Here is a 111,176-nt window from a genome sequence, read left to right on the forward strand (position 1 = left end):
TGAAATCTGTAAGCTTGAAAAATGTGCTTTTCTCTCAGCCTCAAGTTCTGCATCTGTAAAAATGGGGTTTGTACTAACTACCTGCTAGGTTGACCATGATATTAAGTGAGATAATATACATAAATCTCTCAGCACGTGAGCTAGGTAGCACACAGTGCTTTACAACTGTATTTTTTAAATTACTTACTAACAATTACTGAACATTAGCTATTTTATTAGTACATTAATTTGTACTAATTAGGATACTTTTGACATCAAATAACAAAAATTTCAAACCGACTGGCTTAAAAATTAAGAAAAAAAGTTTTTTTCACATAGCAATGTGTCTCCAAGGGGGCGGGGAGGTGTTTCCAGGGTTGATTAGTTCAGTGGATCAACAATGTCACCAAGGACCCAGGTAATTTCCCTCTTTGTCCCTACCATTCTCATCATATTGGCTTTGTCTGCAAGCCAGCTTTTCTCACACCTATAACTTGGCTAACACAACCATCATCACAACCAAGCACAACAGCATCCAAGAAAGAAGACACCACGTGTGTATGTGTTTTGCTTTGTTTTTTTAATAAGGAAAAAGAGACTTTTCCATTTCTGGCCATCAAGCTGTAGCCGATACTGGAATTGCCTTCTGTCATAAACAGCTATCAAACTGGATAAAATATATGAAAAAACTGTTTTCCATCATTGTTCACAAGCAGTGCAGGGTGAGCCCCAAGATAAGGGAAAAAAATTAGATGAGCCCCACCATTGCTTTGGCTTTCTTCCTGCAGACATTTCTGGATTACAGAGCAGGAAGGGGACCCATACAGAGCAGGCAGCCACTCTGAGCTCGGGAGACACAATCAGAATTTGGGGATGTGGAGTTTGGAATGGGGGGGCAGAGTGCTAGAGAGACTAAAGCTACAGAGAGAAAGAACCCCTCGTGATCTTTTTAAGCAGAAACTTTGGTCTTTGGTCAAATACTAAGCTGTATAAACTCAAGAGTAAAACTGTACAAGGCTGGACAATAAAACAACTCATGAAGCTGCACAACTCCCAGTGTTCACACAGGAATGACCACTGTTTGTATTCAAGCCAGCTAGAATGGAGAGTCTTCTCTGTATACCTGAGTAGAGATTCCAGAAGGGTCATGCCTTAGTAGTAAGGCTAGTAGTAAGGCTAAACTAACCCTAAAGGCTACCTGCCTTAGCAAAGGTTAAAATATCCTTAAAAGAATCAATCTGTGTCTTTATTCCTGTCTTACCCCTATGTTCTTCATGACATTTTTTTCCTTAAATTCCATATATATGTGTTAGCATACAGTATTTGTCTTTCTCTTTCTGACTTACTTCACTCTGTATGACAGACTCTAGGTCTATCCACCTCATTACAAATAGCTCAATTTCATTTCTTTTTATGGCTGAGTAATATTCCATTGTATATATGTGCCACATCTTCTTTATCCATTCATCCGATGATGGACACTTAGGTTGTTTCCATCTCCGGGCTATTGTAAATAGGGCTGCTATGAACATTTTGGTACATGTCTCTTTTTGAATTATGGTTTTCTCAGGGTATATGCCCAGTAGTGGGATTGCTGGGTCATATGGTAGTTCTATTTGTAGTTTTTTAAGGAACCTCCATACCGTTCTCCATAGCGGCTGTACCAATTCACATTCCCACAAGCAGTGCAAGAGTGTTCCCTTTTTTCCGCACCCTCTCCAGCATTTGAATGGACTTGAGGATATGGGGAGGGGGAAGGGTAAGCTGTGACAAAGTGAAAGAGCGGCATGGACATATATACACTACCAAACATAAGGTAGATAGCTAGTGGGAAGCAGCCGCATAGCACAGGGAGATCAGCTCGGTGCTTTGTGACCGCCTGGAGGGGTGGGATAGGGAGGGTGGGAGGGAGACGCAAAAGGGAGGGGATATGGAAACATATGTATATGTATAACTGATTAAATTTGTTATAAAGCAAAAAAAAAAAGAATCAATCTGTTTTGTAAAAATATATATGTGTGTGTGTGTATATATATATATACACTCATGCCTCATGCAATATTTAGGACATACTTGTTCTAAAAAATTGCTCACTGTTTGTCTGAGATTCAAGATTAACTAGGTGTTCTGTGTTTTTATTTGCTAAATCTGGCTGGCAACTCAAGATAAAATGTACATGCATACATCAGAGATATTTCAGGTTAAGTTGCAGACCACTGAAATAAGGCGACTATCACAATAAAGCAAGTCACATGAAATTTTTGTTTCTCAGCCCATATAAAAGTTATGTTTATGCTATTCTGTAGTCTGTTAAGTGTGCAATAATGTCATGTCTAAAAAATATATATATATATAACTTAATTTAAAATGCTTTATTGCTAAAAAATGCTAACTATTATCTGAGTCTTTAGCAAGTTGCAATCTTTTTGCAATAGTAACATCAAAGACTCCTGACCACAGATCACTGTAACAAATATAATAATAATGAAAACATTTGAAATGTTGTGAGAATTACCAGAATGTGACACAGAGACACGAAGTGAGAAAATGCTGTTGGAAAAATGGCACCAATACACTTGCTCAATGCGGGGTTGCCACAAACCTTCAGTATGTAAAAAAATGCAATATCTGTGAAGTGCAGTAAATTGAAGTGCAATAAAGTGAGGTATGCCTGTATTGTGGTTATGGAAGGTGTTAATATCAAGGGAAGCTGGAAGAAGGAGACACAGGAACTCTGTGCTACCTTTGCAACTCTTCTGGAAATCTGAAATTATTTCAAAATAAAAGGCTAAAAAAGTTTATAAAAGACTTTTAATAACATGAGAAAATGTAATGTAAAAAATGCAGGAAACAGAGCTGTGTATTCATTATAATATTGTTTATGTATTTTTTTAATGAAATTTATCCTTAAGGGGTAAAAAACATTGAAAGGAAATATATAAATATTAACAGCGGTTATTACTGGATAATTATATTCTGTGTTGTTTTATTTCCTTTTTTTATACTTTTTAGACTTCCAACTTTTGTATAATAAGCATACATTACTTCTAAGAATAAAAAAAGTTTTTAATAGTTAAAAAAGAAAAGAACCAAGCTTATCTGAAGGTAACTTAACTGCCTGCCCATATAAAGTCTATCAGTCCTTAAAGGAAGATGACAAAATCCAGATACTCAACAACATAATGCTCACAATGCGTAGCGTCCAAGTGCTACTGAACATGCAAAGAAGCAGACAAATGTGCCTCTTAACCAGAAGAAAAAACAGTCTGTAGAAACAGATTAAGAATGACATCAAGGTGGAATTTTCAAAAAAGGAATTTCGGGGAATTCCCTGGCAGTCCAGTGGTTAGGACCCCATACTTTCACTGCTGGGGCCCGGGTTCAGTCCCTGGTCAGGGAACTAAGATCCTGCAAGCCATGTGGTGTGGCCAAAAGGAAAAACAAACAAACAAAAATTTAAACAGCTATTATAAATATGTCGAAGAATTCAAGGTAGAACATGAAGATAATGAAGCAATAAATGGAAACTGCAAAAATAATGAAAAGAAACCTCTAGAGCTGAAAATACAATATCTGAAATGAAAAATTTGCTGGATGGGCTTACCAGCATAATCAATGCTGCAAAAGAAATGATCAATGAACTTGAAGACATAGCAATAAAAGCTATCCGAATTGAAGCACAGACAGAACAATGTTTTTCAAACCATGGGCAGAGCCAGTGACCTATGGGGTAACATCATGACTAACATACATATAATTGGAGTTCAGAAAGACAAAAAGGGTAGCAGGGGCAAAAAATACATTTGAAAAAATAGTGGCCAAATTTTTTTCAAAATTTGATGAAAACTATAAGCCATGGATCTTAAAAATTTTAATAAACCCAAGAGAGGATAAATACAAAGAAAATCTCAGCAAAACACATCTTAATAAGATTTTTGAAAACCAATGATAATAAGGAAATCTTTAAAGTAGCCACAGAAAGAGATACATAGTATACAGGAAAACAAAAATAAGGCTGACAAGGCTGGCTTCTTGTCAAGGAAGCCAGGAAACAATGAGTGACATCTTTAAAGTGCTGAAAGAAAATGAAAACTTACAATCTAGAATTCTACATCCAGGGGAAATTGTTCCTTCAAAAAATGAAGACAAAATAAAGACATTTTCAAGCAAACAAAAGCTAGAGAATTTATCACTTGCAGTAGTACACTTACAAAAGATATTAAGGAAGTTTCTCAAGTGGAAGGAAAACAATACCAGATAGAAATTGGAAACCACACAAGGAAATGAAGAGCTCTGGAAATGTAAGCATGTGGATTAATTTGAGATATTTTAAAATTACTTTAAAAGGTAATTGATTGTGTAACCCCAAAATAACAATAATATAGTCTGAGATTTATAACAAATGTAGAAGAAAATTAATGAAAACAATAGCACAAGGGAGGAGAAAGGGAAATGGAAGTAGTGTTGTAACCTCTTCTATTTATATGAGGTAGGCTGTGACAAGTTAAAGATGCAGACTGTAAACAGAGAAACCACTTTTAAAAAGAATAGCAAAGAGGTATACCTAAAAGCCAAAAGAAGAGATAAAATGGAATACTTAAAAACAAAATAAAACTCAATCCAAATAAAGACAGGAAAAGAAAAGACCAGTTGAGATGAATAGAAAACATAGAAAACATAGGATCATAGAATTAAACTCAACCATATTGAAGTTGCATTAAATGTAAATGTTTCAAACAATCCAATTACAAGGCAGAGATTGTCAGGACAGATTAAAAAGCACAACCCAACTAGATAAAATCTACTAAACTTGCACTTTAAGTAAAAAGTCACAGATAGGTAAAGGTAAGAGGTGAAAAAGATATACCATGCAAACATGAATCTGAAAAAAATATCTGCAAAACATGTATCTGGTAAAGGACTTGTTTTCAAAATATATATTGAACTTCTATAAACTATTCATAAGAAGAGAAACAACCCAATTAAAAATGGGCAAACCACTTGAATAGATACTTCACCAAAGAAGATATTCAGATGGCAAATAAACATGTGAAAAGACACTCCACATGATTAGTCACTAGAGATACGCAGATTAAAACCCCATTAAAATTATACTACAGACCCACTAGGATAGCTTAAGTTAAAAATGTCTGACAATACCAAGTGTTGACAAGGGTGTAGAAGAAGAAACTCTCATATGTTTCTGGTAAGAATGCCAAATAATATATTCCAAAATGTTATCTGGAAAACAGTTTGGCAGTGCTTTATAAATTTAAACATAAACCTAACATATGATCCAATAATACCACTCCTAGGCATTTTCCCAAGAGAAAAAAATGTATGTCCACATAAATACTTGCTTGCCAATGTTCATAGTACCTATATTCATAGTAGAAAAAAACTGAAAAGAACACAAGTATGCATCAACTGATGGATAACAAATTGTGTTATATCTATAATGGAATACTGCTCAGCAATAAAAATGGATGAACTGCTGATACATATAATAACATGGACGAATCTCAAAAGCATTATGCTATGTGAAAGAATCCAGACATACAAGACTATATCTGTATGATTCAATTTATATGACATTTTAGAGAAGGCAAAACTATAGTGATAGAAACCAGATCAGTGGTTGCCAGGGACAGGGTATAGTGGGAGGAGATTGACCTCAAAGGAGCATGGGAAACTTTTGGGGAGATAGAAATATTTTTTATTATGATTGTGGTGGTTGTGATTATGTGACTGTCTAGATTAGTAAAAACTCATCAAACTGTATATTTAAATTGGTGAATTTTATTATATGTAAATAACACCTCAATAAAGCTTAAAAATAATAATAAAAAGAAAATCAAAACAAAACAAAAACCCAGTAATGGTAAGAAAGCTAGAGTAGCTATATTTATACAAGAAAAAGAAGACCTTTCCAAGAACCCCTCCCAGAAGACCTCCTTTAACGTCTCATTGGCCAGTATTTGCTCACGTGTTCATGCTTAAACTAATCACTGACAAGGGAATAGAATTTATGAAGCTTAGCCTTGGAGCTTTAGAGAGCTCATGTTGTAGAGCGATCTGGAATTACCCGCTGGGCCAGGGGATGGAGGCAGTCTCCCTTGAGCTATATGGTTCAATAGAAGTGGGTGGGCTTCTCAGCAACAATGAAGTTCTGTTAGAAAAGAGGAAGGGAGGTATATTAATTAGAGTAACTGTAGCAGCTGTAACAAGTAAGCCCTCACATTTCAGAGACTGAACACCTCCTAGCTAATTTCTCCCTAGCATGACAGGACAAGGCAGGTGTTCCTGGTTGCGGGCGGCTTTCCTTCATGTAGAGATTTGGGGACTCATGTTTCTTCCCCATCTCGTGGCTCTGTCACCTTAGGTGTCTGCTTCCACCTAGCAGATGGGGGAAAGAGACTATAAAGAAGCCACAGAACTACTTCTTAACCTGCTTCCCTCAAAGTTACACATGGAATTTCTGCTCATACTCACTCACATCTAGATGGAAAGGGAGTGGAAATACAGTCCCCAGCAGGAGAGTTGATTCTCAGTGATAACTTCACACTGTGGAATGGGACACACATTCTGGTGGCAGCTGGGTGTCTGTCATGGTGGAGGTAGAGGTGGGGGCACTCACTGTTGAGTGACAAACCAACAGCTTCTACCACAGAAATGTGTAATTTACCATTGCTCAGTTATCCCGCAAACAATAGTATTTTTGTCCCCACTTTACAGATGTGGAAAAAGACCCAGAGAGTTTAAATAACTTGGGTCAGGCCAGAGAGCTTTTGTCAGTGGCAGAGCCTGAATGTTTACCTATGTTGTGTGACTCCAGTTCAGGTCTCTTAACTTTTATCGTACATCGCCTGAAGAAAAACAGCACCATTGCTTTCTTCATCATTTGATTTTTGGTGCTTCTGGCTTAGATGAGTGTCTAAAGGAAAGCTTTTAAGAATGGGCCACACAGATGAGGAGCAGGTGTCTGCCTTACACTCACCAAGTTCTTTTTTGTTTCTGTCACAGTGTCCTGGACCATGGAAATGCTACACCAGCCCCTCTTTTCTAGAGTAATGTTGACCCATGTCTGGGCAAATAAAAGTTTAGTACGAGTAGGTCTGTTCACATAAATCCTAACTCTCTTATTTGGCAGGAATGACTAGTTCTCACGACTCACATGACAACCCTGCTCCCCACAAAATAATGGGTTTCAGGTTTTTTTTGTTTTGTTTTGTTTTGTTTTTAATACTAGCAGGCAGTGAGAAGTGGTCAAATCTTATTTTTCTTGTTTTCATCATAATCTTTGACCACCCCTGGCATTCTGTATATCAAACATGTGCCCAAGACAGCAATAGAAGGATGGTCTAGAGGTAGGAAGGGAACATGGGCAAAGGCAAGGGCTAGCAGAAGGCTTTTCCAATTTACTAACATAGTAGCACCATTCACACCTCATTTTTTATTAAAAACAAACACAACATTCTTCCTATAGCTGCCACTGTCAGATGAACAGCCTGGTGGAAGGAAATGCTAAATGAGTTCCTTCTGATTCAAAGTCCTTGGTATGTTACCTGAAAATGTGTTTCCAGAGGATGAATTTCTTCTCCTAGAAGAGAGAGCCTCACTCGAGCCATTCACCTCTTTAATCAGATCCCAAGAACGTTTCAAGCAAATTTATTTTAAGCAATTTCCTCCTGGAAACCCAGAACAGAGGTGGTCATACCCTCCATTTGAAGTGCTAATAATTCACACTGTAACTCCAGTTGGCTCCCTTGTCTGCATTTGGCATACTTGGTGAAATCATTTTAATACTCCGTAATCACTTTAATATACTGTGATATCGTGGACAAGTTACTTGGGCTCTCTGGGCCTCAGATGCCTCATCTGTAAAATGAGGGGGTTAGAGTAGATAGTGGTTTGGGATTATTTTTTCCTCAAATAAAATTTTATGTGGCACTGCAATAGATAAGGGAAAAAATTACACTAACATTAGTTGGAGCGGAAGCATTTACTAAGCAGGTCTGCTATGTGTCGAACACTGTGCTGGGTGCTGGGTGAGTGGAACACAGCTTCTACTCTCATTCTGGTGGGGGAGACAGATGTAAATACAGGACAGTTGTGCAACTATAAGACACATGCATTAAATACAGAGCTAGAGATATGCACAAGGCATGGTGGGGACAGCAGCCTGGGGAAACAGGGAGGGCTATAGCCATAGTAGATGCCCCGAGGCACAGCCCTGGTTCCCTCCCATGGTTTCCACGCAGCCAAAGGGGACAGTTCAGTGCATGCTGCCAGTGGCCCAGCCCAAGCACACCCATGTCTCTCCACCTGCCTGCATCAGGACTCTGGGCCCAGAAGCTGTGGACAGAGGCGTGGAGGAGTTAATGTCACTGGGGGCCAACCTCAGCTGTTGAGACATGACAATCAGAGGGCCAATGCCTGAGCCTTCTGTTCCTGGGGGACAGTTCTGGGGCACATGGGACACAGATGGCCCCCTGGAGAACACACTCTTTATTCTCTCTCTTTCCTTCCCCGACTTGCCCCCCTGCTCCCTCAGGACTGCTTTCTGAGATCACTTGCCAAATCAGCCACTCACACCCAAGTCAGGGTCTCAGGTTTTGCTTTCAAGGGAACCTAACCTAAGGGGTGGCTACATGTAACAGTGTGAGGGGCACTGCAGAGGGAGGACAGGATGGCAGCAGACGCTAAGAAGTGAGAAGCAGCAGAGCAGTTCAGGGCTGGCAGGACCGTCACACTGAGCTTGAGCTCTTGCCTGCATAGACTCTGGGGTCAGTTACCATCCATCTGCTCGGGACACTCTCAGACCACTCCAACCCTCCAACCCCTGTGTGCTTGGAGAGAGCGAGCTCTTTCTCATATTTGCTAATCAGTGAAGACGAAGGAACAGCACACTTTTCAAGGGTTAGCGGAGGAGAGGCCTCTGCCTGCTGCTCTTGGAAACGATGTGCTTTCTCAGAAGCTCCGAAGACTCTGATGGGTTTCAGTGCCCTCTTCATCCCACCAGTACTCGAGGTCAAGGGTGGCTGACACAGGCGAATCACCTTCCAGCCTTTCCCTGGAAGCAGAGTTCGTTTCTTGTGATTATGAGCTCATTGTATTTAATCTGCAAATGAGGAGTTAGAATTTAAATGTCTCTTGAAGGGCTGGAGGTATAGAATAGAATTTTATAGTAGGGAGGATAGGAAACTGCTTCCTACGTGGTGTCACTGCCTGAACATAATAAAAGAAATGCAAATGAAAAAAGATAAAATGAGGGAAAGGGAAAATTATAGTGGCAAGGGAAGGAGGAGCTGGAAGTGAGGTAATTCAAAATTATGCTGGGGCTTCCCTGGTGGTGCAGTGGTTGAGAGTTCGCCTGCCGATGCAGGGGACACGGGTTCGTGCCCTGGTCTGGGAAGAGCCCACATGCCGCGGAGTGGCTAGGCCCGTGAGCCATGGCCGCTGAGCCTGCGCGTCCGGAGCCTGTGCTCCGCAACAGGGGAGGCCACAGCAGTGAGAGGCCCGCGTACTGCAAAAAAAATAATAATAATAATAAAAAAATAAAATTTATGCTGGAAGTCCTATTCCTTTCTGCTAGAGGAAAGCCACAGATTTGACCATAAGCTTTCTAACCACTACCATGAAAAGAAAAACTGCCAGTTATAATATTTACAAAGTCCATAAGGTAAAAAGAAACCAGTCGCTAAGGAAAAGCACAACTCTTTGTAGTACTGAGACCAGAGTAAAATTTCTCCCTGGGTCCTAAGTAGAGAGGCTGTTGCCTAATGTGATGAAGAGGGTCTGTAAACCTGTCCTTAGGACTGTTCCTTAGGACATCCCTCAGTTCAGACTGATGGCACATCATGACAAAATGCAATTCCATGAAAGCAACTTTATGGGGGTGCCGATAGGATATAGCCAGATATCACGCTCACTGATGGTCTACTTAATTCATAATTCAAGGGTAGATCTCAGGGTACCTAAAGAAACGTACCGACTGCACTGAAGCCGGTAATCTTCCATAAATACTGCTCTAGCCATCAATCAGCCCACCTGGAGCAGCTCTGACATCCTCCTGTGAGAGGCTGGGGCCACAGGAGCACACCCACCATGGCTGGGAAGCAGACCGCCAGGGTTTTCGTGGGCAGGCCGCCAAGATTCTCCTCAGAAAGTAACTTTGCATTCTTTCTAACTTAGAGGCAAATGGGTGATCCAGGACAGCCGCAGAGGCTTTATGTCATAAAGCATGGATACAACAATTTTAGGCCAGAAAGAATTACTGAAGCAGGGGCTACAAACCGGCCTTTGCCCCAGGGAAAGGAAAGCCATTCATCAAAGTATCCCTGAAGTGGCTGGCTTGCAAAATGCCACGCGCCAGGTACCTTCCAGGAGAGACAAAGTTGCAAAAATCTATCGTACCTTCCAGGAGAGACAAAGTTGCAAAAATGTATCTCTCTGCTCAGTGACTTGCTGAGGGCTATTAATGAGCTACAAAATGGATAAAAACGGGGAGATATCTACCAAAAATGGTAGCTTGGTTTTGCAATCATTAAGCTGAGTCCCCAGCGGTAGAGTAGGTAGGTAGCAGGGGTATTATCCTAGTTTTCCATACAGCTATGACATCTGACCGTGCCCTGTTCTCTAATGCTGCAAGGGCACTCACCAGCCCAGCCCAAAGGGGTGGACGTTCAAGAAAAGGAAACAGCAGGGACAAAGACTTAACTTTGGAAGAGGAACTAGAAATGAGAGTTGCCTGGATTTAGATAAATCACAGTCTTTTTTTTTCTTTTTGCCGTACGCAGGCCTCTCACTGCTGAGACCTCTCCCGTTGCGGAGCACAGCCTCCGGATGCGCAGGCTCAGCGGCCACGGCTCACGGACCCAGCCGCTGCACGGTATGTGGGATCCTCCCGGACCGGGGCACAAACCCGTGTCCCCTGCATCGGCAGGCGGACTCTCAACCACTGCGCCACCAGGGAAGCCCAATCACACAGTCTTGAGGTTGGAAAGGACTTTCTTTGAAGGCAGCTAGTCTAGCGCCCCACCCAATACAGTAATTCCCCCATGGCCCCCCTTACAGGTAGGCATGTAACCTTTCACTGAATGCTTTTTAGAGAGGAGAGGATAACACCAAATAACATAGCTCCTGTCATCACTGATGACTAACTGGTAATGACAAATGAGGCCAGTTCAGTCTCTTAGCAACTTTTACCCAGTGACTCAACATAACACCCAAGCAAGTCTATTCCTCCTTTAAAACGCAAAACTTCACCATAATCTGAAGATAACTATTCAGAGCTCCCTGTTGTCTTCTCCAAGTCTTCCAGAAGAACCTATTTCCATATAAGGTAACTCCTCTCTGGATGAGGGTTGCCAGACTTAGCAAATAAAAATGTAGAATGTCCAGCTGAATTTGTGTTTCAGATAAACAAGGAATACTTTTTCAGTTTAAGTATGTTTCATGTGATATTTGGGACATATTTATACTGAAAAAGTATTCTTTGTTTATCTGAAACTCAGATTCAACTGGGCATCTTGTATTTTAGCTAGCAGCTCTACTCTGGATGCATTTTAGTTTGCAAGTGTTTTTAAAATGTAGTGCCTAGAACTTAAGGCATTGTTCCATTTGAACCCTCAAGTAGAGCTCAAGTTGGGTGAGAATGGCTGGTGGAGGAATGGTCAGGGGAAGGAAGGGGGACACTCCCACCCCCACCCATGCTTCTGTGTGAAGACCAGGGTAAAGTACCTTCCAGGGAAGGCAGAAAGCCCCCTCCCTGGCACACCAGCTCGGGGCCAGGGCACAGGTTCAGGCCAGGTGGGCACCTTTGGGTACATCACATTCGGCAGCCCTAGCTTTTGGTAAATCATCTCCCCCAGCATCCCGAGCTCCCTCTGTTTCCAACTTCTGTGAGGTGGCTGCACTTCCTTCTTGTAATGGACTCTGCTGTCTATTCATTGTCGGAGGTATTTTCAGCCCGGATGATAGTATGTTGGCACAATACTACACACAATAACCGGTGCCTCTCTAATCTACTTACCTCCCTTTCAATTTCCTTTGCTCTTCTGGCATCAATCTTCTCCCCTTCCTTTACAGCATTCCAGGTCTTTTGATACATTAAACTAGATTATAAACTCCTCTAGGGCAAGGGCTATGCATACGCTTAATGTAGTCATAATGCCTCACTTATGTAGAACGCTTTTATTGCAAAAGACTTGTCTCATTCCATTTTCTTATTTTTCTTCTCACATTTTCACCCCAGTGTCCCTGCAGGAGTAAATGCTTGGAAGTCACTTCTGGCCAGGAATCAGGGGCAGTTCCAGGCATCTCAGGACACTTTCCTCACTATCTCCCATTTTGGTCTTTGAGGCCAGAGGTCACAGAGCACAGCCCTGGCAGGACCATGCTTAACCCATTTCAAACAGATAAGGCCCCTTACTGTTTTTGAAGCTTGTCAGATGGGCATTCCACAACTTCCCTCACAGCCTCACCAGCACCAAATGACTCTCACTCATCAGGAAATGAAGGCTTCCTCTCACCACCCCTCCCTTTTTAACTCTTAATTCCATTCTCTAATTCCATGATTAAATCTTAAATTTCTTTTTGAAATTTAGTAATTACTTAGTAATTACTTTTAGTAATCCCCTGTTTAACTTCAATAAGGGAAATAGACACCTGGAAACAATTCAAGGACAATTTAATGAAATTGATTAGTGTAATGAAATGCCGCCATTGAACACACGCCTTTGCTGGCCATTCTGCTAAAGTAGCATCCAGGTCATCTGGAGAGACAGAGAGAGAGAGACAGAAAGAGAGAGAGAGAGAGAGGGATTATGGGCTGGTGGAGGTGGCAAAGCTAACACACAAGGTCTGGGTGAATCTTAGGACAATCGGCAAAATCGGCAAATTCATTCCATGGGACCTTTTAACATTTCCATGTTCAACTTTAAACAATGTGATTTTACTGATCTCAGCAGGAAAACCTGTTAGGAGTGAGTCTGTGGGACCCTCATGGAGTTTTCAGGGGTAATGTCTGCAGACAGATCCGTGTAATCAAGGGACAGTAAGGCTGGCTGTTGTGACCAGAGCCTCTGAGGGTCTCTGTGATCTGGCAGGAAACTCATGGAGGTGGGACTCACCTCCTTGGGGATGGGTGTGGGTCAGAGTTGCTGGAGAGTGAGCCTTCCTGCCCCAGGCAAGCTTACAGACTAAGCAAACTGAGAATAGTTCGTTGGGGCAGAAGCCTTACCTGTATAGGGGGTTACTTACTCTGGCAAATAAATATCTTTCATAATAAAAGCATCATCAGATTCCAGAGTCATGACTTAACAAACTGTGCTGGTCTGCTTCAGGTGCTATGTTCCTTTAGTTTGAAACATATTTTATCCTTTGGTAGTCAGGGCTATGCAAAGGGTGTGGTGTTATGACCAAGCATCTGGAGTTATTAATTTAGCCTCATTTTCTGCTACAACACACAGCTGTCTTGGGCTGACTTTCATGACACAGTTAACTGCCCACCACCAACAGGCCACCCATTTTTAGTCCTCAGTCTACTGGCCCCGCCTGGACAGTCTTATTTCTTCTTTCCATTTCAACTAACCACTGTTGTTTCCATGATTGTAAGATGCACCATTAATTTAATAATATCTAGGTGTGGGGAAGGGAGGGGAGAAGAATCACTATCATATTAGATATACAACATCTATTGTAAGATCACCCCTCCACCTCACAGCTAAAGACCTGCTGATCATTCAAGACTTGGTTCATAGTCATCCCCTCTGAGCTTTTTTGGACAAGCTTCCCCAGGACTGACCACTCCCTTGTGTCACAACTGCAAATGCTGTCACACCTACTAAGTCAGGATGCACAGACTGTAAGCACCTCAAGGGCAGGAACTGTTACATTTACCCCTGTATTCCCAGGCTCTAGCCCAGTGCCTAGCATTAATTCATTCTACAAATATTTACTAAAGACCTACCATATGCCAGGCACACGCCCAGACTTGCACTTTGTTAAACAAAAGAGTTTTTAGCAAACATCAACTCTGCAGTGATGTGAGAGATATAAAATGAGCATGTGACAGCCTCTTCAGCCCTTCCATTATTAGACAGAGATGGGAGCAATATGTATGTTGTTAGCTTGGGCTGATATAACAAATATCATAAACTGGGTGGCTTAAAACAACAGACATTTATGTCTCACAGTTCTGGAGGCTGTGAAGGCCAAGATCAAGGTGCTGGTCCATTTAGTACCTGGTGAGGGCCTCTCTTCCTAGTTTGCAGACAGATGCCCTCTTGCTATATCATCACATGGCATAGATATAATCTCTCTTGTGTCTCTTCTTATAAGGGCACTAATCCCATGCATGAGGGCTCCATCCTCAGGACCTAATTACTCCCCAAAGTCCCCACTTCCAAACACCATTGGGGATTAGGGCTTCAATATATGAATTTGGGGGGGGGCACAGACATTCGGTCCATAGCATGTGCTAAACCAATCGCGACCAAGTGCCAGAATGTGTGCTTCAGACATTAAGCACTGTGTGTAGTTAAGAAAGGGAAAGATATGAGCTTCTGGAGAAGCCAGGCCTTACTCTTCTCTGTAGTTCCAGCATCTCCCAAGGCCTAATATTAGGCTTGCATTTAAGGTTGATTGAATTAAATTGAAAAATTTGCCCGAGAAATTCTATGAGATGGGAAATGGAAAGGAATTGTAAATGGAATGAAGAAAGGCTTGGTGACAAAAATGAATTGAAAAGAATTTTTTTTGGTTTTCCCTGGTGGCGCAGCGGTTAAGAATCCGCAGCGGTTAAGAATCCGCCTGCCAATGCAGGGGACATGGGTTCGATCCCTGGTCTGGGACGATCCCACATGCCACAGAGCAACTAAGCCCGTGTGCCACAACTACTGAGCCTGCACTCTAGAGCCCGAGAGCCACAACTACTGAGCCTGCACGCCACAACTACTGAAGCCTGCGTGCCTAGAGCCGGTGCTCCGCAAAAGAAGCCACCGCAATGAGAAGCCCGCGCACCGCAACGAAGAGTAGGCCCTGCTCACTGCAACTAGAGAAAGCCTGCGCGCATCAGTGAAGACCCAATGCAGCCTCCCCAACAAAAATAAAATAAAATAATAATTTTTTTTATCGTGCTAAAATACATATAACATAGAATCTACCATTCTGACTGTTTTTAAAGTGTACAGTTCAATGGCGTTAAGTACATTCACATTATTGTCCCACCAGGTATGAATTTTTAAGTCTCTTGCAGAAGGGTTCATACCTGGCTAAATTTAGGCACTTTTGTTAGTGGAAATAAGAAACACTTGTTAGTGGAAATAATGATTATCAGAGTAAAAGCAATGTTCCTCTCCCCATTTGGGGCAGTTTTCCATTAACATCTGTGATTTGTTTTGGATATATTAATGAAAGGCTGTGGTATTGGGGGGGGCACCAGTTCTGCTCCCTGTATGTTTGAATTATCCTTGTGAAGTTTTAAACAATGAACACTATTTTTTTTCCCCCAATACTGGGCCTTTTGTATTCAAATCAAAGGCACAAAGCCCCATTATGGGGGGAAGAAAGAATCTTTATTGGCAAACAGTTGTGTCCACTTAAAGCAATAAATAAAAAGTCTAAAGAGTACATTCCATACGAAGTACTGTAGCTATTAATACACTTCGGTTCCCAGGGTCTGCCCCCCTCCCCCCATGGGTCTATTTTTGGGGAGTGTTGATCAGTATCATAGGCACCCCTGAGAAGGAAGGAGGTGGGTGAGGAGAGGCGAGGCAGGCCCACCCAGCCTCAGGGCAGTGATTAGAGCCTGTGAGATCTGGGTTCTGGTCTTGACACTTCGATGTGAATCCGAGGGCAAGGCACCAAACACTTAATAAGGCCTCTGCACCTTGGAGGCTAGAATCCCCAGCCTTTAAAGTCCCTTCCTCTCAGGGCTTGCCTGGTGGCACAGGGGTTAAGACTCCGCACTCCTGATGCAGGGGACCCAGGTTCAGTCCCTGGTGAGGGAACTAGATCCCACATGCATGCCTCAACTAAGGAGCCTGCCTGCAGCAACTAAGACCTGGTGCAACCAAATAAATAACTAAAAGAAACATTTAAAAACAAAGAAAGTCCTTACATCTCTTTCAGTCATATCTGAATAATATTTAGCCAGGTCCAAGCGGCTGGTGGGGTGCTCAGTTCAGGACAAGTGGGTGAAGGTGCGGGGAGTTAGCTGAGGGAATTGGAGCCCCGCGTGGGTGACTCCAGAGTGGTGGAACGCGGGGTGGCTCGGAATGGAGCTCAAGCGATGGGATTTCCAGACGCGTCTTTGCAAGGCCAACTTTTAAAGGTCGGAGGAAAGTTCGTCGCGGGGCGGGGGCCCCGAGGGGGGAGCTGGGTGGGCTTCGACGCCTCCTCCCCTTTAAGCGGGTGGCCCCGGCCCTGCCTCTGTTACCTGGAGCGGGGCGGGGCTTGGGAAAGTTTGTGTTTGTTGCTGGCAAAGAGCCGGATGGGAGGCGCGGGCGGGCGAGCGCTGCGGTTCCTCCCTCCTGCTTTCGGGAAGCGGTCGGGGCTACACACTCGGTTCGGCGGGGCGGCCCTGGCGCCCGGCTCCCGGTGCCCGGCCGGCTGGAGGAGGAGGGCGGAGGAGGGCGGAGGCGGGCGGGCGGGAGAGGAGCGAGGGGCGCACGTCCGCCCCAGCACTGGGATTTCTCGGCTTGCGAGGAGAGCGGAGCAGGCGCGCGGCCCAGGCGGAGGAGCGCTGACTCTGGAGCAGCCGGAGCTGGAGGAGGAGGAGGAGGAGAGGCGGCGGGAAAGGAGGAGGAGGGGGAGAGTCGCTCCCGCCCGGCGAGCATGGGGCGCCTGGCGCCGAGGCCTCTGCTGCTGGCGCTCCTGTCGCTGGGTGAGTGCGCGCGGGGCCCGGCGGGGCGCGGGGGGCTCGGCCAGGCGCGGGGCGACCGGTGGGGCGCGGCTTCCGCGCGCGGCCTGGGGCGCCGACGGTGCCGGGGCCACTCCCGGGAGACAGGGCCGGGGTCCGCGGGCGGCGGGGCCCGGCGGGGAGCGGGCGCGAATCGCGCGGGGTGCGAGTCGCCGTGCTCCAGGCCGAGCCTCGCCCGCACATGTGCGGGGGGGAGTGGCCCCAGGCCGGCTTCCCCGGGCCCTCCCTACCTGTTAGCCGCCTGCGGCCGGCTCACCTTGAACTCCCGGCCCGGAAGGTGCCTGCGGTCCCGGCCCGCGTCCCCGGCTCGGGAGCGGAAATCCGCGGCTTTGATCTGCCCCGCCATGGCCGAGACCGGCCGAACCGCGCTCCACACACATTCCCCCGCGCCGGGCTGCCTTTCCAGGGAAACGAGAGGATCCGCCAACTTCCTTCTGCGAAGGTCACCCGGGTGGCCCCGAGCGCTACAGTAAAAATCGGTGTGCGGGTCCCTCTGTCATGTTAGTTGTGGCTAGCTCTTCTGCCTCAGTCTTCTCCTTCAGCTCCTCTGAAGCTGCCTCGCTGCATATTTGCACACAAAGACCTGGGAGCCTTGGCTTCTTCAACTTTTCTTACCTGTTACTTTTTCTCCCTTACTGTCCCCTGTTTTCCACCCTCTCTCAACCTTGGTGCCTCTTGCTTATTTGGCCCAGCGCCCTCCCCCAACCCAAGGACTCTTTGGTGTGATTTTTTTTTCCCCCTTTCCATCTTCCATTCACCCATACACACAGACACCATCTTCACATCGTATAATATGGTTATATTAATATAACCAAGTAGTTATCAGCCACAGAAATAATCTGCTGATTAAGTGCCCACCATGGATCAGGAAGGCTGACTCTTAAAAGCTTTGCTATTCCTGAAACCCTTGAGTCAGTGTCAACCAGAACAGAAGGATTCTGTGACCTGACCAGGGGTTCTCTTCCACACCCCTAGAGAAGGCAGAGCTGAATCTATTATAAAGCACATGGTGTGTGGTGTCTGTCCCAGCTGCATCCAGGGAAAATGACTACTCTGCACTTACGGTCAGAGGGTCCCAGTGGAGACCTTCCACAGCCACTCCCGTCCAGCTGGCACCAGGCTCCACACTGTCCCAACTCCCATGACTCCTGCTGCTGTGGCGGGGGGGCAGGCTTTCTAGCTGCTACTGTGTTTTTTTCCTTCATGTCTGAGGGGTTTTCTGGAACTCCCTCCGTAAAAGAGCTCACCCAGCGACATTGCTTTAGCTGCAACCAGGTGCAGAAAGCTTCCAGATCTTTCACCTAATTTTGTAGCATCTCTTCTGTGGTCTGGGGTCCTAGTGCTTTTACTCTCTTCCTTTCACTCTGGGACCCTTGTAAGTTTTTCGTTTGTTGTACACTGCTGGTGATAGTCCACACCCATTACATAATTGGCTGATGTGTCTGGGTCAAGCAGGGCCACGGCCACTGGTTGCACAGATCGTGCACTGCATGCACAACTCTAGGAGCTGCTGTTCACTTCGTCCTCTGTGTGAATGACCCTCCCAAAAGTTGTGCAATTCACAACCCCTGTACTAGTTAAGAGGGTGAGGCCAGGTAGAAATTTGAAAAGAATGTCCGTGAGTAACTATGGTGAGGGAGAAAAAGGGAGAGGGGGCAAAGAGAGACCAGCAAAAGCAAAAATAGAAGTGGGGAAAGTACAGCTTGGGGAAGTCTTGGAGGTATTCCAGTATATCCTGCCCTGGCTGGACATCTCATGTCAACTACACACAGGCAGTGTGTGTGGTGTCACCAGCCAATGCCTCGTCCCCTAACAGCCCCTGAACTTCATGTTCATCTGATAACTTGCTGTACCGAATCTCACTTGGCGTGGCTTCCGTGTGACCTCCGGGAGGCCCTCCCTGTGGTACTACTACTCTAGCACTGTACTGATTCCTGAAACCCAATATGTTGATATGCTAGATCATCTTTGCTCTTGTATTGCAACCTGGGCATAATCTTGCTGTCACTCTCTTTGACCTCTACGTTCACACTGTCGCCCAACTCTGTTCCTGTCGCCCAACTCTGTTCCTTTTCCCATAGTGCAGACTCGAGCGTCTTCCTTGTCCTTCCTGTATCTAAAGTTACTGTCCTAGCTCGGGTTCTGACAGCTCCTCACACAGATCTGACATCTACCTGTTTGACTTTTTCCTCCAGCCTCCCTTCTAAGTTCATCATTTTCCTGAAGGATCGTTTCTGGAGGTCCCACCTTAGCTCATTAATCCCTTATGATTTTCTTCTGAGGATGTTCTGCCCCTTGTATTCTCTCCCATCTAATCTTCTGTCTGATTCAGATGCTTCATTCTAAGGAACCTGTTTGCTATCCTTTATGTAGAATGTATGTGAATCTTCTGGCCTTTCCATTTCCCATGACCTGGGAATGCCTCTCCTGCTTCTCTTCTCTTACCTGTGTGTATTTCCTTTTCCCCCTAAAACTACTTCCTCCATAAAGCTTCCCTAAATGAGTGTACCTATCACAATCACAACAGAACTCACTCAGCTTCATAAAGCAGGTTTTCACTTCCATTGCCTATGTCTGACTCGTCTCACCCATCCATTTAATATAGCATTTCTTGAATGCCCAGTGTGTCCATAAGAGTGTCCCAGACAAATGATCAAGACACAGTGTCTCACTGAGTGGTCAGTGGGGGTGGGCAGACAGTTAATAAAACAGCCAGCTACAAGCCAGAATGAAATACCTGACATAGAAACCAAGTGCTGGTAGGAAGCAAGGAAGAGCATGATTAATTTTGACTTGGGGTCAGGGTTGACTTTGCTGAAGAGATGACATTTGAGCTGAGCCTTGAGGATAATTAGTATTTTGAAAGAAAGGATGGAAGAGCCTTCCAGGCCTTGGGGAAAGGCATCCAGTGTGGATGAGTGAAAATGCATGATTCATTCAGAAAGGGCATGTAAGTTCCATGTAACTGAAGGTGGGAGGAGGAATACTAGGAAGGGTAAACTGGAAAAGTGGGTCTGGGATGGATTCTGAAGGCTATTCTTGCAGTGTTTAAGTCTTCACTATGTGGGTGGGCTTGTTGGCCTTGTGGGTGCTGCCACACAGCCTGTGCTTCTCCCATCAGAGCACTTATTTATCTCACTGTATATGATTATCTGTTCCTGGTCTAAATCCTCACCCTGATTATATCCCATGGGGCAGGGACCAGGTTGGTATTGTTCACTATAGTATTCCTCTTACTAATCGAGTGTCTGGAACAGAGTAGGTGTTTGATAAATATTGGCTGACTGAATGAATGCATGTGTATATCATTTTTCTATGGGTCATGGGTTGCCATTGAAAATTTGCAGTGTGAGATTGATACAACATGGTGATGTGTTTGAGGAGGCCAATCCTAGCATGCAGCATGAATTAGAGAGGAAGGTATGAAGATTGTGGAGGGGGATTAAGATACTCTCTCTCTCTTTTTAAAAAAAAAAAAATTTATTTATTTGGCTGTGCCGGGTCTTAGTTGCAGCATGTGGGATCTTTGTTGCAGCATGCAGGATCTTTAGTTGCGGCACGTGGGATCTAGTTCCCTGACCAGGGATCGAACCCAGGCCCCCTGCATTGGGAGCATGGAGTCTTAACCACTGGACCACCAGGGAAGTCACTAAGATACTCTCTTAATGTGTGTCTTTAAAAAAAATACTTGCAAATCCATCGAAGTAGTTTTTAAACAACAAAAACATCACATCTATATTTTAAAATCCAAACAACATAGAAGGGTAATGTATTATTGTATTGGGTAGGCTAAATTGCTCTAACAAATGGAATCAAAGCACAGTGGTTCAAACAATGGAAGTGTCTTTCCTAACTCTTCTTGGGGATGTTTCGGATGGAATGGTTGGGTCTGATCGCTGTTCCATGCAGGCATTCTGGCTCCCAGGCTGATGGGCAGTTCTGCTGTCTTCAGCCCCTAGTTTCTAAGATCACTTGGGTTGTCACCATCGTCCTTCCAGCCCTGTAAAGGGGAAAGAGCATGTAGTCTTCCTGGGCTAAGCCCGGCAGTGGCCCCCATCACTTCTGCATACATTCCATGGCAGAGGATTTAGTCCAGGCCACACTAACTGCAAGGGAAGCCGGGAAATGCAGAGGAATGTGGGAGCCATGTGCTGGCTACTGTGGAAGAAGAGAAGAACAGATCTGGGGGACAGCTTGCAGTCTCGGTGTCACTTATAAAGGATATAAGGTAAAAGGATGAATGTGTCCACCCTCCCACTGCCCAGGCATAGCCACTCATATGTAAGGTACATGTGTCCGTATACTGAATATTTTGTTTGGTCTTTTCTCATAGCTTCTACACAGGGCTCTGCACCTAACAGGCACAGAGTAATAATAGCTGCTATTTATAGCGTGCATACCAAGCGTCAGGCTCTTACGGACGTTTTCTTATTGAATTCTCATGGCAACATTTTGAGAAAGGTGCTGCTGTTTTCTCCATATTACAGATGAGGAAACCGACACCCAGAAAAGTTAAGTAACTTGTCCAGATCACACAGCTACTCCATGGCTGAGCCAGAATTTGATCACAGGACCCAAATTTGGTCTCAACTAAGGAAAGATTGACCGATGTTCACCATAATCTTATTTTGTGTATCACTCAAGATGAATTTAGACGAAAAAGTATAATACTGGTTTGAAAGCAAAAGTGTGGTTAAAAGGAGGAAGGTCTGGGGTGAGTGCAGCCCAGGCATGATTCTGGAAGGGAGAGGCAGTGCCAGGATGCACCTCATAGACGTGACAGCTCCGCAACCCCTAAGGCGTCACCACCCCTGCTCTGAGGAAAGGGACCAAATTGCAGCTTCCTCCAGAAAGCGCTGGAGGAGAAAGGCTGGCAGGAGGAACCCTAGTCAGTCCATCCAGCTCAGCGGTCTTTGAAGTGCTGTGGACTTCAGAGAGTGCTCGGCTCTCATTTTAGCCTTGTTAACAGAATTCCTGTATCTGCCAAGCTGATTAATGCCTGCCCCGGCTATAATTATTCTTATTAGCCTGCTGAATAGGAACTCTAGTTGTCAGTGATCATTCCTTACAAGGTAGTCGTGCTAGTCGGCATTTATATGTCTATTTTGTTTCTGTGCCGAGCTGCTGATCTGATTTCTACCCCATAGATTGAATGTACATTTTCATACTGGTGCTGTGTCTGGCAGTTAAATAAGGTGTGTGCCTATCTGTCAGTGTCTGCGTCTCACTTTATCTAATGAAGTTGGGGGGAGCTGTCAGGGCAGTTCACAGCTATTCTGTTTAATTGCCTTGGTTTCTTAAAGGCAGGGTAGCAAGGCCCTTGGACTCTTCGCTTTGGGAAAATAACTTGAACCGGCAAAAATTCTTCGTAATTTATCTTCTGGAAAAGGCAAAGTGCTGCCGTTGGCACAGTCAGTGCTTTTGAGATCTTGGAATATTTTCCTCCACACCAACTGTAGTCTTTGCGAAGCAACAGAATTAGACCGGGTAGTTAACACTGTCGTGGACCAGCAATGCTATTTCCAGGAGACTAGCGATTCTGGCGCTGTGGGCACATTTGTGTTCTTCAAAGACTGGTTTCTCCACAACACTCCCTATGTGTTTGTGCAGGATTATGCAGTCCCTAAGCAGCCTGATTCAAGTTGAAGTATGATGTTTGGGGGCCTTAATTGCATCCTGCTTTGCACCTTTACAAGTGGCCGAATGTGAAAGCATTTGCATCCCTCAGGATATTTCAGGGGAATGGGGAAACAGTGTTTGGCTAGTGTTGCTCTGTCTAGGATAAATTTGGCTTAGAACCGTGGAGAACAGAATTGAGTGTAAGGGTTCAAGGCACATTTCAGAATGGGTGCTACCTTGGAATCCTACTGAAATAGAGGCAGTAATGCAGACAGATGGGTCACTTCTCAGACCTTAAAAGTGACACCAAGCCAAGAACGTACTAATAATCTTGTTACTTCTTTGTTCTTACTTAGGGCTAGACTGGGCTAGAACGTCCCAGCTTGTGGGCCATGGTAAGGGACCCCACATGGGGTTCAGGTGGGTTGTAGGTGTGTCAGAGTTAATTACTGGGTCTAATTCTGTTGCTTCACAAAGACTACAGTTGGTGTGGAGGAAAATATTCCAAGATCTAAAAAGCACTGACTGTGACAACTGACACCCTCAGCCCCTGGAGCCCACAGATCAGAGCGGCCTTGAAACCTGAAGCCCTGCCTATCCTGAGAGCCATACAGCTAGTCCCATTTCCTATGTGTGCTGTGATTGGATGGAAATCGACAGTTCTGTCTCTTACTTGGGGAACCACAGCCCCTGAGCCCCAGCCTGGCCTTAGGATGGGCAGTTTGAAGGTGGAAGATGAGAAGCTCAGTGACATGGCGAGTAGCTCATCTATTTATTCAGCAAATATTGAGAGAGTGCCTACAGCTCCAGGCCAAGCATTGGTCTGAGTGCTGGGGATTCTGCATCGAACAGAGCCAACTCAGATCTGCCCTCCAACGGTGGGACAGGATGCACTAGATGTGTGGTGGATGGTATCCCCGGAAGGTGCAGCACCACCTGGATGATGGAGACGAGGGTCAAGAGCAAGTTCATGGGAATGCCTGTAGTTGGGGGACAGGAAATGGGAGAGTTCTAGAAGCAGTAGTCACAGGGATGGCAGAAGAACCAGGAGATCACTCTATCAGAAGCCAAGCAGAGATGGATGTAGGTAGATTTGTTAAAGAGGGAATAGTCAAATGCTGCGCGAAAACCAGAGAGAGAAAGAGAAGCCTTGGATTTGCAGGCTGTGGAGAGGACGGAAGGGAGAGGTGGAGGGGGATAGGGCAGGAGCTGTGTGGTGTAGGACACATGGTTTCTGCAGTGCTCTCAGCCTTTTTAGCCCTGAGAGTGGCCACAGAATCCCCAGACATATCAGCTAGAGGTCATCTATATGTTCCCTTTCATTCTCCGTATACATTTTTGAAAGTTTCCCCCATGTTCCTCTGGGTGTCCTCGTCCACGTTGATTGGTGGAATTAACCTTCTTTCTGACAGCTGCATTGAGACCTTCAGCTGTCAGTTGGAATCTCCAGCACGGGGACTCCGGGGTAGTTTTATAACCCATCTTTCTCCCATCTTCATCAGCTAAGATTTCAGTAGTTTATATTACAAGTAAACCATTACATGCATGTTTCTAAACTGTTTCTGCTCTTCAAGATCACATAGGGAGAGAAAAAATAGGGCTCAGGCTTTGGAATCAGCCCTCCATTTGAATCCTACCCTTCAGCACTGTGAAACTGGACAGGTTTCTTAACCTCTTGGTTAAGAGGTTTTCTACAAATGTAAAAAGGGACTATTACCTCTGTTGCAGGTTTGTCATGAAGATTAAAAATAATGTGTCTAGGAAAATGCACACAGTAAACTCCATGTACGTAAATCCCTCGAACTTTGCTACTCAAAGTGGGGTCTGGGGACTAACAGCATCTGTAGCACCTGGGAAAAATCTCAGGGTCCAGTCCAGTCTGCTGAATCAGAGCCTGTGGTTTAACCATATCCCCAGGGGATTCGAATGCTAAATTTTGAGAAACCTTCATCTGGAAGAGTGCTTCACACATGGGTTATTTGGTGGCCTGGGCTTCCTTGGTGAATTCTGAGGCAAAGGCCGTGTTCAGAGTGTCAGAGCTAGAGGAGAGTGGGACGGGCTGGGCTCTGGGAATGCGGTAGGCGGTCAGTTAGCCATGAAGGGTGGGGCTAGCTTAGGTCTGTAGTGGAGGCACTCAGCCTGGTTTCATGACTTTCTTCCACCAGGTTCAGCATCCGGGGAGCAAGGCAGGGACATGGTGTGATCTTGCCGTGAGAGGAGGGGTCCAGGAATCTGTAAAAAGCTCTGACAGCATCATGGAGACAGTTGGCCAAGGAGTCCAGGTGGGACAGGCAGCTGAGAGGCTGGAAGGCCTGGTGAGTCGCAGAAGGTTTGAGGGCCTGGAGGACAGGATGAGGGTAAAAAAGCAGATTCAGAGGCACAAGGGAGTGGGTGGGCCAGAGAGGTAGGAGGTGAGGGTCAAAAGAGGTAACTTCTGAGTCCAGGGTCTTGGAAGTGCCTATCCGAGGGGTTGGGTGAGTAGTAGCCAAAGTTTTCACCTCTCACGTCAGTTTGGCCAATTTACCTCTAACATCTGACTGGGTCTGGCCGAAGGGATTAGGAGACAAAGCTGTGACGTTTTAGAAGCATTAGTCCCAGGTGTCGTAGGGAAAAGGTCTTAACCTGTGACTAGGATGAATGGGGGTTGGGAGCAGGTAGGCCGGGGAGGAACCAACATGAGGATTTTTTCCTCCTTAAGAAATCCCTTCCTGGGACTTTCTGGTGGCACAATGGTTAAGAACCCGCCTGCCAATGCAGGGGACACGGATTTGATCCCTGGTCCGGGAAGATCCCATGTGCCGCGGAGCAACTAAGCCCATGCACCACAACTACTGAGCCTGAGCTCTAGAGCCCATGAGCCACAACTACTCAGCCCGCGTGCCACAACTGCTGAAGCCCTCTCACCTAGAGCCCGTGCTTCGCAACAAGAGAAACCACGGCAATGAGAAGCCTGGGCACCACAATGAAGGGTAGACCCCACTCGCTGCAGCTAGAGAGAGCCTGCACACAGCAACGAAGACCCAACGACGAAGACCCAACGCAGCCAAAAATAAATAGATTAATAAATTAAAAGAAAAATTCCTTCCTATCTTTTATATAACATGTATTTTGTGCCAGGCCCTGCATTTTCTGTATATTAACTCATTTAGTAGGCTTCATAACCCCATGAGGTAGGTACTGTTAGGACCTCCATTTGATAGAAGAGAAAACTGAGTCACAGAGAGGTGAAGTAACTTGTTCAAAGTCACACAAGTGGTCCAGCTGCTTGGGTTCAAGCCCAGATGGCCTGGTTGCAGATTCTGGGCTCATAACCACAACACACTGTACTGCTCTCTGTCTTAGTACAGATATTCAAACACATGTTGGAAAACATAGAAAGGGATTGATACAGTTAAGATGTGATAACATTTGGGTCCTTGTCATTTAAAACAGGAGGCTGGGATTCTGGCCCTTGATCTTCCACTCACTAGTTTTGTGACCTTGAACAAGTTGCTGAATAGCTCTTAACCTCTGTAAAGTAAGGGGCTGGGCTAGCTGATCCCAAGGCCCCCTTCCATCTCCAGAATTCTTTGAGTTCATGCTGTTACCTGCTGTGGTCCAGATGGGCTGCTTGGTCCAGCCCTGGCTCCTTGCCCATCTTCCCCAGCACTCCTGTGTGCAGCCTGTGCCTTTTATCTCTCATCTGCCTGGCATCTCTCTGCAGCGGGGGCTTTGGTGCCTCTGAGGGCTCTGGGAACTGTTTGCTGTTCTGTCACTGCAGCAGCAACTACTTCCTCCTAGCCCATCCCGTGTGATGAAACTGGCATCTTTCCTCATGGTGCTCTAGGTTACCGAGGTATCCCCACCACTAACTGCATTTTTTCCTTTTTTTTTTTTTTTTTTTTTGCGGTACACGGGCCTCTCACTGTTGTGGTCTCTCCCGCTGCAGAGCACAGGCTCCGGACGCGCAGGCTCAGCGGCCATGGCTCACGGGCCCAGCCGCTCCGTGGCATGTGGGATCTTCCCGGACTGGGACACGAACCTGTGTCCCCTGCATCGGCAGGTGGACTCTCAACCACTGCACCACCAGGGAAGCCCACTAACTGCATTTTTTGATGGACCTCTGAGAAAAATCACAAAAACAGTAAAACCAATAAAGCGTTTCTAGATGGCAGACTGTTCCTTATTACTGATTTTTTTTTTTAAGTAAGTTTCATTGAGGATATCAGCCACAAGTAAGTTGCGGTTGAGTAATCAAGTTTCAGCCCTCAGCAATGTCATTTGTATTTTCTTCCCCATTTAGCTCTCACATCGAACCAGTAGATGGTTATGCACCACGGTTCTCCTTTTCCTGACACCCCAAACCACAGCAAGGAGAGACACGGACACCTTTAGCTGGGTCCAAACATTGACACCACTTTAGATTTTCCACCTTCCTATAGAGTAGGAGAGTTGAAATTCCGACATTGCCAATCAGTAGCCTTAATTGGCTAAGCAATGTCTTCTAGCATTTGGGGACTTTCTTCCTTTTCATACTCTTACCCTGAAAGGGGAGGGTGCAAGTGATGTTGGATACATTAACAGTGAAAAGGAAACATTCTGGAAAACCTCCATGCTGTTGGTTATGTGTTATGACCTCAGTCCTTACTGCAAGCCGGCTGCTGCCCAGCCCTCCTGGCTACTTTGAGGTGCACCTGTGGATGCTGGTCTTGACCCACGTCTTGGACTTGGGTCTTTTGGGGGCTCATCAAGAACACTCTGGGAGTGAATTCACTGCATTTGAAGTGGCTTGCTGTCATATGCTATTCTGGAGGCAAAGGGGTGGATAGTGCTTTATAAATGCACTGCCCATCTAGGATGTCCTCAGAACAGAACGTTAGCTGATTTGGTGTCTGTCCAGTGTGCTGCTACTTGGCTTATGCTGCAGTGAGGAGTTTAAAAAAAGCAAAACCAAACCACTTTTGGCGCAGCTGTTCATTTTTTCCATTTTCTGAAGGCTGGCACATCCAAATATTTTCTTATTTATTAGAAGGCATTATAGTCCATCATCTTTGATTGGGAAATCCATACAGTATGTTCCAAGTTAAGACCATAGTACCGTGGCAGGCACTTGGTCACGTTGGTCGAAGTGAACACAGTTGCTAATAAATACGTTGTGCCCAACTATTGATATATGACATTCCTGCTTTTCCTTGTGGCCTTATTTTTTAGTACTTCAGCAGCATTTAGAGACTCTTTACCATGTTTCTGACACTGTGAAAGATGACAAAGGAATTAGGAAATGGAGTCCAAAATGGAAACCGAACCAGTTACAACTGAACAGCAGGATGGATTGTTGGTGCTTTTTAAACATCTAAGTGTATGCATTATGGGATAGCTGTGCGTGTGGAGCTGTCAGAATTATAAGGATAAAACAGGTCGGGAGCTGTTTTATCGTAAGGCTCCGTGGAGCACATGGGTCTGGAAGGCGGTTTGAGCCAAGAGCAGGAAAAGCGTTTCAGGTAGGAAAATGACCGGCACCGCTTCTCAGAGGCGGGCGTAAACCAGCGTGTGCAGGATGGTGTTCCATTTGGGGATTAGCTGACTTAAGCTGGAATAGTAAGAGAGACTTCAGGGAGTGTGGATATTAAACTCTGGGTCAGGGAGGTTGGAAGAACGGGATCAGAATCACCCTGAAAGTTGTCAGCAGCATTGTCGGCGCCCACAGAGAAGCTAAGAACCCACATGCGTGAGGCTGATGAGGTCTGCTGGGGCCCACAGGAAGCTAGCCTGCTAAATTAAGGTGATAAGTCAGGCCATAATCCTATTTTTGGTTGTGTCTTAAGAGGAAAATGGCTCACAAAACCATTGCTGATGTTCCCCTTAGGTAGTTTATCAGAGCATCTCTTCAAAAGACTGTCACCAAATAAGAGATGCATAATGGGGATGGGGAATTTCTTCTATGGAAACAAGGTTTATGCAATCATGTGGTCTATTCATCAGAGTCCCACCTTAATAACAGTTTATTCCGCAAACAAGTTTTTTCCGAACATCAATATGAGTCCCAGAAAGCTTAGTGTTGAACCCGGCTTGTAAGTAAAAGTAACTGGGGACAGTGCTTCTGTTACCACAGCTCTGGGGTGTCACAGAGGCAGCGAGGTGGTATATACTGCCCAGTTGTACCCCCCTGTGCAGGCCTAACAGGAGTTATCCCACAGCAAGGTATGTTTGGTCCTAAGAAAATGGCAATGGTAAAGCAAGCTCTGTGTTCTTTCCAGTGTGTTCATTGACAGCATTAGGACCTCAGAGTAAAGAAGCCCATAATTAAGTTTTTTGTTTTTTCGGTACGCAGGCCTCTCACTGTTGTGGCCTCTCCTGTTGCGGAGCACAGGCTCTGGATGCGCAGGCTCACGGGCCCAGCCGCTCTGTGGCATGTGGGATCCTCCCGGACCAGGGCACGAACCCGTGTCCCCTGCATCGGCAGGCGGACTCTCAACCACTGCGCCACCAGGGAAGCCCCCGTAATTAAGTTTTGATGACTCCTCTTGAAGTCTTTCCAAGCATCCCTCACTCCATGCCCTTAGAAACAACTATGTAATCTGCATATACATTGCCCCTCTTGTGTTTATATATTGTCTTGGAGTTACTTCTATTTGTTTGATTCTTTGGAGCCCAGTTCAAGCCTCACTTCCTGGGAGAGGTGAGCACGCCTGCTGATCCAGGGGGAGGATGCCTGTAAAGTAAGCACACAGCTGTGTCCCTTCCTTTGTCCTGGGCTCTCGCTGGGCCTATTCTTTCAGAGCATGGCCATCGATTTATAATGCTCTGTTTACTAGATTGAGTGTCTGTCTCACCCCAGACTGTAATCACATGAAAGCAGGGCCAGGTCTGTTTTTGTTTACCCCAGTGTCTTAGGACTTTGAGTTATTGAATGATTAAATGATGTGTTTAGGGCTTCCCTGTTGGTGCAGTGGTTGGGAGTCCGCCTGTCGATGCAGGAGACATAGGTTCGTGCCCCGGTCCGGGAAGATCCCGCATGCGCGGAGCGGCTGGGCCCGTGAGCCATGGCCGCTGAGCCTGCGCGTCCGGAGGCTGTGCTCCGCAACGGGAGAGGCCACAACAGTGAGAGGCCCACGTAACGCAAAAAAAAAAAAAAAAAAAAATTGATGTGTTTAGAAAACACCTATATATCTCATGTGTACATGTATAATGTATATGACATACAACGCATGTATGAAAGACATATATAAAGTCTGTATTGTGGGCCTTAAGTCATAAAGGGGACAGAGGCTATCTGTGTGTCCTCACTATCTTTCGTTTGTGTGCTTACTGTCTTTTTCTGTTAGTACCATAGTATTTCCGAAGTAATTGCAGGTGCCTTCATTTCTAAGACAGGTTGGTGGGATGGGGTAGGGGAGGAGAAGATGGAGTCCACACATGAAAAGGCAGGGATGAGAAAGTCCTCATCCTTCCTCATGTGATTTTCTCCGTTTTCTCCTTGGCAGCTCGTGTGGAAGACAAGCGACTCATGGTTCTCACTGTTCTCTCCCTACCCCCTCCACCCCTTCCTCCCTTTGTGGGGTTGTCACAGCCTCTCCCGTCCCCGACTGGCCTCTGCTCCTTCCTGGGCTCCGTGTCAGTTGCCCACAGCATGGGTAAGCATACTTCTTCGGTTCCAGTGCAGGCTTCGCGTGCCTGGTGACTGGGTTGGTCCAAACCGCAGACTGCCTTCTTGCCATCGCTGTTCTCATAAGTGGCCAGCTCTGGCCACGCCTGCGGGGAGGGGCAGGGGGCTGCTGCCTGCAGCATGTGCCTTGTCTCGCTTTCGGCCTGGGTCGTAACTACTCCTTATTATCTACCCTGTGCCAGGCTTTAGTCTCGAGCTCCGGGCATATGAGGACATAGTCACAGACCCGACTCCTGTAGCTGCCAGTCTCTATGTGGAGGCATGACATATACCCAGGAAAAGAGGTGGCCTCGAAGAAGTGTCTAAGGGGAATCCCCTGGCGGTCCAGCTTCCACTGCACGGGGCACAGGTGCGATCGCTGGTTGGGGAGCTAAGATACTGCAAGCTGCGCAGCACAGCCAAAAAAACAACAAACCCAGAAGTGTCTAAGGATTGTTAGAAAAAAAAAATGCTGAAAGTTTAATGAAAAGGGAGAGCATTCTGGGCTACTTTAGACAGAGGTGCTCTTGCAGAAAAGGTGGGACAGCTAACACAATTCTCCATACCTGTTTGTATCACTACTTGTATCCTCTCTACCTGTATATGCATTTTTTTTAGGCTTTAGTGCTATGTCTGGATTGGGAACCTTTTGTAAGGATCCAAAGCACCCAAGTTGTTGGCTTCTGTAGCCCCAAAGAGTAATAATAAAACTGACGTGGCCAAATTTGGGGTTTGGAATATTGAGATGATATCACTTCCTGGGGTGCTGAGAACTGGTCTCTTGGTTGATGATGCTGTGCGTTATGGTTGCTCAAACCGTATGCTTTTCACTTTCTGTGATGAGCTTATCGAAGAGCTTTTTTGAAAATTCATCGATGAGGGGCAATTTCTGATACAAATGAGATTAAGTAACTCCTGTTAACCCACTTAGATGATGGTCCAAAGATTAGTTCTGGTTCTAAAATTCCAGTTTGCAGAAGTTCATTGAGGTAGGCGTGATCCCAGCCATTGCATCAGCAAGCATGTTGCTGGGCTAGGAATGTGGTGACGAGCAGCGAGCCCTCTTCCCTGCCATGGAGCTCACAGTCCAGCGAGGGCGGCGGACAAGCAAATGAGCCTGGGATGATCACGGTGTCCATGCCGAGTCGACCCTCAGTAGGCACATTCTGAACTCTGCTTGGGGCTGGGGGCTGGGGCTGGGGGCTGGGGGCTGGGGCTGTGGGCGGATCAGGAAAGGTTTCCACAAGATGGCCTTCATTAAGTCTGAGCTATCAGTAGGCTTTGTCTGGCAAAGAAAGCACGGGTTATTTGTTTCAGGCAGAGGGAAGAGCATGAGTAAAGAAATACACCTGTTTACAAAAGCTTGCTGGTCTTGTGTAAAGAAAACTTTTTGGTGGCTGGAATGGAGGGTTAAGTCGTAGGGGCTTCAGAGGGAAAAAGGGTTGAGGCTGGAGAGAGAGTCGTAAGATTGTGAAGAGCCTGGAATGTCACCTAAAGGAGTTTAAGCCTGATATCCTGAGTGAATGTCTATTTTTTCTGGTTCTGCCTTCCCTAAGTCCCTCATGTCCTTTATTAACTTAATATTTTAAAAGATTCTCATTGTTGGAGGACTCATCTCCCAGCTTTTTTTTTTTTGCGGCACGCGGGCCTCTCACTGTTGTGGCCTCTCCTGTTGCGGAGCACAGGCTCCGGACGCGCAGGCTCAGCGGCCATGGCTCACGGGCCCAGCCGCTCCGCGGCATGTGGGATCTTCCCGGACCGGGATACGAACCTGCATCCCCTGCATCGGCAGGCGGACTCTCAACCACTGCGCCACCAGGGAAGCCCTCTTTTTTCTTTTTTTATTGGAGTAGAGTTAATTTACAATGTTGCGTTAGTTTCTGGTGTACAGAAAAGTGATTCAGTTATACATATATAACTTTTTCACATTCTTTATTATAAGTTATTACAAGATATTGACTATAGTTCCCTGTGCTATACAGTAGGACTCGGTTGTTTATCTGTTTTATATATAGTAGTTTGTATCTGCTAAGCCCAGACTCCTAATTTATCCCTCCCCCCACTTTTCTGTGAGGCTGCCACTCTGTTCCATCATCCTTGACTTTGACACTTGGCTAGGTGTTGGCTCATCGACTCACCTGATGATGTGGTTCTGCACCTAGTAGGTGTGCTGTAAAGAGCCGCTGAGTGAAGGAATGAAATATTGGATCAATGGAGTCAAGGTCTGTTCCTTAAAGGGCATGTGAACTCAGAGTCTTTTTTTGTTCAAGGCAAACTACCAAACTGTACTCCTCACTGGGCCTCACTGGGGAAGCTGGCATAGACCTCTGTACCACCCATGGCATCTGGCAGTGTGTCTGTAAATATCAAAGGCCGACTTAAGCCCTTGATGGGGAGAAGGGATGGACAAGGCAAAGGAAGAGCAGAAAATGGACATAGAAAACAGTAAAATTGGGGGAAAGAGGGCAAAGCTCCTCAAGGGAAGGAGTCGGGGAGAATTTTACTAACAGCTCAGGTGAGTTCATGCCCAGATGCAAGTTTAAACTCATGTGAATCTCCCATTCTCCTTAAACTAGACTGAAAGGAGGACCAGGTGTTCACACAGAACTTGGCAGACTCTGCTGGCCTGTTCAAACATGGGGAGGATTGAAAATGGCTGAGTAGTGAGGGGTGCTAGGCAGTGCTGGGGCCTCTAGCAGCTGTTAATTTTTTTTTTTTTTTTTTTTTTTCTTTTTGCGGTATGTGGGCCTCTCACTGTTGTGGCCTCTCCCGTTGCGGAGCACAGGCTCCGGATGCGCAGGCCCAGCGGCCATGGCTCACGGGCCCAGCCGCTCCGCGGCATATGGGATCCTCCCAGACCGGGGCACGAACCCGTATCCCCTGCATCGGCAGGCGGACTCTCAACCACTGCACCACCAGGGAGGCCCGCAGCTGTTAATTTTATAGAACACTAAACTAATCCTTGTGGCTAGATCTTGCCTCAGCTTTTTCTGTCTCTGATCTTTGAACAGAGAATTGTTTGAATCATTTCATGTTTTGTTGAGTTATTTTGGTTACCCACCAGTACAGATTGCCTCGAAGTGGCTTTTGCGTCTTTGTGTTGTTCTTTGGTCACCTAACTTCTCGGAACCTCAGTTTCCTTATTTAATCCTCTCAAGGTTGAGTATTAAACCATGTGAACAGGATTTGAAAACTCTAAAGCCCTGCTATCAATGTAAGGTGGTTTTTATCAGTTACTGAGTCCTTGAGGGCGAAGCTTTCTGCTCAGTACTTGGCTTATGTATCAGTCTTCCATCAGAGGAGCAAGCGACTGTGAATATTATGGAGTAAGCCATTTAGTAGAGGAATTAGACTACACAATTTTGGGAGGAGCTGGGGAAATGAAGGTCTGAAAAGGGATCAAGGAAAAGCCACTAGTCATCCCCCCGAAGCACTAATGGGGGTGGACAGGCTGTTGCTGGCAGAGGAAGTGAGAAGCCAGGCAGAGTGGGACTGCGAGTGGGGCACACGGGGCTGGTGGGGGGGGATCTGGCATAAGAGTCTGTGTAAGGGTAGTTGCCTATGTATAGCTACCACCTATGAGTTTGCAGCCAAGCATCTGATGGTCTTGGAGCCGAGTTGGTCAGTAAAGATAGCATTTGGGAAGAAACCCAGAGCAGAAAGAAGAGCTAGAACAAACTGGAGCCCACCAACACCTGTGCATCTGTCTCTTGCTGCCTTGAACCCTGACGACCACCAGAGCATAATGGCTGTTGCTTCCTTTCCACCTCCCAAATCTCACACACTTACGTCTCTTTTGTCCAACTCTAACCCAGAACTGCGCAGGGAGAAGGTTTCCAGGAAGTGTAGTTCCAACTTAGCCATGTTGACTCAATACAGACCTGCACAATTTCATAATGTGGAATTAAGGATTTGGCATGACTGGCCTCCTGGGATCTCTCAAAGGCCATGGAACTGGAGCGACATCATGGTTAGGTGATCTAGTGCTTCAGTGGTAAGAAGTTCACTTAATCATCCAGTCTTTAAGAAGTGACTTGCAGCTGTGTTCCTCAGTTGCATCTCCTGTCTTCCTTGCCTTTCCTGTCTATAGTGCCAGAGGGAATGGTTATCTCAGCAGCAAAAGCTAAGGAAAGTTGCATTGACTGAAGAGCCTGTCAGTTCCCATGGAGTGCGACGTCTTCAATCACCAAGGTCCTGTTTGACCTGGGGAAACAGATGCTTACTCTCCCTCCTCTCCTGGTATGAAAGCTAAAAGAAGATTTGCAGATATGAATGACTGCAGACCAGAGCCCGAAACTGTCGTGTAAATGTTAAGTGAAAGCAAGGTTTAGATCTCTGTACCTCCCTTCTTCACCCCTATGGTCTGTTAGTCATATTGTCCCTTCCTTGTGTTTCTGCAACCAGCTCAGGTCAGCAAGGACTCAGGAAGTGCCTTCTACGGTCATCTTAGCTCCTGAGAAAATAACACACTTCATGAGATTTAATGGCCACACCTGGACCTTGTCATCACTGAATTCTTTCACCTTTTTTTTTTTTTTTTTGCGGTGTGCGGGCCTCTCACTGCTGTGGCCTCTCCCGTTGCGGAGCACAGGCTCCGGACACGCAGGCCCAGCGGCCATGGCTCACGGGCCCAGCCGCCCCGCGGCATGTGGGATCTTCCCGGACCAGGGCACGAACCCGTGTCCCCTGCATCGGCAGGCTGACTCTCAACCACTGCGCCACCTGGGAAGCCCTCTTTCACCTTTTGATTGTCAACTCTGATATTTCCCTGTGTGACCACAAGTGCTTTGCCTTCCTCCTTTCAGATTCCCTCGTATGTGTTGAACCTATTCTTCATCCTCACTGTGATCCCCCTGATCTTGAAAGTTCCTTTTTTCCCAAGCCACTTTCACTTCCTGGGCTCTCATCCTGGTGGTCGGCATGCCAGCAGTGAGCTTGTTAACATCCTAAGGACCCTCTGCCACATTTCTTTGCCAGTCCTCATATTGTAGTTGAGTAACCCACACCAACCGTAGTCTCTAAGTCTGAGCTTTATCATCTTGCTGGGGAAAATCCCACAACCTGCCCACCTGAGTTTCCTACCAGTTAGGGTGTCTTTACTGCCTCAGTGAACCTTGTGTTAGTTTTGTGATGCTTTTCCACTATATTCCTTCTAATTCTTATTCTAAACCTTGTCCACAATCTCCAGGATCTAAACCCGTCTCTGCTACTTCACTGAGACACTGGAGACCAACCTGAGGTTCCTCAAGCTTTTTGCCTCAAAACCTTGCTATATTTTTACCCATCCTTTTCTCCTAAATTCTAAAAAGGTAAGGGCTCCACCTTTGGCTCCTTTTTCCTTTGTATGTATACACTCTGTCCCTATGTGATCCCATGCCACTTGTGGCTTTGAATACCATTTATGTGCTGATGACTCTCCAATGAACGTCTCTGCTTGGACCTCCCCACTGAGCTCCAGACACATAAATTCACTGCCTACTCCACTGTACCCCCCACTCACATGTCCAGCAGGCATCTCAGACTTCAAAGGGCTGGAAGAAAACTCTAGCCTTTCCTGATAAAAATTTCTTCCTGTCAGTTACGTTCCCCTCTCAGTTAGTGGCTTCACTATGCACCCAGGTGATCAAGCCAGAGCCTGTGTCATACCAGTTCCTGTCTTCCTCACTTTCCACATTCAAAATGGCAGTGTGTCTTTTCATTTTATATCCAAAATATATCCTGGATCTGACTACTCCTGAGAATCACCGCCACTACAAGCTGAGGCCAAATGTCCATCGTCTTTTGCTTGGTCGACCGTAACTTCTTCCATTCTGGTGTCCTTGCTTCCAGATTGGTCCCACAGTAATCCGTCTTTCACACAGCAACCAGTGGGCTTTCTACAATAAAGCAAGCTCTATCATTCCCTAGTTTTATGTGCTTCCCTTTTCAACCAGAGTCCAAGGCCCCTGCCCCCTCGTTCATTATAATCCAGTCACACTGATCTTTTTTTCTATCCCTTGAACACCAGGCTTGCTCCATCTTAGTGCTTTTATAGTTGCGGGTCTCTCTGCCTGGAGCAGTCTTTCTTACCCCAGAGTCCTACCCCTGCCTCCTTCTCATTCTGGTCTGAACTCATAGGTGACCTGCTCAGAGGGGTCTTTCCTGACCACACTGGCTAAAAGCAGCCCTCCCCCATGCCCAGTCACCAGCACGTTGGCCTATTTTATCTTGATAGCATTTATCAGCACTCTGGGCTTGTTTCCCCACTCTCCCCTTAACTGGAACACAAGGTTCTTTTGAGCAGGGACTCTTGGCCGAATGTCCGCAGTGCCTAGAAGGTGCTGAGAGGACCAACTGGCTGACTTTCCAGGATAAACTGCCCACTTGTGCCCTTCATCTCCTCTTGCCTGCTTTGGGGTCTTTTCATGGTTGTACGCTCTCTTACTTAGATCTTGATTATTCCTTTCTCCTGGCTGTTACTCTCCAAGTCCCATACCACATTACTGCAAATGCACTTCTGTGGAGGTTACCAGTGGTTACGTGGTCATCAGTGCAGAAGTCTTTTCACAGCACCTATCTACCTTGACTTTCCTGCAGCTTTGACATTGTTGCTCATTTTTTCCAAACTGAAGCATAATAGGATTCTACTCTAGATATTGTGCAGGATGCAGATAGTATAGGAACCAGGTCTTACCCTAGGAGCTCGCAGCCTCCCAGGAGCAAGTAGATGGGTATGTCCTTAAGTAAAATAGTAGGTATCACTCCAGCCTTTCCTTCTTGGAATTCTTGCATCCCTTGGCTGCTAGGATGTAAGCCTTTTCTGGTTTTCTTCCTAACTGGCTACTATTCCTTTTTGCCTTTTTTTTGGCTCCTTTTCTTCTGCTTGTGTCTTAAATAATAGGAGCTCACTGTGATTTTGTCCCTTTCCCTCTTCTCTGTACTCTGTCCCCCGGTGACCCCATGGACCTCCACATCTCCCATATCGTCACCAGATCTCCTCTCCAAGCATGTGACTCCACATTCATCTGGGGCTCAGATATCTTTGGACTAGGGGGTTTCCATGCCGAGTGGACCTTTCAACTTGTCTGAATCTCACTGACTACTTTTTTCCTCTGTGTTTCCTTAGCAGCTCTCAGCTTCCCTAGGGCATGTCTCTCATCTCGGGTCTATCAATGGATTCTTCTTCCAGCATGGCTCTTAGAGCTGCTGCCTTTCCGCTCCTGCCCTTGCTCTTCTTTTTTTTTTTTTTTTTTGCGGTACGCTGGCCTCTCACTGTTGTGGCCTCTCCCATTGCGGAGCACAGGCTCCTGATGCGCAGGCTCAGCGGCCATGGCTCACGGGCCCAGCCACTCCACAGCATGTGGGATCTTCCCGGACTGGGGCACGAACCCGCGTCCCCTGCATCGGCAGGCGGACTCTCAACCACTGTGCCATCAGGGGAGCCCCAAGGTATCATTTATTAATTAAATGAGTCCTTATTAAATAGCTTTTTGTGTGCCCAATGTGGACCATGTGCTTGAGAAATATACAATTCATTTATTCATACACAAAGTTTAAGATGACTATTCTTTTTTTTTTTTTTTTTTTTTTTTTTGGCGGTACACGGGCCTCTCACTGTTGTGGCCTCTCCCATTGCGGAGCACAGGCTCTGGACACGCAGGCTTAGTGGCCATGGCTCACGGGCCCAGCCGCTCCGCGGCATGTGGGATCCTCCCGGACCGGGGTACGAACCCGTGTCCCCTGCATCGGCACGCGGACTCTCAACCACTGCGCCACCAGGGAAGCCCTGCCCTTGCTCTTCTTTTGATTCTTGTACCAACCTTTCCCCCACCCCCCACCCCCACCCCCAGCCCCATCATCTTATAGAGGGCTCCTGACTGACCACCCGCGTGTGTGTCCACTCCAGCCTGCTCTTACTGCACTGCTCCGCTCGCCCTACTCTTCACCACTCCCACATGTCCCTGCCTAGGCCTTTGCTTATGCTCCTCCCTTTAATTCTGATCATCTTCCTCCTCAGTGTCCCCTGCCCAACCCCTACTTCCCAGCCATTTTTCAAAGGCCCAATTTAAATGTTGACACTGCATGAAGCTTTTCACTAATCCCTTTGGAGGGACGCACCCTCACTTTCTGAGGAACCCCACAGCACTTGCTAGTACCTCTCTTTGGCTACTATCTCTTTCCTCATGTTAGAGTTTTCACATGCCCCTTATGACTCAACATACCATAAGTCCCTTAAAAGAAGGTCCAAGGCTGATTTACCTTCCTCTCTCACATATCATCCAGCACTGAGGGCTTCTTACTCAGTAGTTGTTTGTTAAATGAGTCATACTGCATTTGTCTAGTTTACCTCTCTGAGGTCTTAGCTGAACCTTTTTTTAAAAAATCATTCTAAGTCCTGCTCTAGTAGAACCTTATTTGTGTTTGGATGGGATTTTGAAGTACTGCCATATGTGACTTCATTACACATACTCTGCTGGCTGTAACTTGTTTAATGTGTACATTGCTGCATTTTCATCACTTAGGGACTGTCTAGATGAAAGCCGGCATGATCCCTTCCTGCCAGACCTCTCAGTGGCAGTCCTGCAGAGACAAAGGTTTTGCATTCGTTAAGTCAGATACTGCAATAAAGGCTATGTGAGAGTTTACAGGTTTAACCTTCTGTGTATTCACTTCTAAATCACATGTGGACTGGGAACTTCGTATAGAAATCCATAGGCCCCTGGTCTCTCATAAAGGCCTTGTAAGGACAGAAGAAGGGGGACTTAGCTGTCATTTTACAAGGCAAAGTGAAATACCACAAGCTTTTGGTTTCGGTATTTCCCTTCTACTGGATTCAGTAAATTACAATACTTATCTTACAAATGGCTCTGATTGTAAAATCAGATTGTTTGCTTCTAGGCAGCTCAGTGAGGTGATAAAATTTGAGCAATAATAGGAACAATTGCAAAAATCCTTTGCAGATCTGCTGTACTCTATAGGCCTTGATTTAGAATAATATTGATGATAACCCAGGAAATAAAATCTATTTCCCATGGATATCATAAGGGGGTGTAAGAGGGTGGATAAATACAGTTTCATCTTCATTAGCTTGTCTCTCTTAATGATTCCTCATGGTTGCCAATAGTGCTTATTGAAATAAACATTGCAGGAATAATTGCACTGAAAAACTTGCCCGACTTTTCTTGCCGATCTCCATCCATTCTACATGATGGAAGAAAGTTGAAGGCATTTAATTATTTTCTTGAGTACTTCAGAGGTAGGCAAATAGCAATCTGGAAACAATTACCTCTTGCATGTTAATTATCTGCACTGCTGAAAAGTCAGAGAGGTGGGCTTCCAAAAGTCCTTCCCATATGTTTTTAGAATGAAGTCCTCTTCACCTTTTTTGAACATGAAAGTGTGAGATGTAGAGTTAGTATCACTTAAAATAATGAAAGTAGTCTATCAGAAAAAATTTTTTGAAGAAACGAAGTTATTTTTAATAATCCCATTTAGAGAAACGGGATTCCTCTCCTCTATTTCATGTCAAGAATATATATTTCTTCCCTTAGTAACTCATTTTGGTTACTTTGTTACCTATCTGGTTCACATTGCCCGTGGAGAATTTGAAATATTTTATAGGGAATTTCAAGCCGTTTCTTCTTCCTACTTAGAGCAAAGACAAAATCAACAGAATATGGTAGTCTCAACAACGCAGTTGAAGACAAAACCAACCCAGCCCATCTGTGCCTTGACAGTGCAGTGCATGGGCCAGATAAACCTGGGTTGAGTCCCTCACTTCATAGCTTTTATGACCTTCAGCAAGTTATTTAACTTCTCTGGGTCTGTTTCCTTGGTTCTGTGATAGGGGTGGTCTGGCATATGAGAGAGATGCAGTATGTTATTATTCCTCCTCTTACTCTATCCTAGCGTTGTGGAGAGAAATTTGATGATGAATCAAAGTGAACACATTACAAAGTAAATACTTGAGAAAAGCTTATATGATTTTAGCTGAAATTATAGATTATTTGATCAATCAAGTATTTTTTATTATCCCCCTCTCATTAGTTTTTTATCCACTCTTTCATTTTTATGGTTATTCTAGAGCTTAGAACATACACTGTTGACTTATTAGTGTCTACTGGTGATCCTTTTATCAAATGCAAGACCTTAGAAAACATTTAGGCTCCATGTATTTCACTTTTTCCCTTGCTTTTTGTGCTGTTGTTGTCATATGTTTTAATTATGCATATATTTTAAATTCCAGAAGACATTACTAAGATTGTATTACATAGTCACCATTCAGTAGATTGACCCACACAGTTACCCTTTCTGTTGCTCTTTATGCCTTCCTACATTTCCATGATTCCATCTGGGGTCATCTTCCTCCTATTTGAAGAACTCCCTTTAGTATATCTTTTTGGTATTTTGTTAGCATTTCTTTTTATTAATTCTCTTTCCCTGGTTGAGAGTTGATTGAAAGCATATTGATTTTGCCTTCCTTTGTTAACGATATCTTTTCTGTGTAGAATTCTCTGTTGGTAGTTACTTTCTTTCATCACTTTAAAGATGTCATTCCAGGGACTTCCCTGGTGGTGCAGTGGTTAAGACTCCCCGCTCCCAGTGCAGGGGGCCCGGGTTTGATCCCTGGTCAGGGAACTAGATCCCACGTGCATGCTGCAACTAAGAGTTTGCATGCCACAACTAAGGAGCCCGCATGCCTCAACTGAGGAGCCCACCTGCTGCAACTAAGACCTGGCACAACCAAGTAAATAAATAAATAAAATAAATATTTTTTTAAAAAGATGTCATTCCATTGTCTTATGAGCATTGTTTCTATTGAAAGTCAGGTATCATTGAATTGTTGCTCCCTTCTGTGCCTTTCAGCAGTTTTACAATGATGCACCTAGGTGTGGTTTTCTTTGTATTTGTGCTGCTTTAGATATATAGTACTTCTTGAATCTGTGTCATGATGTCTTTTGTCGGTTTAAGAAACACCTTAACCATTATTTCTTCAGAAATTAATTCTAATTCTATCACATTCTTTCTCATCCTGGGGACTCTGTTACACGTGTTTGACCTTTTTACTGTCTCTCATGTGTCTCTTAGACTCTTTTCTGCATTTTTCATCTTTTTTACACCCTGTGCTTCAGTTTGGATATCTTATACTGACTTCTGTTGCATCTAATCTGATATCAAACCCATTTATTGAGTTCTTAATTTTAGTTTTTTTTTTTAGTTCTAGGATTTTAATCTGATTATTTTAATAAAGTTAAGAAGTGAAATCCTGTTGTCTATTTCTTAAATAAATTAATCATATTTATTTTAAAGTCCATGTCTGATAACACCAATATCTAGATCTCTGTGCATCTGTTTCTATTGTCTGGTTTGTTGTCTTTTGTTTTCAGTCATTTGGTGCTGTTGTACGGAATGTCTGGTAGGTTTTGATTGAATATTGAAAAATTGTAGAGGCTCTGTATGATGTTATCTTCTTCATAAGAAGATTTACTTTTTTTTTTTTTTTTCTTTCTAGCCGGCTAATACAGTAAGAGAAGCTCACTATAATCCAGTGAGGAATTGAGATGTTTTGAGACAAGATTTCAGTATTCTTGAGAGCTGGTTGTTTCTTCAGCTTTGCTCTTACTCCAAAGGCATAGCCCTTTCCAGGGCTATAATTCAGTTTGGGGTGTTTACTATAGTCCACCTTCCTTTGTGAACTCGGAATTCCAATTTTTGTTTCCCCAGTACTGTGAGATGGTCGAAAAATTTGCTTAACCTTTTAGCCTCTTAATATTTATTTTCTGTTTAACTTCTCGGACACTTACCAATCTTCCCCCACCAACTCCCCCCACCTCAGACTATGACTTTCATTTTGTGTTTGTTTGCTTGTTTTAGACTATGACTTTCTTAATGGCCCTGAACTTCAGTTGCTGTCTTCTTGGCCCCATGAGGCATTGGCAGTTCTGAACTACTACCTTTTACTACACAACTTAAAATTGGCAAATATTTCAAGAGAAAAAGCAGTGCATGTTGTCAGGCCCACCTTGGAGTGTTTCTGTGATCTTGGTCCCTTAGTCCCAGATACCTGGATTGATCACCAGTGCATTCAATGATCTGTTTCTTGTGTTTTGTCCATCTTTTGTAGTTGTTCTGGGGTGGGGGCAGGGGGCGGGGAGTTGATCTGATACAAGCTAGTCCATCATAGCAGAACGTATCTCATCTCCATTATTAGTCTTTTGAAATTTATACCTCACTTATCTCCCCTCCTCCCAAAAAACATATTTGAGGCAATTTACAGTGAAATACACACATACATGCAATTAACCTTAAAATAAGGGTAAAGAAATCAAAAGTACAAGGGTGGCAGAGAAGGCACAGGAAGGTGTAGAGTAGAGGAAAGAGATAATTATTAGACATTTAGATTGTGAGTGGTTTCCATATTTCACCATCATATGTCGTACTAGACTTCCTTGAAGCTCAGGTACAAAAGGACACATGAATTTTATATATGTTGGGGAAAACAGGACTTGGAAGTTGGAATACAGGTAAAAGAGATGATGAAGCAGTAACAGTTGTCTTCAGGGTTGTTTGTGTGCTGTTTGTTTTGTTTTATTTTGTTTGAGTAGGTTTAGGCAGAAATTTTAAAAACAGGAATTAGGAAGCAGTGCAGGGTTCTGAGACCTATCTAAGAGGGTCTGGGCATCACCAGGGAATGGTGATGTGGTGCTGGGCCACTTAGTAATTGGGATTATGAGAGAGAGGTTTAGCATCAGAGCCTTAATATACTGCACAAAATGTGCTATTAAGGTACCCTAATTTGTGTTGAGTATCAAAGGTAGTTGGGTTGTGGTTACTGACCTGAGTGGTGAGAGACGCCTATATAGTTCTTGTTTTCTGAGGAAAGAGCACACAGTGGTCCATCAACTGGTATTTTTTTTCTGGTACTAAATTTTAAGAGACTTTTATCATATGGATTCTTGCATCATTGAGCAACACAGTAGTGGCCTCAATAGTCCTTTTAAAACTAATAAAGAAATGCTTTTCATATAAAGGTTTCTTATATTGACCCCTGAAAACAAATTTAAATTGTTTCTTAGTAAAGACATTTTTATAGAAATCTAACCTAATACAGTTCAGGTGCCAAAGTGTTTGGGACTCTTCATTTGAAATACTGGTAGAATTTGGAAAACCAGAGGAAAATTTTGGGTTTTTCCCCTTAGTCAACTGTTACAAGAGGTTTCAACTAAAATTGGTAATGTGTGGCTTTGCAGATATTCTTTTTGATTTGGAAAGAGCCATATGCTCTATGTTTTACAAGTTGTGTTTATTTTTTAAATATTATTAGCTGTTATTTAACAATATTAAAGGAAATATGTGCTAAATAGCAGACTGCTGGTAGCAAATTGAAATTCTGTTAACTAAACTTCAAAATCTTGCTTTCCACAGATGAGGGCATATCCCAGTTCTGCATGTACGACACTGCTCGGGTTTATATCTTTTTTAGATTAGAATTTGATCTTTCAAGCATCTGTTCCTATCTGCTTGGCTTTTTCCAGCGGCACTGTAACATAGCCAGGGTCGAAGGTACTTCTGCAGGTTGAGTTGAGGCAGGAGTGCCTAAGGGACCCCAGGGGAGATGGGGAAGGCTTCCCACAGGAGGTGGTGCTGGAGCTGCTTCTTGCAAGAGGCTGAGAGATTGCTGGGAGGGCATTCCAGGTGAAGGAAGCACAGAAGCAGAGGCTGTGAGGCCCAAGGGAGCATGGCATTTCCAGAGACTGAAGGGCCATTTGTTTTGTTGAAGTCTAAGGACTAAGGGGTGGGAGAATGGTAGCTGATGAAGCTGGAATGGTAGCCATGGGCCAGACTATGAAGGATCTTGTGTGTCTTCTATTTGTTCATTTATTTAGCAAATATTTATTGAACAACTACTATGTACCAGGCCCAGTTCTAGGCACTGGCATTCAGCAGTGAACAAAACAGATAAAAATCACTGCTCATTTAGACCTTGCATCCTGGTGGGAGAAGGCAGATAATAAATAATAGTAAAAGTATATGGATACACATAAAGAATATTAGTGATAAGTGATAAGAAGAAAATTTGACAAGAATGAGGATGGGTGTGTACAATTTTAAGGTGGTCAAGAAAGGCCTCACTAATAAGGCAACACTAGAATGAAATGTGAAGCTGGTGATGGAGTGGGGTTTATGTCTGAGAGTGCTCCAGACCAAGAAAATGTGCAGAAGCCCTAGGTTGGAATAGGTCTCTCTGCTCAAGAGTCTTAGGAGGAAAGCATGGCTGGAGTGCAGTGGCGGGAGGAGCTTGGAGAAGAAAAGAGGGCCAGGTCCTGGGAGGTCTTGGTGGCCTCTGTGAGGACTTGGCTTTTATCTGAGTGACATGGGGAGTGATTGGAAAGCTTTGAGCAGAGTAAGGACAGAATACACTTAAGTTTTTAAAAGATGGCTTGGCTGTATTGAGAGTGGAGGGCAAGAGCAGAGGGAAGGCAGGCAGCCAGTTGGGAGAGGCTGTTGCTATAATTCAGGTGAGAGGGAAGGTGGCATGAACCAGGGGCATCACAATGGGGGGGTCTGGAAGATAAGAGTATATCCTGTAGGTGATGAGGAGCCATGAGATACTTCTGACCAGTGAAGAGACATATGATTTGTGCGTTAAAAAGATGATTTGGGTGACTCTGTGGAAGCAGGACTGGAGAGCTGACTCAAGCAGCTGGCTCAGTTTGCTGAGCTCCACTCGCTAAGAATAAAGACAGACACCCTACAAGGAATGTAGCCTCATGCCGAAGGGCCCTGTTGAGCCCATTGTTAACGCTGGTGAAGTTCTTGACAAGGGCCAGAAATTGCAAAGGTTTACATGTTAGGAAATTCCTTTGTAAACCTGTCAAGTAAGCAAAGTGAATGATTGTGATCAGGTTTATTCTAGAGGCGGCCTGCAAAGCAGGTGACCGCAGACCCTTACTGCGTGCAGGGCACTGTTGTGAGTGCTCTGTGGCTCAGTTAATCCTTACACAGCCCTAAGGGTGTGTCTCCATTTCACAGATGGAAACTGGGCTCAAGGAGGATAAGCGTTAGGCTGTATTCCCTCTTACGGGTCTCCACCATGAAGCTTCCTTTTTCTTCTTTTTTTTTTTTTAAAAAAAATTTATTTATTTATTTATTAGGTTGCACCAGGTCTTAGTTGCAGCACATGGGCTCCTTAGTTGTGTCATGTGAACTCTTAGTTGCAGCATGCATGTGGGATCTAGTTCCCAGGCCAGGGATCGAACCCTGGCCCCCTGCATTGGGAGCGCGGAGTCTTATCCACTGCACCACCAGGGAAGTCTTGAAGCTTACTTCTGAAGGGTCTCTCTGGGAGAGTCAGAATTATCCAGTCATCTGTGAAATTAAATGTAAAAACGATGGCCTGTTTCCTCTGTGAAATGTGGTGATGATGACCTCACTGCTTGCTGGGTATTATTTCAGTGCCCTGAGTTTCCACTGACAGAAATTAGCCTAAGGAATATAAGTGGGTGTGAGTGGAATTGCAAGGAATTGAAATGTCCAGGGGAAGACGTGTGTGTGTGTGTGTGTGTGTGTGTGTGCACGTGTGCACATGTGTTTGTATGTGTGTGTGCATGTGGAATGATTTAGAAGGTATGGCAGATCTAGTGGCTCGGATGATGCCATCTAGTCATGAGGGCACATTCTCTGCGCCTCTTTGGTCCCAGTGTTGACCTGGGTCTCTTCTGCTGTAGATGGCTTCCTCACCTGGTCAGGAGGGCTGCTCACATGCAGCTTCAGAGCAAAGCATCTCTGTAGTACCCTGATTCCAAAGGAGGTGAAAGTGTCTTCCTGAGCAGCTTCAGCAAAAATGAGCAAGGAGGACTCTGACCTTGTTTCAGCCCCAGTGTGCATTCCTGGGACCGGGGGTGCAGGGCATTCCTTAGATCATAGACATATCATCCCAATCTCTGCCTTGATCTTCACATGGCACTCTCCCTGAGTGCTTGTCTCTGTCCAAATTTCCCCCCTTTTACGGATACTGGTCGTTGGATTAGGGCCCACCCTACCCCAGTATGACCTCATTACGGTTTAGCTAATTACATCTGCAACAACCCTATTCCCAAATAAGATCACATTCTGAGGTGCTGGGGGCTAGGACTTCAGCATATGAATGTGGGTGGTGGTGGTAGGGAGACACAAGTCAGCCCGTAACAAATGACAGAAACACAGAACTGAAAATAAATAATAGAAGTTCCATTTTATTGAGCTCTTACTACATGGCAGTCTCAGCTAGCCATTTTATTTCATCAACTCAGTGAATCCTTCTTTCCTCATTTTATAGTGGAGGAAGCCCAAGCTAAAAGCGGTCTCTCAGTTTAAACTTGTCTCCTTGATTTCAGAGCCCATGCTTTCTCCTGTACACCTTAATGCTATACCTATTCATAGAACATCAGGAAAGAGCCATGCAAGTTCATTTGGTCTGAATTGAAATACTAACACAGGCAATAAACGCACTGCAAAAAAATGTGCTGAAGTTCGTTGCAAAGAAGCGATCTTAAAGGACACACAGGTGACGGTCCCTAAGGGCCCTCCCCGAGGCCTGTGCACCTGGGGCAGGGAATGCCAGGGAACTCTTGGCTTTGTCCAGCAGGCCTCTCATCCCCAGTAAGCCGCTGCATTCCTACCAACGCCCAGCAACCAGCCAGAGCAGGCACTGTCTCCCTTTGTGCTTCCCTATCCTCATTCTGAATTTAGATCAGGGTGAAGAGTAGAGAGAAGGAAATGAGCCAGAAAATAGAAAATTAATACTTGGTAGAGTTGTCATATTTTAAAATTAATTTATAGGCAATGTCAGATAACCAGAGTTAAATCATTTTATCAGCAGGCTGCTCTAGGATTTAAAAATTGGCAGCCATCATTGTAAATCAGGTCTCAGGAGCCCCCAGGGAATCGTCTCTAGGGAAGAATGTTGACATAGGGTGGGCAGAAATGTAAATACTTGATTAGCTGTGTCCTTTTCTTTCACACAAAACCTAAAGTATTTCTACCTCATGTTGAGTGATCACAGTAGGTTAAATAGTAACAGGAGGGAGAAAGCTATTCAAGTTCATGGTTAGCCTACTTTTTTTAGTGCTTCTCTTCCTCCCTGGCAATCCTAGGAGACTGTTGCATGAGAGGTACTCACCACAGCGGGGTATTCCTGGCTTGGGGTCCTTGGGGTGGGCTCAGCCTTCTTCTGCACAGACACTGGCAGCACGCTGGTCAGTGTCACATTTCCCCAGCTGGTCGATGTCACGTTTCCACCATGTGCCTGGGAGCCGGAGCGCCCACAGTTTTACCACATTTATACTGGGAAGACCTTATTGGATTCAAGCCCTGCCTTTCACCTCTTGTTGTTGCAGCTCTTTGTCGAGGGCGTGTGGTGAGGGTCCCCGCGGGGAGTCTGGTGCGGGTGGTGGGCACTGAACTGGTCATCCCCTGCAACGTCAGCGACTACGACGGCCCCAGCGAGCAGAACTTTGACTGGAGCTTCTTGGCCTCGGGCAGCAGCTACGTGGAGCTCGCCAGCACTTGGGAGGTGGGCTTCCCCGCCCAGCTGTACCGTGAGCGCCTGCAGAGGGGTGACATCGTGCTGCGGCGGACGGCCAACGACGCCGTGGAGCTGCACATAAAGAACGTCCAGCCCTCAGACCAAGGCCACTACAAGTGTTCCACCCCCAGCACGGATGCCACCGTCCAGGGCAACTATGAGGATACAGTGCAAGTTAAAGGTACATCGTCACGGGGGGTTGCTCCGCTGGGGGACCGGACTTTCCTCTGCCACTCAGCTGTGCGGGACTGTGCCAGAAACTTAAGTCCTCTGGGTCTCTGTTCCCTCCTCTGTCCAATGGACGAATAATGTCTTACCTGATTAAAGGCAGAGGATGGGCCGGGTGGCCTCTGAGCGCCCTTTCTCTTCACTCCATTATGATCGTGAGCCCTCCCGTGGCTGGTGAGTTGAGGCAGAGTGGTGTGTGATGGCGACTCCAGCTGTGAGCCAGGTTGCCTGCACGCAGTAGGTCCCATGGCTCGCCCTCCCACTTGTCAGCTCTGTGGCCGTGGGCACGTCCCATGCCTCAGCTTCGTCCTCTGGAAAACAGTGCCTTCCGTAAAGGTCAAGGTGAGTTAGGACATGTAAAGCCTCAGAGCAATGCCATGGTAAGCACTCAGTCAGGTTAGGGACGAGAAGGTGATGGTCGTGATGATACCGATGTTCAGGTTTGTGGGACTAACAGTACTTCAAAACTCATGTCTCTCTTTGTGCCCTTCATGACTTAAGTACCTGTTTGTTCTAGAAGTGGTAGGGGTCATATGTGGAGAGAGAATGATGTGGTCACTGCAACCTTATTGGCCTGGCTGTGCAAGTCATCACACCTTATGTATCTGGAATGTTTGGGTTTGTTTGTTTTTTCATTTTCCAAGTTCTGTTTGATGAACTCACACATTCCATTCTCAACCCAGTGAAGAAGAGAGGGCAGGGTATTTCCCTGATTAACACATGAGGCAATGGAAGAGCATAGGTTAATTACTTGCCTAAAATCACACAGCTAATTAGTAAATGAGCAAGAGCAAACAATTTTCATTTGGGGCTAGCAAAATAGAAACATTATTAGTGTTGTTATTATTATTACTTAGGTATGCATTTATTTGTATCCTGCCTTGTTCCAAAAAGAATTATATCAGAGGAGTAGTGTAATTAACGATCAGGAAAGCAGAAGATGTACATGATGATATAAAAAGAAGGGGTTGATTCAGGCATTCACTCCTTCTGTAATGATTTATGGGCTACTACCATATTGTCCAGATACTGTTCCCCCATTAGACTCATGAGGAAATAAAACAGCCATGTCCATTATGCAGGTATTAAAATGTCCAATCTACCTCTTCCATTACGTTTTCTCATTCCTCTACAAAATCCAAATATGTTTTTGAGAAAAAAGTCCCATAGGACATTCTTGCATTGGAGTTAAATAATGCATTGCTTTTGTAGTCATCACACACATGGGCCACCTCCACTAGGTCAGATGCACCCTCGTCTCCATGTGTAATTCTCATCTTGAGGAGTTGGAGGCAGCAGGGGGAACCTACACCCCCCCACACCCACCCACACACACGCTGCCCAGTATCTTTCTGTTTGTTCTCCAGTCTTTGAAAGGCAAGAGTAAGGAGAGGCTCTCCTGGGGTCAGGAAAGCAGATGGATGGCCATGAAAGAGACTGGCTGGCTGCCCAAGTGGAGCCTCTCGTGGCTGCCATGCATGGTCTAGTGTCTCTCTGGCCTTCAGCTTCATGGGTCTTCAAACTATATATCCATGGCCTTAGGGATAACTGGTCTTGGGAACTGAGTCATGTTAGCTGGACTCACAGACTAATGTGTATAGTAGAAGGTCATTATATTCATTTGCAATAGAGATAGGTCTTTGTGATGTGTCCTTCTAAACATGTAGCAGTTTTTTTTCTGTTGTTTAGAGTAGTCCCTTCTCAAGGACACTGAATTCGTTTCTGAGTGTGGGATGGCAGGAAAACCCAAGGAGATGATGGACAGTGGTTTTGGGGATTCTCTCAGCCAGCCCATAGGCAAGCCTGAGAGGTTGTCCCTGCCCTTTGGTAGGGGCCTCCTCGCTGGTTACTTCACGTGTGGCTTCCCTTCCTCAAGAGCAGTCACCGACACTTCCCTGATCTCCAGCCCCCTTTTTCTAGACTATGGAAGAGCCCAGCTTTTCCCCAGTGGGTCCTAATAGTTAAATAGTTGAGGCGTCAGTTTTCCTCGATGGGTTCCTACCCTGCAGATACCCTCTGCTCACCCTAGTCATTCTTAGACATTCCCCAGGCCTCAAGGCACAGGAAGCTCTCCTGTGCTTTTGTGCTTTGCGGATTACACTGCCTTAACTCCTAGAAGATCCCCCAGGTTCTCTACTCCAGCCTGTGTCCTAACAAAGGAGTGTTGGACAGTAGTGGCTGGTTATTTGATTGTGATTGCTGAGTGCCAAGCACTGTCCTGGGCACCTTCCCTTATAGCTGGTTTAATTCTCAGTCAACTTCCGGAGATAGGTCTCGTTGTCATCCCTTTTTAGGGTTGAGGAAAACGAGGCACGGAGGGGTAAAGTGACTTGCCTAAGGGCGGCAGAAGTAGAACTCCAAGGCACAGCTCCCAAAAGGGAGTTTGCACCACCCGGTTCTAGCCAGGGGTCTTATTAGTGTCTCCTCTTTTTTCAAGTCAGAAAGTTGAGATCATAGATGAAGCCCAGTGGGCAGCCGTGCCCATCTGGGCTTTAGAACAGGGGAGGGGAGGAGGAAATTGTGCCGCAAGCCCCGGACGGTGCCGGGCACTTGCGCGGTGGCTGGGGTGGCGGTGTGCTGACGGCTCCGCTTTCTCCTTGCAGTGCTGCCGGATGCTCTGCGCGTGGCCGCCGGCCCCCAGCCCTCCCCGGGCCCCAGCCTGCGCGAGGGCGAGCCCTTCGAGCTGCGCTGCTCAGCCTCCACCGCGTCGCCGCTGCACACGCACCTGGCGCTGCTTTGGGAGGTGTGGCGCGGCCCCGCCGGCCGGAGCATCCTCTCCCTGACCCACGAGGGCAGGTTGCGGCCCGGCCCCGGCTATGAGCAGCGCTACCGCAGCGGGGATGTGCGCCTGGACACCGTGGGGAGCGACGGGTACCGCCTCTCCGTGTCCCGGGCCCTGGCCTCCGACCAGGGTTCCTACCGGTGCATCGTCAGTGAGTGGATCGGAGAGCAGGGTAACTGGCAAGAAATTCAAGAAAAAGCCGTGGATGTGGCCACCGTGATGATCCAGCCAACAGGTGAGCTTCTGGAAATTGTATGTTTTAGACTATATGTTATTCAGGGCAATGTGCTGTGAAGAACTCGGCCGGGAGCCTTTTTCTTCTCTGACGAGATTTCTGCTGCTCCTGGGAGGCCTCGCGTTGATGGGTGAGGGAGTAGTGTGGTGTTAATGGTTTGGGGAGGATGCATTTGTTTTGTGCCAAGTGCCGAGACGCCTGGGAAGCTGCAGGTTGCATAAGATACTACGAGAATTTTGTGACTGAAAGATTAAGATCTTCTAAGTGCCAGGAGAGGTCGGCCTGTTGGTCAGAGGGGCTTTGGGGTGGAGCTGCCCCCAGCCCGCTCCCTTGGCTTCATTTTGTTTGGTGTTTCCTAAATCTCTGGATCTGCCCTTCCCCACAGCTGTTGGGGACGTGTCTGGCTCATCCCCAAACCTCTCGTCTGACTTGGGTCCTCTAGGCCTGCCTTTCAGGTCCCCTCAGATGTGACATCCCCTTGTAGGTGAGGGATTCTCTAGGGCTGGGCCTCTTCTTATGTCCTCTAGGCCACATACCCCAGAAGCATTCAGCCCTGGGGTCTATACGCAAGAAGTTGTTGTCATCTGTGAACCAGCCTTTTCAAAAACAACAAACAAAACCCTTCTTACTCCTGCTAGAGAAGTAATTAAGGAAATGCAAAATACATTTTCGAAAACCCATAAAAATAAAAGAAAAACAAATAGGAAAGAAAAACGGGCCATTTTTGACTCAGTTTCCAACAGGCATCAGTAGAGAACCTACTGTATGCTCAGTTCTGTCCTGGGCTCTGGGGTCAGAGATGCTTAAGGATCGTTCCCAGGCCTCATGGAGCTTCTGGCTTGGCAGGGAGAAAGTGTAAAGAGCCCATCTCAGGGTGATGTCCCTGCTGTGCATGGTTGGATAGACTTGGTTTGCTGGGAGTCCGACATCTCCAGATCTCAGCACTCTGCTGCTGTTCCTGCTGCCTCCTGGTTTGTCAACTGGGAAGACCCTGGCTGGACTCATTTCCTGACTATAAACAAGAGCGTGTGGTCGCTCTGTTGCTGAGATTGGAAGGAAAGCAGGAAACGATACACACGGGGCGTGTTTTTCCTCTGCAAGCTGCACTGTCCTGAGCACTCTACCCTGCGTTCACACCACAACACAGGAGCTGGATTTGGTAGAAGCAGCACTGACTGGCCACTGAATGACCGTGGCCGTCAGTGAGGTTGGAGGTGCTCTTGTCGACAAGAGGGGCTGCAGGTCACACTCAGTCTTGGTTCTCCTGGCTGCAGAAATCACTTGTCACCTGCCTTTTTGGAAGTGATCTGCCAGGAATCTGACCTAAGAAACCACGGATATTCAGCTTGCATCAAACAACTGTTTTAACGGGGCAGGAGGGTTAAGAATTTCAGCTTGGCAGCGAATTATCTTTTCATACAAGAAGTTCAGTGGTAAAGGTATTTTTTTTTTTTTATTTCAAACAAGCCACAAAACCCAGAGTATAGTTATAAGACTTGAACACCCTGAGTCTATTAGGCAGGCAGTAGCATCTGGCTCTCACCTGAGCCTGAGGGTTCATAGCTTTTTGTGCCATGGGCGTCTTTGACAGTCCTTTGAAGCTCACAAACCCTTTCTCAGAGTTAATGTGTTTTAATTCATGAAATACATGTGGAGGATGACAAAGGAAAACAATTACATCGAATAGTAATCAAAATATTTTTAAGACAACTTTGTTATATAATATAGTGTTTTATTATTGCATTAAATAATAAGATATAGTGGCAGGCCTAACAACTACTGTAATTTCTGATAAGTGATGAATATAAATGATATTTTAAGATATCTGCAACAATTGTAAGGTGATGTGAAAATATCTGTGATTTCTATTGGGAACAAGGTCCCAGGGACAGATAATACTACACTGGTTTGTTGCTTAGTTTCATAATGAGGGGAGCTGCTATATTTCATGTAGAGGTTAGTAAAACAAAGACAATTTGTTTTTCCCATCCATGTCACAGATTCCTTAAATTCTCTTTGTGGACCCCAGGTTAAGAACCACCACACTAGAGTGATGATCTTACTCTCATTTTCAACACCTGCATTCTCCATAGCTAGCTTTTTTTTTTTTAATTAAAGTGTAGTTGATTTACAATATTATGTTAGTTTCAAGTGTACAACATAGTGATTCAATAGTTTTATAGATTTTACTCCATTAAAGTTATAAAACATTGGCTATATTTCCTGTGCTGTGTATTACATCCTGTATCTTATTTATTTTATACTTAGTAGCTGTACCTCTTGATCCCCTTCCTCTATCTTGCCCCACCCCCTCCCCCTCTCTCCACTGGTAACCAGTAATTTGTTCTCTGTATCTGTGAGTCTGTTTTTGTTCTGTTATATTAATTCATTTGTTTCATTTTTTAGATTCCACATATAAGTGAAAACATGCACTATTTGTCTTTTTCTGTCTGACTTACTTCACTAAGCATGATACCCTACAGGTTTTGTTGCAAATGGCTAAATTTCATTCTTTTTTGCAGCTGAGTAATAATCCATTGTATATGTACACCACATCTTCTTTAATCATTCATCTGTTGATGGACACTTAGGTTGCTTCCATATCTTGGCTATTGTAAACAGTGCTGCTATGAATGTTGTCCATAGGTACCTTCTTAAGTATTCTTATTGCATTGTTATGATAAATGGCACAAAACTACTTAAATGGTGGGGCTGTAGGTCATGTAGGTGGCAGTAAACCCCCCTATATTAGGAGTGGTCTGGTTGATGCAGATGTTGGTGTGTAATTTATAGGTTCAGTTATATCCAGTGGGAGAAAGCCTGCATCACTACAGGCTTAGTCTGAGGTCCCCTCTTGCATTACGAGTCCTTAGAACTGATTCTTTTTTTCCCTTCACCGTGCTTCATCCTGTCCCAGCAGTGAACCCTCCAATCCCATAGAACATGTGACAACTATGCTTAGTGATGTGACAAGATATTTAGCCACTGGCTGGGAAAAAATATTAGAAAGTGAACTATACCGCTAAAGAGATGTTTCTGCCAGTATTTCTAAACGCAAGAATCTGTTTTCTCCATGCGTACTGTCCACAGCTGCATATTGCCCACTTCTTTCCTCAGCTGGCTCCCTCCTGAGCCTTCTTTTACCTCCAGTAGTGGTGGCCGGCACAGAGAGACTCTGACAGTATTCTGCTATCTCTGACCACAGTTTGTACGTGGGGAGGTTCAAACCGTAGCACAGGCTCAGGGCAGCAGTTTCCATACTGACTCCTCTCAAAAGATATCTCTTATTACTTTTGGCTCGTTTAAAGGTTGAAGGAGGAGGAGGAATTCGGAAGAAGGTGGGTGGAGGTGAGAAATTAGACTTCAAATTCCTTTTTCTAATACTATGCCCACCTCATTTTCTGTCTTCATCAAGGCAGATGTTGAACTTGGCCTGAAACACTTCTTTGAAATATCATCAGCCTTTGGAAATATTTATATGAAAGTCATTTACTCCGAAGGGCATGGGCTTTGGGGTTGCATGTTTTCTGAACTGAGTGACAGCGTTTGTCGCTGAGCTGACCCGGGACCGCAGCTGGTGCTGAGTGACTCCTGCTAGAAGACCAGGACCGTGCTGTGCGTCCGCTTGAATCCCCTGGGAGGTGTCGGCTATTTATCATCTAAGCAGTTGTTCCTAGAGCATTACCACGTGTTGAATGTTTTTCTACTCTGATTACAGATGTTCAACTTCTTTGCAAAAAATCCCTTGAATAAACTAAAATGTTTCCATGTAAAAAGCTTTGACAGGGGAATGCTGAAATCACATCTGCCTGGAGACCGTGACACCAGATCCTTCAGTGCTTCGTCTAAATATAGTCTACTTTTAATTATCCACACAGAGAGGGCAGTGGCATGGGTAATCCAGAAATCACTGTGGCTTGGTTTTAGAATATATGCTTTATCCTTGACTTTAAGGCGGTGTGTGGAACAGAATAAATGATGCTCTAAGTGCATTGCCTTTGGAAGACTTGACTCGTTAGGCATATTGTCTGGTTTCACTTTCCCAGTCCTTCTGTTTAGGATCCTCCCTACCCCCTTTTACCCAGAAGATGGTTTCACCCTCACTTCCTACCCTCCAGCTCCTGGCCCCCAATATGTACCGGCCAGAGCCGAGCTGTCTTTTCTCTGAAAGTCACCCAAGGCCTGTCATGCATATGGAGAAAGTATAATTTTAGTTTTGTAATGTTCAGCAGACTTGTTTTCAAATGATAGTGTACGTGATAATAGTGTAACACTTAAGAGCAGAGTCCCTAGAGGCAGACAGCCGGGATTTGAATCTTAGCTCTGTCACATATTAGCTGTGGCACCTTGGGCAAGTTATTTAACTTCTCTGTGCTTCAACTGCCTTATCAGTAAAATGGAGATGATAATTGTACTACCTCATAGGGTTGTTTTGAAGATGAAATTTATAAAGCACTCAGAAGAGTGTCTGGCATATAGTAAGCATATATATATATATAAGTGCTTGCTGCTGTTATTGTTTTAATGAAATAAAAAGAAATATGGGGCTTCCCTGGTGGCGCAGTGGTTGAGAGTCCGCCTGCCGATGCAGGGGACTAGGGTTCGTGCCCCGATCCCGGAAGATCCCACATGCCGCGGAGCGGCTGGGCCCGCGAGCCATGGCCGCGGAGCCTGTGTGTCCGGAGCCTGTGCTCCGCAACGGGAGAGGCCACAGCAGTGAGAGGCCCGCGTACAGCAAAAAAAAAAAAACAAAAAAAAAACAACAAACAAACAAAAAAAAAAGAAATATGGTATGTTTCATTCATTTATTCAGTACATTTCTCAAGCACTTAAAACTGTACAAAGCCTTCTAACTTGAATGGTGCAAATAAGGTAAAAGGAGATGATCTAAGGGGACGGGGGTGGAAGCAGCAAATACGATCGAGATTATCTAGATGTCCTTGTTTTTAATGTTCCAGTTCTTCGAGCCGCTGTGGCCAGGAATGTGTCTGTGGCTGAAGGAAAGGAGCTGGACCTGACCTGCAACATTACAACGGACCGAGCGGACGACGTCCGACCCGCGGTGACATGGTACTTCAGCAGGATGCCTGACAGCACCTTGCCCGGCCGCCATGTGTTGGCTCGACTGGACCATGATTCCCTGGTGCACAGCTCTCCTCGCATGGCCTTGAGTCACGTGGATGCACGTTCCTACCATTTACTGGTTCGAGATGTTAGCAAAGAAAATGCTGGCTACTATTTCTGCCACGTGGCGCTCTGGACACCCGGGCACAACAGGAGCTGGCATAAGGTGGCAGAGGCCATGTCGGCCCCAGCTGCTGTGGCTGTGACCTGGCTAGGTGAGTGGTTTGGAGGGATGGCTCTTCACCTCTCTGGCTTAATCCCTCCTCTGGGATAGGGAGAGGAGTAAGGGAGCTGTGTGTTCTGCATTGTTTCGGCCTTCTTGATATAAGGACAAGCATACCCTCTCCTGCATAGATCCCAAGCTGGGGGAGAAAGCAAAACTGGCTGAAATAGAATCTGGCAGGCAAGGGAAATGTTTAGATAATGTGGCCTCCGTTGTCTCAATACCCTCATCTGAGAGGATATATATTCCTTTTGTTGTCGAGATTTGCAGGGTCGGGGGGCCCTGCTGAATGGCTCTTTGAAATGGATCTTTGTTGGAGGGAGAACACTGCCATTCTCCCTTTCCTTTTCCTAGACTCCTAGGTGCTCTCTGGCAGGAGCTGGGGCTTTTCTAAAGCCCAGGGAAGAAAAAGAATTCCTTTAGTTAATGGAACACGTTTTTTTTCACTGAATGACCTGGAATGCCCAAATGAATTTTTTTTTCCAGATACCAGTTAAATCGAGGAGGCTGCCTGCTTCCCCTGCTCTTCTGGAGGGCTCTCTCCCCACGTCCGATTCCCAAGGGAGGAGCAGAGTGGCCCTCAACTGTTGCCCTCCTTGCCACCCATGTTATTGTTACTTGTCATATATGTGAAGGTCATTGTCGTATCCTCTTCTTTTTTTTTTTTACCACGCTCACCTTCCCCATCTCTTATTTTCCTGAATGCTTGCCCTCCAGGGCTGACTTTTCCTAATTTTGTTAATATCTTGTAATTCATTGCAAGTGAACTTAGGCAGGATGGGGCCGGGTGGAGTGTGGAGTGCTTCGCTTCCCAAGTCCATTACTGCAAAGATGGAGACAGGCCTGCCGGTTAGCCTCTTCCCTGTTTTGAGCTTGATCTCTCTACTGTCCCCTGACTGTTCCGAGCCCGCATGAAGGCCTTTGACATTGCTCCATTAGGAGGTAAAACCGATCTTTAAAGGCTCGGAAATCATTTCCTCCTTTGTCTAATGCTAAATGGCCTCCCGCCGTGAGCCCCAACTCATTTCTCAGCTCTTCCTTGTCTCTGCAGTGAAATCTTCTCCTGGGCTAGTAGCACATTCACTGTCTGTTTCTTCCTAATAAGCTGTTATTTGGCAAAGATGGGGAGTTGGCAAGTGGGGACAGAGGGGGCAGGGAGAAGACGAGTAATAAGAGAAGAAGCAGAGGGTCCATCCAATTCTGAGCGAGACCGGGCGGGGTGTGAGTCATCCCTGGTAGCAAAGTGATTCTTTGATATCTGCAAAGTGAAAGGAGCGGGTGCATCTGGCGAGCTTTTATTCCTGCCGTCTGAACCCCGTGCGAGAAACTCATCATGAAGTACTGAACTGGAACAACGTTAGCCCAGCTAGAACTCTCCTTAGCAACCTTCAAAATAAAACAGATGTTGTCAGCACCAGAAGAAGAGTTTTCATCCCTGGAGCTGAATGTGTCTCACAGCCCTGATCCTCGGTGCCTTGTGCGGTGCTGTGAGATCCCAGCGCCGATGCTCCGCACCCCTCCCCCACCGACTTAGAGGGCCTCTTTGAAGTCCTCTTGCGCTGATCCCAGCCTACCCCGGGGGAGAGATGCAGAGACTGTCAGGAAACAGGAGGGGAACTCGGGGAGGGAATGGGCTCTTTTAGCTGGAAGGGATTTGTTGGTGGCTGTGTTCTCCAGAGAGTGGGAAGAAATAAAGAGACTAAATTGTGGGAAAAGGTTTGGTTATGATTCTGAGGATCCAACACAGTTGTTGCGAAAGCTGTCAGTGTGCTTTTCCCTGGCTGATCTAAGGCCCCAGGCCCCACATCTCTCACAGTTTTTTGCACGTAATGGGCACTCAGTAAACACTGGCCTGATGGATAGATAAACCAGCACCAACACATGGATATGTTAAAATATATGCATAGGAAAAGAAGAATTGCAAAGAAAGCAATAACGTGCAGCTCAGAATATTCAGAGATACTGCACATGGGCAAACCTGCCAGGAGTGTAAGTGGTATTCTTCTCCTGTCTTCCCCTTAAATCTCTCCTCCTTCCCTGTGCCTCTGTCTCATACCATTACAGCTCCCTGGATACTTGTCAGGAGGCAACTTGGGCCTGAGTACAGCAGTAGGCTTTTTCTCCAGGACCTCCCAATTGGATTCTCCACTCAGCAGTGATCAGGCCTGGCTTGACACTGTGTGATTCTCTCTAGATCTACAACATGTCTGCGTATGCATGTGGATACCATGCCACATGTAAATTGGGGCCTGCTGAGGCTAACTGAGAGGTGGTAATAAGACAGGAAATACTCTATTTAGATAGGTCATCTTGTGTTGTGTGACTGTGGAATGTTGTCACAAAAGAGCTCTTGAGAAAGCCAGATCCCTATGCAGGTATTACACAAAATGCTCAATTTTGCTACCTGACAGATTAAAAATAATAACTACCATGTATTGAACACTTACTACGTGCCAGGGACTGGGCCAAGGGCTTTACACGCATTAAATATTGGATCCCCGCAAAGAGTGCAAGTGAGGTACTGTCCCAATCCCCACCTGAAAACCACTGATTTTCATTTCGCTCACAATTTTGAGGGTCAGGAATTAGGGAAGGACTCAATGGGGTTCATCTCTGAGGCACATGGTGACAGCTGGGACAGCTAGGGCTAGGGATCCCCTTCCAGATGGCTTTCTCATGCACTTGTCGCCACGTTCCAGGGCATCTCCCTCTGTCCCCATGTGGTGTCTCACCCAGGCCCTGTCCATGTGGCTTGGGTTTCTCATGGCGCCGTCTTCTCAGGACAGTCATTCTTCTTAGGTGGCGGCTGGCTGCCAAGACACAGGAAGTAGAAGTGCCTGGCTAGTTGAAAGCTATCCCCGGGACTGGTACAGTGCACCTCCGCTGTTTTCTGTCGGTCAGAGCCATCACAGAGTCAGTCCAAGTTCAAGGGGGTAGAGAAAGAGACCCCATCTCTTAATGGGAGACCAGCAAGGTCACATTTCAAAAAGGGCATGTGAGATGGGAAACGTTACTGCATCATCTTTGGAAAGTAGAATCTATGCAGTGGTTAATGCTTGTCCCTTTTATTTCAAAAGAAATGTTTAGAATGGCTTGGATAGAATTATGGCCCTAGGTCAAGTCTGTCCCAAGTATTTTCATCTTGAAGGGAGTCTGTCCCAAGTATTGTCATCCTATGTGGAAACAGTTTGGCTTTGGGGATCAGCTTCACTCCTGAAACTCTAAAGCATAGAGTCCTAAAAGCTGGGTGGTTCTTGTCCTCATTAGCTTGGGTGCACTGAGTAGATGAGGGGTTGAAGCTGATGGGGGTCTTCTCACGTTCCATCGTGTTAACCAGAGAGATCAGGGCAATGACGTGAATGGGTCTGTCAAGTCCAAGAGCACTTGTAGCAGCTGGGAGGACTATGATTTTTTAGAGGGTAAGAAAAAATCTCTCTACTTAGGATGGATGCCCTACTTTTGAAGGCAAAAAGATTTAAGTTGGGTTGCAAAACGAAGTCCAATTTAAAGCAGGAGGCACAAAAATAAAATCAAGATCAAAAGGGGTAAAAAAAAAAATCAAAGAATAGGTATTGCAAGATGGTTGGGATGGATTAGTTACTGCATTTGAGCACTGAATTTGCCTCTGAAGTTTTGGAGAGTTGAGGCGAAAGAGATGTGATTATACAATCCTCCTCTGATGAGGGAAAACAAACAAAAGAGAGACAAACTTTTTCTTGGCACTGAATTTATCATGTGCTTGTTTTATTTAAGGGGCATTCGATAGCATAATGGACAGTGCTTTCAACTGTTCTTTTACAAACGCTCTAAGTGATTTTTTAAATGGATGTTTCTTATATCCACTCCCCATAAAAGCTGAAGGCATAAATCTTAAGTGTGTGAAGGAGTTTTTGTAAGAAACTGAGTTACTGTGGAGGACAAATGTTGCTTTGTGTTGATCCAATTTAGTATATGGCTAAAACTATAGAGAATCTGGAGGAATGGCTGATTAATCTGCATGTTAAGCCATCTCTCTCTGCTATCAGATGTCTTAAATGAGCCCTTGGCAAGAGTTGGATACTAATCAGTTCATGGTTGAGCTCTCTGCCCGAAGTCCCAGACTTCTGTGGTGTTAATTGGAGAGGGTTCCACGGGCTTCAGATACATGAGCAGGAAACGGCAGAGCTGAGTTGTTCTCTTCAGGCTTAGGCACCTGATTTGCATTCTTCCCCACTTGCGGACCGTCCCCTCTTCCAGCCATGTGCCAGCAAGGAAGGTAATTATTTTTCTTTAAAAGGAGCTGTTAATCTGCTAAGTACTTGGTAGAGACTTGAGAGTTCTTTGCCATCTACAGAAGGTAAGATTTAGATCTGCAATTTTTTTTTTTTTTTTGCAGTTCGCGGGCCTCTCACTGTTGTGGCCTCTCCCATTGCGGAGCACAGGCTCCAGACGCTCAGGCTCAGTGGCCATGGCTCACGGGCCCAGCCGCTCCGCGGCATGTGGGATCCTCCCGGACTGGGGCACGAACCCGTGTCCCCTGCATCGGCAGGCGGGCTCTCAACCACTGCGCCACCAGGGAAGCCCCAGATCTGCAGAATTTTATGGGCAGCTACGATCAGCTGTCTGTCCAGGATTATCTCTGAAGGCAGAAGAGCGATGGAGTCCTGCTCCACCACCTTCTAGGCGATGTTATCTTGGGCTTATCCCTTATGGCTTCTAAGCTTTGGTTTTCTTGGCTTCGTGGGATAATGCATATAGAGTGCTTCACGCAGTGCCTGGCACTTAAGTGCTCTATACGTTTTCATGGTGGTGGGGTTGTGATTTATTGGTGTTTTGAGGGGAGAGTCAATATAGAACATGCTCTTCCCCACCAAGTTCTTAACCAAATAAGCCACGGGGGTGTCGTAGGGCATGGAGAACGAGGAATGTGTGGGTCCAAAGAAAAGGGGCTGAGCTGACCACACCTAGCTCCTTTCTTGCCTCTGCTCCCAAATCTGGTAATTCTCTCTTCTTTCTCTGGGAGGAGTGAGTGAGGATGAAGAAAGAAAAAAACGGAGTGATTGTCACTTTGGGTGTGGGGCATAGGTATTCCATTGAAATCATGTTGTCTCTATTGCGCTGAAATGACCAATGCTGACCGCAACCTCATAATAATAGTTCTCCTAAGTGGGGTAAAGTAATAACAGCTCCTTATTTATAGCCTTCTCTTTTTAAATGTTAGAGAATATTTAATTGGGCTTTTTGGGGGGTTTTTTTGTTTGTTTTTTTGGCTGTGCTGCGAGACTTGCAGGATCTTAGTTCCTAACCAGGGATCGAACCCGGGCACCTGGCAGTGGAAGCCCGGAATCCTAACCACCGGGCCACCAGGGAAGTCCCAGAGAATTTTTTTTTTTTTTTTCCTGTGGTACGCGGGCCTCTCACCGCTGTGGCCTCTCCCGCCGCGGAACACAGGCTCCGGACGCGCAGGCTCAGCGGCCATGGCTCACGGGCCCAGCCGCTCCGCGGCATGTGGGATCCTCCTGGACCGGGGCACGAACCCGCGTCCCCTGCATCGGCAGGCAGACTCCCAACCACTGTGCCACCAGGGAAGCCCCCCAGAGAATATTTAATTGTTGTATACCAGTGATGATAGTGGCAACTCTTTGACAATTAGTCAACTCGCTCAGCTGCATCTACAGTACCTGCCCAGTTCAGGGTAATAAAACTGGCATCGGCAGAAAAAAGAGCCCTCTTCCTCCTGTTTCTTCTGACTCGTGCTTGCAGCTTGTTCATCTAATTAGCTCTCCCAAGTTAACTAAGCTTCAAAGGCGGTATTAGAACATGGCCCTGTTGTACACAGTTCAGGATCAGTGCCTCAGCTGTTATCATCCCTCTTGTCTTCTGGGATGGAGCTGGCTTTGAGAAGCATGAATAACTGGGTGTGTAATGAGGTTGTGCAATTCGGCCCTAGTGGGAGCCAGGCCACGGAGCCAAAGCCTCTCCTATGATTCTGCTCCCCCCTCCCGCGCTGTGCAAGATCTTAGTCTTTGAACTTAACCTCCTTTGGGTTTTGATTTCGGTTTTGGTTTGGTTTGGTTTGGTTTAGGAAAAGTACGTGAAAATAGTATCTATCATATAAGGTTGTTCTGAAGATTAAACGAGCATGCAAGGAAAGTGTATGGCCTGGTCCTGGCATACAGGAAGCCCTTCATAAATGCCAGTTATTAGTATCCTTGTACCTTCCTTACAGAATTGTTGTGAGAGTGAATAAATGAGGTAATCTCTGAAATCCCCCGGTTCAGGTCCCTGCATGTGGTAGGCACAAAATATCTGCTTTTACAAATTAGCCAATGATTCGGAACATTTTCATTGTTTTGAAAGTTACAACAAAGGAGTTTAATGACCCATAATCAAAAAACAAAGTCTTTCTTGGTGGGGCTTGCAGTATGGGAGGCCGCAGCTTCAGGAGGTGGTATGTAAATGAGCAGGTCATCCTGGGACCTAGATTAGGGAGAGATCCTTGTTTCTTGGAAGGTTAGTGATGTCATGCCTTAGACTGGCCCCAGTATTCTGTGAAAGGGCTTACGATGTGGGTGGGTTGTTTGTTTGTGTTAAACTTTTGGAGTAGAAATTTACCCAGAAGTAGAACAAACCACTAGCTTCAACAGTTATCAGTATTTTGCTAATCTTATTTCTTCTCTCTTCCCTCCCCTAGACACACACACACACACACACACACGCACATACACTCTCTCTCTCTCTTTCTTTCCCCTGCCCCCTCTTTTTTCTTCCTTCTGGAAGAATGTAAAACACATCCCAGACATCATGTCATTTTGCCATTAAATACTTTAGTATGCATCTTTAACTGATAAGCATTTTTTAAACATAACCACTATTACATTCTTAGATGATTTCTTGATGAGATCAAGCAGAATATAGCAGTAATCAGTAGTGTAATGCTTATGCTGAAAATGAGCATTTTTATGCAAAATATTAAATTTAGTCCAGTTCAGCAAGTGTGTTAATGTCTTTTATGTACAAGGCACTGCATACATAGCACACACAGATGAATCAAATAGGGGGTCCCAGACCCTGAGAAGAGCCCTATAGAAGGTCCATAAGGCAGACAGACCTGTAACTGAAGTTCAAGGCAATGTTCAAGTAAAGTCCTCAGAGATCAGGGAACCTGGCGGGTGGTAGGGTCTCTGTGAATGTTTACAGAATAAGAAGTAGAGGTGGGACAGGCTGGTGAGTTCACAGGAGGCTTCCTGTTCAGTAGGAGAGGCTACCTGAAGAGGTCTGTGCACGACGGACCTTGAGGAATAGGCCCAGTCTCTGCCAACAAGTTTTAAAATTGTGAAACAACAATAAAGGAAGATTTCCATACATGCACCAAAACATAAAAGAAATAGGCACCCACTCACACGCCTACCATTCTGATGTAGTGGAGTCATACCTTTTCTAGGAGTGTAAGTCTGAAGGCGACCTCCAAGGCTGGGGGTAGTTCAGATGACCTTTGCACATCCTTTAAATCAGTGGAACTTATGCCTTGTAAGTCCACAAGAATCCACGTGTTTGTTTGTTTTTGCAATAGTATCCTCCTTTTGTGGGCCTAAGATTTAGTTTTAACAGAGAACAAGGAGACCAACCATTCAATGAAGAGATTTTGCTCTTCTGCCAAGCTGGCATTCCTGTAACTAGATGCACATGCACTGCAACCCCTGTGCTCTCCTTTCTCCACATTTGGAAACATAGATTTAAACAGATCCATCAAGGGGGACAGGAGGGAGTAGAATGGGGGAATCGGCTCAGTCATTTACTCAGCGCCTTACTGAGCAGGTGTCCCAGGTGCTGAGGCAGAGGCAACAGTGGGAAGAAGCAGAAGGGATGAGGGAGTGGTAACAGGTGCCACCGGCACAGAGTCAAGAGCGTGTACAAGAGGGCAGTGGGTGGTGGAGCTGGACAGAGGGCTTAGACTCATACTCTGCAGGGCCTTGAATGCCAGGCTGGGGAGTGTGTTCTTCACTCAGTAGGTGAGAGAAAAGCCACCTACTGGGAGGCTTCTTGAACAGATGACCTGGTGGTGGTGTGAGCCTAGAGGCAGGTTGGAAGGTTATTATAATAGTCTTGGCTAGTGGCAGAGGGCCAGGATGGGAATGGTGGTCGTGAGGTTTTCACTTCTATGCACAGATATTTATAGAGCACCTACTGTGTGTGAGGCCTGGAATGTGAGAAGTGGAAGAGACGCTGAGGAGGGAGAATGGTGAGACTTAGGCACCGTCTGAAGAGAGTGGGATATGGCACACCTTTCAAGAGGGGGGACTGGGAGAGTGAACGGTGGGGTGTGGTACCAGGAGCAGCAGTTGGAAAGTTAGCAGGAGGAGCCAGCTGTATGTGTTTGGAGTGAGGTTTCAGTTGTGTGTGTGTGTGTGTGTGTGTGTGTGTGTGTGTATATGTGTGTCTGTCTGTTCCCCTGCTTTGGCCCCAGCTGTTTCTTAGACTCCAGGTTCAAACACTGGCACAGAGCTGTGTCCTTAGCATCTTGACTTGGTGTCTCCATCGCATCTCAAGAATAACACATTCACAACCCAATTCACCTCACTCCACACACACCTCTGCCAGTACACCCCCCACACCCCCGCCACACATACACGGACCAGGCGCCAGTCTAAGCACTTTCACGTATATTATTTTAACTATTAATCCTCATGATAACATTATGAGGTGGTTACTGTTATTCTCCCCATTTTTACAGATGAGGCACCAGAGAGGTTAAGTAATCTGCCCAAGGTTACACAGCAAGTGAAGGCAGAGCCAGGATTCAAATATAGTCTGACTTCCAGACCCCTGGCTCCTCACCATGCCCTTTACTGCTTCACAGTTTGTTGTTCAGGTTAATGTGGTGACACGTGCGAAGGGTCTTCGCATTGTGCTCGGAATGGAGCAAGCTGCTGCTGCTTCATGAGGACTCTTGATGATCTGGTGTTCCCATTTGGTCCTGACAGGACTGAGGAGGGCAGTCTTGCTGTGCACACAACCAGTTCAAGTCTGTCCTTTCCGCATTAAATAAACTTGGTTGTCCTTGTCCTCACTCTAGTTGCTGTGCTGAAGTCCCACATGAGGAAAGGGTCTTGAAACCCTGGATGCGGGCTAAGTTGGGAATACCTCGTCTTATGCGTGTGATGGTGTAAATACACTTCAGTGTTTATTCCACAGTCAGCAGTCACTGGAGAGGCAGCGTGTGTGTTAGCAGGCTGCCCAGGGCCAGGAAACCCCCAAGCTGTGCATCTTTAGCACATTCACCTGTGAAGCGAGGTGGCAGATGACATTCTAGCATATTTCTCTGTAACGTCCACATCACTGAGGCCATTCTCCCATTGGCGGGCAGAGCTGCGCTGGTTCAACTTTTTATGGAACAGGGTCCAGGCTCACTTGCAATTAAATGCCTGTGAAGATGACATTTGAGGGAATTAGGATTTTGAGTTCTTTCCATTTCCTGGCCACTGAGTCATTCTTGGGGAAGTCATGATGTTATACATTTCGTTAGAAGTATAAATCACAAAACAACAGTTCCTTGACCTCAGCAGTTTATAATTTATATGAGTCATAAATAAAAGCAACGTTAAATAAAACTAAACTGTTCGATGGAGGTGATGTGAATACAGTGTTGGCAAATGGAAAGTTCTGTTCAGGTAGAATCATTTGTATCCTAGCAGGCAAAGCCCTACAGGAGAAAAATGTAGCTTTTTCCAGAAGTCTTAGTATCAAGGCAGCAAACATTTATTGAGTGACTACTCTATACAAGGCCGTATGTTTGAACCTTAGGGACAAGACCTTCAAGCAAGGAGTAATAACTGCTTTACAACAGTACCTACACGGCTTATGGGAACACAGAGAAAGGGTGTCCAGGAAGGGAGCACAGAGGAGGTGACACTGAAGAATGAGAGCAAGTTTGCAGGGCAGTCAAGAGGGGAGGCCACCGCAAACAGGTCACCCAGTGGTGCAAGGCTACAGCGACTGGAGAACTTCAGATAATTAGATGTGACATGCAGAGGAGGTACTGGTAGAGGAAAGGAAGCAATGAAGGGGGTCCTCATACCAGTTCCTGGGAGGCTTTGAAACGTGGAGTTGCAGAAATGGATTAAATGGAAACAGTGAACCTCACAGGGGGAGGGGTTCTATACAAGTGAAAAATAACAGGACTGAGACAGTGGCAGTGGAGACCCTAGGAGAGCACTTGCTGGCTTCCCTCCCTCCCTCATCAGAACTTGCGCCTGGCGGGAAGCAGGATGGTCATAGTGAGCGGGCTTTACTGGAGCCAGGATCACAGTGAGCTGCCTTCAAGGTTGGCAGAATTGAATGGGAGAGTTACGTGTGTCAGTGAACAAAATACCGTTTGGGGAGTTGGAGGATGGCCGTACACGAGAGGAATGATGACCTGAGGGCCTTGCCTTTGGGTCAAAGCCAAGGATGGCAGGAACCCGCGACACGGTGGGTTTGAGTGGCCTCGAGAGCTAGAATGTACTCTGAGGTTGGGTTTTCCAGTGCTGTGCCAGTGGGGGCTTTGGGGGTCTCTGGGCACTGCTTGGCATGCCAGAGAACGTCTTGGTAGAGCATGGACACCAAACTTCTTAAGAGATTCTTCCCAGAAGACTCCAACTTCCTGGGGAAACTAACAGCTGGCCTCACCCTCTGGAAAGATCAAGACTCTGACTGGGGACATTTGGCTTCTGGCCTTGGGAGGTTTTCTTGAGGGGAGAGTTTGCAATAACAAACTCTCAGAGGATCCTTCCCATACAACATAAAGACTTCCGTTTCTATCACTGTAGCTAATAGAATGGGCATTTCATTGTCAGGACAACAATTGGCTTGTCTTGTTTCTTTTGCTAATTCTTGGTAAATTGCTCTGTCTGATTTGATTTTTTTTTTTTTTATCCTGGCCCCCCTCTCTCTTTCAGAACCAGACTATCAGGTGTACCTGAATGCTTCTAAGGTCCCTGAGTTCTCAGACGACCTCACCGAGCTGGAATGCCGGATAGTGGATGTGGAGAGCACCGAGGTGAGCGTCCGTTTCACGGTGTCCTGGTACTACAGGGTGAACCGGCGCAGCGATGACGTGGTGGCCAGCGAGCTCCTCGCAGTCATGAACGGGGACTGGACGCTGAAGTACGGAGAGAGGAGCAAGCAACGGGCCCAGGACGGAGACTTCATTTTTTCTAAGGAGCGTACAGACACGTTCAATTTCCGAATCCAAAGGACTACAGAGGAAGACAGGGGCAGTTATTACTGTGTTGTGTCTGCCTGGACCAAACAGCGTAACAACAGCTGGGTGAAGAGCAAGGATGTCTTCTCCAAACCTGTCAGCATATTTTGGGCATCAGAAGGTAGGCATTTCCTTCTTGTTCATGAACATTTTTGTTTTGTTTTGGCTTAAGTCATCCCACTGTGCATTTCCAGATGCACAGTCACTCTGCAGGTTTCCATTTACACTAGGGATCCAAGAAATTCACACTCCAGTGACTGTGCCTCTTAACCTCAGCACGAACCCCTTTATGATGATGACGTTGAGAAGGGTAAGTCCAACAAGAGGGCTGGGACTTGGTCGGTGGTAGGAGATCATCTTGTAGGAGCTCACAGGGTGCCTGGTGTACACCATCGACACTGTGGCCCCGCTGGGTGATCTGAAGCCAAACTTTGCACACGCCTTTGGGAGTGTATCCAGGTCCATGAGTTCCCGCTGGATGCAGGCACATTTCAGATGCCCCAGAATGAGCGGGCAGCCCCAGCCCACTGCACCTGCCCCGGAGCGGTCAGTCACCCATTCAGAGAGAGTGTTCCTGAGGAGAGCTGACAAGAACTTAAGGGAAACAGTTTCTCTGATGTGTATCCTCCCGAATGCTCAGAGCCCTGTGTGCCTTGGGATGTCAGACTTGTCGAGTCTTTTATCCCTGGTCTAGTCCGTCACTGCAGGAAGGCCAGGCCTCCCGGGTCCTCCTTCCTGCCCCGGATGTGAAGCACCGTACAGCCCACCGCATGCTTCTGTCGCCTCATTGCCACGCCTCTGAAATCCCCAAACCCCAAACAGGGCCCTTGAGAACTTGGCAAAATCTCCTGCTTCCTGACCTCATCTCTGAATAGTCCTTTCTCTTCCTCACCATAAACATGACCCACCTCGCTCTCCCCAAGGACACCATTTCCCCTGGGGCCTTCCTGAGTGGTGGTGTTTTCTTCCCACAGTGTAACCGGGCCTAGATGAGTCAGGTGCACTCCTCGTCCCTCACTGCATCCTCCAGGCTCTTTTCCCTCCTCCCTAAAAACATCCAACTTAGATCTCCTGTCATCAGATCATTCCACCTCCTCTCATTGCCGTCACCTGTCAACTCCTGGGTCCTCCTCACGCGTTCTTTGAAGATGCCCAGTTTTGTCTCGCAGCCACACTCCAGTTTTCCTCCTGTCTTGCTAGCTTCACTATCCATATGGGCGCTGGGTCACATTTGGCTGCACATTGGAATCACCTGAGGAGCTTTAAAAAAATACTGATGCTTGAGTCCCACAAGAGGTTCTGTCTTAATTGGCCTGAGGTTCCCTGCAGTCTGGGCATTGGAATTGTCAGATGCTCCCAAGGTGGTTCTCAGGTGCATCTGAGGTTGAGAGAAACCTTTCATTCTCAGTCCCCTGTCCTCCTTTCTAGTCATTATGACCTCTGTCCTATTTGGTGATTCACTCCCAAGCTCACACCCTGCACTAGACATCTCACCTCTGATGACTGAGAGCCCTCCATACTCTCAGTTCCAATCAGCCTATCCTGTAAACACACCTATCTTTCTACATCACTCCCATTGTTTCCCACTGGCCTATTTTAGATCTCTTGTTGTGAGTTGTTTTTTTTAATTAAAGCTAAACTAATCTTGGTCTTGCCTCCCCCTCCCATCTGTCTGTTCCCCATACCCCTTGCCCGCTCATTTCTGTTCCTTTCCTTTGATAGCCAGAGGATTTGATTTGTTTGTCCTCAGTGTCTCTGTTTTCTCTCTTCCTGTTCTCTAATCTGCTCTAATCTGGCTTTTGCCCCAGCTGCTCGTGTTAAGATGACTAGTGATTGACATATTGCAAAGTCCAGTTGTTAGTCATCTTACTTGACTTAGCAGGACTTAACACAGTTGGTCATTCCCCCTTCTTGGAAATAACTTTGGTTTTTCCTTGGCTTGTGGGATACTACCCTCTGGGCTTTTCTCCAACCTCGTAAGTCTTCTTCTCAGCCTCCTTTGCTGATTTCTGTTCATTTTCCTGATCTTCGGACATTAGATGCCAGAGGACATAGTCCTTGGACTTTTTTTTGTTTGTTTAACCTTTGGTGATCTCTTCTAATCTCACAAATTTAAACTCCAAGAAAGAATGTGAATGGCTCAGTGGAACCTCAGGAATCAGTGGTTCTGGAGAGACCCCGTAACATACATGTCCTCCTGATAGGTTTGGTGGAACAACTATTCCCAAAATAACCCCAACATAAAAATTTTGTTTGGTACCAGATGGGTTATAGAATTATCTCATTAAAGGATAAAAGAGTTGTGTTTAATTCATTTATCCATCCGTTCAACAAATACTTAAGTACCTTCCAAGTGCCTGACACTGAGCTATTATAATACAGATGAATTCTAATGTGTATATGCTTAGGGATTATTTTTTTTTCACAGAGAGGCAGGGAGTCACACACTTTAAGTTAGTAGCCCTGGACACTGGTTCAAAATGTTAAAATAGCATCTCTGTGGAAATGACTGGATCTACAAGTGTAAGCTCCAGTCACTTTAGTAATCATCTGTTTTATAATGTTACCATCATATGGTGAAACAGAGAGAACCCATTGCTCCCTTGCTCTGTTCTTCCAAGCAGGCTGGTTAAGCTAAGTAGTGTACTTTCCCTGCACCCAGTGGAGCCTCAGAGGGGAGAGGCAAATGGCATTGCCCAGAGCCCTGTCTTCCCCAGTTCACTAGAAGCGAGTTCTCCCTCACATCCTTGGGGGCACCAGCAGCTTCCCAAATCCTCGCTCTGGGTGAAACTTCTCAAGGACTTGAAAATCCTTAAAAACAAATTCTCACCCATCCATCCCCTGTTCCCTCACACCCATTAGATCGAATCAGACTGCTCTGCCTTTTCCAGCGTGGTGGGTTTCAGTCTGCTTACTGACACACGTGATTTCTGAGTTTCCAGATTTTCTTAAACACTGCTGTGCAGCAATTTGCAAATAAACTCCTATTTCCCTGACATTGTGCTTTCAGATGCATATCCATTTACCTAATCCTGTTAGAAATCATGTCTTTCTGGTACTTCATTGCAGATTCCGTGCTTGTGGTGAAGGCAAGGCAGCCCAAGCCTTTCTTTGCTGCCGGAAATACATTTGAGATGACTTGCAAAGTGTCTTCCAAAAATATTAAGTCGCCACGCTACTCGGTTCTCATCATGGCCGAGAAGCCTGTTGGGGACCTCTCCAGTCCTAACGAAACCAAGTACATCATCTCCCTGGACCAGGATTCGGTGGTGAAGCTGGAGAACTGGACAGATGCATCGCGGGTGGATGGAGTTGTGTTAGAGAAAGTTCAGGAAGATGAATTTCGCTATCGAATGTACCAGACTCAGGTCTCGGATGCAGGGCTGTACCGCTGCATGGTGACAGCCTGGTCTCCTGTTAGGGGCAGCCTGTGGCGAGAAGCAGCAACCAGTCTCTCCAATCCTATTGAGATAGACTTCCAAACCTCAGGTGAGCAGGGAACCCTGTTGAATCCTAGATTGAGCTGGGAGGGACCCGAGGGTTTTGATCCAATGGCTTCATGTTTTTAAACAATTTTCTTGAAATACAATTCACATGCCAAACAATTTATCCATTTAAATATATAGTTCAGTGGTTTTCAGTATATTCACAGAGTTGTGCAACCATCACTACAGTCAATTGTAGAACATTTTCATTACAACCAATAGAAATCTGCACCCTTAGCTGACACCATTTAGCTCCCCAACCTCCTACCCACTGGCAACCACTAATCTCCTTTCTGTCTCTATAACATGCATATTCTGGACATTTCACATAAATGGAATGTAATATGTAACCTTTGTGTCTGGCTTTATTCATTTTATTTTTTATTTTTTTTAACATCTTTATTGGAGTATAATTGCTTTACAATGATGTGTTACTTTCTGCTTTATAACAAAGTGAATCAGCTATACATATACATATATCCCCATATCTCCTCCCTCTTGCGTCTCCGTTCCACCCCTATACCACCCCTCTACGTGGCACAAAGCTCCGAGCTGATCTCCCTGTGCTATGCGGCTGCTTCCCACTAGCTAGTTTTTTTTTTTTTTTTTTTTGTGGTATGCGGGCCTCTCACTGCTGTGGCCTCGCCCGTTGGGGAGCACAGGCTCCAGACACGCAGGCTCAGCGGCCATGGCTCACGGGCCCAGCCGCTCCACGGCATGTGGGATCTTCCCGGACCGGGGCATGAACCCGCGTCCCCTGCATCGGCAGGTGGACTCTCAACCACTGCGCCACCAGGGAAGCCCTGGCTAGCTATTTTACATTTGGTAGTGTATATATGTCCATGCCACTCTCTCACTTCATCCTAGCTCACCCTTCCCCCTCCCTGCGTCCTAGAGTCCATTCTCTATGTCTCCGTCTTTATTCCTGACCTGCCCCTAGTTTCTTTTTTTTTTAGATTCCTTATGTATGTGTTAGCATATGGTATTTCTTTTTCTCTTTCTGACTTACTTCACTCTGTATGACAGTCTCTAGGCCCATCCACCTCACTACAAATAACTCAGTTTCATTTCTTTTCATGGCTGAGTAATATTCCATTGTATATATGTACCACGTCATCTTTATCCATTCATCTGTCGATGGACACTTAGGTTGCTTCCATGTCCTGGCTATTGTAAATAGAGCTGCAATGAACATTGTGGTACATGACTCTTTTTGAATTATGGTTTTCTCAGGGTATATGCCCAGTAGTGGGATTGCTGGGTCGTATGGTAGTTCTATTTTTAGTTTTTTAAGGAACCTCCATAGTGTTCTCCATAGTGGCTGTATCAATTTACATTCCCACCAACAGTGCAGGAGGGTTCCCTTTTCTCCACACCCTCTCCAGCATTTGTTGTTTGTAGATGTTTTGATGTTGGCCACACTGACCGGTGTGAGGTGATACCTCATTGTAGTTTTGATTTGCATTTCTCTAATGATTAGTGATGTTGAGCATCCTTTCATGTGTTTGTTGGCAATCTGTATATCTTCTTTAGAGAAATGTCTATTTAGGTCTTCTGTCCATTTTTTGATTGGGTTGTTTGTTTTTTAGATGTTGAGCTGCATGAGCTGCTTGTAAATTTTGGAGATTAATCCTTTGTCAGTTGCTTCCTTTGCAAATATTTTCTCCCATTCTGAGAATTGTCTTTTCATCTTGTTTATGTTTTCCTTTGCTGTGCAAACGCTTTTAAGTTTCATTAGGTCCAATTTTTTTTTTTAATTTCCATTTCTCTAGCAGGTGGGTCAAAAAGGATCTTGCTGTGCTTTATGTCATCGAGTGTTCTGCCTATGTTTTCCTCTAAGAGTTTTATACTATCTGGCCTTACATTTAGGTCTTTAATCCATTTTGAGTTTATTTTTGTGTATGGTGTTATGGAGTGTTCTAATTTCATTCTTTAATATGTAGCTGTCCAGTTTTCCCAGCACCACTTATGGAAGAGACTGTCTTTTCTCCATTTTATATTCTTGCCTGCTTTATCAAAAATAAGGTGACCATATGTGCGTGGGTTTATCTCTGGGCTTTCTATCCTGTTCCATTGATCTATATTTCTGGTTTTGTGCCAGTACCATACTGTCTTGATTACTGTAGCTTTGTAGTATAGTCTGAAGTCAGGGAGCCTGATTCCTCCAGCTCCGTTTTGCTTTCTCAAGATTGCTTTGGCTATTTGGGGTCTTTTGTGTTTCCATACAAATTGTGAAACTTTTTGTTCTAGTTCTGTGAAAAATGCCATTGGTAGTTTGATAGGGATTGCATTGAATCTGTAGATTGCTTTGGGTAGTAGAGTTATTTTCACAATGTTGATTCTTCCAATCCAAGAACATGGTGTATCTCTCCATGTGTTTGTATCATCTTTAATTTCTTTCATCAGTGTCTTATAGTTTTCTGCATGAAGGTCTTTTGTCTCCTTAGGTAAGTTTATTCCTAGGTATTTTATTCTTTTTGTTGCAGTGGTAAATGGGAGTGTTTCCTTAATCTCTCTTTCAGATTTTTCGTCGTTAATGTATAGGAATATAAGAGATTTCTGTGCATTAATTTTGTATCCTGCTACTTTACCAAATTCATTGATCAGCTCTAGTAGTTTTCTTGTAGGGTTCTCTATGTATTCATGTCATCTGCAAAGAGTGACAGCTTTACTTCTTTTTTGATTTGGATTCCTTTTATTTCTTTTTCTTCTCTGATTGCTGTGGCTAAAACTTCCAAAACTATGCTGAATAATAATGGTGAGAGTGGAGATAGCCTCATCCACCAGAGGGCAGACAGCAGAAGCAAGAAGAACTACAGTCCTGGAGCCTGTGGAACAAAAACCACATTCACAGAAAGATAGACAAGATGAAAAGGCAGACGGCTATGTACCAGATGAAGGAACAAGGTAAAACCCCAGAATAATGATAGTGAAGATGATGCAGGACCTCGGAAAAAGAATGGAGGCAAAGATCGAGAAGATGCAAGAAATGTTTAACAAAGACCTAGAAGAATTAAAGAACAAACAAACAGAGATGAACAATACAATAACTGAAATGAAGACTACACTAGAAGGAATCAATAGCAGAATAACTGAGGCAGAAGAATGGATAAACGACCTGGAAGACAGAATGCTCCAACCAAAAGACAGAGGCTCACTGAATGGATACAGAAACAAGACCCATATATATGCTGTCTACAGGCGACCCACTTCAGACCTAGGCACACATGCAGACTGAAAGTGAGAGGATGAAAAAAGATATTTCATGCAAATGGAAATCAAAAGAAAGCTGGAGTAGCAATACTCATATCAGATAAAATAGACTTTAAAAGAAAGAATGTTACAAGAGATAAGGAAAGACACTACATAATGATCAAGGGATCAATCCAAGAAGAAGATATAACATTAGAAATATATACGCTACCAACATAGGAGTACCTCAATACGCAAGGCAACTGCTAACAGCTATAAAAGAGGAAATAGACAATAACACAATAATAGTGGGGGACTTTAACACCTCACTTACACCAATGGACAGATCATCCAAAATGAAAATAAATAAGGAAACAGAAGCTTTAAATGACACAAAAGGCCAGATAGATTTAATTGATATTTATAGGACATTCCATCCAAAAACAGCAGATTACACTTTGTTCTCAAGTGCACACGGAACATTGTCCAGGATAGATCACATCTTGGGTCACAAATCAAGCCTCAGTAAATTTAAGAAAATTGAAATCATATTAAGCATCTTTTCAGACCACAACGCTATGAGATTAGAACTCAATTACTGGGAAAAAAAATGTAAAAAACACAAACACATGGAAGCTAAACACTGTGTTACTAAATAAGCAAGAGATCACTGAAGAAATCAAAGAGGAAATGAAAAAAATACCTAGAGACAAATGACAATGAAAACACGATGATCCAAAACCTATGGGATGCAGCAAAAGCAGTTCTAAGAGAGAAGTTTTTTTTTTTTTTTTTTAATAATTAAGGGTACTTTAATTAATTAATTAATTAATTTTTATTTTTTGCTGTGTTGGGTCTTCGTTTCTGTGAGAGGGCTTTCTCTAGTTGCGGTGAGCGGGGGTCACTCTTCATCGCGGTGCGCGGGCCTCTCACTGTCGTGGCCTCTCTTGTTGCAGAGCACAGGCTCCAGACGCGCAGGCTCAGTAGTTGTGGCACACGGGCCTAGCCGCTCTGCGGCACGCGGGATCTTCCCGGACCGGGGCATGAACCCATGTCCCCTGCATTGGCAGGCGGACTCTCAACCACTGTGCCACCAGGGAAGCCCTAAGAGAGAAGTTTATAGCAATACAAGCCTACATCAAGAAACAAGAAAAATTTCACATAGTGGTGAGAGTGGACAACCTTGTCTTGTTCCTGATCTTAGAGGAAATGGTTTCAGTTTTTCACCATTGAGAGCGATATTAGCTGTGGGTTTCTCATATATGGCCTTTATTATGTTGAGGTGAGTTCCCTCTGTGCCAACTTACTGGAGGGTTTTTATCATAAATGGGTGTTGAATTTTGTCAAAAGCTTTTTCTGCATCTATTGAGATGATCATATGGTTTTTCTCCTTCAGTTTGTTAATATGGTTTATCACATTGATTGATTTGCGTATATTGAAGAAACCTTGCATTCCTGGGATAAACCTCACTTGATCATGGTGTATGATCCTTTTAATGTGCTGTTGGATTCTGTTTGCTAGTATTTTGTTGAGGATTTTTGCATCTATGTTCATCAGTGATATTGGCCTGTAGTTTTCTTTCTTTGTGACATCTTTGTCTGGTTTTGGTATAAGGGTGATGGTGGTCTCGTAGCATAAGTTTGGGAGTGTTCCTCCCTCTTCTATATTTCGGAAGAGTTTGAGAAGGGTAGATGTTAGCTCTTCTCTAAATGTTTGATAGAATTCGCCTGTGAAGCCATCTGGTCCTGGGCTTTTGTTTGTTGGAAGATTTTTTTTTTTTTTTGCGGTACGCGGGCCTCTCACCGTTGTTGGAAGATTTTTAATCACAGTTTCAGCTTCAGTGCTTGTAATTGGTCTGTTTATATTTTCTATTTCTTTCTGGTTCAGTCTCGGAAGGTTGTGCTTTTCTAAGAATTTGTCCCTTTCTTCCAGGTTGTCCATTTTATTGGCATATAGTTGTTTGTAGTAGTCTCTCATGATCCTTTGTATTTCTGCAGTGTCAGTTGTTACTTCTCCTTTTTCATTTCTAATTCTATTGATTTTAGTCTTCTCCCTTTTTTTCTTGATAAGTCTGACTAATGGTTTATCAATTTTGTTTATCTTCTCAAAGAACCAGCTTTTAGTTTTATTGATCTTTGCTATCATTTCCTTCATTTCTTTTTCATTTATTTCTGATCTGATCTTTATGATTTCTTTCCTTCCGCTAACTTTGGGTTTGTTTTTTGTTGTTGTTGTTTTGTTTTGTTTTTTTGCGGTACGCGGGCCTCTCAATGTGCCACCAGGGAAGCCCTAGGTTTTTTTGTTCTTCTTTCTCTAATTGCCTCAGGTGTATTTGAGATGTTTTTTGTTTCTTGAGGTAGGATTGTATTGCTGCAAGCTTCCCTCTTAGAACTGCTTTTGTTGCATCCCATCGTTTTTCACTTTAGCATGATGTTTTCAAGAGTCATCCATGTTGCAACATGTATCAGTACTTCATTCTTTTTTTAATTTATTTTTGTTATATATATATGCATATGTATATATATATATATATTTTAATGTTAGAGAGTTGCAGCCTTTTATTTAGTACCTAGAGAATGCCAGTAATTTAACACAATATCTTGATAAATGTTGCTCACAGCGTTTTAAAAAGAACAAAAATAAATGTAGTTTCTGTGTCATCTTTGACATGTTGTAAATTCACAATGCTAGCTGTTTTTTAAGCAGCAGTGTCTTTAAAAAAAAAGCACTGAAAAAGCACTGTAAAATGCAGTCCTGGATTTGGTGTTACATGAAAAATGTAGTACAATGAAAACTTTAATGTCAACAGGAACAGTGCTTTAAAGGAAACATAGATAAGATAAATGAGGTATAAACTCCATAATGTAGTCAGAAAAAGAAAATATAATTATCTGAATATTGGGGACCTTTTCTTTCAGTTGTAGCTTTTAAGATTTTAAATACCTGTGAATCAAATTTACATGTAACTTTTACTTAATGCCATTTTTGTCTTGAGAAGTGCAAAAACAATGCCAGTAAATATCATATTTTCTATATCAGAAAATAAGTTTAGGAATCCCAAAGTGCTTGGGACGTGTTGGCAAGACAGTTTCTTCTTCTTCTTTTTTTTTTTTTTTTTGGTGGCTATAGCAAACTGTGCTCGCTCTGCATAAACCTATGTAACTCACAACTACAAATACTACTTACTGTTTTTTAAGAAAATCAAATACCAAAAAACCACATATCCCCTTCTTTTTGTACTGTAGCATTTAATGCAAAATAAATTCTCATTAGCACATCATTTTTATGACTGAATAATATTCCATTGTGTGGATATACCACATTTTATTTATCCATTCATCAGCTAATGGACATTTGAGTGTTTCCAGTTCTTGACTATTATGAATAATGCTGCTGTGAACATTTGTGTACAAATTTTTGTGTGAACATACTACCCTCATTTTTAAAAATAGATCAACTGACACACACCTATATCAAATCCTTCAGGGAACATGGTGGATGGAGTAAAAAGATAAGAAGGAACTGAGCCTCCAGAGGGGTTAAATGACTTGCCAAGAGTGGAAGATTCAAAGCTAAGACCCAAGTCTTATCCAGCCCGTGGCTTTCACTCTTTGAGGTCCCTAGGACTGAAGGTGATGGGTACTGTTCTTGGCCCAACTTTTCATAGCAGTATTTCCATACAGCGGATGAGTATCCCAACCTTATGGGATATGCTTCATCTTGCTTTTGGACTAGAAAAAGATTTCCAATTAGTCCAGTCCCCAGAGCTGTGGTGGTATGGGTGAATATATCTGTCAACCTGGTTTGTTAAGAATAACTATTAGTGGTGTTCACCTATGGGAGGGTTAATTAAAATGAGCATTTTGGTGTCCATTCTGAATGATTTTATCTTTGGTAAGTAAAATGTTTTTATGCTATAAGGTGGAAAGTTCCACTTTTTTTTAATAGCATACATACATATCCTGAAATGGAAATGTTTATTTATCTGTGAAATTCATTAAGCTCCTTTGACAAATCCGTATGTGTATCTGTGTTTCAGCAGGTAGATGATTTAAAAGTTTTTGGTTCCCAATCTTATTTAGAATATCAAAGTGAAAGATCATCACTTTTGAGTTTAATACTGAATGTTTTCAGTAAATATGCCTTGGGTTACAGTTAGAAGTTTCTGAATATGTAAATTCATACTCACCTGTAAAGATTCAGATATTAACTGATCAGTACAATGAATGCAAGATATTTGTTGAATTTAATTATTACCATTTATATTAAAGGTAAGCTATACCTTAGTAAAGTTTGTTTTCTATTAATATTATTTTGTATTATAACTTTTTATAGTGTATAATGAAATAATCTTCTGGCATCTAATAATCTCTTAATGTGTAGATTAATAAAGTGTAAATATTGATTTAAACCCTTAGATTTGGAAAGAGCAGAGGAAACACATGCTTCTTTTGTTGTGTATCTGCTTGTTTGTTTTCTAATAATAGCTTTATTGAGATATGGTTAACATACCATAAAATTCACCCATTTAAAGTGTCAATTCAATGGTTTTTAGTATATTCACAGATATATATGGTACAACCATCAGTAGTATCTATTCTAGAACTTTTTAATCACTCCAGAAAGCAAATTCTGTACCCGTTAGTAGTCACTCCCTCTACTCTCTACCCCTAGCCCCTGGCAACCACTAATCTCCTTTGTATCTTTATAGATTTGCCTTTTTGGACATTTCATATGATTTGAAGCATATACGTGGGCTTTTGTGACTGGCTTCTTTTGCTTAGCAAAATGTTTTCAAGATCCATCACATTATATCATGTGTCAATCCTTCATTCCTTTTTATGGCTGAATAATATTCCAGTGTGAGGATACACCACATTTTGTTTAGCTGTTCATCAGTTGATGGACCTTTAGATTGTTTCCACCTTTTGGCGATTATGAATAATAATATGCTGACATAAACATTAGCATACAAGTTTTTTTGTGGGCATAAGTTTTCATTTCTCACCTAGGAGTGATGCTGGATCATACGGTAACTCTTTTTAATTCTTTGAGGAACTGCCAAATTGTTTTCCAAAACAGCTGCACCATTTTACATGCCCACCAGCAGTGTGTAAGGGTTCCAATTTCTCCACATTCTCACTAGTGGTTATTTTCCATCATTTTTATTATAGCCAACCTAGTGGATGTGAAGTAGTCTTTCATTGTGGTTTTAATTTGCATTTCCTTAATGACTGTTGATGTTGAGCAGCTTTTCATACAGTTATTGGTCATATGTGTATCCTCTCTGGAGAAATGTCTATTCAAACCATTTGCCCATTTTTAAATTGATTTGTCTTTTTATTGTTGGCTAGTAGAGCTTTTCATAGTTTGAATACAAAAGTCCCTTAACAACATATGCGATTTGAAAATATCTTCTCCTACTCTGTAGTCTTTTCACTTTCTTAATTGTGTCCTTTGAAGCACCCAAGTTTTTAATTTTGATGAAGTCCAATTTATCTATTTTTTCTTTTTGTTGCTTGTGTTTTCGGTGTCATATCTAAGAAAACATTGCCTAACCCAAGGTTGTGAAGATTTACACCTATGGTTTCCTTTAAGAGTTTTACAGTTTTAGCTCTTACATTTAGGGCTATGATCCATTTTGAGTTAATTTTTGTGTGTGGTATGAAGAAGGGATTCAGCTTTATTCTTTTGCATGGGAATACCTAGTTGTCCTGGCACCATTTGTTGAAAAGTCTGTTTTTTCCCCATTGACTTGTCTTGGTACACTTGTCAAAAATCATTTAACCACGAATATAAGTGTTTATTTCTGGACTCTCAGTTCTATTCTGTTGATCCTTATGTCTTTTCCTGTACCAGAACCACATTGTTAACTTGCTATAGCTTTCTAGCAAATTTTGAAATCAGTGTGAGCCTTCCAGCTTTGTTCTTTTTCAAAATTGTTTTGGCTATTCTGGGTCCATTGCATTTCCAGATGAATTTTAGGATCATTCAAATAAATTAATTAATTTCTGCAGAAAAGACAGCTGGGACCTTGATAGGGATTGTGTCGAATCTGTAGATCATTTTGGAGAGTATTACTATTTAACAATCTTGTTTTCTAATCCATGAGCATGAGATGTCTTTCCATTTATTTGGATCTTTTAAAATTGCTGTCAGTGGTGTTTGTAGTTTTCAATGTACAGATGTTGAACTTCTTTCATTAAATTTATTCTAGGTATTTTATTCTTTTTGATGCTACCATAAATTAATTGCTTTCCTAATTTCCTTTTCAGTTCATTGCAAGTGTATAGAAACACAATCGACTTTTATAAATTGGTCTTGTATCCTGCAAACTTGCTGAACTTGTTTATTAGTTCGAATAGTTTTTTTTTGTTGACTACTTAGGCTTTTTTTTATGATATCATTTATATGTGGAATCTAAAAAATAATACAAATGAATCTATATATAAAACAGAAACAGACTCACAGACATAGAAAACAAACTTATGTTTACCAAAGAGGAAAGGGAGAGGGGGAGGGATAAATTAGGAGTATACGATTAATAGATACAAACTATTGATACTATACATAAAATAGATAGCAACAATGATTTATTATATAGCACAGGGAACTATATTCAATATCTTATAATAACCTTATAATGGAAAATAATCTGAAGAAAACATATATAACTGAATCACTTTGTTGTACACCTGAAACTCACAATATTATGAATCAACTATACTTCGACTTTAAAAAATGCAAAAAAAAAAAATTAACAAGGAGTAAGTACCAGTCTTCTTCCATAATCTAATAGGCTGCTTTGTGTAGAAACTTCTAGGTATAGGAAAATTGTAACTGAAGTCATTCTTTTAAGTCTTAGAAATGGAATATAAGTGTTTGTCCTTAGCTTTGAAGAGCAGTATAAAACTATGTCCCTGAAAATGGCATAGTAATAAGATTTATTCATTCAGTTATTCATTCACTCATTCACATTTTAAATTCAACAAATAGTTATTTGGGACATTCTGTGTGCATAATACCATACTAGGGGATGCGGAGGATACAAAGATGTATAAAACAAGATGTCATCCCTCACAGAGTTTACAATCTAGTTGGGAAAATAAAATTTGTGCACAATTACCTAGACTGCAATGTAATATATGACCCAAGGAAATTTTTTCACTTTGATACAACCAACTTCACTGAGCACTTGTGTTCCTATGTTTTACTAGGTCCTAAGAATACAAATATGAATACAACACTTGTAATACAGAAAAAGTCTTGGATTCAAGTTGGTCTTCATAAGGAATGACTGTGTAGCACTTAGAGCTTGAGGAAGAAGCAAGTTTCTTATCATCAGAGGCGTGATTCATAGGCTGGTGGTGATATTTGCAGAATATAGAGAGAAGGACTTAAAACACAAGCTGATTGATCACCGTATTTAACCATTACATTCTTTCCAATCTTGAGACTTTAAATTTTGTGCTTCTTTCAAAGGTAGACAGGTGTTTCAGAAGTTCTCAAGTCATCACGTGTCTGCTCCAGATTTAGATGGAGTCTTCCTCCTATAGTGGAGTTGAAACATTTCTTTAGAAGTACTAGTGCTTGTGTTTTTTTTAATATAAATTTATTTATTTTTGGCTGCATTGGGTCTTCGTTGCTGCACACAGGCTTTCTCTAGTTGCGGCGAGCAGGGGCTACTCTTCGTTGCGGTGTGAAGATTTCTCATTGTGGTGGCTTCCCTTGTTGCGGAGCACAGGCTCTAGGCGCGTGGGCTTCAGGAGTTGTGTCTTGTGGGCTCTAGAGCACAGGGTCAGTAGTTGTGGCACACAGGCTTAGTTGCTCCATGGCATATGGGATCTTCCGGACTAGGGCTCAAACCCGTGTGCCTGCACTGGCAGGCGGATTCTTAACCACTGTGCCACCAGAGAAGTCCCCTAATCAGTGTTTTTAAACATAGTGAGTCCCATCAGCCCAGAGGACACTGTTTGTGGTCATTTTCTTTTCTTTTTTTAATTAAAAGTAATTGTATTCTTTTTTTTTTTTACAACGGTGTGTTAGTTTCTGCTTTATAACAAAGTGAATCAGTTATACATATACATATGTTCCCATATCTCTACCCTCTTGCGTCTCCCTCCCTCCCACCCTCCCTATCCCACCCCTCTAGGTGGTCACAAAGCACCGAGCTCATCTCCCTGTGCTATGCGGCTGCTTCCCACTAGCTATCTATTTTACGTTTGGTAGTGTATATATGTCCATGCCACTCTCTCACTTTGTCACAGCTTACCCTTCCCCCTCCCCATATCCTCAAGTCCATTCTCTAGTAGGTCTGTGTCTATTCTCATCTTACCCCTAGGTTCTTCATGACATTTTTTCCTAAATTCCATATATATGTGTTAGCATATGGTATTTGTCTTTCTATTTCTGACTTATTCACTCTGTATGACAGACTCTAGATCCATCCACCTCATTACAAATAGCTCAATTTTGTTTCTTTTTTTTTTTTTTTTTTTTTTTTTGCGGTATGCGGGCCTCTCACTGTTGTGGCCTCCCCCGTTGTGGAGCACAGGCTCCGGACGCGCAGGCTCCGGACGCGCAGGCTCAGCGGCCATGGCTCACGGGCCCAGCCGCTCCGCGGCATATGGGATCCTCCCAGACCGGGGCACGAACCCGTATCCCCTGCATCGGCAGGCGGACTCTCAACCACTTGCGCCACCAGGGAGGCCCCTCAATTTTGTTTCTTTTTATGGCTGAGTAATATCCCATTGTATAGATTGCCACATTTTCTTTATCCATTCATCTGATGATGGACACTTAGGTTGTTTCCATCTCCTGGCTATTGTAAATAGAGCTGCAGTGAACATTTTGGTACATGACTCTTTTTGAATTATGGTTTTCTCAGGGTATATGCCCAGTAGTGGGATTGCTGGGTCATATGATAGTTCTATTTGTAGTTTTTTAAGGAACCTCCATACTGTTCTCCATAGTGGCTGTACCAATTCACATCCCCACCAGCAGTGCAAGAGTGTTCCCTTTTCTCCACACCCTCTCCAGCATTTATTGTTTCTAGATTTTTTAATGATGGCCATTCTGACTGGTGTGAGATGATATCTCATTGTAGTTTTGATTTGCATTTCTCTAATGATTAATGATGTTGAGCATTCTTTCATGTGTTTGTTGGCACTCTGTATATCTTCTTTGGAGAAATTTCTATTGAGGTCCTCTGCCCATTTTTGGATTGGGTTGTTTTTTTTTTTTGTTAGTGAGCTGCATGAGCTGCTTGTAAATTTTGGAGATTAATCCTTTGTCAGTTGCTTCATTTGCAAATATTTTCTCCCATTCTGAGGGTTGCCTTTTGGTCTTGTTTATGGTTTCCTTTGCTGTGCAAACGCTTTTAAGTTTCATTAGGTCCCATTTGTTTATTTTTGTTTTTATTTCCCTTCCTGTAGGAGGTGGGTCAAAAAGGATCTTGCTGTGATTTATGTCATAGACTGTCCTGCCTATGTTTTCCTCTAAGAGTTTGATAGTTTCTGGCCTTACATTTAGGTCTTTAATCCATTTCGAGCTTATTTTTGTGTATGGTGTTAGGGAGTGTTCTAATTTCATTCTTTAATATGTAGCTGTCCAGTTTTCCCAGCACCACTTATGGAAGAGACTGTCTTTTCTCCATTTTATATTCTTGCCTGCTTTATCAAAAATAAGGTGACCATATGTGCGTGGGTTTATCTCTGGGCTTTCTATCCTGTTCCATTGATCTATATTTCTGGTTTTGTGCCAGTACCACACTGTCTTGATTACTGTAGCTTTGTAGTATAGTCTGAAGTCAGGGAGCCTGATTCCTCCAGCTCCGTTTTGCTTTCTCAAGATTGCTTTGGCTATTTGGGGTCTTTTGTGTTTCCATACAAATTGTGAAACTTTTTGTTCTAGTTCTGTGAAAAATGCCAGTGGTAGTTTGATAGGGATTGCATTGAATCTGTAGATTGCTTTGGTTAGTAGAGTTATTTTCACAATGTTGATTCTTCCAATCCAAGAACATGGTGTATCTCTCCATGTGTTTGTATCATCTTTAATTTCTTTCATCAGTGTCTTATAATTTTCTGCATGAAGGTCTTTTGTCTCCTTAGGTAGGTTTATTCCTAGATATTTTATTCTTTTTGTTGCAATGGTAAATGGGAGTGTTTTCTTGATTTCACTTTCAGATTTTTCATCCTTAGTGTATAGGAATATAAGAGATTTCTGTGCATTAATTTTGTATCTGGTACTTTACCAAATTCATTCATTAGCTCTAGTAGTTTTCTGGTAGCATCTTTAGGATTCTCTATGTATAGTATCATGTCATCTGCAAACAGTGACAGCTTTACTTCTTTTCCAATTTGGATTCCTTTTATTTCCTTTTCTTCTCTGATTGTTGTGGCTAAAACATTCCAAAACTATGTTGAATAAGAGTGGTGAGAGTGGGCAACCTTGTCTTGTTCCTGATCTTAGTGGAAATGCTTTCAGTTTTTCACCATTGAAGACAATGTTGGCTGTGGGTTTGTCATATATGGCCTTTGTTATGTTGAGGAAAGTTCCCTCTGTGCCTACCTTCTGGAGGGTTTTTATCATAAATGGGTGTTGAATTTTGTCAAAAGCTTTCTCTGTATCTATTGAGATGACCATATGGTTTTTCTCCTTCAATTTGTTAATATGGTGTATCACATTGATTGATTTGCATATATTGAAGAATCCTTGCATTCCTGGAATAAACCCCACTTGATCATGGTGTATGATCCTCTTAATGTGCTGTTGGATTCTGTTTGCTAGCATTTTGTTGAGGATTTTTGCATCTATGTTCATCAGTGATGTTGGCCTGTAGTTTTCTTTCTTTGTGACATCCTTGTCTGGTTTTGGTATCAAGGTGATGGTGGCCTCGTAGAATGAGTTTGGGAGTGTTCCTCCCTCTGCTATATTTCAGAAGAGTTTGAGAAGGATAGAGGTTAGCTCTTCTCTAAATGTTTGATAGAATTCACCTGTGAAGCCATCTAGTCCTGGGCTTTTGTTTGTTGGAAGATTTTTTATCACAGTTTCAATTTCAGTGCTTGTGATTGGTCTGTTCATATTTTCTATTTCTTCCTGATTCAGTCTTGGCATGTTGTGCATTTCTAAGAATTTGTCCATTTCTTCCAGGTTGTCCATTTTATTGGCATAGAGTTGCTTGTAGTAATCTCTCATGATCTTTTGTATTTCTGCAGTGTCAGTTGTTACTTCTCCTTTTTCATTTCTAATTCTATTGATTTGAGTCTTCTCCCTTTTTTTCTTGATGAGTCTGGCTAATGGTTTATCAATTTTGTTTATCTTCTCAAAGAACCAGCTTTTAGTTTTATTGATCTTTGCTATCGTTTCCTTCATTTCTTTTTCATTTATTTCTGATCTGATCTTTATGATTTCTTTCCTTCTGCTAACTTTGGGGTCTTTTTGTTCTTCTTTCTCTAATGCTTTAGGTGCAAGGTTAGATTGTTTTTTCGAGATGTTTCCTGTTTCTTAAGGTAGGATTGTATTGCCATAAACTTCCCTCTTAGAACTGCTTTTGCTGCATCCCATAGGTTTTGGGTCGTCGTGTCTCCATTGTCATTTGTTTCTAGGTATTTTTTAATTTCCTCTTTGATTTCTTCAGTGATCACTTTGTAATTAAGTAGTGTATTGTTTAGCCTCCATTTGTTTGTATTTTTTTACAGATCTTTTCCTGTAATTGATATCTAGTCTCATAGTGTTGTGGTCGGAAAAGATACTTGATACAATTTCAGTTTTCTTAAATTTACCAAGGCTTGATTTGTGACCCAAGATATGATCTATCCTAGAGAATGTTCCATGAGCACTTGAGAAAAATGTGTATTCTGTTGTTTTGGGATGGAATGTCCTATAAATATCAATTAAGTAAATCTTGTTTAATGTATCATTTCAAGCTTGTGTTTCCTTATTTATTTTCATTTTGGATGATCTGTCCATTGGTGAAAGTGCGGTGTTAAAGTCCCCTGCTATGAATGTGTTACTGTCGATTTCCCCTTTTATGGCTGTTAGTATTTGCCTTATGTATTGAGGTGCTCCTATGTTGGGTGCCTAAATATTTACAATTGTTATATCTTCTTGGATCAATCCCTTGATCATTATGTAGTGTCCCTCTTTGTCTCTTCTAATAGTTTTTATTTTAAAGTCTATTTTGTCTGATATGAGAATTCCTACTCCAGCTTTATTCTGCTATCAATTTGTATGGAATATGTTTTTCCATCCCCTCACTTTCAGTCTGTATGTGTCCCTAGGTCTGAAGTGGGTCTCTTGTAGATAGCAGATATACGGGTCTTGTTTTTGTATCCATTCAGCCAGTCTGTGTCTTTTGGTGGGAGCATTTAATCCATTTACATTTAAGGTAATTATCGATATGTGTGTTCCTATTCCCATTTTCTTAATTGTTTTGGGTTTGTTATTGTAGGTCTTTTCCTTCTCTTGTGTTTCTTGCCTAGAGAAGATCCTTTAGCATTTGTTTTAAAGCTGGTTTGGTGGTGCTGAACTCTCTCAGCTTTTGCTTGTCTGTAAAGGTTTTAATTTCTCCATCAAATCTGAATGAGATCCTTGCTGGGTAGAGTAATCTTGGTTGTAGGTTTTTCTTCTTCATCACTTTAAATATGTCCTGCCAGTCCCTTCTGGCTTGCAGAGTTTCTCCTGAAAGATCAGCTGTTAACCTTATGGTGATTCCCTTGTGTGTTATTTGTTGTTTTTCCCTTGCTGCTTTTAATATGTTTTCTTTGTATTTAATTTTTGATAGTTTGATTATTATGTGTCTTGGCGTGTTTCTCCTTGGATTTATCCTGTATGGGACTCTCTGTGCTTCCTGGACTTGATTAACTATTTCCTTTCCCATATTAGGGAAGTTTTCAACTATAATCTCTTCAAATATTTTCTCAGTCCCTTTCTATTTCCTCTTCTTCTTCTGGAACCCCTATAATTCGAATGTTGATGCGTGTAATGTTGTCCCAGAGATCTCTGAGACTGTCCTCAGTTCTTTTCATTCTTTTTTCTTTATTCTGCTCTGCAGTAGTTATTTCCACTATTTTATCTTCCAGGTCACTTATCTGTTCTTCTGCCTCAGTTATTCTGCTATTGATCCCTTGTAGAGTATTTTTAATTTCACTTATTGTGTTGTTCATCATTGCTTGTTTCATCTTTAGTTCTTCTAGGTCCTTGTTAAATGTTTCTTGCATTTTCTCTATTCTATTTCCAAGATTTTGGATCATGTTTACTATCATTATTCTGAATTCTTTTTCAGGTAGACTTTTATTTCCTCTTCATTAGTTAGGTCTGGTGGGTTTTTATCTTGCTCCTTCACCTGTTGTGTGTTTTTCTGTCTTCTCATTTTGCTTATCTTACTGTGTTTGGGGTCTCCTTTTTGCAGGCTGCAGGTTTGTAGTTCCCGTTGTTTCTGGTGTCTGTTCCCAGTGGGTAAGGTTGGTTCAGTGGGTTGTGTAGGCTTCCTGGTGGAGGGGCCTAGTGCCTGTGTTCTGGTGGATGAGGCTGGATCTTGTGTTTGTGGTGAGCAGGTCCACGTCTGGTGGTGTCTTTTGGTGTGTCTGTGGACTTGTTATGATTTTACGCAGCGTCTCTGCTAATGGGTGGGGTTGTGTTCCTGTCTTGCTAGTTGTTTGGCGTAGGGTGTCTAGCACTGTAGCTTGCTGGTCGTTGAGTGAAGCTGGGTGTTGGTGTTGAGATGGAGATCTCTGGGAGATTTTCTCCGTTTGATATTATGTGGAGCTGGGAGGTCTCTTGTGGACCCGTGTCCTGAAGTTGGCTCTCCCAAGTCAGAGGCACAGCACTGACTCCTGGCTGCAGCCCCAAGAGCCTTTCATCCACATGGCTCAGAATAAAAGGGAGAAGAAAGAAAGAAAGAAGGGGAGAGAGAGACAGAGAGAGAGAGTGGGAGGGAGGGAGGGAGAGAGAGAGAGAGAGAGAGAGAGAGTGGGAGGGAGGGAGGGAGGGAGAGAGAGAGAGAGAAAGCAAGAAAGAAAGAAAGAAAAAGAAAGGAGAAGAAAATAAAATAAAGTAAGATAAAATAAAGTTTTTAAAATAAAAAATTATTAAGAAAAAAATTTTTAAGTTAAAAAAAAAATGGACGGATAGAACCCTAGGACAAATGGTGAAAGCAAAGCTATACAGACAAAATCTCACACAGAAGCATACACATACAGACTCACAAAAAGAGGAAAAGGGGAAAAAATAATAAATCTTGCTCTCAAAGTCTACCTCCTCAATTTGGGATGATTCGTTGTCTATTCAGGTATTCCACAGATGCAGGGTACACAAGTTGACTGTGGAGATTTAATCCGCTGCTCCTGAGGCTGCTGGGAGAGATTTCCCTTTCTCTTCTTTGTTCACACAGCTCCCGGGGCTCAGCTTTGGATTTGACTCCGCCTCTGCGTGTGTAGGTCTTCGGAGGGCGTCTGTTCTTCGCTCAGACAGGACGGGGTTAAAGGAGCCGCTGATTCGGGGGCTTTGGCTCACTCAGGCCGTGGGGGAGGGAGAGGCACGATGCAGGGCGAACCTGCGGCGGCAGAGGCCAGCGTCTGACGTTGCACCAGCCTGAGGCGCGCCGTGCGTTCTCCCGCGCAAGTTGCCCCTGGATCACGGGACCCTGGCAGTGGCGGGCTGCACAGGCTCCCAGGAGGGGAGGTGTGGATAGTGACCTGTGTGTGCTCGCACACAGGCTTTTTGGTGGCGGCAGCAGCAGCCTTAGGGTCTCATGCCTGTCTCTGGGGTCCGCGCTATTAGCCGCAGCTCGCTCCCGTCTCTGGAGCTCCTTTAAGCAGCGCTCTTAATCCCCTCTCCTCGCGCACCAGGAAACAAAAAGGGAAGAAAAAGTCTCTTACCTCTTCGGCAGGTCCAGACTTTCCCCCGGACTCCCTCCCGGCTAGCCGTGGTGCACTAACCCCTTCAGGCTGTGTTCACGCCGCCAGTCCTCTCCCTGCGCTCCGACTGAAGCCCGAGCCTCAGCTCCCAGCCCTGCCCGCCCCCGGCGGGTGAGCAGACAAGCCTCTCGGGCTGGTGAGTGCCGTTCGGCACCGATCCTCTGTGCGGCTTTGCCCTCTCCGCTTTGCCCTACGCACCCCTGTTGCTGTGCTCTCCTCCGCGGCTCCAAAGCTTCCCCACTCCGCCACCCGCAGTCTCCGCCCTTGAAGGGGCTTCCTATTGTGTGGAAACCTTTCCTCCTTCACGGCTCCCTCCCACTGGTGCAGGTCCCGTTCCTATTCTTTTGTCTCTGTTTATTCTTTTTTCTTTTGCCCTACCCAGGTACGTGGGGAGTTTCTTGCCTTTTGGGAGGTCTGAGGTCTTCTGCCAGCATTCAGTGGGTGTTCTGTAGGAGTTGTTCCACGTGTAGATGTATTTCTGATGTATCTGTGGGAGGAATGTGATCTCCGCGTCTTACTCTTCCGCCATCTTCCCCCGGCCTACTTTGGCTTTTTAAATATAGGATCATGTCATCTATTGATACAAATAGAGGTGGTTTTATTTCTTCTATTCAGTTTTACTAAATGCCTTCTAATTATTTTTCTTGCCTAATTGCCCTGGCTAGAATCTAGTACAGTGGTGAACAGTAGTGGCACAAGTGGACATCCTTGTCTTGTTCCTGATCTTAGGGGGAACTTTCCCCATTAAGTATCTTTTACCCTTAAGTATCATGGTCACTGTGGGTTTTTCATAGACACCAAATATTGAATTGAGGAAGTTTTCTTTCATTCCTAATCTGTTGAGTGTTTTTATCATGATGAAGTGTTGGGTGTTGTCAAATGTTTTTTCTGTGACTCTTGAGATTCAGATGATTATGTGTGGTTTTTGCCTTTTATTTGTGTATCTGTTTTATTGCCTATAGGATTTTATTCCAGTTTGTTTTGCATTTGTTATTTGATGTTTCTTTAAAACTGTTTTGAGAAAGAGGGGAGACATAAAATCTTTTGTATGTATTTCTAGGTGAGGAATGGGCATTGAATGTATTTCTTAGTTCTTTAAATCTCAGCATAACAGATGAAATCACTGTAGCTTACAGGTTGAATAGACTGCCTAAGGTTTTTGCTTTGTTTAATCCACGGAGTTGTCATGGCCAGTTCACAGTTTAATTAAGAGGAGCTGCCATCAAATCCAGCACCCAGCACAATGCCATAGCCCCGAATAGCTCCAAGAAAACATTGACTTGATAGTGAGAGCCTTTACTTCCTAAAAATTAGCAGCACACGGTAAAGCACATGTAACAAAGAGATCCTTCCTGGTGTCCACCTTTCTGTCCTCTGCTTTCAGGACACTTGCCTCTTGGTATGCGGACTGTGTTCCCCAAGGGGTCCTACTGAGTTGTAACTTCTACTGATTCAAAGTATGAGGAGGAATAATATGGTTTAAATGTGATGATGTTAAGGACTTTGGCCTTTTAAAAGAATAATAATAAAGTTTTTCTCCTTAACAGAGAAGTTTGAAAATACAGTAAAATACAAGGAAGAATCACCCATAATCTTACCAGAGACTGTTAATTGGTGGTATTCGTCTTCCTAGAATTTTTCCCTTGCATGTTTTCTTCATAACTTTGAAATCAGGCTGTATATGCAATTTTATGACCTGCTTTCTGCCCTCCCCCACCATTATAAGATAAACATTTTCCATGTTATAAAAAATTCTAGGTAAATACCCACCTTAATGACTACACTTGCTAGAATTTGGTTAACCATTATCCTACTGACGGACATGCAGACAGTCTGTAGTTTTGGCTTTCACAAAAATACTGTCATTTACAGCCTTTTTTTAGGGGCGAGAGTTGGAGCATGGTTTGTGTCAATGTTTGTGTTTAAAAGCTAAGTGGTCCATGTACTCTGCAGACTAGGAATCCAGGGACATGTAGTGACTCTGCTTGTTCACTTAAGTTATCTGTGCTGTAGTCTGTCATCTGTGAAGTTAACCAGACACATCCCCTCAAGAAAACAGCATTACCACAGAAATTGACCATAATAAAAATATTGCTAAGCCTGGGATAATGACCCACATTAACAGTGAGCTGTTCATTTCGTTCGAAGGAAATCCGCTGCTGTGAATAGCTCACAATGCAGGCCTTTTCCCTGGTCCTTGTCTGCACGGTGAGCACGGCACAAATGCTCTGTTGTTCCCACGGCCGTGAGGGGAAATGAGAACAGTAACTTGTGACCTAGAAGGCATTTTGGATTTTTTTGGGAAATATAAAGACAAGAAAGTGAAATTTGTCCAAATAATAAGGTAAAGGAAATATGTCCAAATTTCCCTGCTGTTTCAAAGTAAGTAAATAAGAACCTAAATCCATTATGAGGATCTCCTTGTGTTTTATTATCTTGTGTTCTCTTAGAAGGGGCCTGGATACGTTAAGAAAGCCCCCATAGTGTACTTCTATTTATAACCATGAAATTTCTAGTCAGAGAAAAAAAACCGTCAGTCCCTATTGCTCACCATGGTTGCTACTAACCTGTCCTCATGGATGACCATATATGGCATGAAGTCCCCCCAGTCATTACCACTGAGCCAACTCAGAGCAACTGGCTTAATCCTTTCCCACCTCACTGCTATAAACAGAGCAAATCCAGGGTGGTAAGGACCTGAGGGAACCATGGCTGAGCCGAGTTAATTGAAGGATGTGATGTCTAGAAGTAGGGAAAGTTTCCTTGTCCTTTTTGCTTTCATCCCTTTCCCCTTGTCCTGGGGCTGCCATTCTGTTACGTTCTCCATGCCCTAGACTGAATCTGAGTACTCAGCAGAACCTGCCCAGGGCTGCCTAATGCCTCAAGGTTTCCATGTTCTACAACCATCCTTCACCCTTCTCCCAGCAAAACACAGATTACTCATGGACTTGGTGTTAAGAAAGCCATCTGATGAATTCATCTTACTACTCATGTTGAAATGAAAGTATAGTCTTTTCAATTTTTTGCCTCATTGGTTCATATGACCTTTTACTCTCTTTCTCACAGTCATTTCTTTTGGCTGTTAAAACAAAAAGTACCTTTTCCTTTCTGGTAATCTGATTTTAAAGGTAGTTACACCTGTATTCTTAGCTTCTAGTGAGTTTCAGAATCATTGTCCAGGGCCATCTATCTTTGCTTTCCAGAAAACCCAAGGGAAATCCCCTAGCATTGGTGTTCTGGAATCTTCTTCAGGTTTGCCTATTCCTAGACATTAGGAATTGGCATAAGGTAAATATTAAGCTCTTAGGATCAGATTGGCCTAAAGCTATGTAATACTGTCACCTAAAAGTGAGCTGTAAAGGGGTTAAAAACAGAATGCAGTACCTAGCCCTTCTCTCTGCCTAAGGAGGGGATCGGAGCTGCAGATTTCTTGCATACAAGGCATACCTTTTTTTTTTTTAATTTAGTAAGTCATTTGTGCCTAGTTATGAAATAGCACAATAATAATTATGCCTACAGTCAAATGCATCCAACTGACTCTATGGTAAATATTATTAACTTCTAGCCCTAAATTCTTTTTACTTAATTCTTCACATTTTCTTGCTCATACATATGCTCATTGCCTTACAACTTAGAAACTTGGAACAACTCTGCCTTGCAGTGAGTCGATGATACGATGAGGAGTCAGCATGGTTTGTGTAGAAACATCCTCTGGCCTTTGGAAGAGGAAAGGGGTCTTTTATAAAAGTAAACTGGGTATCAAGGGAGAGTTTCAGAAAGGTATGCAAGACAGATCCTATCTGAGTAGTTTTTATTTTTATTTTTATTTATTTATTTTTGTAAATTTATTTATTATTTATTTTTATTTTTGGCTGCGTTGGGTCTTTGTTGCTGTGCCCGGGCTTTCTCTGGTTGCAGAGAGCGGGGGCTACTCTTCGTTGCGGTGCGCGGGCTTCTCATTGCAGTGGCTTCTCTTGTTGTGGAGCACAGACTCTAGGCTCGTGGGCTTCAGTAGTTGTGGCATAGGGGCTCTAGAGCGCAGGCTCATTAGTTGTGGCATGGGCTTAGTTGCTCCGCGGAATGTGGGATCTTCCCGGGCCAAGGCTCGAACCCGTGTCCCCTGCATTGGCAAGTGGATTCTTAACCACTGCGCCACTAGGGAAGTCCCTGGGTAGTTTTTAAAAGGAGTTTCCACGTTTCCTCAGTTTCTCACAGCAGATTGGAATGAATCGCCTTCAGTGCTCCCACCATGCTTTATAGAAATGTCGTCATTGTTGGCATTACTGGATTTCAGCCTCTTAATAGCAGGGCCCATCGCCAGCACCCAACACAATGAGGCTGCTCACTCTTTCAGGACCAAAAGCGTCCCTGATTTAGTCCTGAACCCTCTGGCCTCTGAGCCACTCTGGCCTGGAAGTGAACCATGTGCAGCCAGAAACAGCCCAGGCTGTACCAGGATGGGAGGTGGGTGGCCTTCAAATGAGACCATGGTTGTAATTTTAAGATGAAGCTCCTATACTTAATGCACATGTCTCTCTGAATAGAAGGAAAGCAATCTTAGGACACCTATTTTGTGAATTTCTAGCTCAGTTCCAAGGAAGGGGATCCCACATTTAGATGCCCATTTGCACACCAAGAACAGGATTTAAACAGAAGTGTGAAAGAGGATCATGAAGTGGCATTGCTTTCTTCCAGGTCCTATATTTAATGCCTCTGTGCACTCGGACGCGCCATCAGTCATCCGGGGAGATCTCATCAAATTGTTTTGTATCATCACTGTTGAAGGAGCAGCCGTGGATCCAGGTACTTTCCTCCATCCTTCCCCTTCCCCATATTTCTTTTTGTAAGTGTTTCTCATATCATCCCCACTGTGTTACACAGATGTGGAGGTCATGGATTGGATTGGCTGTTTATTCCCAAACTGCCTAGCTCAGCAGTATTCAGTAGGTGTTTAATAAGGATGTGTTGAATGGATGCAACTATCTGTTTGACGATTTGGAAACACAACCAGACATTTGCATGTGTTCTCAGGGTGACCTAGTGGCCACTTCGGGGGCTGATTCAATCTCGTTTGCAACCCACTGACAGAGTCTGGCTCCCTTGCTTTTTGTCTTTCATTCATTCATTCATTCAGCTATTTATTGAACTCCTATAAACAGGTGCTGTTCTAGTTGCTGGAAATAGAGGAGTGATCAAAATGCACCATGTCTGCCCTCATGGAGCTTGCAGCCTAGTTAAGGAGACAAACAGGAAAGAAATCACCATATGATATAATATCAGATAGCGATTAACACTCTGAAGAAATACAGAGCAGAGGAAATGAGTAGCAAGTCACCACGGGGAGCTATTGTAGTTTAAATTCTTAGGAAATCTTTGTAAATCTTTTCTTTGCAGAGAATACTAGCACTGCCAACAGGATACCTAACAGTTGTGGGCCAGCAGCCTTACACTTTTTCTCCTTGGCCCCCTTAGTACCTGGTGCTGTTCTTCTCACTCGTAGACCCTCAGGGTTTGAAAGAACATTAAATGCATGTAGGTGTTGCCCTCTGTTGCTGAGCAGGACTGTACCCACCTCTGCCTTCTCCTAAAGAGCCCGTGGAGACCCTGACTCACTGCCTGGGGGATGCCCATGCTCTGACCTTGGGTGTCTTTGTACTGCCCACCCCATCATAAGCAGAGCCATGGCCTCACAGATTTGTGCCTCAAAAAGGCCAAATTGTGCAGGGTTCGCTAAGTTCTGTGCAGAGACCACGGGATGTGTGGCCCTGGGGTGGAAACTGGAAGCAGGTTTTCATTCTGTGTTCAGGGCAGGCTGTCAGCGAAGTGACGGTGGGCTGTATTGGGTCTGGCGTGACCAACAGGAGAGGGGCTCGGGCTGCCACCCCCTGAGGTCTGGCTACTGCACGGACTCCAGCTGAAGGTTCAGGTGTGGCTAGTTCAGGGTCAGCAAACCTTTTCTGTAAAGGACCCAGGTAGAAAGTATTTTTGGCTTTGTGGGCCAGATGATCTCTACAGCAACTCCTCTACTCTGCTGTTGTAGAGGGAAAGCAGCCGAAGAGAGCAATGTAAACAGATGGGCCTGGCTGTGTTCCAGTGAAACTTTATTTACAAAAACAGGTGGTAGGCTGCATTGGACCTGCAGGCTGTAGTTTACTGACCCCTGGACCAGTTGATTGATACCGAAATTGACTCTCATAGGGGACTTGAACGTGGTTGAGCTTTAGAGGTAGGAAAAAGGAGAAGAGTTTGTGGAAGATGTAAAGAAAGGCAAAGAAAAAAACCCATTCAAAACAACAGAGGAGTCAGCTCTGTCCTGGGGCTTAGGAAGGAGGAGCTTATAGGTCTTGATTGAGCCACCATGTCTGTGGAGATTGCCAGGAAGGGGGGGGGGCAGGGAGATCCTTTTCAAAAGTTGGAATAACGTAATACCATTTTTACCCTTAAAGCTCACTTATAAAAAATTTTAAAAAAAATTTAAAAAGCTCATTTATAGAGATATACAAAAATAAATCATTTAAATGCTCTTTCTCAGTAAATTGATAGGTCACCAACTGTGCCCTTAATATAAGTCTTTTCCTCTGGTGTAATTGCAAAAGCTATAGGTAGCTGTTATCTTGCAGATCACAATTTTCCAGAACTTTGCACTCTTAGACTGCATGGGTGTAAGATTCTGAATAATTAAACACAGGTCGTAATTTCGTTTTTCCTCTCGCATCCTGTGGGCTGTGAAGGAATTCTCTTCCGGAAAGGACATGTGGCCCAAGTGGGCCGAGTGCCAAGGCAGGGGGAGGGGCAGGGGGAGACCACGGCCCTTTAGAGGTGGTGTCTTAGGTCAGGTTCCCTAGAAGCAAAGCCTGAGACAAGCGTGCGAGTGATTAATTGAAGATGTGCCCTCAGAGGAAACGATGAGAGAGTGAGGCAATCAGGATAGAGCATGGAAAGACGCCAGGCAAAGATCTTCAAAACAAGTCTAACTCCCTGTGGGGAGCTCCAGAACATGGGTTGTACCACAGAGTGTGACCTCCTTGAGCTAAGGGACTAGGCTTTTATATCCCCGCCACCCCAATTTGTCAGTCATTGTCCACAGTGAATGGCTGGGGAAGGGTAGTGTTTCTTCACCTCCGGGGGTGGCTCTCCAGGAGGTGGCTTCTGTCAACTAAGGCCAGTCCTCTGGAGAAGGGTACCGGTGTGAGAGCTTAGCAGGCAGCACCTGCAGCATCTGGGGGCCCAGAGCTCCAGCTGTTTGGGGCGGAGCACCACGAGCATCTGCTGCAGGCGGCAGTACCCTTCCTGTTACAGCATCTCTTAGTACAGACCGTGGATGTTGAACTGTGGCGGTAAGGATGTTCATGGCGGCCAACTATTATTGAGTGCTTACTATATTCCAGGTGCCATTCTAAGCACTTTATAAAGCTAACTAACTATGGATGCTATTGTAATTTCCTTTTCCAGATAAGGAAACTAAGTCACAGTGAACTTAAGTGAGTCACCCAGGTCACTAGGCTAACAAGAGCCAGTGCTGGGATTCTAGCCCGGGTAGCCTGACCCTGCAGCCTGGCCACCGCACTGTACGGCACAGCAGGACTGGGGTTAGAGTCTGGACACAAGTAATGGGGACACAGCTGTGACTCTTTGCCTTCAGTAACCACCCGGCGCCTGCAGGTGACAGCAACACTGAGCTAGTTTTCACTGAGGACCTGGGAGTGATCTGGGGGCCCACTCTGCCTGGGCACTGTGAGGGTGTGAGTACATTGACCGCACTCCCTCTGCCCCCAGGGTGTTGGTCTTCTTGCAAGAGATGACCCTCACCCTTGGAACAATCAAATGTTGTGTTCAAGGGCCACAGTGGATCGATGGGGAGGAAAAAATAATATTTTGGTGCATCAGAGTAGAGGGCTGACATCACATATGTAGAGTTGAGATTTGCCTGTGGCCCTTAACACTTTTAGACTGAGTTGAAAAGGAATTATCGTTTGAATAATTTTTTAGAAATTCTCGCTTTGGGGGAACTCCCTGGCTGTCCAGTGGTTAGGACTCCACGTTTCCACGGCAGGGTTCGATCCCTGGTTGGGGAACTAAGATCCCACAAGCCATGTGGCGTGGCCAAAAAAAAAAAAATTCTTGCTTCTAGTTTGGCTTATATTCTTTTTTTAATATGTAAGAATCTGAATATAATTTATTTGCCTTATAATGTGCTTTTTGAGGTTATTAGTGTATTTTTACTAAACGGTGGTTTCTTTTTGTTTAACAAAAATTATGTTATTTAACATGTGTACAGAAACCCCCGTCAAGCGAATGTAAGATAAAGCAGTGTTTGTGGCCTCCCAGTCCTTTCTTGCTTGCTGGGTGACTCTCAGACCTGATACAGCTGGTGTCACTTGGTAGCAGTCAAAAGAAGAGGTCAGAGGTGTAGGATGTGCACTCTATTTCCACGTTCTATGAGAACTACCACTTGAGCCAAAGCTGTCTTTCTCTTATGCCCATATTAATTTATGTGAGGCTGTTAGAACCTTAATTTTGCAGAGTACTTGACGATTCCGCAGCATGACTCTCTGGGACTGTTAAACTGTGTTCAGTTTTCTCAGCTTGACATATTTTTCCTCTTGTTTTGAACTTAAGCACTTCAGGGGGAAAAAAAATCACAGCGAACAATAAAATCTAAACTGTTTACAACTCTCCATTTTGTACAATTCACTTTATGTCCGTGTCATTCCTTACGACTTTTGTGTCCTTCCTGTCGTGGGTTCTTCTGCCTCAACTGCCAAAGGACCCTGCTTTCTTTGGGAGACAGAGCGTTCGATGTCACCACATACCAGCCTTTCATCCCGTGTTCTCTGGAGGAGACAGTTTGGGGCTGTGCTCCTTCAGCTGGGTAGTGGCAGTGGCGTGGTGAAGAGGGTGCATTCTCGAGCTAGACTCCTGGGGTAAGCCACACGCTCTGTGACCTCCTTGCTGTGTGACCTCAGTTATTTGGTCCTGCCACAGAGTGGGAAGTGTGATAGTACCTTCATCATGGGGTGTTGTTGAGAGGATTCGGGGAGACCCAAGGCACGTGGAGCCGTGCTGGCCCACAGTCAGGTTACAGGCATGTTAGCCGTACTTGGTACTTCTGCCCGCGGCACTGACCCCAGCGTTTTGGCTTGGTCCTCCACAGACGACATGGCCTTTGACGTGGCCTGGTTTGCGGTGCACTCCTTCGGCCTGGACAAGGCTCCCGTCCTCCTGTCGTCCCTGGATCGGAAGGGGATTGTGAACACCGCCCAGAGGGACTGGAAGAGCGGCCTCAGCCTGGAGCGCGTGAGCGTGCTAGAGTTCTTGCTGCAAGTGCATGGCTCTGAGGACCAGGACTTCGGCAACTACTACTGTTCTGTGACTCCGTGGGTGAAGTCACCCACCGGTTCCTGGCAGAAAGAGGCAGAGATCCAGTCCAAGCCCATCTTTATAACTGTGAAGATGGATGGTAAGAATGACACGCAGATAACCCTCTTGGTGTTTGGGGAATGTCTTCTCTCCATTCTCTGCTGCCGCTGACGGGATCCAGGTTCCCACCCTTGGAGGAATGTGCCTGCTTTCTCTCTAGCCTGGCCCGGGCCTGTACCCAGAAAGAGCACACACAGCCCTTTGCTGTTTTCCCAGCTTTGGTATCGTGTGTGCTGGAGCTACCACTGGGAAATGATTTTTAAGACTTACTGGAGAGATTTTCCATGCTTTCTCTAAATTCTGTACACACCCACTTTGCTGTGTCCTCGGGTTGGCACGGATACTGCCAGGCAGGGGCAGAGACCAGATCAAGAGAGTGGGTCCAGGTCTCTAGGAGGGGCTGCACGTGGGTTCCTGCCCCTCTTATCCTCCTACTGGTTCTGCTTCTTGGTAAAGGGGGTTCCTCCTGGATGGGAGGGGGAGCTCCCAGCCTTGTTGGCCCACACTGACCACCACGGTCAGCCTAAAGCACCATGGTCAGCAGGCCCCCTTCCCACCCCTCTGCTCCCTGGCCTCTCAGAGTATGGGCAGTTGTTCCTTGGTTAATGAGAAACATGTCTTCTCTGCAAAAAGTGTCAGAGTAAACGTTAACTGAAAACTCATGGAGAGAATTCAAGTCCAGGTGCCACCCAGGATTAAGTAGGAGCCTTTGAGTGTGTTACCCTGATGATGTGTCAGTTTGGCGGAGACTGGAATTGGAACCCCAGCTCCTCCACAGGTGACTTAGCCTTTCTAATCCTTCGTTTCCTCTCTTGTTAAATGGGATAATAATCTCTCCTGGGGCTGTTGTATTAAATGTCAGGCAAACAACCATAGTGCCAGCCTCCACCCAAGACGTGCTGGTACTTTGGGGGACGGGGACGTGGGATTTGAGGGTGTGGGATCTAAACAGTGTTTGTGCATTCCTGCAACTTAGGCATTTATACCATATTTGCCTCTTAGAAATGTCTTGCTTGCAGTTACTCCATATGAAAACCCAGATTTACTAAACAAGTAGGGAGTGATTATTCACTTTGCTAGATAATTTACTATAGTGTTACTTAAAATAGCTCCCCTAGTACACTTCAGTTATCTGATGCATAGAATTGATTTATGTATGGTTTTCTTAAGGATGCATCTGCTGCCGAATGTGTGGTGCCCTTATACTGACTTTTAAAAATCAATCTCCTGCCAAAACCCTAAAAAGCAAGTTGACATTCAAAGACACTGAAGGAGAATCTTTTTTTTTTCCTGGCTTTCTGCTGCCTTCCCGCAAAGAACTGGGTAGGGAGACATTTGCTCATTTTTTGGACACGTATGGCCGAGCTGCTCTTGTCTCAAGCGCCATGCCAGGTGCTGGGTACAGGATGCATGAGGTCAGATCCCTGGTGGAGACGCCGTGGCAATGGAGAGGGGAGGCGGCGGTCTTCTCCGAGGCCCCCCCTCGCATCACTGACCCATTCCCTCTGGTCTTTCCCTCCCAGTGTTGAATGCCTTCAAGTACCCGCTGCTGATCGGCGTCGGCCTGTCCACGGTCATCGGGCTCCTGTCCTGCCTCATCGGGTACTGCAGCTCGCACTGGTGCTGTAAGAAGGAGGTTCAGGAGACGAGGCGGGAGCGCCGCCGGCTCATGTCCATGGAGATGGACTAGCCGGTGCCGGGAAAGGCCGGGACGCAGGGACGTTCGAGGAGCAGTTTGGGCGAGAAGAGGACAGTGATCTTTTAACGTGACGTGTGTTACACTAAAAACCAGTCCTCTCTAATCTCAGGTGGGACTCGGCGCTCTCTCTTTTCTGCATGTCAAGTTCTGAGCGCGGACATGTTTACCAGCACATGGCTCTTCTTCCCACGGCACTTTCTGATAGAACAATCGAGTGTGTGTTTTCCCGACGGCGGCTTTTTAATGGTTAACCTCTGTCTAATTTTTTTCTCCTACTGGTTTATAGATCTCTGGCTTGTGTGTGTTTCTACCTTTTGTTTCGAGGGGTTGCGGTGAGGAAGGGGTGAAGGCGTTCAGAGTTCTTTGTCTCGAGTGAGAACGGAAGGGCCCGCTTGAGAGCCGGCTTCTGAATCGGAGGCACGTGCTGAGAGAGCGGCTAAAGGCGACCCTGCACCCCTGCCGAGGGACAACACAGACCAGTGCCGAAGGCTAATTTGTGGCTTTTACTACCCTCCCCCACCCCCTATTTTCAGGGGGTTTAGACCACATTTGAAATCTAAACCTGCAGTCCGTAACTTCCTATCGGGCCCAAATGCATTTTTTTCTGATTTGGTTTTTTGCTTCTCTGCCCCCTTTCCATTTCTTTCGTATCTGCTTTATGTGCGAGTGCTGAAATGGCCCTGGAATTGAGAATTTGGCTTTCCACCAAGCACCTTATCTTGCCACCTTAGCCTTAAGAATGCATATGAAGAAAAATGCACAGCCACCTCTGTCCAGGGCAGTAAGAAGACCTGCAAGGAAGAGGAGGTTGGGGACAAGGAAAGGAACAGACAGTCACTTCCGTAGTTCGGAGGCCACCGTGCCTCAGGGGGCCCTGGGGATTGCAGAAGGGGGATCCTGGGAGTTGGGTGCTGGAGCTCGTGCCCGGAGGGTCAGTGGTGCCAGGGGTGTGTCAGGCGGAAGAAGCCACCTCTGTTCTCTGTCCTGCCCTTTGTGAGAGGCAAAGGCCTTGTGCGTCTGCAGGGGGAGCCATGGATACCCCACATCCTTCGTGGGCTGCAGGGGCTCCTTAATGTGGCGGTGAATTGCTGCTTGCAAGACTGACTTCACGGAATCAGAAATTACCTGGAAGAACCATGCATTTTCTATGACCTTTTCAGTCCTTCAAGTCTTTTTAAAAATCCCCTGCAGGGGATTAGTGAGAAAGGGTATACTTTGTGGTATGTTGGCTTTCCTATTAGGAACACAAAGGAAACCCAGCAATTTATATTGCCATGTGAACAGCCTACAAAGTAGATCTGAGAGCAGTCCGTTTTGCCTGATCACTCATACCAGGAGAAGGACAACGGACCCAGAGAGATCTTCCGCCCCCCGAAGTGTCTCCCCCTGCACAGCGCTGGCTTTTCGGAAGCATCCCAGTGGGGTTTCCTGAGGCTCACTGGTGACTCACGCTCCACATTGCAATCCTCTGTGCTTTTATCCTGGCTCTGAAGGATCTAATACTGCTCTGTCTTCCAAAGGGGAAAAAGATTCGTTTGTTTTGAGCAATAAAGTAATACAAAATGATGGCCATTCATGTGCGGCTCTTTGTCACAATGGGCCAGACAGCCAACTCCTCGGGCTCACCATCTTCCCCTCCACTTCCCTCCCTCTGTCACCCGCGATTCGTTCTGCACTTATCACCAAATCACCCCCAGGAGGCAAGTTTCCACCGAATTTTTTCCTTTTGGTTTTGCCCACAGAGGGGACCGCTCACGTGATAGAAACTAGATTTTGCACTAATGGTAGCAGCACAAATGAATTCCAGGCCTAGCATCTGTGGCGGGAAGACGGGCAGCAGGTCCGCCCCACCAGAGCACGGATGACTAGAGGAAGGGAAGGAGGCCTTGATAGCACTAGATTTGGGTGTTTCCTGCATGCCATTTCCTAACTGGGCCGCTCCAGAGGAGGTGGGTCACAGGTGATTGTGCAAACAGGAAATAGAAACAGGTGCTGTGTTAGGAACAGCCAGTGCCCTTTGAGCCCTTGCAGTTATCATGCCTCCTAAAAGAAGATTCAGGATTGTTGTAGTTCAGGCCCTTGACAGGAGGAAAGGGTACTTGGCTTTGGACGTGACCAGGTGGCCCCAGGTGTATGTAAAACCACGGATGAGTCACAACTGACACTTATTGGCAGGAAAGGTGACACGTGCTCATACACTGTACCTTTTCCTTTCAAACTGCTGTTGCAGTTCAAGGCTGGGGCTGTTAAGGCATTGACCGCCCCCCTAGCCCCACCCTCTGTCCACTGGGCTGGTACAAAGTGGGGAGAAATCCCAGGGCGTTGTACCAAGGGCCTCCTTCCTTCCAGGGGCATAAACTTGGCTGGAATATGTGTCCCGTTCAAAGCGTGAGACGTACTCTTTTGTTGTACCAAATAGGGCCCCCACTAAGTGCTCTTCTGGAAGAGGTTCCTGCCAGAAGCACTGGTATGAATGGAAGGACCCAGCCACGATTCACACAGATGAAATTGCACTGCTTAACACAAAGAAACGATAAAAAGTTTGGCTTTTTTTTTTTCTAATCATAAAAATATCCCCAGAAGGAGCCTAAGCTATGTTCTGATAGAAGCCTCAAAATTACTTTCAATTGTTTACTTTATAATGTTTACATACACTTTTCACTTTTTTAAAAAAAGAAAATCCAAGCTCTGACTTTTAAACAACTTTTCAGGTTTTTCATGGGACGGTGGAACTCTGACTCACCAACTGGATTTAAATCTTAATTTAGAAATTTATTTATTTGTGCGTTTTCTCCCCTCCTATCCACGTGGCTTTCCCTAAGATCCTCGTAAAGGTGGCCCCTCCTGCCCAGACCCTTGTCTGTTTTCCCTGGTGGCTCTTGCTTCTTGCTTTGCAGACTGCCTGCAGCCATGATTTTGTCACTGACATCTGTGAGCCAAAGACTGAGCCTCTCTAGCAGGAATAATAAGCAATACTACACAACTTGCTACTTTCAGAAACTTTTTTTAGCATCACCGATGACAACAGAGGAAGAAGGGAACTGGGATTTGGGTAAGTTCTCCTCCGCTGTTTGACCAAATTCTCAGTGATAAATATTGTGTGCAGATAACTAGGAGAAAAAAGTTGACTTTCTTTCTTTTTTAGTGTGGCACATATGGATCTGCTGAATTTTATGTAGACAAAGAAAGGGTCCTGTGTATTTTTGTCCATATCCAATGTTATATGAACTAATTGTATTGTTTTATACTGTGACCACAAAATATTATGCAATGCACCATTTGTTTTTTATTTCATTAAAGGAAGTTCAATTTAAATTGAAGTTGTGTGAGGCACTTGATCTCCGCCTCTGTTACCCTTTTATCTCCTCCGCATGAGGGACTGTGACTGAATTCCGGTTGCAACTCGGGCACCTTCTGATCTCTTGGAATCCTGTGAAATCATTGTAGATATTCACCAAAGATAAAAGAAGAAATGGATTTAACAGGATCAATATTGAGATTCCCACCAAGTGGAAAGGTGAGGGCTAGGATCCTGTTGCTGATGGATGGTCTCTTGGTCTTTCCGTGAATTCCCATGACCTTATAGGACGCCTGTCAGGAAAGAGAGAAGTTAGAGGTTGTTCCTCTCTGCAGATGAGGAAACACACCCAAGTTCTGTGACTGTATTGTGCCTGGGACAGAACGGCTTTTCTGACTCATGACCCAGTCTGGAGCCAAACTAGTCCAGAAGGTGCTAGTCCCCGTATTATATAAAAACAGTGCTTTTGGGCTTCCCTGGTGGCGCAGTGGTTGGGAGTCCGCCTGCCGTTGCAGGGGACGTGGGTTCGTGCCCCAGTCCGGGAAGATCCCACATGCCACGGAGTGGCTGGGCCCGTGAGCCATGGCCTCTGAGCCTGCGCGTCCGGAGCCTGTGCTCCGCAACGGGAGAGGCCACAACAGTGAGAGGCCCGCGTACCGCAAAAAAAACCAAAAAACAAACAAAAAAACAGTGCTTTTTCCCCAGGCCACTGGCTTCAGGGACCTGCACAGGAGGAAGTGCCGGGAGCCCCACCTCCCTGCTGGCCCCTGGAGCAGCCGCTCAGCCTCGGCTGGGCTTCCCCATATGTGTCCTGGGCAGGGACCACCTCACTTGTGAGGTCTTCAGGGGCTGGGTCTGTGTCCCGGTTACTAACCTTGGCCCTGATCCAGGCATAAGAGAAGGGACTGACGGTTTATAAATGCACAATTAACGTTCTGCCGGGAGAATAGCCCGACACTACACACTTCTCCATGAAGATGGAGGACTCTGTTCACATCAAAATGCTGACACAGTCAGAGCTGGTCTTCAGCAGGTCCCATACTGATTGCTGAGCCTGTTCCTGCCTCAGTTTATATTAAAAGTAAAACAGAAATTTGCTTGCACACCTCCTGTGGCCTAGGCATTGTGCTAAGCATAGAAAACCTACCACTTATGTCCTTTCCTAGAGGCCTTCGCGCCTGCTGTTTGCTCGTTCTAGAAACCTCTTTCCACCTGTTCCAACTCCTACTTCTCCTTCAGGTCCCAGGGAGCCTTTTCTGCCCCTCTAGGCTAGGAGAGGAACCCCTGACAGATGCTCTGGTTGTCTGAAAGTGGCCCGAGGGCAGGGACCCTCACCGCTGTGACAATAGCTAACTAACACTAGGATGCTTAGACGTGCCGTACACCTGGGCAAGTGCCTCAGGTCACCCTGAGGTGACTACAGCAGAAGACTTCTTACCTGCTCTTCATGTAACTAGATCTTCCAAGTAACAGCCACTCCATGCCCTCTTACCCACAGACTAGTGTGTGTAGCACACTGCTTTAAAATACAGGTTTTAGGGCTTCCCTGGTGGCGCAGTGGTTGAGAGTCTGCCTGCCGATGCAGGGGACACGGGTTCGTGCCCCGGTCCGGGAGGATCCCACATGCCGCGGAGCGGCTGGGCCCGTGAGCCATGGCCGCTGAGCCTGCGCGTCTGGAGCCTGTGCTCTGCAACGGGAGAGGTCACAACAGTGAGAGGCCCGCGTACCGTAAAAAAAAAAAAAAAAAATACAGGTTTTATTATTATTTAGGTGAGGCAGGGCCAGCAGATCAGGAGATGACTGCCATTGAACAGAGTTTGTCACACAGATCCCAAGAGGGAGGGTCATGCCACACACAAGGGGGCCACACGGGAAAGCACCAGGTCCCTCAGGCAGCAGAGGGAGCAAGGGAGAAGCATGGGCGATAGCCTTTGTTGGGGTTTTCACAGGAAGGAATGGGCAAGTCAGGGTAAGCAGGCTTAGGATTGACTAGTTTGGATAATTTCAGCAGGTTCTGGGGCATAGGGAATATCCCTAGTTATCTGGTGTGATGAGAAAACAGCTATTTTGAGTTGCTGCCTAGGACTTTACAGTATAATAGCCCTGCTCCCAGCCAGAGCCTGGACATTTAGATGAGGACCTGAGCTTAGGATTCCCACCCCAAGTTCCCACTTTGCTTTTCCTGGGGCACCTTTTAAAATAACCATTTTGAGTTGAGCCTGCAGCCTCTGCCCCAGCCATCTTATAAGTAATAGGTGCTTGTTACCCTGCTCTTCATCTCCTGCTTGCTGGACACCTGGGACGTCGGAGCACTGCCCTTCCCCCTGCTCATTGGCACCCCCGACCCTGGTTTCTGGGATCTGTAAGTAACAAATCTTGTGACTTGACTTTGTGTGAGTTTATTGAAATTGCACCTTCAATCAGAATGACCCAGGGGTTTCACTTCCTCCGGGTGGGAGTTCAGATGCTGAGGGAGCCACTTGCTGACCCCATGTGGGTGGCTGGTGCCTCCTTGTTCAGCAGGTCATAATCCACATATTCTTAATACACCAGCTATTCCCCTCTCCCCCACCCTGCCAACACATCTGGTTCCTGGCCTTGGGGTGATCAGAGCAGGGAACAGTGGTCCTGAGCGTGAGAGCCTGATGGAGGAGGTGGAGGGTGTGTGGACTCCAGATTGGTTGGTTTGCACATGGAAGGCGTGCTTACAGACAAATTGGAATGATTTCCTTTCTCTAGGAACTGGCCAGCCGTGGGAGGGGGAGTCTCTCCAGGATCAGCAAGGTCCTAAGTGTCAAAGCATCAAAAACCGGAAATAAAATGACATGATTAATATACTCACTGCTTGGGGGCTTATACACCTGGGTGGCTCAGCTCCACTGGGGTTGGGGGGCGGGGGGGTGATGCTCATCTGAGTCCTCTCTGTTTATTCTCCAGCCTATTTGTGCCACCAGTACTGGTTACTATGATTATATCATTTCATTGAATAATACGTAAACCAATGAAATATGAGTGCCAAAGAAAGAGGTGTTGATACAGTAAGATGAATTCTCTGGAAAGACTAGATAGAGGCAAATTGCTTTTTTTTTTTTTTTTAAATGCTATCAGTTTAGGTCCAGGCAAAACAACTATAAAAGATTGAGGGGAGACAAATCATAAAAACGTGGGAGGATCTCTACTCCATTGGCTTCACAAGTGTTTTTAAAATTCTTACTCCATTTTAAAGAAATCAGACCTGAAAGTTGGGGGACTTCCCTGGCAGTCCAGTAGTTAAGACTTCACCTTCCAATGCAGGGGGTGTGGGTTCAATCCCTGGTCAGGGAGCTAAGATCCCACATGCCTCACGGCAGAAAAACCAAAACATAAAACAGAAGCAATGTTTTTTTTTAAGACTTTTTTGGGGGTTTGTTTTTAAAGAAACTGCATACATCATTGGAGACGAACAATAATTTAAATACCATGCAGTTTCTGTATGTACAAAACCTAGGCCATAGAAATCCAGTTTAATTTGTATTCTGTTTATACTGTCTTCCTCATACAGCCGTTGTCTGTTAAAGCAGAACACAGGAGAGTGCTCTGATACAAAGACAAACTATGTACAGGCACCCGGGAAGCAACTGGAAAAAGCAACTGGTTTGGGGATCAACAGACAAATGGGAAGAAAAAGTCATTTAAGGTGACCTTTGCCCACTGGCTGTGCACAGGGAGAGCCTGAAATTCCATTCACCGAAGCACACACCACAGTTTTCATTCAGAAAATATGAATACACGTAAACAGAAGCAAAATCATAACAAATTCAATAAAGCCTTTAAAAAATAAAATAAAAAATAAAACTGGGCTTCCCTGGTGGCGCAGTGGTTGAGAGTCCACCTGCCGATGCAGGGGACACGGGTTCGTGCCCCGGTCCAGGAAGATCCCACATGCCGCGGAGCGGCTAGGCCTGTGAGCCATGGCCGCTGAGCCTGCGTGTCCGGAGCCTGTGCTCCGCAACGGGAGAGGCCACAACAGTGAGAGGCCCGTGTACCACAAAAATAAAAAATAAAAATAAAACAGACCTGAAAGTTGTAGCAAAAGACATAGGTTTGGTTTATGCAAAAAAAGTGAGAAGACTCCAGACAACAGACCTATACTCAAAGGAAAGAACTGGGCCTGTGTTAAAGATCGGTGAACAAATATATATGTATATGATTGAGGTGAAAATAAAACTTAAGAAATATAAGTGTCTTTTTATGATTCCTGTCTTCACCTGACTTTTCTGTTAATTGATCAACTAACAGCTCTAATTATGAGTTTCTACTGTTACTGTCCCTATTCTTATAGATGAGGAAATTGAGACTTAAAGAAACTAATTTGCTCAAGATTTGAATGCAGGTCTTTCTGACTCCAAAGTCTGTACATGTTCTAAATCACTATACCAGCTACAGTGCCTGACTATTTTAGCCATTCAGTATTTTTTGAAGAGATAGAAAGATGAGTAAGAACTGGCCCCTGCCCTTAGGAAATTCATGGTCTTGCAGGAGAGGGAGGCATGTAAATAATTCCTTTTATTACGTATAGTAAGTAAAATTATAGGAGCTTACTGACAGAGAGAGGAGGGAATGGTGAACTTTCTAAGGTGTCAAGAAAGGTTTCGCATAGGAGATGCAAACCTATATTTAAAATTTTTTTAATGAATAGGCATATACCAGGTAGAGGGGGCTCTAAGCAGAGGGGATAGCATATACAAAGTTAGAGAGGATGGTAAGATACGTTCAGAGAAATACAGAGGTTCTGTGTCTGAAGGGTGAGGTGGTAGGAGAGAGTTCTCAAGGGTCAGCTCGTAAAGGTCAAGTCAAGGAGTTTGGACTTGATCGTCTAGAAATTTGGGGGAGCCATTGAAAACCTTTAATCAGGACAGTGCATGGCTCTCTTTGCACTTTAGATTACTCTGGTGGAAGGGGCCGGGTGCAGACAAGGTTGGAAGATGAACGGAACTGTGTTAATCCAGGTGAAAAATTGCAGCTCTCAATTGCGACAGCAGCAGGTAGAATGAATTCATTAAGGATTTCAGGAAAAACTGATAGGACTTTATAACTAGATATGGAGTGTGGAGGCCAGCCATGGGTCTGGGTGGATGCTGGTGCAGTCACCACATTGGAAAATACCAGTGAAGAAGAAAACAATGATCTCAGCTTTGGACGCAAGTTTAAGTTTTCTGCAGGACCTTCAAGTGGAAATGTTCGACACAGCTAGATAATTGGCCTGGAGCTTAAGGGAGAAGTTGTGGGTGGAGACAGATTGGTGATTGTCCTTATACAGGTGGGGCATGAGAGGCAGAAGCAGCGAGGGGAGCAAAGGGCTGATGACAGAAGCCTGGAGAAGGGGTCCACCGAGAAGATGACTAAGAAGGAACTTCCAAAGGGGAGAGAGAAAATCCCGGCCAGAGCGTGGTATCAGAGATGGGAGGAAAGAATTCCAGGCAGATTTGCCAGTGGTCAGTCCTACCTTGTGCCACAGAAGGACCAAGTCAAGGGAGAGCTGAGCAGTGTCCACTGCTGTGACCTTGGATGTTTGGGTGGAGCCAAGAGCCCAGATCGTGGTGGGCCGAAGTGCCAGCAAGTTAGAAAATCAAGCAGAATGCAGAACACCGGGAAACTGTCACACATTTGAAGAGGGGAAGGAAGAGGAGGCGGTTTGAAACTAGGGTGAAAATGTGGCTATTTAATAGGGGGGTAGGAGGCACCTGAGCTGCTTTACGGGCCAAGGAAGCCATGAAGGGGCAACTGTGTCTCGGGTTCACCCATACCCGAAGCCCAGGTAAAGTGAACTTCCTATTCTCCTTTCTTCTTTTCTTTGGAGCCTATTCTGAGCCCTCCCTTCCTTTTTTTAAAATCAGAGTTCGTTGTCAGCTACTCCCTAATAGGGAATTTAAGAAGTAGCTCTTCCCAAGGGAGTATTTGGAAAGAGCAAATGGCCCGGGAATCCCATCTGTTGCTCTTTCTCTGCTGCCACCATCCTCTAGTCCCCATCTCCTCCTCCACCCCTCTTCCCATGCCCTGGCCTTTGCCTCTGCCCACAGGAGTCTAGTTCAGGCTTTTCCCCACAGACAGGAGGAGTTACCACACACCTGGAAAAGCTCTTAGCCTTGGTTAACTAACTGTCAGCTCCTGGTACAGCCAGGCTGGTGGGAAGTACAACTTGGTGGGCCAAGTTGTAACCAGGCCTGCTTGAGGCCGCCGTTTCTTCCACTGTTCTATGAGGGATTGACTGAGCTCTCTGTGATCCCTTCCTGTGGTGTCACTGCTTGGTGTTCCATACATAGAGAAACGAGGCTTAGCCCCAGGGCTTCCTTACACCTTGGCAAGTCCCACACCTGTAGGGTATCGATCACTTTGACCTGAATTATAGGAGCTCAGATAGAAAAAGGGACAAAATCCTGATCAGCTTCCTGCTGACCCCTTCGGGGTTTTCTTTTCTGTCCTCTAGTCACTCACTGTCCTATATATTCTGCCTTCTGAAAGCTTGCGAATGGCCAGCTAATAGAGCACTGAGCCACAAATAAGAAGGCAGCCATAGAATGCACCCATTTCCTAGCCATTCAATCTTGGCTAGGTTAGTTGATTCCTCTGAGCCTCAGTTTTCTCATCTGCAAAATGGTATTAGTTATACCTATCACATAGTGATGTGAGTTATTCTATAACAGCGCATATGTGAAAATGCCTTGCACAGAACCTGACATGTAAAAGGTACCCGTTTAAATATTTCTTGGGCCTGAATGCTTCGGCTAGGAATCCACGATACTTGCAATTTCTATAATTTTATGGAATTAATATTTGAGCATGTCAAACCTGAAAAAAATACATCACTTTTCATTCATCTTCTAGGAACTTAAGAAAGGAATTTTTTCTTTAGTACATCCTTGTGTTGCTTTGTCCAGCACTGGCCTTCTCCCTCCATCTGAATCAGGAACTCTATTTTTACATTCCTTTCAACTGATAAAATTCAATGCACTGCAGTGGTTCCCAAGGTAATAGAATAACTGTCTCTCTCACTGGCTCTATTTTTTTCTTTCTTCCTCTTTTTTTCTTTTCCCCTTGATAACAGAAAGCTTTTTTTTCCCTCCAGAAAAGAAGCGACATCACCCTGTCAATGTTAAATTCTGGCAGAAATGGAGCCACTAAAATAGAAAGAAAAAAAAATTGGCAACAGCCAAGAGTGAGAACTTGCATAGCATTTACTTAGTTGTATGTATTTCAGGAATACAGCGTCCTCTGTATTATTACCAATGATTGTCTCTGTGGTCGATGCTTATTTCTAAAATAATTCTCTTTTCAGTGCACATAGCAGATTGATTGCATTGATGGCCCCCATTCTCTACCTCTCCTTTTGCCTTGCCACTTTGCCGTTCCCTTCACTAAAGAGATGGAGTCCATTAACCCATCTCTTGCTTTTGGACTTGGCCATGTGTCTTGCTTTCATCTGAGGGATGCTTGTAGAAGGCATGCAATCATGATGCAAGTAGAAGCTTTAAAAAGTACTGCTGTGTTTCCCCTAGTCCTTTTGGACCCCTGACATCACTGTGAAAATGTGCCCAGGCTAGCCTATTCGAGGGCTGTGAGAGGGATCCAAGCTAAGGCCACCCTAGACCATCCAGCTCCCATCAGCTGACCCCATAAGCT

General features: G+C 44.8%; 1 protein-coding gene across 1 annotated transcript; it reads left to right on the forward strand.

Annotated features, from left to right (window-relative positions):
- The first annotated feature begins 16,508 nt into the window (after window positions 1–16,508).
- PTGFRN (prostaglandin F2 receptor inhibitor) lies at window positions 16,509–101,785 on the forward strand. Its single transcript, XM_060090351.1, has 9 exons — window positions 16,509–16,867; window positions 47,504–47,872; window positions 50,523–50,936; window positions 55,895–56,275; window positions 67,200–67,625; window positions 70,574–70,993; window positions 93,796–93,903; window positions 98,255–98,560; window positions 100,044–101,785. The coding sequence occupies exons 1-9, from the start codon at window positions 16,819–16,821 to the stop codon at window positions 100,208–100,210; spliced, it is 2,640 nt and encodes an 879-aa protein (XP_059946334.1). The 5' UTR covers window positions 16,509–16,818; the 3' UTR covers window positions 100,211–101,785.
- Window positions 101,786–111,176: the final 9,391 nt, after the last annotated feature.

This window comes from Mesoplodon densirostris, chromosome 2, assembly GCF_025265405.1.
Source record: "Mesoplodon densirostris isolate mMesDen1 chromosome 2, mMesDen1 primary haplotype, whole genome shotgun sequence".
Lineage (NCBI taxonomy): Eukaryota > Metazoa > Chordata > Mammalia > Artiodactyla > Ziphiidae > Mesoplodon > Mesoplodon densirostris.

What these genes read in the sequence shown, in the direction of transcription:
- PTGFRN (XM_060090351.1), top strand. Translation starts at nt 16,819, where the DNA reads ATGGGGCGCCTGGCGCCGAGGCCTCTGCTGCTGGCGCTCCTGTCGCTG. An exon ending in GGATACAGTGCAAGTTAAAG is followed by an intron (nt 47,873 to 50,522) that starts GTACATCGTCAC and finishes TTCTCCTTGCAG; the next exon opens with TGCTGCCGGATGCTCTGCGC. An exon ending in TATAACTGTGAAGATGGATG is followed by an intron (nt 98,561 to 100,043) that starts GTAAGAATGACA and finishes TTTCCCTCCCAG; the next exon opens with TGTTGAATGCCTTCAAGTAC.